The 144179-nt window shown below is 41.8% G+C and overlaps 1 protein-coding gene across 1 annotated transcript; it reads left to right on the forward strand.

Annotated features, from left to right (window-relative positions):
• Positions 1 to 52741: 52741 nt before the first annotated feature.
• LOC140485886 (gastrin-releasing peptide receptor-like) lies at positions 52742 to 109491 on the forward strand. The gene is made up of 3 exons (XM_072584336.1): positions 52742 to 53575; positions 76175 to 76526; positions 108592 to 109491. Exons 1-3 carry the CDS (start codon positions 53178 to 53180, stop codon positions 108988 to 108990), a joined length of 1149 nt encoding a protein of 382 aa, XP_072440437.1. The 5' UTR covers positions 52742 to 53177; the 3' UTR covers positions 108991 to 109491.
• The last annotated feature ends 34688 nt before the right edge of the window (positions 109492 to 144179 follow it).

The following is a 144179-nucleotide window of genomic DNA, read 5'->3' on the forward strand; positions in this document are numbered from 1 at the left end:
AAGGGATCATATAGGTAAAGATTGTCTGAATTAAAGCAAAATGGCAAGGCAATAGTTCAAGCTAGTGATAAAGATAATGATAATCAATGTATTGCAGGAAGGGACAGCAAATGGAAACTTGAGTGTTCCAGCACAATGAATCAGAGCTTAAAGAAAAATCAAAAACTGAAGTGAGGACTCTGTATCTGAATGCCCACAGTATTCCTAACAAAAGATGTATTGTCAGCTCCATAGGAAATTCATGTGTTTGCTTTGATAACCATTATAAAGATATTAATACAAAGAAATCAAAGCTGAGACCTGAATATTCAACAACATGTGACATTCATCAATACAGTAAGCTGAATCAAGTTGGTGGGTTAGCTCTGTTAATTAGAAGGCATCTTCACAGTGGTGAGAGAAACCTTTAGTATTCAGGATGTAGAATTAGTTTGGGTGGTACTAAGAAAGAACAAGAGGCATAACACTTTACTGAGAATTATTTATAGGACAACAAATAATGATAATATAAATCACAAAAATCAGGAAATTATAGGTGGGCGTAACAAGGAAATTACAAAGAGATTTCAATTTACATTTAGACTTATTAAATTTAATTAGGACCAATGTTATGGAAGATGATGCTTGAATTGTATGAGAGACAGTTTCCTAGTACCTGACATTGAGGAACAAACTAAAGAATAGATTATAATTGATCTAATATTGTGCTGTGACAAAGGGCTAATTAATAATCTTGTCATAAAGAAGCCTTTAGGAAATAATGAGGTGAATATGATAGCATTTTTATCTAATTTTGAAAATGATGGGGTTTAGTCGGAAAGCAGGATCGTAATGTCAACAAAATAAACTATAAATCTATGAGGGACAAGTCGGCTATGCGGTTTGGGAAACTAGATTAAATGGCTTAATGCTAGACAGGAAAATGCTGACAGTTAAAGAAGTCATATTAATACGATCACACTATTGAACTATAGGTTCAATGCCAAATTTAAGCACCTAAATATTTGTTATGATCAAGTTGGAGATCGATCTGTTCCCTTTCTTAGTCCTATGTTGACACTGGTCACAGCAAAGCTTAAATTTGAAAAGGGAGTTGATATTGACAATTATACACAATTGGTTTTAACCAGAATCAGTTCCAAGGTAGCCAAATTTATTTAGTAACAAATAAAGAACATGTTTATTGCAAACAAATCTTACCCAAGCCAACAGATAAAGGGATTAACAAAAGATTTAAACTGTGCCACTTCCCTTCTTGGAAAATAACACATAATACACCCACACACCTTCTAAGAAGCTTATTTTCAAAGTGTTTTGGCCAAGTAACAATTAGATTCAGATAATTATTCAGAGATTGTACTAAATGTTGGTGTTGATCAAAGTCACCTTTTACACAAGCTGTTGACACCATGATTTCTTCCTGAATCAGGTATGACTGGCCGGTGAGGGCACAGTGATAGTCGATATTGATACCCCTTTGGGGAGTCTCAGTTTCAATGAACATTTCTCCCTTTATGAATGAATGGTGAGTCCAAATTCCAGTGTTTTCAACTCACCAACTTTGATGAGAGGAGTTTCAGAAAAAGAAAAGAGGAAGAGGGAAAAGCCAGTCAGGATTCTTGCTTTTCCTGAAATCATTAATGCTCTAGATCTTCGTGTGCAGGAGACAATTTCAAAGTTTGCAGATGAAATAAAACTTCAAAAAATTGTAAAATGTGAAAAGGACAGTGCAGAACTCCACAAGGACAGAGACACATGGCTGGAGTGGGTGGGTGGGTTTCAATGCACAAAAGTGTACGATAATGCATTTTTGGAGGAAGAACACTGAAAGTCAATATAAAGAGCAAGGTACTATTCTGAAGGGGTGCAGCAGCAGAGGAACCTTGGTGACTGTGTACATGCGTCATTGAAGATGACAGGAGAGGTGGCGATAGAGTAAGTAACGAATACTAGTGTCATGCTACAGTTGCCTTGGCTCTACTGATTGAGGCATAGTGCATAAGAAGGTAAAGTTAAATAAAACTCGATAGGCAGGCTCAATGGGCAAAGGGCCTCTTGCTGTACCGTTAGATTTGAGTGGTTCTGTTGGAACTAGTGAGTTATGTCTCAAATGATGTTCAGTTGACCTTTCTGTTTGGAAATGTTGTAGACTAAGCCACTTCAGTTGATTACTTTGTTTGCAAATGTAACATTGTGTCCTGCTACACCCAATCTTCGTTGCTTTGCAAATTAAGTCCTTCAAAAAAGCCCAATGTTTGACTAATGGTATTTTAAATTAATATTTCAGAGAATACAGCTTCATGACAATTTATGACACTGTTCTTACTTTCTTTGCAGTAGAGGAGACCACACAACCTAGCAATAGACAGACTCCTAATAGGGAAAGTACAGTGGATGGGACAGACCTCTTAGCAAACCAGATGTGTTTTTACAACACTTGACAGTGATTATGTGGTCACCATTAGGCCAGCTTTTTAAAAAATTAATTCCAGATATCTTTTTAATCCTGTTTATTTTGTTTCTTTTTTCCCCACAAAACTTGCCCTGAAGTAAAACAGTGACTGCTACTGAAGGGAGCCAGGCTTCTGCACAGTTTCTCTGCTCTGCTCCCTCTGAGGTTTGCTACTCTGAGTCAGTTCTGAAGGATTCTTCATTGGAAGATCACTCAAAAAGGATTCAGAGGGAGGTACGTATATTTGTTTGTCTGATCAAGGTCATAATAGGGGGCTGGATTTAACGGGGTTGATGGACTGCTTGGCGCACCCCACACCCTCCCCTGACTGAAATGCTAGTCCATTCCACCCTGCCACATTTTGGGTGGCATTAACAAGACAACAGTTGAAGTTATGCCCCTTAACGCATTGGAAGTCTCTCCCTGCAGAGCTGCTGGTCACCTGCAGTTCTGGCTGCATCAGAATTTGGTTGTGATTGCCATCAGAACTGCAGGCAGTACTGTGAGGAATGCAGCCATGGATTCTTGGAGGAGGTAGGTCAGTAGTGTTGGACAAGGAGGGGCTGGGCACATTTGCAAAGGGGATGAAAGGGCCATAGAGGTGAGTTTCATAATGTTGGAGGGAAAGATGGTAGACAGTGATGCTAAGCTCTGGGATGTTCATAGTGCAACCATTGAAGATAGAAACCCCCGTCCCATTCCTTGCATTCACTTTAAAAACTGGCATTCACTTTTACAAAAGCAAAGTATTACAGATGGTAGAAATATGAAATAAAGACAAGCATTCTGGAGAAACACATCTTGTCTGGCAGCCTCTGTGGACAGAGAAGAAAAGAGTTAACTTTTCGAGTCCGATCTTCAGAATTGTTTACTCCTTCCTGCCTACATCAAGCCTGTTATGATGTGGGTAAGATAACATATAAGTCAATTGACCTGTGGTTATTTGTTTACATACTGCATTGGAGGAGTTTTCTGATTTTGGTGCCAACCCATGGCCCATATTATTGGGGATGAGCTCAAGATTGGTCTGTCTCACCACTGGATTGATGGCCAGCAGTGGTGCATAATGCACCATTTCTGATTCACAGTTCTGGACCTCGTAGACCTCGATTTTTCAACTTTGTGATGTCCCCAGACAACTTCCAGTTAACTTGCACCTGAAGAAACAGCCTGGTTTCTAAGATTTCTTGGCGCAACATTGTGGGACAAAGGGCCTGTTTCTGTGCTGTACAATTCTATGTTCTAGGTCTGATGTCTCACCCAGGAATCCAGTGTTCCAACAACAACACTCCCAACATCTCCCAAATTTTCCCAAAACCTGCAGTACTGTTTTCTTTTTCAACTGGGGACAGTCTCCAAAACACAAACTTAAAAATCATAGTCAATGCAGACAACACTTTGCAGACTATAAATTTCATCATACTTACCAAATGCCCTTACAACTCCATTGAAACGAACCACTCTCCTTTGCAGCCTACTGTTTCAGAGTACGCTTCTAGTATCAGGTGCCAATGTAACTACCTGTGCTCCATAAAACATTAAAACCACCAGCCTAACTTGAAAATGAGTCTTGTTGAACTCACATGAAGTAATTATTGCAACAACAACATGCACAATCACTGGAATGTTGACATTATTTCCATTGTCCAGTTTGGGACATCTCATTTGAATTCTAATCTGTTTCTTCCAACCCAACTGTCTTCTGTTTGAAACCCACTGGGGACTGCATTTAGCTTAACAATAATATCTTTCTTTCTGTATATAGCATCAAGATCTTCCATTGCCTTATAGTCATCTGACATGGAAAAACCACAAGCATTTGAACTTGTTGAGCTAACAGTTTGAAAAAGCTGCTGATTATTCCTGTTGAAGGGCTTTTGCCCGAAACGTCGATTTTACTGCTTCTTGGATGCTGCCTGAACTGCTGTGCTCTTCCAGCACCACTAATCCAGAATCTGGTTTCCAGCATCTCCAGTCATTGTTTTTACCCTGCTGAATAACCTACTTGCATTTTGCTCTGAAAGGCTGAATAATCATAAGTAAGAGATTTGAAAAGCAATGCATTTCATTTAAAACCAACTTCTGTGAACTGCTCATGCAGGAAGTAAACCATCAAAATCCATTGATGGTTTTGTATAAAGTAGAAATAAAATTCATAGATCTATGAAATAGGAAATAATTTGAAATTCAAATCAATAAATATCCTGAACTAAAGATCCATTATGTACAAACTAAAAGGAAAGGGACTGACTCCATTTCTCAGTGACAGAACTTTGGTATATTATACATGCTGGCCTTGAAGAGCTGATGCCAGAAATTAAATAAAGAAGGATTTTCCAAGTTTGCACTTAAGGGCTTCCTTCCTGGACATTCAAAGAGCTAGTGGGATACAGCTAATGGGATGATTGCTGTCTTTGTATCCATTGTGTTCAGCCTAGGGAAGGTCCTAACTCAACTCTCTCATAATTCTTGAGCTACCTACAAGGTAAGAGTAGCCAAAGTAGTTTTTTGCTGCTTTCCTCATGTTTTGTTCTATTTCTTTAAGGAAATTATTCTTCACAGATGGGTTGCAATGAAGGCTAAAGGGCCTACCTTGTTTTTATAATGTTGCAACATCAAATGTGTCATCCTTAGTTAAGCAAGTTCCTGATTCCTGTAGAAGGGCTCATGCCCGAAACGTCGATTCTCCTGCTCCTTGAATGCTGCCTGACCTGCTGCGCTTTTCTAGCAACACATTTTCAGCTTAAGCAAGTTCTACCCATTCAGTATTATTGCAGCTGTGGTTACAATGAGAAAATGTTATGTTTAATTCACATTTTACACATTACGCCTACGCTAGTGGTTCTAAAACAGCACCTGTTCATTTTCAGACTTCAATAATACTGAATATATGTTGCACATTGCAGCACCTTTAAATTTGCCACTGTGACGGGAACAAGTTGAAGGACCTTTAAAAAAACTTGTACGAAATACAGGTCTGACCATTCCACAGATAATATTCAAACCTCCTCAATCATGTACTTCATGCTACTCTTTGAATCTTCAGAGGAACAGTGTGTTAAGTGACTCTTTCATCTCCATCCCAAACAAAGGGGAAAATTGCCGAAGATCTATCTAAGCAATTTCTACATTACTCACTGTTGGCTTGCTGCCTTCTGAGGCTGATTGCTTCCTCCTACAGATTTACAGATCTGTGGAATGGGCTTCAGTCAAAGCAGTTAATGCATAACCGTTGAAAGATCTTGATGATTATCTGGTGACGAATGAGATTAAAAGTTATGAGGATAAATGCAGATACAAATGATTGAACATGTTGTACAATTTAATGCTCCTTAAATTGTGGTGACAATGGAGAATGACTTAGAAATTGTATGACAAAATTGTGCATTTGGCTGAGTCCATCTGTATTGATATTTTTGCTACAGATGAACTAAAATCCTAATTCCATGCCATATTCTCATAGTCCTTTAATCCCAGTCTTCTTTGACCTCCTGCCTAGAATGTTGACATAATTTCTGCTTCAATCACTAACTCTAGCCATGCACTCAACAATCTTCACAATCCTCTTTGTAAATCTCACTTTATTGAATCTCTTACAACTAATTTTATATCTCTCCACCTCATTGGATTAGAGACTGCAATTGCTCCCAAAATCTGTTTTATTCTCCTGCTCAGTTATCATAAAGGAAATGAAAGCAGGCCAAGTGAAAAGGGAAACAGTTCATGAAGAAAATTAACAAAATTTGATGCATGGGTTTTTACTAGATTATTTAAGTTAAAATTTGAATAACATTATAACAGAGTCTGACTTTAGTTTGTCACAAAGTAGATGCTAAGGATAGAACCTTATATGGGCCTGAATGATGGGGCTATGGTGAGAACTGAAAATGTGTTGCTGGAAAAGCGCAGCAGGTCAGGCAGCTTCCAAGGAGCAGGAGAATTGACGTTTCGGGCATGAGCCCTTCTTCAGGCTATGGTGAGAAATATGGCAGAATTGTGCAATGTGTCCAGCAAGGCCTATCCCTGTATTGGGAACAACACACTGCATCTTTTAACAAAGTTCTGGGGGTTGAGGTAAGATGTTTGCTAGGTAGCAGTGGTTGCCTCCTCTTGGGGATTATTGCTTGGTAACAACCTTTTAATTTCAGTTATTACCTTATTAATGTGCAGTTTTCTCTCATACTATCAGATGCTGAGAATCCTTGAATTGGGAGTCATATAAGTACCTTGTGACTTCACCTTGCTGCTCGTTGCAAACAGCTTCCGGGTTGGTCATCACGCAACAACTTTTCTTCGCACAATCATCAAGCACCAGACACATGTACCCCTCACCCACAGACAGTGGCACCGATCATTGCCAAACCTCAAGATCCTCATGGCATCTCTCCAATCCACTTGTAGCAGATTTAGGAAGTACAGATCTGCATTTTAGTTCATGCCAGCAACTAGCATCAGAAAGCTGCTGCAAGACCACTTTGCACACTGGAACCAGCTCACAGGTTAGAACCAGGCTGCATCTCAGTTCTGCTTGCTTGCTCTCTTCGTACTCACTCACTTAGCACCGACTTACATGCTTACAGCATCCATGCCTTGATGTGCTTTCTCATGCCCTGTTAGGCCATTAGACCATAGGATATAGAAGCAGAATTGGGCCATTTAGCCCACCAAGACTGCTCTGCCATTCAATCATGACTGATATGTTTCTCAAACCCATTCTCCAGCCTTCTACCTGTAACCCTTGATCCCCTAACCAATCGAGTACTGACCTATTTCCATCAAATACATCTGTGGACAATGAGGTCCACAGATTCACTACCCTCTGGCTAAAGAAATCCCTCCTCATCTCAGTTCTAAAGTGTCGCCCTTTCACTCTGATGCTGTGCCTTTGGGTCCTAGTCTCTCCTTCTAGTGGAAACATCTTCTCCACATCTTCTCTAACCAGACCCCTCTGTACTCTGTAAACTTCAATCTTATCCCCCTCCTCCTTTTAAACTCCATTGAGTACAGACCCAGAGAGCTCAACTGCTCCTCATGTGACAAGTCCTTCATCCCTGGGATCATTCTTATCAATACCCACACATTCCTCCTTAGATACAGGACCAAATCCTGCTCACAATATTCCAAATGCAGTCTGACCAGAACCTTATATGGCCTCAGTTCTTGTATTCAAACCATTCTGAAATGAATTCTAACATTTCGTTGGCCTTCCTAACTTCTAACTGAATCTGTATGTTAATGTGAGGAGAACCCTTAACTAGGACTTCCATGTGCTTTTTATACTTCAGATTTCCAAAGCCTTTCCCATTCAGAAAATAGTCTACACCTCTATTCTTCCTACCAAAGTGCATATCCATCCACTTTCCCACATTGTATTCCATTTGCCACTTCTTTGCCCACTCTCTTAGGCTGTCCAAGTCTATCTACAGCTTCCCTGCTTCCTCTATACAAGCTGTCCCTGCACGTATCATTTGGTCATCTCCAAACTTAGCAACAATGGCCTCAATTCCTTCTTCCATTTCATTTATGTATAACATCAATATTTGTGCTCCCAACATTGAACTCCACTAGTCACCAACTGCCATGCTGAAAAAGACCCCTTTATTCCTCCTCTCTGCCTTCTATCAGTCAGCCAGTACTCTGTCCATGCCAGTACCTTGCTCTTAATACCTAGAACTCTACTCTTACTTAGCAACTTCCTGTGTGGTACCAAGTCAATGGCCTTCTGGAAATCCAAATAAATTTGGCATGCCTGTTGGGCCATAAAACCATAAGGTTTAGCAGCAGAATTAGGCCATTTAGCCCATCAACTCTGCTCTGCCATTCCACTAGGTAAAAACAATAACTGCAGATGCTGGAAACCAAATACTGGATTAGTGGTGCTGGAAGAGCACAGCAGTTCAGGCAGCATCCAACGAGCAGTGAAATCGATGTTTCGGGCAAAAGCCCTTCATGGCTTTTGCCCGAAACGTCGATTTTGCTGCTCGTTGGATGCTGCCTGAACTGCCGTGCTCTTCCAGCACCACTAATCTAGTATCTGTTATTTCACTGGCTGTCCTTTGTCTAAATTGCTCATTACCTCCTGAAAGCATTTTAATAGGTTTCACAGGCAGGATCTTTCCTTGATGAAGCCGCCCTGACTCAGCCGGATTTTACCAAGTACTTCTCTGCAATGTTCTGGAATCTTATCCTTAATAATGGACTCTAAAATCATACCAATGACAGAGGTCAGGCTAACTGGCCTGTCTTCTGCCTCCCTTGCTTCTTCAACAGGAGAGTTACATCAGTCATTTGCCAGTCCTCTGGTTAAAAACAATGACTGCAAATGCTGGGAACCAGAGTTTAGATTACAGTGGTGCTGGAAAAGCACAGCAGTTCAGGCAGCATCTGAGGAGCAGGAAAATCGACGTTTCGGGCAAAAGCCCTTCATCAGGAATACAGGCAGCGTACATGAAGGGTGGAGAGATAAATGAGAGGAGGGTGGGGGTGGGGAGGAAGTAGCAAAGAGTACAATGGGTGGATGGGGGTGGGGATGAAGCTGATAGGTCAGAGAGGAGGATGGAGTGGATAGGTAGAAAGGAAGATAGGCAGGTAGGACAAGTCATGGGGACAGTGCTAAGCTGGAAGTTTGGAGCTGGGGGTGAGGTGGGGGAAGGGGAAATGAAGAAATTGGTGAAGTCCACATTGATGCCCTGGGGTTGAAGTGTTCCGAGGCGGAAGATGAGGCGTTCTTCCTCCAGGCGTCGGGTGGTGAGGGAGCAGCAGTGAAGGAGGCCCAGGACCTCCATGTCCTCAGCTGAGTGGGAGGGGGTGTTGAAATGTTGGACCACAGGACGGTGTGGTTGATTGGTGCGCGTGTCCCAGAGATGTTCCGTAAAGTGCTCTGTTAGGAGGCGTCCAGTCTCCCCAATGTAGAGGAGACCGCATCGGGAGCAATGGATACAATAAATGACATTGATGTGTGTGCAGGTAAAACTTTGATGGATGTGGAAGGCTCCTTTGGGGCCTTTGGATGGAGGTGAGGGAGGAGGTGTGGGCGCAGGTTTTGCAATTCCTGCGGTGGCAAGGGAAGATGCCAGGACGGGAGGGTAGGTTGTTGAGGGGCGTGGACCTGACCAAGTAAACAACCCACCCTCCCGTTCTGGCACCTTCCCCTGCCACTGCAGGAACTGTAAAACCTGCGCCCACACCTCCTCCCTCACCTCCATCCAAAGGCCCTAAAGGAGCCTTCCACATCCATCAAAGTTTTACTTGCACATCTATCAATGTCATTTATTGTATCCATTGCTCCCGATGTGGTTTCATCTACATTGGGGAGACTGGACGCCTCCTAGCAGAGCGCTTTACGGAACATCTCTGGGACACCCGCACCAATCAACCACACCACCCTGTGGTCCAACATTTCAACTCCCCCTCCCACTCTGCCGAGGACATTGAGGTCCTGGGCCTCCTTCACCGCCACTCCCTCACCACCCAACGCCTGGAGGAAGAACGCCTCATCTTCCGCCTTGGAACACTTCAACCCCAGGGCATCAATGTGGACTTCACCAGTTTCCTCATTTCCCTTTCCCCCGCCTCACCCCAGCTCTAAACTTCCAGCTCAGCACTGTCCCCATGTTGTCTTACCTGCCTATCTTCCTTTCTACCTATCCATTCCACCCTCCTCCCTGCCCTATCACCTTTATCCCCACCCCCATTCACCTATTGTACTCTATGCTACTTTCTCCCCACCCCCACCCTCCTCTCATTTATCTTTCCACCTTTCAGGCACTCTGCCTATAATTCTGATGAAGGGCTTTTGCCCGAAACGTCAATTTTACCAGTCCTTTGGGATTCTCCCTGACTCCAGTGATTCCTAAAAGATCACCAGCAATGCTCCTACAAACGCCCTGGCCTTCAGAACTCTAGGGTATTGTCCATCTGGTCTGGGTGATTTATCCACCTTTAGAACTCTCAGTGTCCCCAGCACAATCCCCTTACTGATGGCCACTGCACTCACCTCTGCCCTCTGACTCTCTTGAAGGTCTGGTCTGTTGTTGGTGTCTTGTGCTGTGGAAACTGATGCAAAGTACCTGGCACTTTGGTGCTTGAGCCAGAACCTAAAGGTTCTTTAGTGTAGACACATTAACAGGCTTCTGGTCACTCTTGTCAGTAGGGATCGGCCTGGGGAGGAGGGAACATCTTGCTTGATGGTACAATGAGAGGTCAATCTTACACTTATAGTGTGTGTCAGTTGCCCACACAGCAAGTGGGATGCATGTTTACTCATCATAATGGCCATGTAGGGAATTGTGTCGGGGCTGTTGCTCAGTCCACTTGGGGGTGGAATGCTGTTGTTGGTCAGGGAGTTGGGGGTGGGGTGGGGTGGGGTGCCTGGTACGTTCACTCATGGCTACATTCTGCAGACAGTTCAGATGTTTCACCACGGTCAATCTCTGCTCGTGCTGGTCACAACCAAGAGATAAAGGGCAAGGAGTGGTCAACAGTCAGTCCCCCATGTTGGGCCAGCACAAAAGAGGTGAATTATGGACAAAAGCCTACTGCTGCATTATCTAACCTGTATGTTTGATGATGGTCTCTATAATGAAAAGAGAAGTTGAACAAATGAAGGAGGTCTGGAGTGGGAAGGATTCAAAGCGCAGTGGGCACCCTCCTTCTGGTGGAACGTACAGCTCCCTCAGCTGGTGCCTCACCTTCCCCAGATTATTGCACACACTGAGGCTGTAGTTGAATGAACAATGAAGACATGTCTCTCATTATCAGGGCACTGTCTGTTTCACTGTGTGGAGGGGTGTGTATAGCTGTCAACTGCAGAGCATGACTGTTCCAGGAGCTTGGACATTTCCAGCAATAGTCCTGAACCCAGCTGTTAGAGGGTATTAGTCACTGTAGCTGCCTTCCTCAGAAGGTGATGCAGGAGGACAAGACTGATGGAAAACCCAGAGGCAGCAGCACATATTCACGGAAGACAAGGAGCACCTAGCTCCAGGTATAACATGGACTGATCACACCACACTGACTCCATCAGAAATAAACTGAGCCACAGCCACTTTTTATCCCAATAGCCTGTTGAGAATATCACATGGATAAGCTCAACATTGGCCACTACCAGGAGCAGAGCTATAGAACATAGAACAATATAACGATACAGCACAGAACAGTCCCTTAAACCCACGATGTTGTGCCGAGGTTTAATCCTAATGCAAAATATAATAACTTAACCTACACACCCCTCAACTCACTGCTCTCCATGTGTATGTCCAGCAGTTGCTTAATTGTCCCCAATGACACTGATTCCATCACCACTGCTGGCAATGCATTCCATACATTCACAACTCTCTGCTTAAAGAACCTACCTCTGACATCCCCTCTATACCTTTCTCCGAATATCTTAAAACTATGACCCCTCATGGCAGTCAATCCTGTCCAGGGGAAAAGTCTCTAGCTATTGACTCTATCTATTCCTCTCATTATCTTGTATACCTCGATCAGGTCTCCTCTCTTTCTCCTTCTCTCCAGAGAAAAGTCCAAGCTAATTCAACCATCCTTCATAAAGCAAGCCCTCCATCCAGGCAGCATCCTGGTAAACCTTCTTTGCACCCTCTCCAAAGCCTCTGTATCTTTCCTATAGTAGGGTGACCAGAACTGGACACGATATTCCAAGTGTGGTCTCACCAGGAACTTGTAGAGCTGTAGCAAAACCTCATGACTCTTAAACTCGATCCCCCTGTTAACGAAAGCCAAAACACCATAGCCTTCTTAAAACCCTATCCACTTGCATGGCAACTTTGATGGATCTATGTACTTGAACACCAAGATCCCTCTGTTCCTCCACACTGCCAAGAATCCTGTCTTTAATCCTATATTCAGCATTCGAGGTCAACCTTCCAAAATGCATCACTTCGCATTTATCCAGGTTGAACTCCATCTACCTTTTCTCAGCCCAGCTCTGCATCCTGCCTATGTTGCGCTGCAGCCTGTAATAGTCCTTGATACTATCCACAGCACCTCCAACCTTTGTGTCATCTGCAAATTTATTAGCCCACCCCTCAGCCTCCTCATCCAAGTCATTTATAAAAACTTCAAAGAGCAGAGGCCCAAGAACAGAGCCCTGTGGGACCCCACTCATCACTGACCTCCAGGCAGAATACTTACCTTTTACAACCACACTTTACCTTCTGTCAGCCAGCCAATTCTGAATCCAGATAGCCAAATCTCCCTGTATCCCATACCTCCTGACTTTATGAATGAGCCTACCATGGGGAACCTTATCAATTGCCTTGCTGAAGTCCACATACACCACATCCACTGCTCGACCTCCTCTTGTCACTTCCTCAAAGAACTCAATAAGATTTGTGAGGCATGACCTGCCCCTCACAAAGTCATGCTGACTGTCTTTAATCACACTAATCTTTGCCAAATAGTCATAAATCCTATCCCACAGAAGTCTTTTCAAAACTTTGCTGACCACAGACTTAAGACTGACTGATCCGTAATTGCCAGGGAATTCCCTATTACCCTTCTTGAAAAGAGGAACAACATTTGCCTCCTTCTAATCCTCCAGTATGACTTCCATGGATAATGCGGAAGCAAAGATCTTCGCCAGCAGCTTAGCAACCTCCTTTCTTGCTTCCTGGAGCAGCCTAGGATAAATCTGGTCTAGCCCTGGGGACTTATCAATCTTAATGTTTTCCAAAATTTCCAGCACATCAACTTCACCAATCTTGATCTGGTCAAGCTTGTATCCCAGCTCCTCAAAGTTTTCATACACAAGAAGGTCCCTTTCCTCAGTGAAAACCAAAGCAAAAAACTCATTTAGGGCTTCCCCTAACTGCTCAGACTCTGCGCACAAGTACCCTACACTATTCCTGATCAGCCCTACCTTCTCCCTGATCATTCTCTTCTTCCTCACGTATGAGTAAAATGCCTTTGGGTGCTCCCTAATCCTTCTTGCCAGGCCTCTTTCATGCCCCCTCCTGGCTCTCCTCAGTCCATTTAGATTAGATTCCCTACAGTGTGGAAACAGGCCCTTTGGCCCAACCAGTCCACACCGACCCTCCGAAGAGTAACCCACCCAAACCCATTTCCCTCTGACTGATGCACCTAGCACTTTAGCATGGCCAATTCACCTGTCCTGTGCATCTTTGGACAGTGGGAGGAAACCAGAGCACCCGGAGGAAACCCACGCAGACACAGGGAGGATGTGAAAGCTCCACAGACAGTCACCCAAGGCTAGAATCGAACCGGAGACCCTGGTGCTATGAGGCGGCAGTGCTAACCATTGAGCCACCGTGCTACCCATGAGCTCCTTTCTAGCAAGCCTGTAATCCTCTAAAGCTGTGCTAAATCCTTGCTTCCTCCGCCTTACGTAAGCTGCCTTCTTCCTTTTGATGAGAAGCTCCTCTGTTCTGGTTATCCAAGGTTCCTTAATCTTAAACCCTTTTTACCTGTCTCAGAGAAACAAATTTGTGCATCACTCGCAACAACTGCTCCTTAAATTGTCTCCACATGTCTGCTGTGCCCTTTCTGTGGAACAATTGCTCCCAGTCTGTACTTCCCAACTCCTGTCTGATAGCGTCATAATTTCCTTTTCCCCAATTAAATACCTTCCCTCGGTAACTGCTCCTTTCACTCTCCAAGGCTATGGTAAATGTGAGGCAGTTGTGATCACTGTCACCAAAGTGTTCTCCCAACGGACGATCTGACACCTGTCCTGGCTCATTGCTGAGCACCAAATCCAAAATGGCCTCTCCCCTCATCTGTTTGTCTACATACTGAGTAAGGAAACCCTCCTGAACACACCTGACAAAAACTGCTTAGCCCAAACCATCTGCATTTAGGAGGTTCCAATCGATATTGGGAAAGTTAAAATCACCCATAACAAATGCTGCATCTGCATTTTTCCAGAGTTCTTCTGAGTTCTTCAATCTCTCTACTGCTATTAGAGAGTCTGTAGAAAACCCCCAAAGTGGTGGCTGTTCCCTTGCTATTCCTAACTTCCACCCATACTGACAAACCATCGTCAGCAATCTTTGTTTCTGTAGCTGTGACTCTCTGGTTAACAATGCTACACCCTTTTTACACTCTTTTTCCACCCTCCCTATTCTTTTTGAACATTCTAAACCCTGGAATATCAAGCAACCATTCCTGCCCCTGTGGAATCCACGTCTCTGTTATGGCCACAACATCATAACCCCAAGTACTGATCCATGCTTTATGTTCACTACTCTTGTTTCTGACACTCCTTGCATTAAAGCAGACACACTTTAACCGATCCCTTTGTTTCATTACTTGAGAAACATTCCCGATAGATTCACTACATACTGTCACTGCCCCATCTGACTGTCCCCCTCTCAGATATGTGGCTATGATTCCCACTCCCCCATGCAAAACTAGCTACGGGGAACTCAGTCATGGTGATGGCATAGGCAGCGGCCAGCACAGGCTCACAGCTGTCAGTGGGTGGGCCCAGCTCTGGCTCATGGTGTTCGGTGAGTGGCCCATTGCAGGCTTATTGTGGTCAGTGAGTGGGCCCAGCACAGGCTCATGGTGGTCAGTGAGTGGGCCCAGAGCAGGCTCATGGCGGTCAGTGAGTGGGCCCAGAGCAGGCTCATGACAGTTGGTGAGATGGCCCAGTGAAAGATCATGGCAGTCAGTGTGTGGGCATAGCACTGTCTCATGGCGGTCAGTGAGTGGTCCCAGCACAGGCACATGGTGGTCAGTGAGTGGGCTCAGCACAGTCTCATGGTGGTCAGTGAGTGGGCCCAGTGAAGGCTCGTGGTGGTTAGTGAGTAGGCCCAGAGCAGGCTCATGGTGGTCAGTGAGTGGGCCCAGAGCAGGCTCATGGCGGTCAGTGAGTGGGCCCAGAGCAGGCTCATGGCGGTCAGTGAGAAGGTCCAGCACAGGCCCATGGTGGTCAGTGAGTGGGCCCAATGCAGGCTCATGGTGGTCAGTGAGTGGTCCCAGTACAGGATCATGGTGGTCAGTGAGTGGGCCCAGCACAGTCTCATGGTGGTCAGTGAGTGGGCCCAGTGAAGGCTCGTGGTGGTTAGTGAGTGGGCACAGTGCAGGCTCATGGTGGTTAGTGAGTGGGCCCAGAGCAGGCTCATGGTGGTCAGTGAGTAGGCCCAGAGCAGGCTCATGGTGGTCAGTGAGTAGGCCCAGAGCAGGCTCATGGTGGTCAGTGAGTAGGCCCAGAGCAGGCTCATGGTGGTCAGTGAGTGGGCCCAGAGCAGGCTCATGGTGGTCAGTGAGTGGGCCCAGAGCAGGCTCATGGCGGTCAGTGAGTGGGCCCAGAGCAGGCTCATGGCGGTCAGTGAGTGGGCCCAGTGCAGGCTCATGGCGGTCAGTGAGAAGGTCCAGCACAGGCCCATGGTGGTCAGTGAGTGGGCCCAATGCAGGCTCATGGTGGTCAGTGAGTGGTCCCAGTACAGGATCATGATGGTCAGTGAGTGGGCCCAGTACAGGATCATGATGGTCAGTGAGTGGGCCCAGCACAGGCACATGGTGGTCAGTGAGTGGGCCCAGCACAGGCTCATGGTGGTCAGTGAGTGGGCCCAGTGCAGGATCATGGTGGTCAGTGAGTGGGCCCAGCACAGGCTCATGGTGGTCAGTGAGTGGGCCCAGCACAGGCTCATGGTGGTCAGTGAGTGGGCCCAGTGCAGGATCATGGTGGTCAGTGAGTGGGCCCAGCACAGGCTCATGGTGGTCAGTGAGTGGGCCCAGTGCAGGCTCATGGTGGTGGCATCAGTAACAGTTTGGATTTCCAGTGACTCCTACATCAACAAAGCAGTCCTAGTGCAGGCTCATGCCTACTGCGACGGAGGTGGGTTTGGGTTCCCGGTGACATCTGCGTCCAACGTAGATAGATGGATGTGGCAGCGGAGGTGAGTTTGGGCTCAGTGCCAGGCACAGCAGCTGCATTAATGTAGGGTGGAGGTGGGGTGGGGGGGCTGTCCTGAAGCGGACTCATGGCAGCAATGAAGCCAAGTCTGAGTTTGTGCTGTACCTGATGGCATCAGTGGTATCTGCATTAGCGAGGTCTGCCAAGGACATATTAGCGTGGCTGTCAGTGGAGGCAAGATGATGCCGAAGAGTGGCAACATTCTTCCGAGCAGGAGTAGCATGGCAAAGAGAACTCATGGCTGACCACCAGGCACATGGCCCATGGCAGACCACTGAACACAAAGGACTGGAAAGTTGAACACTATTTCTTTACCAATTTATGCTTCTGCCTTTATATTCTACAATTTGGTTTGTTTTTCAGTGTTTTAATAAGGCTCTGTAGACTGGTGATACAAAATACACGTGAAAATAAATAAAACAAATCATATCAAACTCATTTGAATCTATTCTAGGATTCTTGCTGTGGCAAAACTTCTGAACTGACCAGCAAAAAGAAAGATATTAAATGTTCCTCCTATCATTCTGTTTCTTTAGCCCCTGCCATTGATCATATGATCTAACCAGTGCTTGTTGCAGCAAAGTAATGAAGATATTATGTGAATTTAATTAAGTCACCAGTGACTGCAAAAACTGGTTTAATCAAACTCAAGTGCAGCTTATTAAAATTAAAATAAACAGGTTCAAGTTTAATATTATAATGCATTCTTCAAGTGCTCAGCCAGTACTAATATAATCCAAGGGTTTATGCCAACACCAAGGTGCAGAAATAGCATGTTGGAGATATACTGCACTTCAACAGAGAAGAGAAACATGCAGGAATCTAAAGAAACATATTTAAAACCAATTAAGCAAACATTTTCACCGAATGTGCAATCAACGTACAAGAGGCAACCTTCTGACCATTGTTTGGAGCAGAATTTGTGGAAGCAGAGAGCTGTTTAGAATAGTTGGGATAAAGCTAAATATATTTGAGGTTAAGAATAGAAAACTCAATCTATTTTAATTAGAAAATATTTGGAATAGAATTAGGAGAGAGAAGCTGGAAGAAGCATGACGCAGAAGAAAATAAATATATAAGATTAAATATCTCTGTGGCTGTAGGTGAGATATTAAGAAACTTAAGTAATATTAAGAAAGGGCCTAATAGTAGTGATTTATTGGGATATTGATGAAGGTGAATGAGTTAATGAGGATGCAAACAGGATACTGCACTTTGTGGGTTAGCTGTGTTGCTAAAGTTTTCTAATAAATAGGCTTGCTTACTATGTGCTGATTTGAAAATGTTTGGAAGAGATTAGGGATTACCAAGAATGCTGAAAAGAGAGGATTTGAGTGTAATGAAAATAAAATTGCCCTGAAAGGACAGGGGAAGTAACCTATTTAAAATGAAATCCTGACATCTCGATAAGAACATGAATATGATGATGGACAACAAAAAAAACACAACTGAAGGGCTCTTCTTTTGGAAGGTAGGGACCAACGCTGCAAAATTGCCTTCCCAGCTTGGTTGACAAGATTTATGATTCAAAAAGGAAGTTATAGATTATCTGCAGTAATCTGAATTAAATATCTGAAAATATTTCTGAGTGGAAACTAAGGGGGAATCAGTAGCATCTCTTCATTTTATTGTTGCTACTTTGATTTCTATGAAAACTGATAAATTGAACTTAATACTGATAGCTGGAGGTGTGACGCAGTAAGTTTCACATGTTGAAACTTTCTAATAACTGGCTTTCCTTCCATTATTGACAACATATGTACCAGCCTGTGCTTTCAAAATTCAGAATGTCATTTCTAATCTTCAATTGATTGCCCAATTTGGCAGGTTTTACTGAATAATCCTAAGTGTGCTGGGGTTTTCACTTATAAGCAGCTGAAGTCAAATCTGATTTACTATTTATAATGAAGAAAGCCTTGTTTATACTATGTGAGAAGTCTTTGGCCTTTATAACATCCCTCTTTGCTCTATAGCATCTTCAGCCTCCTCTCCCAAGCACCCTGACATCCCTCTATAAAATACCTTGTGTCTTTCTTTCCTTCTCTTTTTAATACGCCTCAAGACCTAGCACTTTGGCTAATTTTACTCACCCTTCCTAATAGCTCATTCTTTAGTGAGATGTTACTATTTCTCTCTGATTAAGCTTCTTGTGAACTGTTGTGACATGGTTTTCTACATTAATTTGTGATATTAACGCAAATTGTTTTTTTCTCATTAACATGTATGCCACAATTTTATTTGTTATAACATCTTTCAACACTTCTACTAGTGTTGCTACTTTGTAGGCAAACAATCAGTGTAAAATCATCTGTGTCCTTCCATAAACAAATATATTATGGAGAGAAATGCATATGAGTAATATAGATGGGTCAGTTTTTGTCCAGTGTGTGCAGGAGGGCTTCCTGACACAGTATGTAGACAGGCCTACAAGGGGCGCAGCCTCTTTAGATTTAGTACTGGGTAACGAGCCTGGCCAGGTGTTAGACTTGGAAGTAGGTGAGCACTTTGGAGACAACGACCACAATTCTGTCAGGTTTACTTCAGTGATGGAAAGGGATAGGTGTACTCCACTGAGCAAGAGTTACAGCTGGGGGAAGGGAAATTATGATGCAATTAGGTAAGATGTAGGGAGCGTAGAATGGGGAAGGAAACTGCAGGGGATGAGCACATTAGAAATGTGGAGCTTATTCAAGGAAAAGCTCCTGTGTGTCCTAGATAAGTATGTACCTGTCAGGCAGGGAGGAAGATATAGAATGCGTGAGCCGTGGTTTACTAAGGAAGTGGAATCCCTGGTCAAGAAGAAGAAGAAGGCTTATGTTAGGACAAAATGTGAAAACTCAGTTAGGGTGCTTGAGGGTTACAAGGAAGTCAGGAAAGACCTAAAAAGAGAGCTCAGAAGAGCCAGGAGGAGACATGAGAAGTTGTTGGCGGATAGGATCAGGGTAAACCCTAAGGCTTTTCCATAGGTATGTCAGGAATAAAAGAATGACGAGAGTTAAATTAGGGCCAATCAAGGATAATAGTGGGAAGTTGTGTGTGGAGTCAGATGAGCTAGGGGAAGCACTAAATAAATATTTTTTGACAGTGTTCACTATAGAAAATGAAAATATTGGCGAGGAAGATACAGAGATACTTGCATCTAGACTAGAAGAGATTGAGGTTCACAAGGAAGAGGTATTAGAAATACTGCAGAGTGTGAAAATAGACAAGTCCCCTGGGCCGGATGGGATCTATCCGAGGATCCTCTGGGAAGCAAGGGAAGAGATTGCCAAGCCTTTGGCATTGATCTTCAAATCATCATTGTCTACAGGAATAGTGCCTGAGGACTGTTCAAAAAGGGTAGTAGAGACGACCCTGGTAATTACAGACCAGTGAGTCTCACTTCAGTTGTTGGTAAAGTATTGGAAAAGATTATAAGAGATAGGATTTATAACCATCTAGAAAAAAATAATCTGATCAGGGACAGTCAGCACGGTTTTGTGAAGGGTGGATTGTGCCTAACAAACCTTATTGAGTTTTTTGACAAAGTGACCAAACAGGTAGATGAGAGTAAACAGGTTGATGTAGTATATATGGATTTCAGCAAGGCATTCGATAAGGTTCCCCACAGTAGGCTATTATACAAAATGTGGAGGAATGGGATCGTGGGAGACAAAGCAATTTGGATCAATAATTGGCTTGCTGAAAGAAAACAGAGGGTTGTAGTTGATGGAACATGTTCATCTTGGTGTCCAGTTACTAGCGGCGTATTGCAAGGGTCGGTGTTGGGTCCACTGCTGTTCGTCATTTTTATAAATGACCTGGATGAGGGCTTAGAAGGGTAGGTAAGTAAATTTGCGGACAACACTAAGGTCGGTGGAGTTGTGGATAGTGACAAAGGATGAAGTAGGTTGCAGAGAGACATAGATAGGATGCAGAACTGGACTGAGAGGTGGCAAATGGAGTTTAATGTGAACAAGTGTGAGGTGATACACTTTGGACGGAGTAATCGGAATGCAAAGTACTGGGCTAATGGTAAGATTCTTGGGAGTGCAGATGAGCAGAGAGATCTCAGTGACCATGTACACAGATCCCTGGAAGTTGCCACCCAGATTGACAGGGTTGTTAAGAAGGCATACAGTGTTTAGGCCTTTATTAATAGAGGGATTGAGTTCCGGAACCAGGAGGTTATGCTGCAGCTGTACAAAGCTCTGGTATGGCCACACTTGGAGTATTGTGTACAGTTCTGGTCACCGCATTATAAGAAGGATGTGGAAGCTTTGGAAAGGGTGCAGAGGGGATTTACTCGGATGTTGCCTGGTATGGAAGGAATGTCTTATGAGGAAAGGCTGAGGGCCTTGAGGATGTTCTCGTTAGAGAGAAGAAGGTTGAGAGGTGACTTAATAGAGACATACAAGATAATCAGAGGGTTAGATAGGGTGGACAGGGAGAGCCTTTTTCCAAGTATGGGGACAGCAAACACGAGGGGACACAACTTTAAAGTGAGGGGAGATAGGTATAAGACAGATGTCAGAGGTAGTTACTTTACTCAGAGAGTAGTAAGGGTATGAAATGCTTTGCCTGCAACGGTAGTAGATTCGCCAAGTTTAAGTGCATTTAAGTTGTCATTGGACAGGCATATGGACGTACATGGAATAGTGTAGGTGGAATGGGCTTCAGGTTAGTATGACAGGGTGGCACAACATCGAGGGCCGAAGGGCCTGTACTGCGCTATTATGTTCTATGTTCTATAAAGACCTTTATGAATTTGGCACAGGGAAAACTTATCCTGCCCAATTCGGGTAAGCTCAAGATCTAATCAAAGTTGAGCACTGTGCCTCATTGGAATAATTAAAATAAACTGCTGCAGACCCATGTCACATTTCCAGAGGTAACTTGCCTCATGTTGAAGACCCAGATTTTTAATGGCTCTCAAGTACAGTTTAGTTGAGGATGAATAAAACAAAACAGAACAGAAGGAGATGCTGATGAGCCATGACCAAAGGAACAGAGGAGGACAGAGTTGGATCACTTGAGCCCTGGTGTCTGTTCTGCCAACCTATGGCTGCTCTGTAACTGAACCCATCTGTCGTTGTTCACTTTGAACAGTAAAATCTATTAATGATAGGTTTAAAATTAATATCTGACCTATTGCCAATGTGTGACACCAGTAAGGAGGTAAATTCATTACTGGGAGACTGCTGTTTACATTCTGAAAGGACAATGAGCTCCCTAGAGACAAACTGGAAGATGTGAAATTTCCAATGTTTTGGACTGTAACAACACCATGATGGAACTGATTAGGTTTGGAGCCAGAGATGTCCACACCAGGAGGTAGGACAAAAAATAAAAGGCACTAACTAAAAGGCCATTCTGCAGGATGGACCCAGGAAATAAATCAACTCAACAGTACAAAATGACTGAGGATTTTTAAAAAAAGGCTTACAACCATACATGGCAGGAGAACCCAGAGAGAGGAAGAGGGAGAGATAGAGACAGAGAGAGAGAGATTGAGACCAACACTCCAAAAGATGACCCAAAAGTTGTGATGTTCTAAGGAGTATCTCTGCACCAGCCCTGATCAAACTCATTTGATTTGATTTATTACTGTTACATATGAATGGGTACAGTGAAAAGTTTTGTTTTACATGCAGTACAGGAAGGTCATACCATACAAAGATCATCAGGTGATAGAACACTGGGAGGAACACAAAGTTATGGTGGCAAAAAAGGAGCACAAAAAGTAAGATCAACATGAGAATTGAAATTTGAGAGGTCCATTCAGAAGTCGAATAACAGCGGGGAAGAAGCTGTTCTTGAACCTTTTGTATCTTCTGCCTGACAGAAGAGGTTGGAAGAGATTATAACCAGGGTAGGAGGGGTCTTAGATGATGTTGGCTGTCTTTCTGAAGTAGTGAGAAGCGTAGATGGAATCAATGGAAGAAAGGTTAGCTTGTGCGATGGTCTGAGCTATGTTGACAACTTTCTGTAGTTTCCTACTGAGCAGTTGCCATGCCAAGCCATGATGCATCCAGACAGTATAGTTTCTGTGGTGCATCAATTAAAGCTGGAGAGGATCCTGATGGACATGCCAAATCTCCTCAGTTTTATGAGGAAGAAGAGGCATTGTTGTGCCTTCTTGACCATCGCACCAACATGGGTGTTGAAGGACAGATTGGTGGTTATCGTCATCCGTAGGAACTTGACACTCTTGACCATGTCCACCTCAGCTCCATAGATTGTTGATATGCCCTCCTTCTTGATTCCTGAAGTAGATGATTAGCTGTTTAGTTTTGTTGACATTGAGAGATTGTTATCTTTGCACCACATCACCAAGCACTGTATCTCCTCCCAGTATTCTGGCTTGTCATTGTCTGGTGTGCAGCCTACAATGAACTTGTGGGTGAAGTCTACACACACACACACACACACACACACACACACACACACACACAGACACACACACAGACTAGTTTTTCCAAATCCTGCCAGATATGAAAAATTAGAGACCAGGCTATCAAGGCTAAAAAGACATGCTGGTGACCCAGAAATCTTCAAAAGGAACAAATATTGCTGATGACCGCAAACCCCTAAAACCATACACCGCCTTTCCACACAGATGTTTCACAAATTTGACAAAACAACACAGAAAGTACTTCCGCTTTTGCAGGAGATTTGTATGAACAGGAGAAATCTGCAGCTTCAAGACAAACTGACAGACTGCGCCATGAGACTGTTATCTGTGGAAATGGCCCTGTGTTTGCAATGAACCAATTATCCAACCACACATCAAGGCTTACATGAGTCAAAACCAAAAATCACTAGTACAAAAGAGGAAATAATAACCAGCATGGCAATTCGAGATGAAAGGGCAGAAACCTTTTAAAGCAAAGATTGCGGCTCAGATTAGGTAACACCATCATATTGCAGATACATGAAGCAGAGGAATAAAGCTGCTAGATTTGACAATTTTAAACAAACAAAATACATTCTTACTACGTAAAAGTCAGCAAAGCAAACAATCAACAACATTTATCTTAATACATGCAGAATTTACATCAGGCTAACTGAAATAAACAGGTGAACCAATATCGAATTTCACGTGTCGACAGGATGGTTAAGTAGGCATTGAGCACATTTGCCTTCACTTGGGACCTTGAGTTGGGGCATCATATTGAGTTTGTATAGGACATTGGCAAGGCTTCTTCTGGAGTACTGTGACCAGCTCTGGTTTCCCTGTCACAGGAAGGATATTATTAAACTGGAGAGGGTTCAGAAAAGATTTACAGGATGTTGCCAAGAATGGCGGGTTTGAGATATAACAGTAGACTGGAAAGAATGGGACTTATTTCTCTGCAGCGTAGGAGGTTGAGGTTTACAAAATCATGAGGGGCATGGATAAGGTGATATAAAATGATCTTCTCCCTAGGGTGGGGGAGTTCAAAACAGGGGGGCATATTTTCAAGGTAAGAGGAGGAAGATTTAAAAAGGAAATGAGGGGCAATGATTTTACACAGAGAGTCGTTCGCGTGTGTAATGAACTGCCACAGTGGCAGATGTAGGTACGGTTAGAATGTTTAAAAGCATTTGGGTAAGTGCATGAATAGTTGAGAGTGTGGTGCTGGAAACGAACAGCAGGTCAGGCTGCATTCGAGGAGCAGGAGCAAGGCTTATGCCCAAAATGTCGATTCTCCTCCTCGGATGCTGCCTGACCTGCTGTGCTTTTCCAGCACCACACTCTCCACTCTGATCTCCAGCATCTGCAGTCCTCACTTTCTCCTAAGTGCATGAATAGGAAAGGTTTGGAGGGATATGGGCCAAATGCAGGCAGGTAAGACTAGTTTAGTTTGGGAACATGGTCAGTGTGGACGAGTTGGACTGAAGGTCTGTTTCCATGCTATATAACTCTATGACCTTATCTCATGTGAGCATATGATGCTTACCTGTGCTAACATGTAGTAGGGTAAATAGCTGCCATTATCCCCCATTCTGACTGTGTCTATAGCGATTACCTGGTCTTAGGTGGCAAAGGAGAATCATTAGATAGTCTAATAATAAGAGAATCCCAAGGCTTTTTATACATATACAAAAAACAAGAGGATAGCCAGGGAAAGGGTTGGCCCACTGAAGGACAAATCTATGTATGGAGCCAGAAGAGGTAGGTGAGGTCCTAAACAAACACTTTGTGTCAGTATTCACCAAAGAGGAGGAATTGATGGAGGTTGATCTGAGGGAAGGGAGTGTCAAATTTCTAAGCCAAGTTGCTATTAAAATGGAAGACTTAAATAAACAGGTAAACAGTCTAAAAAAAGTATTAAGGTAGATAAGACATCAAGTCCTGTTGGTATCTATCCCAGAATATTGAGGGAGGCAAGAGAACAGATTGCTGGAGCATTGACAGACATCTTTGTACCCTCAGTAATTGGTCAATAATTGACCAAATATTGAACTTCAGAAGCAATCATCCTAACATCCACAAACGAAGCTGCATTAGAACATTATTTCAATGAGCCAACATACACTGCAACACAGAGGAACTATGCAAAGCAGACGGAAATCACCTACACACTGTATTCAAAAAGAATGGGTACCCAATGAACACAGTCCGCCGATTTCTCAGCAACAAACCCAAACAAGCAGACAAAACATGTCCAGAAACCCTAGCCACTCTCCCTTACATCAAAGACATCTCGGAAATGACTGCCAGACTCCTCAGACCCCTTGGCATCATGGTAGCCCACTAACCCACCAACACACTAAAACAGCAGCTACTGAACTTGAAAGACCCTAAACAGACAACAAGCAAAACTAATGTCATTTGCAAAATACCATGCAAGGAATATAACAAACATTACATTGGACCAACAGGCAGAAAACTAGCCACTAGGATACATGAACACCAACTAGCCACACAACAGCATGACCTTCTCTCACTAGTATCCTTAAATACAGATAAGGAAGGACACCACTTTGACTGGGACAACACATCCATCCTAGGACAAGCCAAACAAAGACACGCATGAAAATTCCAAGAAGCAATATTGCAAGTGTGGCCCAACTTTATCAACAAGCACATTGAAAAAAAGAAAAGGAAGTGACCTCACCACAGGAAATGACATCACTAACCTAAAGAAACCCAAACATACAAATAGAAAGCAGGAATTAAGAGCAGTGCTTCACCTGAGGCCCACTGAAGATGTTGCCTAGTAGGATGACGAAAGGTTTGGAAATGAACCTTCCAGCTCAGCGAGCAAACCTACATTCAGATCTTTGTACCCTCTTTGGTCACAAGTGAGGTCCCAGAGGGCTGGAGAAGAGCCAATGTTGTCCTATTGTTTAAGAAGGGTAGAAGGGATAATCCCAGGAAATTACAGGCCTGTGATCCTCACATCCGTGGTAGGGAAATTATTGGAAAAGATTCTCAGGGACAAGATCTATATGCAGTTAGAAGCAAATTGACTTATTAGCAACAGACAGCATAATTTTGTGCAGGAGAGATCATGCCTCACTAACTTGATTGAGTTTTTTGAGGAAGTAACGAAGATGATTGACGAGGGAAAAGCAGTTGATGTTGTCTACATGGACTTCAGTAAAGCCTTTGACAAGGTCCCTCATGGCAGACTGTATAAAAGGTGAAGTCACATGGTATCTGGGGTGAGCTGGCAAGATGGATATAGAACTGACTTAGTCATAAGAGACAGAGGGTTGCAGTTGAAGGATGCTTTTTGGAATGGAGAGATGTGACTAGTGGTGTTCCACAGGGATCAGTGCTGTGATCTCTGCTGTTTGTGGTGTACATAAATGATTTGGAGTAAAATATGGGTAGTCTAATTAGTAAGCTTGCAGACGATGCAAAGGTTGGTGTTGCACATGGTGAAGAGGACTGCCATAGGATATAGCAGGATATAGATCAGTTGGAGGAATAGGCAGAAAAATGGCAGATGGAAATTAATCTGGACATGTGAGGTGATGCATTTTGGAGCATCAAGTACAGGTGGAAATTATACAGTGAATGGCAGAACTCTTAGGAGAATTGATATGCAGAGGGATCTGGACGTGCAGGTCCACAGATCACTGAAGGTGGAAGCGCAGGTAGATAAAGTAGGAGAAAAGGTTTATGATATGCTTGTTTTCATTGGAAGGGGCATTGAGTATAAGAATAAACATGTTATGCTGCAGCTTTAAAGGACTTTAGTTGGGCCACACTTGCAATATTGCACACTGCTCTGGTCACCACACTTCCAAAAGGATGGGATGCTTTGGAGAGGGTACAGAAAAGGTTTACCAGGATGTTGCCTGGTATGGGGGAACTTAGCTATGATGAAAGGTTGGATAGACTGGGTTTGTTTTCACTGGAACACAGAAGGTTGAGGGGCGGCTTGATAGAAGCCTATAAGATTGTGAATGACATGGATAGAGCAGCAAGCATGAGGCCTTTTCCCAAGGTGGAGGGGGCAATTACTAGAGGAGACAGGTTCAAGGCACAGAGCAGGATGTTTAAAAGAGATGTGCGAGACAACGTTTTCATACAAAGAGTAGTTACTGCCTGGAACGTGCTGCCAGCAGAAGCAGACACATAGCAGTATTCAAGAAGCACCTGGACAAATACCTTAACAGGAAGGGAATAGAGGGATACGAATGATATAAGTGAAGACAGGTTTAATATGGAAGGGCAAAATGTGTCGGCACAGGCTTGGAGGGCCGAAGAGCCTGTTCCTGTACTGTATTGTTCTTTGTTGTCTTATTTTAATTAAGATGTAGTTTATTGCATGGTGGCAAACAAGTACAAGATAGACATTGTTGACTATGAGAAGATCTAAATGGTCAGTATTCCTGGAGACGTAAAGTTGTTCTGCCTTTTCTCACCCATCCTGACGATATCATCAGATTGTGCACAGATTAATATATTTTTCAAAATCAACCCTTTCAGCACCATTAGTTTGAATAACAAAACACACTACAAACTGCACATTTAGTAACAGATGCAGAGATTGATAGATTTCTCGTCATCAGTGGCATAAAAGCTGACAGGGACAGTGGGGATAAAAGACATTGAAGTGTTTGATCAGCTATGATTGTATTAATTGACAAAGTAGGCTCGTCAGGCTGAATAGTCCACTCCGGTTCCTATGTTAATGTACAAACATAACAAATCTCACAAGTGTCTCAGTGATTCACCCAAATGTCAGCGAATACTGAGTCACAGAAATCTTTGAAAGTTTGTGTCAATCAAGAGAAATTTAAGCTCCTTATTTTCAAAGATCTAGCATCTCATTCCCCTCAAAAGCTGCTCCAAAGCCTTTAACAACTGTTCACCTCAAAGATGCTCAGTTTTTCTCCTGAGACTATTGGCCTGGCTTCGAACTCCCAGTGGTTGGGCTCAAGTGCTGCATCCAGTCTTCTTCCTATGCAATCGAGGGGCTTTCTGTACTGTAGGATGAACCATGAACGAATCTCAGCAAAAGAAGGTTTTGTCACAAACTGCCTTATTCCCCACCCAGTGGCTGTGTGATATATGAATGCTGAGCTCCTAGATTAACCCTTTCACATCCATTACCTTGTGCAACAACTGTGCTCCATGTCATTCACAAGGCTTCATTTCAGCATCTAACTATGCAGCAGAATTCCCACTCTCTAGCTATTCTGAGCAATGCCCCAGTCTGCCTGGGGATTCCTTTGTCCCAGCTGCCAACTTCATTAACAGATCATTGCTGCTTACAACTTACTCTTTTCCCAAGTGCCCGTTCCAGTTTGCTTTTAGCTCCACAGAGCTGCAGGACCTTCTCATGTTCCAACTATCAGCAGCATGGAGCCAGTCATCTGGGTCAAGGGTGTCATAGCGACTCTGTGGTTGGCACAGCTGCCTCACAGCACTGAGGATCCTAGTTCGATTCCAGCCTCAGGTGACTGTCTGTATGGAGTTTGCATATTCTCCCTATGTCTGTGTGGGTTTCCTCCCACAATCCAAAGATGTGCGGGTCAGGTGAATTGACCATGCTAAATTGCCCATAGTGCTTAGGTTAGGTGCATTAGTCAAGGATAAATGCAGAGTTGTAGGGGAATGGGTCTGGGTGGGTGACTCTTTGGAGGGTTGATGTGGACCTTTTGGGCTGAAGGGCCTGTTTCCACACTTAAGGGATTCTATGAAAACTCTTCTCTCCCAAAGAGCAAACTTTGGGAGAGAAGACCCAGCTGTACTGAGCTACTAACCAGTTGTCAGGGCATCACTCAGTCCTGGCTCTTCAGAGTGAACAATAGCAATTCAGCTGTATGGACCTACACATTTTTGTTTTACAATGCACCCTACTAACCATCTATTGTATTACGTCTCACAGTCAGTACACCAGTATACTTTTAAGAGGCATGCACATCATCACAATTTTATATTTTTTATTCATTCACAGGGTGAGGGCATCACTAGTTGACCCAATAATTATTGTCCACCCCTCATTGCCCAGAGGCCAGTTAAGAGTCAACCACGTTGCTGTGGGTCTGGAGTCACATGTCGGCCAGACCAAGTAAGGATGGCAGTTTCTTTCCCTAAAAGATATTTGTGAAGCAGGCAGGTTTTTCAGACAATTGATTCATGCTCATCATTAGACTCTCAGTTCCAGACTTACTCTTTATTGAATTCAAAACTCACCATCAGCCGTGGCGGGATTTGAACCTGCATTGCCAGAACATTATCTGGTTCTCTAGATTAACAGCCCAACAATTAGACCACTAAGCCATCACCTCCTCCACAGCATATAGCCCAAGGGTATAAAGGTCTCAGACTCCATCTGACTATGGCCACTTGAAAAATGACATGCTGCAGAAAACAGTTGCTCACTGTATGCAAATAGCTTCATCATTGCTCTGGGCAAAGGTGAGACTGTTGGAACATACAGCAAAAATGGAGTCATAAGATTATCGACACCAAATAAAAAGTCCAATTTTCCATTTCAGGTTCAATGGTTAGATCAGAGTTTTGCTATTAGGTGATGAGAGGTCTATCGGTGTGCATTATCATCTCATTTTATCTAATCTCATCTCATTTATTTGCATATTGCTACATGCCAAGGGACAGTGTCAATTCCTGACCTGTAGGTCTAAACCTGTGCCTGCAACTCACCAGGTATCAATGCTGGCCAGCATTCCTCAACATCTCAGGGCAAATTCCCTAGACAGCGATCGATTGCATCTGACATCCACAAAGCTTGGCATCAGACAAGCACCAGCCTTACCATGTCATCTCAGCACATCTCCAAAGTACTTATAATACAGTTCACCACTTCAATACTGCAGCTTACAGCTCAGTCTGCCTTATATTTGAATGCTGCTGCCAAGCTGGCTTGCTTGTAGGGATAAACATTCACTTTCTGCACTGGATCAGGGTGCATCTCAAGACTCTTAGCTTGTTTTCTTACTGTCATCATACCTACTTAAACGGCTTTGTGGAGACAGAATCCAAGTATGTATTTATTTAGCTTGCCATCACTTTGTTCACATTGCGAACTTTTCATTTTTAGACTGAAATGGGCCTACATTTGTCTTCACTAATCGTTTTTCACATACCTTTGGAAATCAGTCTTTATGCTACCTGCAAGCTTAGTTTCAGACTCCATTCTCCCCCTTTTAATGAATCCCTTTGTTGAAATCTGAAAGCCTCAAAATCCTTAGTTCTTCTGCTTTCTTGCTCAATTTTTATAGCCTTTCCTTGGGTCCAATACTATCCATGATTCCCCTGGTTAGCCATTGTCAGACCAACTTTCCTATTTTATTTCCCATTTTGCTTTTGTGTCAACTCCTGGAAAGAAACACTCAATAAAACTCCCCAAAGCTGACACTTCACCAACTTCTGGGAACATACAGCCTGATGTGCCTATGAATGTGAGGAAGGATATGGCAGGTTACAGCGGGATATAGAGAAGCTGCAGAGCTGGGCAGAAAGGTGGCAAATGGAGTTCAATGTAGCTAAGTGTGAAGTGATTCACTTTGGTAAGAGTAATAAAAAGATGGATTACTGGGCTAATGGTAGACTACTTGGTAGTGTGGAAGAGCAGAGGGATCTTGGTGTCCATGTACACAGATCTCTGAAAGTTGCCACCCAGGTAAATAGTGCAGTGAAGAAGGCATATGGCGTACTGGCTTTTATTGGTAGAGGAATTGAGTTCCGGAGTCCTGAGGTCATGCTGCAGTTGTATAAGACTCTGGTGCGGCCGCTTCTGGAATATTGTGTGCAGTTTTGGTCGCCATACTATAGGAAGGATGTGGAGGCACTGGAACGGGTGCAGAGGAGGTTTACCAGGATGTTGCCTGGTATGGTAGGAAGATCCTATGAGGAAAGGCTGAGGCACTTGGGGTTGTTTTCTTTGGAGAAAAGAAGGTTTAGGGGTGATTTGATAGAGGTGTACAAGATGATTAGGGGGTTAGATAGGGTTGACAGTGAGAACCTTTTTCCACGTATGGAGTCAGCTATTACAAGGGGGCATAGCTTTAAATTAAGGGGGGGTAGATATAGGACTGATGTTAGGGGTAGGTTCTTCACTCAGCGAGTCGTAAGATCATGGAATGCCCTGCCAGTAGCAGTAGTGGACTCTCCCTCTTTATGGGTATTTAAGCGGGCATTGGATAGGTATATGGAGGATAGTGGGTTAGTGTAGGTTAGGTGGGCTTTGATCGGCGCAACATCGAGGGCCGAAGGGCCTGTACTGCGCTGTATTGTTCTATGTTCTATGTTCTATGTTCTATGAATCTAGTGTTTGAATATAACAGTGAACTGGATGACATTGTTTTAGTACCACATTAACCGTAGCGATGCTGCAGCAAATAATAACATTGCAACTAAACACCAGCCCTGGACATCAAAACATTCAAACTACCAATGGGCCGAGGAATAGCGTATCGAGTTTAATTTAGATAACTGTTGCATTTTGGTAAGGAAAATCAGGGCAGGACTTATACGTTTAATGCTAGGGCACTGGGAAGTGTTGCTAAACAAAGAGACCTAGGGGTGTAGGTGCATAGTTCCTTCAAAATGAAGAAGGCATTTGCAATGCTTGCCTTCAGTGGTCAGAACATTGAGTATAGGAGTTGGGATGTCATGTTGCAGCTGCACAGGACATTGGTGAGGCCACTTTTAGAATACTGCCTACAACTGTGGTCAGTCTTCTACAAGAAAGATGTTGTTAAACTTGAAAGCGCAGAAAAGATTTACAAGGATGTTACTGGGACTAGACGGTTTGAGTTATTTGGAGAGGCTGAACAGACTGGGGCTTTTTTCCCTGGACCGTCAGAGCTTATAGAGGTTTATAAAATCAAGAGGGGCATAGGTACAGTAATTAGCCAAGGTCTTTTTCCTAGGATGGGAGAGTCCAAAACTGGAGGGCATAGGTTTAAAGAGGGGATAGATTTAAAAAGGACCTGAGGGATAACTTTTTCATACAACAGGTGATGTGACTATGGAATGAGCTAACAGAGGAAGTTGTACAGGTGAGTATAATTACAATATTTAAAAGGCATCTGGATGGGTATATGAATAGGAACGTATTAGAGGGATACGGGCCAAATGCTGGCAAATGGGACTAGTCAGATTAGGATGTCTGGCCAGTGCAGATGAATTGGACCAAAGGGACTGTTTCCATGCTGTATGACTGTATGATTCTATGATTACCAGCAGAATCAGTTTTTGTGGGTACAGATCTATGCATAAGAATTGACCAACAAGAAAACAGTGTTCTGGGTAAATCACATGTTGCCTTTAATTTGGTTGCTTATTCAGCATTAAAACAACGATTTAAATTTTATTACATGTAGCAACCAAAATAAGATCCCTCAAGTAAGCAAATGAACCATCACAACCCAACTTGGCTGTTACCCGATTAATGGTTGAATCTGGCTAGAACTCTACCAATAGCACCCATTTCTGGAAGTGTCCAGGATATGATCCTTATGCAGTGTTGCCCTTCAAAGTTCTGCTACTGACTTGTTCTGGTGTTGGATTTTAATACAATTTTCTCTTTCAAGTTTGAGATGTGACATTATTGATGACTCAATTGATTAGTCATTTGGAGACCTCATGTCTGTGGCTTGCCTTTTTATCAGAAGAAGCTTCACTGTTTCTTGTTATATTTAGGGTTAGCTGTCTGTTTAAAACACAGCTTTTCCTGCAAGTAACCCCTTTACTTCAGAACATTCCTTCTGTAGGCAGACTTAATTTCCCATTTGTCATGAGGAAGAAACTTATCAAGCAGTGCTATTTCCTTTTTCCCAAGATTGTTTACGTTGCTTTAACTCCTACTTTCCAGAGATCGTTAATTCACATGTTGCTCTTAATTCCTTTGTTGTAGTTTCTTCTTGCCCCTTTTATCTTGAGAAACTGTTTATTCCAGAAAGATTTATTGCTGATTCTTCCCATGAATAATAATTTATCTTTGTAGATTCTTACAATCCACAAAGTTATTAAAGTTGTGAAGTTTATATTATCACAACAGATTTCAGCTTAAAATCTAAGTTCCTTCAAGATAGTAGATCCTCCCTCTTTAAAAAATTGAGTATCCGTAGCACTAGTTTTAAAAATAGTTAGGCAGAAACAATTAAACTGTCTTGAACATAGGTGTAAAGCTCTTCTGAAAGAAAGTTCAGTGCAAAAAAGACTCAAAAATTGTTCTCGCTGATCCTTGAACTGATTTGCATGACCTATGCAAATCTCTTGCCTTTGTTTCCAGGCAGAATTAAATGCCTTGGAATATTAGCTGCTTTGAAAATACAATCCCTCGTTAACTAACTGTCACTCTCCACTGATAGTAATTTACAGACCATGCACTGACAAAAATAATTGATTTCATCGCACAATGTAGAAAGAGAGTGAATTTCATCCCCCAAAAATATTGAACACGAAATATGATGCATCACACAGGGACCCTCACTGGTATTCTCCTTTCCTTAGAGTTGTGTATATAAAAGTAATCACACTAGAAACATAAGGCTACAAAACATCAGCCCCTAGGTTACAATTTCCATCGATTACTAACTTTTGTCCCTGAAGGTTTGTGAGAGTTAGCGATGTCAGGATAAGACATGCCTTTGTAAGACACAATAACAGAGATAAGAAGAGATGAAAGGGAGCTTTTTGAGAAGAGAGATAGAACATTACAACATAATTATTGTACAGAAATAGATCTTTATTGGAAAACAGAGTGAGTGCAGCTCAAATGGATTTCGCATAGAAAAAGGTATTAACATATATTAACAAATAGAATGGCCAATGAAATAGTTGCAGCCTAAGTATTGGTCTTCAGAGTGTGCAATTCAAATTGACTGCAGCTTATGTTCTAATGTATCGACCTTAATAAAAGCCAGTTCAAATAAGGCAGTTACATAATTCATCAATAATTCAATTTATGCTGGAACTAACGACACTTATTCTTACTTATACTGAACAATTATATCAATTTCAAGCAACAGCAACTTGCAGTTATAAAATGTCCTTAACATAATAAAACATTCAGAACCTGTTATAACAGCACAATGAAACAGAGTTTGATGCTGAGCTACAAAAGGAGATGTCAGAACAGATTATCAAAGCATGGCTGGTAAGGTGAAACAGACACAGAGAATGTTGGAGAACCTCAACAGATCTGGCAGCAACTGTGGAGGGAGAAGCAGAATTTGAGCAGGATTAGGCCATTCAGCCCCTCCAGTCTGTTCTATCATTTGACTAGATCATGGATCAGTTGCCCTCAGTGGCTACTTAATTGCCCCTTTTCACCACTTCTAGAGCTCTTTTGAAGTGGGAGAATTTGGTGCACCAGGTCCAGACTGGAATGTGTTATAGTTGGCCTGAGGGTTATCATGTGTCCAGTACCCTTCTGAGGTATTTCTCCTATCTGCTGCATTTTATCTGTCCCCGGACTCTATCAATCCTAGCCATCTGAACCCTTTCACCAGGGTCTACCAGCCTGAACCCTTGACAAAACTGTGAGCCTACCTGAAACTGCAAATTCCCTGGCTTCTATTCATAGTTGATGGTGCTTGGACGAGAGAAATACTATCCCTTTGATTCAGCCAGTCTCTTACCACTATTGTAGGTCTCAGACTGGGTTGGGTCCTTGATTAGATTTGATAGGAACGCTGGATGAGTTAAGCTCTTGAGAAATGTGGCCTTTTATTAAATGTTGTCTGCTAACAATATCCAGATCAATAATTATCATGGTGCTTTGCACAGAACCATCGTTCAGTAGATTCTGTTATCATGTGATCTTGCTGCTGTAGACTGTCTACTTACACATTTGACATTAAGGTTTTAATTATGGCTTGTTAGGAAAGGGGCCAACCAATTGCAGGTTTCTCTCTTCCTTAGAAAGAATATCTACCACCTGAACAAATATGTCAGTGCTTAAAGTTTATTCAGAATAAGAGACAGGAATGGAAGCAGACCGTGGAATGATTGAGTCACAATTAGCTGCTGTAATGGGAACTAATGAATACAAATTGGTGAAGTAGTCTTTTTCACATAACCACACGTTTCTTCTTCATGCACATTACTTGTTAATGTTGTAAATGGTATGTTTTGGCCGTACGATGTGCAGGAGTAGACCATTCAGCCCGTCAAACTTATCCCCCAATTCTGTAAGATCATGGTGACCTGCCTCAGGCTTCAACTCTCTCATGTCAGTTCCTCATAGCCCTCAACTCCTCATTAATAAAATAAGGTTGATTTTTAAAAACATTTTCAGTGATCCTAGTCTCCACTACTTTCTTGGGTAGAGAATCCCAGACATTGACTATCATCTTGGGAGAATATATTCCTTCACATCTCAGTTTTAAAACAATATCGCTTTATTCTGTAACAATGTTCCCATTCAAGATTTGAGGGAGAGGTGTGTAACATTGGAGATAAGACTGGCATTTGAGAGTCAAAGACTGTGAAAAATAGAAACAATAGATCATTGGAGAACAGGACCAGCTCCTGATTGTTTCCTGTGAGCTCTGCCAAAGGTATAATTACTTCTGCTGTAGGAAAACTATTATTCATAAATCCACTCTGAAATTAATTCCTTCTTAATATATTAAAAGCCAAAGTTTAAGCTAGTTAAAGAGCATCATATTAAACAGGATTAATTTCCTCAACATCCATTTATTTCCAGCTACTGTAGGCTCAAATGTATTTGAGTTAGATAAAGGAGTTTGATGAACAGTGTAGATCTGGGCCAAAATATCCAGGTCCAAATTCCACCAGCTCTATAGGTGTGCCATAACATGCCTAAAAATAGTTATAACTATTAAAGTACAACAGTATATTGACAGTGTTCTTGAAAACCTGCCTCTGTTTACCCAGTAGCAACAGTACGTGTTATCTATAAGGTGCACTGTAGATGTTCATCAAGACTCCTTAGACAGCACCTCCTAAACCAAATATCATTACAGCAGAAAATGGAAGGTAGTCAGGAATTAAGGTTGCAATTAAACGAAAATAAAAACCTAATTGTTTAAATATGGATGCCAAAGGTGGATACTGGTTACAAGCAGAAAGCTTTCTAATAAAGTAAGGTGTAGTGGTGAGTCTCTGAGCCTGGAACTGAAGGTCCAGGTTCTGCTCCAGAAGTATGCCATAACAGGTTTAAATAGGTTGAATGGTGTAAATAGGGTGATTGATAATGTATACATATCTGCAAGGCAACTCATAGCCGGGAGGACTGGGAAAAGTTATCAGGTCAAGGACAACTGAGTAAAAAATCCAAATTAACCAGAGGTTCAGGTAAATGTAAGATTACAGGAAATATTGCAAGTTGGAATTATGATCTATTCAAATAGTAGTACAGAGCTTGAGGACTACTGAAAAAAAAAGACAGATTTTGTATAAGCTTTTTTTGTTTTGTTCCAATCAGGACAATTTGCAAGAAATACAAATGCAGAGGGAAAGCAGTCTTTATATTTAATGGTAGGAGAGTACAGTTTAGCTGACAAGTAGATTCTGATTAATGGAGGCAATGTTGCGAGATAACCCAGCGAATTCCAATCACCTATTTTACTGAGTTGGAGTAGGTGCAGTGTGTGTGCATTTTGTCTCAATCGGCAAAGAATAGAATCAACCTCTCTGGTTCAAAATTTAAACAAAGCTTGGCAGTCAATGGTCAATCGTCTAATTGGTGCATTATCTATGTTAATGTTTCTATCAAGCAGCATCACTTGCTAATCAGTCAGCTCTCTTCCCTCATACAGTATCAATGTTAGCATGCCCTGATGATCGGATCATGAAAAGTTTCAACAAAATGAGTTTTTTTTTACAACAATACTCTAGGTTTAGGTGTTATGCAGCAAACAAGAGGTAAAACAATATATTGTCACACTTCAAAAATGGTAAAGTTATGAAGCTGAAATCCAGAAAGCAAAATAACAGTCTTATTGTTTCTCCTGTGTTTTTATCTAGACAGAAGATTGAATGCTGGTGGTATAGTAAAACATCTTTCAATCATTCTAGTTGTGGCAGTTTTCTTACTTTAACTAGAGCTAAAACTCCTGATTCAAGAAACAAGCATTATTAATAAGCAAAGAGAAGGAAACTGAAACTAGTGATATTTATTTAATGTTTGTATGACTCCCCCAAATTTGCAAGAGGATCCTGAGGAGATTGGAGACCTCACTGACAAAGAGAGATGTAGTTGATACGTATTTGCATTTCAGAAAACTTATGATTAATCACAAAGATTAATAGAAACAATTAAAGAATGAAGTACTTTTGTTCATCAGATTATTCACCAGAGTCTCTCTGGTCAGCAGTTGGACATGTTGAGTAAGTTAAATTATTGTCAACTGTTTCTGAATATTGCATGGAACACAGGTTAAGTTCTGACAGTTTTACACTTCAGGACAAGGCTGTAACATGCATTGTTCAGAATGCTTTTGTTGTTGGTGTCTTTGAATGTTGTCATTCAGTAGGTGTGATTTTCTCCTAGGAAACAAAGGACCAGTCTTCCTTTGTGTCAGAAAGTGCTTGCAGTGGAAAACTGAGATTTGTTTCCATTTTCTTAGGGTCAAGTCCTTGATTAATGTGAAGTTGGGTTTCCTCTCCAATTAAATGTAATGGAGGTCCATAATGGCTATAGATTGCAGACACTCAAGATCGCCACTACTGAAGCTATAACAGTCCCGGGGGAAAGACTTTGTGTCAAAACCCAGCACTGCACCACAGTGAGAGAAATGTGAGAGATGGCATGGAGCAAACTGAGGATTGGTCTTCATGACGGTGAAGTGGAGATGGGCAGAGGGAGGCCACCTCATCATTCAGCAAAGGTACCTCACAGCTCAGTGACACCTACTTTTGTTGTCAATTCCACTTCCTCTCTTACTTCCTGCTCCTCCCCTCAAGGTCCAAACCCCTCTCTAGGACCAGGCTCCAGAGAACGATGGTATTGAAGGTTACCATCTGACTGAACCAGATACCAGACACTGAGACCTCTGAGTCCAGTTATGAATCTGAAACGTTGTTCAGCATCAGTAAACTGAGTAAACTGGGTCTGTATCTCACCATTTAGTAAATCATAGAGTCATAGAGGTCTACAGTATGGAAACAGGCCCTTCAGCCCAACTTGCACATGCTGCCCAGTTTTCACAATTTAAACTGTCTCATTTGCCTGCATTTGGTCCATATCCTTTCATAACTATCCCATCCATATACATGTTTAAATGTTTCTTAAATGACAAAATTGCAATTGTGCTGTCACAATCCTCTTTAAGTGAAGCAAGACACAGATCTGCTTAGTAGAGTATGATATAGCAAAACCACTTACTGATCTCACTAGAAGAGGCTCTTGCATTGAACAAGGGGTAGTTTAATTCATGTTAGCAGTTAGATTCAAGTTACAATAATATGAAAGACACTGTTACAAGGTCAATGAGGAAGACCAGAATGTTAGGTACATCTCCTTCATGATCTTGAGCTGTTCTACACCATCCATAAATCAATATTCTGGGTAGCATTTAAATATTTGATCTTGCAAACATTTAAACACACATATTACCTCTACCCCAAATTTTCAATTATTAATATCATAACATGATATTATTAGACCCTACCCTCCACCCAGGTCTCTGACTTCACAAGTTCAGCGTGTCTGGAGGGTTTACTATTTTCTCTGGACACATTCGGTCCAGAAGATTGGTGGGTCTCTTTCTTGAAGACTGTTGGCTTTGATTCTTCCCCACAGGGTGAAAGGTCTGAAGGTCTCTGCAAACTGGAGGACCTACAATCTCTTTGAATTCCTTTGCTGAGCATGGCTACCGTGCTGAAACAGAATGTTGCTTCTTTGCATGAATCTTTGAATATTGGCGTGTCCCTTCTTAATGGAGTGTATGTATCATATCTTCAGTTGATATCTATTCTCCAGCAGCTGATAAATCTGTATTGAAGAACATAAACCTTTTAATTACAGAAATGTGGCTCAGGGAGGGACAGGACTAGCAGCTTAATTTTCCAGGATACAAATGCTACAGCAAGAACAGAAACGGAGGCAAGAGAAGCAGGTAGTGGAGCTTTTGATAAGGGATAGCATTACAGCTCTACTGAGGGAGGATATTCTGGGAAATACATCCATGGAAGCTATTTGGATTGAACTGAGAAATAAGAAAGGGATGATTAACCTCATTGGGATCGTATTATAGACCCCCTAATAGTCAGCGGGAAATTGAAAAACAAATTTGTAAGGAGATCTCAGCTATCTGAAAGGATAATAGGGTGGTTATGGTAGGGGATTTTAACTTCCCAAACATAGGCTGGGACTGCCATAGTGTTAAGGGTTTAGATGGAGAGGAATTTGTTAAGTGTGTACAAGAAAATTTTTTGATTCAATATGTGGATGTACCTACTACAGAAGGTGCAAAATTTGACCTAGTCTAGGGAAATAAGGCAGGGCAGGTGACTGAGGTGTCAGTGAGGGAGCATTTTGGGGCCAGTGACCATGATTCCATTAGTTTTAAAATAGTGATGGAAAAGGATAGACCAGATCTAAAAGTTGAAGTTCTAAATTGGAGAAAGGCTAATTTTGATGGTGTTAGGCAAAAACTTTCGAAAGCTGATTGGAGGCAGATGTTTGCAGGTAAAGGGACAGCTGGAAAATGGGAGGCCTTCAGAAATGAGATAACAAGAATCCAGAGAAAGTATATTCCTGTCATGGTGAAAGGAAAGGCTGGTAGGTATAGGGAATGCTGGATGACTGAAGAAATTGAGGGTTTGGTTAAGAAAAGGAAGGAAGCATATGTCAGGAAGCATATGAATCCTTAGAGGAGTTTAAAGTCTGTAGGAGTACACTTAAGAGGGAAATCAGGAGGGCAAAAAGGGGGCGTGAGATGGCTTTGGCAAATAGAATTAAGGAGAATCCAAAGGGTTTTACAAATACATTAAGGATAAAAGGGTAACTAGAGAGAGAATAGGGCCCCTCAAAGATCAACAAGATGGCCTTTGTGTGGAGCCACAGAAAATGGGGGAGATACTAAATGAGTATTTTGCATCAGTGTTTACTGTAGAAAAGGACATGGAAGATAAAGAATGTTGGGAAATAGATGGTGACACATTGCAAAATGTCCATATTACAGAGAAGGAGGTGCTGAATGTCTTGAAATGCATAAAGGTGGATAAATACCCAGGACCTGATCGGGTGTACCCTAGAACTCTGTGGGAAACTAGGGAAATGATTGCTGGGTCCCTTACTGAGATATTTGTATCATCAATAGTCACAGGTGAAGACTGGAGGTTGGCTAATGTGTGCCACTGTTTAAGAAGGGTGGTAAGGACAAGCTAGGGAACTATAAATAAGTGAGCCTGATGTCAGTGGTGGGCAGGTTGTTGGAGGGAATCCTGAGAGACAGGCTGTACATGTTTTTGGAAAGGCAAGAACTGATTAGGGATAGTCAACATGGCTTTGTGAGTGGGAAATCATGTCTCACAAACTTGATTGAGTTTTTTGAAGAAGTAACAAGGAGGATTGATGAGGGCAGAGCAGTGAATATGATCAATGTGGACTTCCGTAAGGCATTCAACAAGGTTCCCCATGGGAGACTGGTTAGCAAGGTTAGATCTCATGGAATACAGGGAGAACTAGCCATTTTTTTATTACAGAACTAGCTCAAAGGCAGAAGACAATGGGTGGTGATGGAGGATTGTTTTTCAGACTGGAGGCCTATGACCAGTGGAGTGCCACAAGGATCGGTGCTGGATCCTCTACTTTTCATCATTTATATGAATGATTTGGATGTGAGCATAAGTGGTATTGTAAGTAAGTTTGCAGATGACCCCAAAATTGGAGATGTAGTGGACAGCAAAGAAGGTTACCTCAGATACAACAGGATCTTGATCAGATGGGCCAATTGGCTGAGAAGTGGTAGATGGAGTTTAATTTAGATAAATGTGAGATGCTGCATTTTGGGAAAGCAAATCTTAGCAGGACTTATATACTTAATGGTAAGGTCCTAGGGAGTGTTGCTGAACAAAGAGACCTTGAAGTGCAGGTTCATAGCTCCTTGAAAGTGGAGTTGCAGGTAAACAGAATAGTGAAGAATGTGTTTGGTATGCTTTCCTTTATTGGTCAGAGTATTGAGTACAGGAATTGGGAAGTCATCTTGTGGCTGTACAGGGTGTTGGTTAGGCCACTTTTGGAATATTGCATGCAATTCTGGTCTCCTTCCTATTGGAAAGATGTTGTGAAACTTGAAAAGGTTCAGAAAAAATTTACAAGGATGTTGCCAGGGTTGGAAGATTTGAGCTATATGTTTATAAAAGGTTCATAGCAGTTTATAAAATTATGAGGGGCATGGATAAGATAATAGACAAAGTTTGTTCCCTGGGGTCGGGGAAGTCCAGAATTCGAGGGCATAGGTTTAGGGTGAGAGCGGAAAGATATAAAAAGACCTAAGAGGCAACCTTTTCACGCAGAAGGTGGTATGTGTATGAAATGAGCTGTCAGAAGAAGTGGTGGAGGCAAGTACTATTGCAACATTTGAAAGGCATCTGGATGAATATATAAATAGGGAGGGTTTGGAAACGTATGGGCTGGGTGCTGGCAGGGGGATTAGATTGGGTTGGGATATCTGGTCAGCATGGACGAGTTGCACTGAAAGGTCTGTTTCTGTGCTGTACATCTCTATGACTCTATGACACTACTCCAACTTGTTTATTGCCTTGGATGCTCTCATTCACCTTCAACAATTGCATTATTGGCAAAATCAACATGTTCACTTCCTCAGTTCTATGACTTGAAGATTGCTGCTTTCTTTGCTATGATCTCCATCATAGTTAGTAAGGATCCTTCCTGGGAAGATAAGGAAATTAGTTTTTTTGCTTGAACTTGTCTCTTTCTGTTCACCTCTGCATCTAATGGCAGACTTGAATCTGTCATATCTATTTTTTCACGTGTTTCATGCTGAGTTATATAGGCTAAAGATTTGCTGAATAGCTCAAGTGGAATATGTTGTTTATTGGCTATCTGCTTGTCCCTGCTTGTTCACACAAACTTGATCATTCTTGTACTGTGAACTCTCTCATGTTGATAGCAGTGGGAAGCATTTCTGCCAAGCCAGTATAGTCACAGGTTTCCATCTTGCTGACAGTCTCAAACAAATTTCTTGTTGCAACAGAGCTCAATAGTGCTCTCAAAGAAAAACAAGGTGCTGCTGACACAATTTTTAATAAGTCAGTTAAAAGGTTCAGCTCCAAAGTTTCCCTCAAAGACTAAGAATCAGTAAAATAAATTAATCTTTTACATTAAGAAGCCTTACCTGTGGCCTGACCACAGTCTGTTTTGTCATTTTGTTTTTCTCTACAAAATCAGCACAGACATTAAGAAAACGCCCATGTGAAGTCATCATTCTTTTACTTGATGTGAATGACACATAGAGGCAGAGGTCTGCAAATATAAGAACACTGTTCTTAAAGGTGCTGTCAGTGGTTGTGAAGCTGGAAAAGCACAACAGGTCAGACAGTATCAGAGGAGCAAGAAAGTCAACGTTTTATCATCTGCAGTCCTTACTGTCACCAGTGTCTTAAAGAAGCTGCCATTTTAAAGAGAACAAGGCCAGTGGAACTGTCAGAGAAACAAAAATGACAAACAGAAGAGAAAAACAAAAAGGGGGAGAAGCAAAACAATTAGATCCCATGTTCAAGGTAATGTCTCATTTTACTTTGTGCCCCTATCCCTCTCTGGATGCCTGCTGTTACCCAGCACTCTGCACTCTTTAACTCTGCTGGCCTTGAATTCTGAGCTTGCAGGATTTGTTTTATCTGGATACCTTCCCGGTCCCCAGGTGTGGTTGAAACAGCTGTCCCAATTGATTCAACCCTCAGTTCCTTCTGGAACACTGACTCCTCCCTCAGACAAACTTCTGCTACTTAACTTCATGTGGATAAGCCCATTAAACTTGAGAAAACACTTTTGCTTAGCTTTTCAAATTCCTCTCATTTAGCATGGCCACTGCCTCTACGTTGCTGGCCTGATTTAGAAAACTGAAAGTAGGATCGTGTCCCCTCTCGCAAAGTTCAAAAAATGGTGGAACATGCAGTTTTAATGAAACTGAAATGCTGTTACCTAGCCTCTTCAAATGCATTGGTGAGTTCCAAACCCTCTGCTTGGCAAAATCGGCAAGAGCAAAAAGAGAGGTGGCAACTTCCAAACTTCCACCTTCACCAAAAACAACAAATGCTGGAGATGACAGCAGGTCAGAGAGACAGCAAGCTAACATTTAGGCTCTAGCGAATGCTGGATGACTAAAGAAATTGAGGTTAAAAATGTGTTGCTGGAAAAGCGCAGCAGGTCAGGCAGCATCAAAGGAGAAGGAGAATCGATGTTTCGGGCATAAGCCCTTCATCAGGAGTGAGGAGGGTGTGCCAAGCAGGCTAAGATAAAAGATAGGGAGGAGGGACTTAGGGGAGGGGTGTTGGGAATGCGATCGGTGGAAGGAGGTTAAGGTGAGGATGATAGGCTGGAGAGGGGGTGGGGGCGGAGAGATTGGGAAGAAGATTGCAGGTCAAGAAGGTGGTGCTGAGTCTGAGGGTTGGGACTGAGAAAAGGTGGGGGGAGGGGAAATGAGGAAGCTGGAGAAATCTGTATTCATCCCTTGTGGTTGGAGGGTTCCTAGGCAGAAGATGAGTCGCTCTTCATCCAGGCGTCGTGTTGCCATGGTTGGGCGATGGAGGAGGCCAAGGACCTGCATGTCCTTGGTGGAGTGGGAGGGGGAATTAAAGTGTTCAGTCACGGGGCGGTTGGGTATGGGTGTCCCAGACGTGTTCTCTGAAACGTTCCGCAAGTAGGCAGCCTGTCTCCCCAGTGTATAGGAGGCCACAGCGGGTGCAGCAGATGCAGTAAATGATGTGTATGGAGGTGCAGGTGAATTTCTGATGGATATTGAAGGATCCCTTGGGCCCTTGGAGGGAAGTGAGGGGGGAGGTGTGGGCCCATGTTTTGCATTTTTTGCGGTTGCAGAGGAAGGTGCCAGGAGTGGAGGTTGGGTTGGTGGGGGATGTGGATCTGACAAGGGAGTCATGGAGGAAGTGGTCTTTCCAGAACGCTGATAGGGGCGGGGAGGGAAATATATCCTTGGTGGTGGGGTCCGTTTGGAGGTGGTGGAAATGACGAAGGATGATCCGATGTATCTGGAGGTTGGTGGGGTGGTACGTGAGGACTAGTGGGGTTCTGTCCTGGTGGCAATTGGAGGGGTGGGGTTCAAGGGCGGAGGAGCGGGAAGTGGAGGAGATGCGGTGGAGAGCATTGTCAAAAACGTCTGAGGGGAAATTGCGGTCTTTGAAGAAGGAGGCCATCTGGGTTGTTCGGTATTGGAATTGGTCCTCCTGGGAGCAGATGCGGCGAAGGCAAAGGAATTGGGAATATGGGATGGCGTTTTTACAGGGGGCAGGGTGAGTGGAAGTGTTATCTAGGTAGCTGTGGGAGTCAGTCAGTTTATAGTATACGTCTGTGTTTAGTCGGTCGTCTGAGATGGAGGTCTGGGAAGGGGAGGGAGGAGTCTGAGACGGTCCAGGTAAATTTGAGGTCAGGGTGGAAGGTGTTAGTAAAGTGGATGAACTGTTCAATGTCCTCGTGGGAGCACGAGGTAGCACCGATACAATCATCAATGTAGCGGAGGAAAAGGTGGGGGTGGTACCAGTGTAGCTGCGGAAGATGGACTGTTCCACATATTCAACAAAGAGGCAGGCATAGTTAGGGCCCATGCAGGTGCCCATGGCTACTCCTTTGGTTTGGAGGAAGTGGGAGGATTGGAAGGAGAAGTTGTTAAGAGTGAGGACCAGTCAGTCGAAGGAGAGTGTCAGTGGAAGGGTACTGGTTGGTTCGGTGGGAAAGAAAGAAGTGGAGGGCTTTGAGGCCTTCGTGATGGGGGATGGAGGTGTATAGGGACTGGTTGTCCATGGTGAAGATAAATGTTGGGGGACACCTCCTCCTACTGCCCCTTGACCATGACCCCACCTCCCACCACCAAACCATCATCTCCCAGGCCATCCATAACCTTATCACCTCAGGGGATCTCCCATCCACCGCCTCCAACCTCAGAAACACAACCCCATACCACCCGTTTCTACCTCCTGCCCAAAATCCACAAACCTGACTGCCCCGGCCGACCCATTGTCTCAGCCTGCTCCTGCCCCACCGAACTCATCTCTGCATACCTTGACATGGTCCTGTCCCCCTTAGTCCAAGACCTCCCCACCTATGTTTGGGACACCACCCACGCCCTCCACCTCCTCCATGATTTTCGCTTCCCTGGCCCCCAACCAACCAGTAATTCTCTGAATTATTTCTAATGGAGTGCCACAAGGATCGGTCTGTGTCCTCTACTTTTCACCATTTATATAAATGATTTGGATGCGAGCATAAAAGGTACAGTTAGTAGGTTTGCAGATGATACCAAAATTGGAAGTGTAGTGGACAGTGAAGAGGGTTACCTCAGATTACAAGAGGATCTGGACCAGATGGGCCAATGGGCTGAGAAGTGGCAGATGGAGCTTAATTCAGATAAATGCGAGGTGCTGCATTTTGGGAAAGCAAATCTTAGCAGGACTTATATACTTAATGGTAAGGTCCTAAGGAGTGTTGCTGAACAAAGAGACCTTGGAGTGCAGGTTCATATCTCCTTGAAAGTAGAGTCACAGGTAGATAGGATAGTGAAGAAGGCAAAAGAGAAAATGCTGGAAAATCTCAGCAGGTCTGGCAGCATCTGTAAGAAGAGAAAAGAGCTGACGTTTTGAGTCTAACTGACCCTTTGTCAAAGCAGCTTTGACAAAGGGTCAGGTAGACTTGAAACGTCAGCTCTTTTCTCTCCTTACAGATGCTGCCAGACCTGCTGAGATTTTCCAGCACTTTCTCTTTTGGTTTCAGATTTCAGCATCTGCAGTAATTTGCTTTTATATAATGAAGAAGGCATTTGGTATGCTTTCCTTTATAGTTCAGAGTATTGAGTACAGGAGTTGAGAGGTCATGTTGCGGCTGTACAGGACATTGGTTCGGCCACTGTTGGAATATTGCGTGTAATTCTGGTCTCCTTCCTATCGGAAAGATGTTGTGAAACTTGAAAGGATTCAGAAAAGATTTACAAGGATGTTGCCAGGGTTGGAGGATTTGAGCTAAAGGGAGAGGCTGAACAGGCTGGGGCTGTTTTCCCTGGAGCGTCAGAGGCTGAACCTTATAGAGGTTTACAAAATTGTGAGGGACATAGATATGATAAATAGACAAAGTCTTTTCCCTGGGGTGGGGGAGTCCAGAACTAGAGGGCATAGTTTTAGGGTGAGAGGGGAAAGATATAAAAAGAGACCTAAGGGGCAACTTTTTCACACAGAGGATGGTGCGTGTATGGAATGAGCTGCCAGAGGATGTGGTGGAGGTTGGTACAATTACAACATTTAAGAGACATTTGGATGGGTATATGAATAGGAAGGGTTTGGAGGGATATGGGCCGGGTGCTGGCAGGTGGGACTAGATTGGGTTGGGATATCTGGTCGGCATGGACAGGTTGGACCGAAGGGTCTGTTTCCATGCTGTACATCTCTATGACTCTATGATCCTTCACCAGAGCTGAAGTGAAGTATGGAGGGGACAGCATCTCTGCTATAGCTTGGGGGGAGGTGGGAGGGATTACTGGGTGCAGCGTGCAACTTGCTATCAGTTTTTTAAATGATATTAACCCTTTTGAACAGTTGTCTTTGTTATTGGCCCATTTCCATTCAGACCTGAGTGAGATTAGAAAAATTGGCCAATGAAATTGGCAAACAGCAAAGAACCACATCATTCTACTCAATTTAAACACCAGAATCAATTAACAACGTGCACAGTTCATGTAATTAAGACATACCCGACTTTAATAGGACCGTAAGAAATCGGAGGAGGACTAGACCGTTTGGTCCTTTGAGCCTGCTCTGCCATCCTGTAGGATCATGGCTGATCTGACTTTCCTTATGTCCGCTTTCCTGCATTTTCCCCATATGATTCCCCTAATAATCATAATTTATCTATCACAACCTTAAACGTGAACAAGTTCTCACTCCCACAGCTCTCAGTGGCAAGGAATTCCAAAGACTCTGAAAGAAGAAATTCTTCCTCATCTTAGTCTTAAATTGGCACCCCTTTATTCTGAGACTATGCCCTCTGATCCTCGATTTTCTTAAGAGGGGAAATGTTCTCTCAGCATTTATCCTGTCAAACCATACTAATTCTTATAAACTCCAATAAGTTGAGTCCCAATTTCTTTAACTTTTGCTCATAAGACAGTCCTTCCATACCAGGGATCATCTGAGTGAACCTTCCCTGAACTATCTCCAATGAAATGAAGTCTTCCTTAAACGAGGGAACCAAAACTGCTCACATTATGCCAGATGTGGTCTCACCAACACTGGTACAGTTGCAGTAAGACCTCCTTACTCATATACTCCAACTCTTTGAAATAAAGGCCAAAATTCCATTAGCCTTCCTGATTAACTACTGCACCTATGTGCTAGCTTTCTGTAATTCATGCACAAGTACCCCAAAGTCTCTTTGTGTTAAAGTTTTCTGCAGTTTTTCTCCATTTAAATAATACCCCTATTCTTTGTTCTCCCATCCAAAGTGAACAAATTCATCTTTTCCTTCATTGTACTCCATTCACCAACCTTTTGCCTATTTACTTAATCTTTCAATATCTCTCAGTAAACTGTTTGTACCCCTTTGGCAACTTGCCTTTCCACTTACGTTTGTGTCATCTGCAAATTTGGTTGTTATACATTCTCTTCCTTCTTCCAAGTCACGAATATGTGTTGTAAAGAGTTGCAGTTCCAGCACTGATCCCTGTGGAACACCACTGATCACAGATCACCAATCTGAAAAAGAACCTCTTATCCCCACTCACTGTTTCCTGCCCATTATACCACCTCCAATGCCATGACCCTTGGTGATTGATATCTACAAGCGTGGACAATGAGCTTCAACAATATATCCAATTCCACGACCAGTTGCAGAACTATTAGAAAATGCAAGGTAGTCGTTCACTACATGAAATTTGCTTAAATATCAAGGATCAATTATAGGGCATTAGTGTAGAGCAAGTGCTATCTTCAGAAAAGCAAAGTTTGCAATCACTCCAACCTTCAGGCTCTCTGCCTGTATTCCTGATGAAGGGTTTTTGCCCGAAACATCAATTTTACTGGCTCCTTGGATGCTTCCTGAACTGCTGTGCTTTTCCAGCACCACTCTAATCTAGCCCCTTGCAATCACTATTGTCCTGTATGATTTATTTCCCCTAATCCACCTACTTTACAATGTTATTGCACACCCTCACAGCACGTGGGACTTGAACCCAGGATGTCTGCCTCAGACCTAGACATACAACACAGTACCACAAGAGTCCTTTACAACAGGCAGTGTCAAAGGCTAGGACTGAACCCACAAGCTGAAATCAAATCTGCAGAATTACAAACCTAACATTTTCACCCCATGACAACATCAGTGGGGCTCTGATTGTTTTTAAAGATTGGTTTATGAAGTTTTTTTTATTCATTCACATGATGTGAGCATCACTGGCTAGGTCAGCATTTATTGCCATCCCTAATTCCCCAGGGAACAGCTAAGCATCAATCACATTCTTGTGGATTTGGAGTCACATGTAAGCCAGATCAGGATGACATTTTCCTTCCCTAAAGGACATTAGTGAATAAAATGGAATTTCTGACAATTGGAATTAAGAGTCTAATTATATCAGATTTTTATTGAATTTAGTTTCCAACATTTGCCATGGTGAGGTTTGAACCCAGCTCCCTGCAACATTATCTGGGGTCTCTGGATTAACAGTTCAGCAATAATACCACTGGGCCATCACCTCCCCACTGTAGCCCAATGAACGTGTACCCATCTTCTGAAGTTGCAGAGATTGTATTGCTATATCTGATATATTCTAATAGACCAGAGTACAATGGAACGGTTCCCATAGCGACTCCTTGGTCTCATTATGATTCTCTAGATAACAGGATTAATGAAGGTGTATTTTGAGAATGTGAGGTTATTTTTCAGGAGTGGTCTATTAGGCTGAACCTAAGAAAATCTAGTGTAAAAATGTAGCAGTTACCAAGTGGGATGTAAAGAATGGTACTGGTATGTAAATTGGCTTATAAGTGACAAATGCAGGTCAATGGTAACTTGGGACTTTGCAGATGTTTAAAATAGTTCACAAGCAAAGTTTTCTAGAAATAAACACTGGAAATCTTCAGATCTAATATATAATGTTAAAAATCTGGATATGTTTAACAAAATAAAGTCCAGGTACAGATTTTTCAGCCAGGAAAATTATTGAGTAACAGTTTAAAACTTTTGGCTGATAAATTCCAAATACCACCCAGTTTTAAAATGCAAAGTAATTAGTCTGGACATGAGAATAAAAGCATACCTTGAAAAGACAAATTTTTATATCTCACTTAGGCAAGATGTCGAAATTAATTGTAGATAAATCTGTGAAAGCATCAGCATAATGCAAGGAAACAATAATTGATGAGTCAGCTGCCGTAGTACGTCAGTCAAAAAGATTTAGATTGCATTTACATGAAGTTCTGCCTGCAGAACTGTTAACAACTCATTGAAAATGTTAAATGATGCTCAGGAGGCTCCAGGTCCATACTTTAAATAATTCTTCACATTAGTAAACTGTGTTGTCTTGGTATATTATGCAAAAATTAGGTTTAAGTTTGTTAAATAACATAAAACATTGACACGGTCTAATTTAAATCGTTGGATTATAAATGGATTACAATAAAATTAAGTACAATTAAAGCCATAGGTATCGAGAACCAGACATTAAATGCTAGCAAAAGTTATCTGAGAGAAATACTTTCATCCAAAGGGTATCAGCTGTGACAAATAGGTTGGTAGGAAGCCATTCAGGAATATATAAATGGGTTCAAGGAAGAATGAAATGTGTTTCTTGAGCAAGAACACAGGTAAATGAGATTAGACTTTGTTGATAGGTGATGGGCTTGCTGGGTATAATAAGCTTTTTCTGATGCTTACTTCTTATACAAGCATATGACAATATTTATGCCATGCTCTCTAGGATGAATATTACAAAATGAAGAAACATCTAAAGGAATAATGTAATACTTAATATGCATTTGTTTGAGTCCAGCTTTGATTTTAATTTTCAACTTTGTTTGATAAATAATGCTTGGTCACAGATTATGCGAATCTACCATGCTTTTGAAATTTATTTTTAAGTTTACTTACAGAAATGACTGCTACATGGAAAATAAAAGAGGAAATGGACTGAGATTGCGAGGAATATAATTATTAGATCTCAAAGATTGTTGCTAAGTTTTATTTAAGATTTATACTAGGACAACATTCTGCAACCCACTTTAAAAAGCTAAAACATCATATAGCTAGATGATGGTTTCCTACAAATTCATTGTGGGAGCTGAAAATCAATACCTGATGGAAACATATAAGCGTGTGCCAAGCAGTTGACATTATTTGGTGCTTTTTCCAAGGAATTCCACAACATGCATTTGCAGAGTGCACCAAAGCTGCTTAAACAAACTGCAGCCTATCGTGAGAATATGGTCCTTCCTGAGCCTTTGTGGCAGAACTCCAATTCGTCATATTTCTCAGCTCGTGCCTGGCGTCAGGCATAATATCTCTGATTTGAAACCAAATTGCATTGTAATCTACAATAGCTTTTGGACCAACTGCATTGGACAATCAAATAACATGACATTGCAACAAATATTGCTGCCCAGGAATTTGCTCTCATCAGGCATTTGGCCAAGAAGCTGAAATGTCTTGTACAGAATGCAAGGAGCTGGAACATGTAAGAGAAGTATCTCTCATAGTGGCATTGTCTCATGCAAATGACTACAGACTTATCTTTGAATCTAACAAGCCGGGAGCCATTGTAAATGAAGACTGAGCTGTTGGAGGATCACATCATCATATTATTAGGAAGTGAAAGACGCAAATCAAACGATTTCTCTAAGATGTGTTGGGGGGAGAAGGGGTCCAGGAAAAGGCTGATTACATCTACATACGTAACGTAAGGGATAATATCACAAGCTGATGTCCAACATGCAAATAGTGTGGAATGAACTTTGCATTATCAGTCCCATTATTTTGTTCAACTTTGTCTTCTCTTCCTGCAGCGCCACATGCGCGCACTCATAGCACGCATACACGCACATACACATGTGAAGAGGTAGAAAAAAAATAGTATGCGGGTCAATCAAATTCATAGTAGGTGGTAAGTTCATCCCCGATCCACAGTTGTATATACACAGTTGTATATAAGATTTTTTTTCTAACAATGTTGTGTCAGGATCTATCACTGCTTCCTAATAACATGGAGAATTATCAATATTAGAATTACTAATAGAATCAGCCCTTCAGATTCGATATATCAAAGATTGAAAAATTGGAATATGAGTAGAAAATCAAAATCTCAAGAAAAGCCAAGTTATTACCAAAATCATTGCTAAATACCAGTCTTTAACATTACCTTACACAATTATTGAGTCGGATTATATCTTCCAGAGACTCCTGAATTGCATAATGAGGGTTGAATTTAATGCAGCTCATTGCAGCAGAAAGCATGAGAGCCAAGACCACTTCATCCTTGGAGAGGCTCTGCATCAGTGTCCCAGTATTGGCAAAATCTCCCCAAAGTCAAAGAGTGGAAGTGGCCGATGTTGCTGATGTAGCATCCTCAGCCTTCACCAGTCGATGTTAGGCTCCTTAATGAACCAGTGACGTCCCCACCCATTTTCCCCAAGTGTAATCCAACTCAGTAATGGTTCTGAGAATAATCGGAAACCGCACTGATGACCTCTATATCTGATTGAAGGACCAAGTACTGGGAAGGAGCACACCCAGCATGCTGTACCTGACAGTAAACAATCTGAGTGGCATTTACACAGTTCTGCTCCCTCCACTCCCATCTGGCCTATGATACTGAATCCTGGCCTTCCAGCTGTCAACTCCAGCTTCCTAACGCCTCCTGCTGGCGTTCTAAAGCCTGAAAGTGACCTTGAACCCGACCCCCCAACCCAGGTTTCCCGACTCCTGGCTTCATTTACAGCAGCAATAGTGTTTTATTTAGGGGTCCACTATGGAAGATACCTCAAGACTCACAATTCAGACATAGAGAGAAATTCCTACTGCCAACTGCTCATTAGAGGCAAAGCTACAGTTTAGAATTGGCTGCAATGGAACCCTAAAAATCTAAGCCTCCTCTCTCCAAACCAACTTGCCATCACCTCTGATTGGATATGGCACAATAGGTTTGTCGGATAAACGGAAGAGCTTACAGCCTGAGATAATCAAGCTTCTCTCTGAAGCATCTCTACATCCGTCAAAAATAATATCAAATCTAATACACTGACACCTCCCAAGGTAACTCGACAGACTGTTATCAAATAAAGTTTAACATCGTTCCGGTGGACCACAGTTTGGTCAAAGAGGTAAGATTTGAGGATTGTCTTTTTAAAAAGAGAAAACTGAGGAGGTTTATGTTCAGAATTCCGCAGCTGGATCTAGACAGTGGAAGACACGGCTGCTCACACTGGAATGAAGATAAGGGGGTCAAAAAAAATGAGATCACAATCACATTAGCTACGATACCTCAACAGGGTTGTGGGGTTGAAGCAGTTTTTAGAGACTAGGGCGGGCAAAAAGCAGGGAGAGATTTCCCACATTCAAATGAAACATTCAGATACCTGCCCCCTGCCCGAAGACCCTCGCTTCAGTCCACATGTAACAAACAGCGTGGATATACCAGATCAGTAATTCTTCAGAGAAGGGTACAGAAACAGCAGGATTCCCAGCGCAATAACATTAAGCGGGAGATTGCAGGATTGGTGGTGGAGACCAACAATTTGGAATGGGTTTCTTCTTGCTATTGATTGGCGTATTTTGCAAAATAAACTCTTCAATGTCCTGCCTGTGGCAGCCCCGAGAGCCCAGGCTCTGTGTGTGTGTGTGTGTGTGTGAGGCGCCTCCACACAGCGGAGTTTAATTCCTCCAGTAGGTGGCTGTTTGCTCCGTGTACTAGGATGTGTTTTTATTTGGAGCTCTCTCAATGACAACTCCGGGGGAGAGAAGTGACGCCAGTGCGGTAAAGGCTGGCCCGAGAGCTCACACTTTAAATCTTGCCGCGACCAATCTGACAGACACACATCAGAGCAAAACATTTGGAAAAAAGAAACAAGGGAGGAGACCAGGCGAGAGAAAGAAGTGCGGAACTCCCCATGAGGAGCTGCTGAAAGAGGGAAACTCCTCTCACTAAGCAGGTGGGGAGAGACAATAAAAAGCGAAGGAAGGAGCAAACTTCTGTCCGTTCTCCCAACTGTTCGGGCACAATGGCAGCATGACTGAAGACAACTTCCCGCAGTTGGACTGGGAGTTGTTGACTCAGTCCCTCAATGGTAGCAGCCAGGAGGCTGAGCCCGATAGCTCGGGTTTGCCCTTCCTTTATGCCGTGCCCGCCGTCTACGGCCTCCTCATCGTGATCGGGCTGGTCGGCAATGTGACCCTCATCAAGATCTTCTGCACCGTGAAGTCCATGAGGAACGTGCCGAACATCTTCATCACCAGCCTGGCGCTGGGAGACCTGCTACTGCTGCTGACCTGCGCACCCGTCGACGCCAGCAAGTACGTGGCCACTGAGTGGCTATTCGGCCGGGTGGGCTGCAAACTGATCCCCTTCATCCAGCTCACCTCGGTAGGGGTGTCGGTATTCACCCTGACAGCGCTGAGTGCAGACAGGTAGGTGTTTTAGCTGGGAAATTCCCTCCAGTCCCCTTTACCCCCTCCAGCTCCCGGGTCTTTAAAGTGTCATTTGTGTGTGTGTGTGTTTGTGCATGGTCCTACATAATGGGTCGCCCAAACAAAAAAAAAGTTTTATCTGCAAATGTTACTTCCTGCACAGATTAAAACGGAAAGGTTACTCGTCCCCATCAGTAAGTAGCAACTACTGCAGTGTTGAGAGTTCCCAACAGGTGCTGTTTGTTGATACAAAATATTAAGGTGAACGGAGGTCAGAGGAACTCTGAGCCGAGTGCTGGAAAATTTGGAAAGGGGTTGAGATAAGAAGGTATTTTGTACTGAGGAATCTTGTCTGCATTGTGTACTCTGTTTGCCCTTAATGAGCCCAGCCCCGACTGACAGCGAGGTACCCCGGGGGGAGTAATATCAGAAAAATAAATAAATAATAGAAACAAAAGCATCATCCAACTCATCTTCTCACTTTAACCAGGCAACGATGAAGGGCTTTTGCCCATCGATTTTCCTGCTCCTCAGATGCTGCCTGACCTGCTGTGCTTTTCCAGCACCACTCTGGAAACTTTCTTCTCATTTTAACTTCCAACTCTTTCAAGGTGGCTCAGTCCCGGAGAGGACGGAGCTGAAATTTTCTAGATCGAAAACGACGCGGGGAATTTAAGTAAAACGAGCTCAAGTGTCATGATTTGGAGATGCCGGTGTTGGACTGAGATGTTCAAAGTTAAAAATCACACAACACCAGGTTATAGTCCAACAGGTTTAATTGGAAGCACACTAGCTTTCGGAGTGTCGCTCCTTGATCAAACCTGATTTCTAACTTTGAGCTCAAGTATATAATTTCCCGCCCTGTCCTTCAGTCAGTCAGTAGTGAAGCGTCTTCAATGCCCGACCCATTGCTCAACAATCTAAAGCGGTGGGTTTTGTTTTTCACGTTTTCATTTTAAATTGAAGACAGGTTGAGTCCAAGTGCAGTCCACAACATGCACCTTGTGTAGTACACGTGATGCATTTGGGGCAAGTCACCGCTTCTGTTGCATTGAGGGATGAACCAGCATTTCGGGTTCTCGACCCCTTCCTGCCAACCCCCTTTTATAATCAACACTTAACGGGTTTGCGAGATACACCTGTCCCTCCCAAAATCCGTACTCGTGTGGGAACGCTGTTGGTAACAAACAAAAGGGAAATACCCCAATCAGGGGGGTCTGCAGTACACCAGCCCAGTGTACACTGCGTGAGCCTGAACTGGCTCAATCTGAATGTAATGCTGTGGCTGGTGAGGTCCCTGCACACATCTTTATGATAACCCCGTCATCAAATCAAACAGGTCTCTGCGACTCAAGCTTGTCCGTTTACTTATTTTGATGCAATTACTGAACCATGCAGCGTTCGGTCTCTTCGGAAATGACATTCGGCTCAGTATGATCCAGGTGAAGCAAGTGGTTCCTCCAAGGATTTGTGCTGAGGCGATGTCTTACTTACAATATACAGTGTGTGCTGGTGACACGATATTTAGTGGTAGTCTAGGAAAAGCTGTATAAATTTGTATAATATATAAGTTCAGTATTACCACTCGAGATAGTGTTGGCGTAATTTGAACATATGACAATGGAAACAGTGCAGGATGGAGTTATTAAGATCAGGTTGAGCTCCAGATAAAGTTAAAAGTCACACAGCACCAGGTTATAGTCCAACAAGTTCAATTGGAACCACTGGCTTTCGGAGTGCCGCTCCTTTGCCTTTGTCCACCCTAAGCCAACACCGACTCCCCCACATCAGGGCTCCAGATATGTAGTGAGACTTCAGGAGCGAACACTATTTTTCTCATTGTAATTGATAAGGGGAATCGTTTAAGGGTAGTCAATATTATGAATAGCTGGGATAAGATGAATGTGTTTTTTTTCTGAATTACTGAGTAAGAGAGTAAAAAGAGTCACAAATTTCCACACAATCAATAGTTAAAGAAAAGCTGGAAAAAATACTTATGGAGAGAGCATTTTTATGAAGAAGTTTACAGCCTGGTGCTATTATTGATACACAGTCATTTATATGAAAAGGAAAATAAATAGTAGCTTGTAAAATCCCACAAAAGAAGGTTCAAGAAGTGAATATAGAAAGATGGGTTAGAGTTTGTAATCCTGACAATGTAAAAATAACATTAACAGCGTCCCATAAGAACAAGGGCTATGCTGGTTCAAGGAGGAAGACCATCACCAACAACTTCACAAGGCAGCTCATAACGAGTAATAAATGTCGTCTTCTCAACATTGCTCCCAATAAATTTCATAACTAAAGCGTTGATCTTGACTTCATATATAGGTGTGTAAAATGGGTAACATGGAGTGAACTTTTACTTCTATTGAAGGTAATGGAGCACACATAAAACAGGTTATTCATTCCTTATTACCCATTGACACCACTGCACACGTTCAAGATCTACCCATTTGCCTTTATTTTTCCTTTGTAGACAAACCTGCATTGATCATCATAATGATCATGTTTGTTTGTTTTATATGCATTCAATGGCACTAATGTTATTCATGTTCAGTTCCAATAAACAAAGTGTCAAACCAGACATTTTATTATTTTCTCAGGTAGTTGCAATTCAACAAGATGGTCAGATTTTAACAGATTAATTTATGTGGTCTACTCTGAACTTAATATTTGATAAAGATTTGAATGTGAGATGGTACAGAAATATAACTGCGTATTTCAAGCTTCTGGTAAATTCATCTTCTGTCAAAACATGAGTCAACATAACATCAGTATCTATAATGATCAGTAAAGTCCTTTGGCATACAGTATAAAACATGCACTTTCTAATGTCATTTCGCATTAAAATGCTAAAACACAAAGGCACTTTATGTCATGGCTACAAATTCCTTGATTACGCAGTGAATAACAACAGTTATACACCAGTCTGAAAGGATACATCTGTGTCAAACAAGCAGTGCATCTCAAGTTGCTGATCTTATTCCTCAGTGCATTAAATGTAGAGAGTCATGAAATTTTCTTGGCAGAGGGTCCCATCTCAATTTAGTGCACACTAAGAAATTTACTGACATGAAGATGATAAATGTAGCTTTCAACACAGTGTTTGAAAAGGTCATTGCCATCTATGCCATTCAAATATTTGTAATGAAAAGAACACTGCACATGTATCTAAGTTTGCATGCAACAAGCCCCCTGACATTATGTTCACTTTGAGATTCAGTGCACAGCAGACTTCTGACTTTAGTAGCTGAATCTTGCACTGTGCCTGTACTGACAGTTTGAATTATTGGCATAGAAACAGAAAGTGGTGGAAACACTCAGCAATCCAGGCACTGTTCATGGAGACAGAAAATCTGACCTGCTGAGTGTTTCCAGAACTTTTGGTTTTTATTTCAGGTTTGCAGCTTTTACAATACTTTTCATTTTTGCATCTATCTGCATTTACAATTTTACCTCGTAGCTTATGGCAAGCAAACTGCATCAGAAGTGACTTCCTTTTGGCAAAACGCCAGTTGCTTTGAACATATTTATTGATTAAGGATGCAGAATTTATGAAAAATCTCCTGACAGTATTACACACAAGACTGTGTGATTTTGAAGTTAGGAATGTGGCTCAACAGTTAAGTGTATATTAAGCAAAAAATATGAAAGTACCTCTAGTGGCTACTGCTTGGGGTATACGCCTCATTGACTGTAGTTTAACTCCATGGGGCACTTTGCAAGTTAACATTCCAATGTTTTTATCTACACTTTATTGGTATAAGATATATAGACTGGGTAAAGATAGAGTCGCTATTGTTTCAGAGCATAATAGGGCTGTTTATTCATTAGACACAGATGACTGATGGTGAATTTAACCTGAGGGTCACCACACCTCAGATGAGGGGCAAGGCTGTGAAGGTAGTACCTTTGTGGTGACCTAATAGAGCTAAGGTAAGAGAGGGACAAAAGTTCCTACATTATGTTAGGGATCATTTTCCACAGCAATATGTTGTCACTCCAAAACTAAAAAAGACACTGCCAGATCTGATTTTTGGGAATGAATTGAGCCAAGGGGATGAAGTGTCAGTAGGTGAACATTTAGGGGCCAGTGACCATTGTACAATAAGATTCAGGGTGACTATGAACGAAGAACAACCCAGTGTAAAAATGATTAACTGAGGAAAAGCCAAATTCAATTGGGTAAGAATGGATTTGGGTTGATTTGTAAGTCAAGTGATTGGTAGGACAAACAGTAGCTGAGCAATGGATTGGCTGCAAACAAAATGTATTTTAGGCACAATCAATGTAAATTCCCATGGAAGGGAAAAGTCGGACAAACAATACAAGCGGTCTCTGGATGATAAATAAGATAGAAGGTAAGGTAAAGAAGAAAAACTGTAAGTATGACAGCTGTCATGCAGAAAATACAATTGAGGATCAGGAGGACTATAGAAGGTTAAGAAGGAAGTTAAAAAATAAACAAGAGAAACACAGACTGTGTATGACAAGAGACTATCAGCAAATATAAAGAGGAAAAGCAGAGTCTTCTGTAGGCAAATAAATAGTAAAGTTTGTTCCATGTGCAAGTAGGACAAATTGTGAAAATAAAAAGGGACTTACACATGACATGCGAGGGAATGGCTAAAGTGTTAAATGTCTTTCCCCAAGCAGATGCTACCTGGGCCATGGAGGAACAGGAGATAATGTAACCATTGAAAAGATTTAAATTTTGAAGGGAGATGTATTAAATAGGCTGTCTGTACTCTAAGTTGATAATGCACCAGATCACAAGATGAGATGCATCCAAGCATACTGCGGAAAGTGACAGGAAACATTGAAGAGACACTGGTCATCATTTTCCCCACCTCAGACTGAGGGGTGCTGCAAAGGACTGGAGAGTTGCAAACATTACAGCCTTTGTCAAAAAGGCTGTAAAGGCAAGCCTAGCAATTATAAGTCTTGTGGAGTAAGGGGATTTATACCTTTATTCCAAGAATAGCTATCAAGCATGCGTGAAAGGAGCTATGTTGAAGTGGTGCCATGGCACATGGACCTGGAGCCTGGGAATGTCAAGCTCTAGATAAGATAACTTCTCTCATCATCTGTATATAGCTATGTTCACAAAACATATTGCTGCTGCCCCCCAATATATGGACAAGTGTGATTATGAGCTAGTCCATTTACCCTTGCTAGTGGACAAACCTTTGGACATGAAAATTCAGGACAAAATCAATAGTAATTTGCACAAATGTGATTAATTGAGGGAAGCCAGAATGGCATTATTGAGAGGAAATTATACTTAACTTACTTGCTGGAGATTCTCTGAAGATGAGAAAATTAATAAGGACAGTATGGTGTTCATGGACTTGTGGGTAAAGTTATGGCTCACGGAAGAGCAACACGGATAAAGTAATGAAACCAAGAGTCATGGTTAAGTCCAGCTTTTGGGCTGGAGAATGTGTATAACAGACTATTGGGACCTTTGCTTTCCTGATGTATATTAATGACCAAGACCTTGGAGTACAGGATACAGTTTCAAAATTTATGGATTATATTAAACTTTAAAGCATTGTGAACAGTGAGGGGGTTAGTGTAGGACTCAAAGGACATGACAGGTTGGTTGAGTGGATGGATAGGTTGTAAATGACATTCAGTGGGGGAAATGTAAAGTTATCTATTTCAAAAGTGAGGACATGGACAGATAGTATAAAGCATAATTTTAAAGGAATTACAAGTGCACAGGAATCTGGTTGTACATTTGCATGAGTTTTTAAAACAAGTTGACTACTGGTTAACATTGCATGCAGTATTCTAGGCTTTATTAATAGCAGCGCAGAGCACAAGAACAAGGAGATTGTGTTGAATTTGTATAAGACATTGGTGCATCCAGTTTTAGGTGTAACACATTAGGAAAATTGTGAAGGCATTCACATGGATTCACAAGGACAGTTCTAAGGATGAGAAACTTCAGTTATTAAGATAGTTTGGAGATATTTTGAACAATGTTCCTTAGAGAAAACGTGAGGAGGAGATTTGATCATAGAAGCATCGAAGATTGGAGCAGAAGAAGGCCATTTAACCCCTCAAGCCTGCTCAGCCATTCAGTATCATTATGGCTGATCATTGAGCTCAGTATCTTAATTCCACACCCATATTCCTTTTTAACTACAAGGGCTATATTACCTCCTTCTTGAAAACATATAAAGTTCAATCCTCAACCACATTCTGTGAAACTGAAGTCCACAGGCTCACTGTTCTCTGGGTGGAAAAAAAATTATCCCCTTCTCATTCCTAAAAGGTTTACCCCTTATCTCTAAACTAAAACTCCTAGTCCTGGACTCCCCCATCCTGCTAGTGTTGTTAGAATTGTATAGGTTTCTATGAGATCCCCCACCATCCTTGTAAACCCCAGAGAATACAATCCTAACTGACTCAATCCCTTCTCATGCATCAGTCCTACCATCTCAGGAATCAATCTGGTAAACCTTTGCTGCACCCCCTCTAAAGCAGGATAGAGATTTTCTAAATCATGTGGGAGGAGTTCTCACTCATGAAAGAATCAACAAGAAGAGGGCAAAGAATAAAAGCATAAGAGGCTCGCTACCTGAAAAAAAAAGTCATGTAACAGTTAACAGTTGGAATGCACATCCTGAGATAGTGGTAGAGGGAGATTCAATCAAAACATTCTAAAGGAATTAATTAGACTATTATCTGAAAAAAGCAATCTGCAAAACTACACAGGTAAGGAAGGAAAATGACACTTACTCATTCAAAGAGCAGTCCAGTGATGATGGGTGGAATGGCCTCATCCTACATTGTAATAATTCAGTGATTCTGTGATTAAAATATAGTTTCATAGGAAGCTTGATGCAAAGCACTGACATCACATAACCTGAATCTGTTGGTTGAACATCACACTTCACATGTATCAGTTAAGACCAGCATATTCCTCATGGTTTGGATGATTGGGTTTCTTCTCTTATCTGAATCCTGCTGAGATAGATAGATTCCCTACAATGTGGAAACAGGCCCTTTGGCCCAATAAGTCCACACCGACCCTCCGAAGAGTAACCCACCCAGACTCATTTCCCTCTGACTAACGCACCCAACTCTATGGGCAACTTAGCATGGCCAATCTACCCGATCTGCACATCGTTGGGCTGTGGGAGGAAACCAGAGAACTGGGTGGAAACCCACACAGACAGGAGGAGAATGTGCAAACTCCACACAGACAGTCACCTGAGGCTGGAATCGAACCCGGGTCCCTGGCGCTTTGAGGCTGTAGTACTAACCACTGAGCCACCATGCTGCCCTGCTGAAGGGAAGCACAATGGGGGTGTCAGATGATATACATTTTTGAAAACATATGCCCTTTCCTTAAATAACACCTATTTCAAATATATTTAAGTGCATGTGGACTTGCATCGCTCAATTTAAGTTTATTTCTACTTTCAGGCTGTCTTCCATTATTGTCAATCTATTGCTATTATATGTTGATTCAATGTAGGTGGGAGCTTTACAGTTTGCTGTAAACACAAATAAACTGGCTGCCATATTGAAAATCAGCACAGGCAACTCTTGCATAATTTTAAGAGCAAATCAATTCCAGTTGAGGATTCATAAATACATTGAGATCAAGTTAACTCTTACTGTACATCACAAATACATTTCTTAAATTGTGAAATACGTGTAAATTGCATCTCATGTATGAAAGCATCTTTCACTGATATACATATCATTAAATTCCAAAACACATAACATCTTAGGAATTTTTCTTTTGTCTAAATGCTGGAGTATCTCCAGCAGCATTGGAGTTTTATCTACAATAAGGCTGTACTATTCACCCTAGCTGATATTCTGGGTTCTTAGTTGTTTCAATTTGGAAAACACCGAGAGTGCAGGGATAGAGATTGGTTGTAGCTGCTCTTGATGTTGAGTTACAGTATAATGTCTTTTGGATCGGATGTTAGACCCCATCTGCTCTCTCAAGATGGATGCAGAAGGTCAGCCGGCACTATTTCGAAGAAGGACAGGAAATTTTCACATTATGTAAAGCAAGGGACACTGCAGTGGCAAATTATTGCAATGGCACTGGCAGGGGCAACAACTCTCAATATCACCCAGAACAAAACATCCCTCTTGGTTGTATCCTATCCATCAGCTTAAGCAGCCAACTTCAAGGCTTGCTTGGCTGCACTTCCCAGAGCTGTAACATCTAGGAGGATAGGAGCCTCAGGTGCATGAACAACAGCCCATCTATGACACTATTGAAGCAACCCATCATCCCAATTTGGAAATTTATCATTTTTCTTTTTCATTATTTAGTTAAAATCTCACAGTTCCTTCCCTTACGACATTGTCCATATGCCTTCAACAAATGGACTAAATATTTCTGAAAGCCCTGAAAGCAGCAGTTTAAGAAAAGCCAAGGCTAATGGGGGATGAGCAATCAATATTGGCCTTACCAGTGATCTCCACATTTCAAATAAAAGGAGATCGGGATTATCTGACAATTTGCAGCTTGCTGTTAAACTGTTAAAATACATTTCCTGTCAAAGAGAGCTTTTATCTTGCCTTCTCTTTGATCATCGAGTAAGTGACTAATAAATCAGATAAATCCTTCAAATTCTTTCTCAAAATCAGCTGTAACTAATTCAGTCTATATCTGACAGCCTCAGTGTCATAATCTGGTGCAATTTGCCGACCATTTAATTGCAGCAAAACTGAGTACATTACCTAAAAGGGAGGTATGTGTTGCAGGGAGTAATATATTCATTTGTTTCAAATAATCATTGTTTTCATTTTTATTTCATGCTTCTCGGTGGATTGTGAAGCTTTTGACTAAATTTAATGCGTTGCCTCCCTCAAAGTGGTTATTATTTCAAGCAAAGAATGTACGCCTTGTTAACATATGGAATCGCCAATAGATAATTTAAAGAACCAGGATCTAACACTTTGAAGTTTGTACAAAGCTGATTGCAATTTCAGCTGACTGAATTTCTTCAGTACTATGTAAAGCATCCATTTGTTTTCATTGCTGAGTACATACAAATGTTTTCTTCATGCAATTAAATCATTGCACAACATACTATGGTAGGCAAATCTAAATATTTGAATTTAAAGCTATTATATCAAAACAAGCATGGTATGTGGGAGAATTTTTGAATATCATGTTGTCTGATTTGTTTGTGAAAATATTTAGATTGACCATTGTAAATTAATGGTCAAAGCAATTTTATACAAATATATACTAATATTATTAGGGATGTTCCCAAGGCCTACATGTATTCTGATGAGTATAGTCGGGAAGGAATACACCATAAGAGAATGTAGGCAACATCAAACTTTTATCTTCCTTTGTTCTTCAGGAGAATGAACGGTAATTTTATATTATTCCCATGAATTATATTAAACAGAATGTTCTTGGTGAGATGAAATTGGCTGCTGTATTTCCTTATAACAGTGACTGCACATCAAAAGTACATTATTGGCCATAAAGAGTTCTGGAAAGTCCTGAGACAATGTAATGTGTTATATAAATACAAATTCTTTCGTTTACTCTCAAAGTTATTTGATGTTCCAAGGTACGTACAGCTTGGAACATTATGCTTAGCAAACCAGATAAAGCGCATTGAGGAGATTATATCACATCTCAGAAAATCTTTGACAAAGTAACACATTCAACACATTGAAGAAGAAAAGGATAGCAGATTGGATTAGAAATTGCCTGGATATGAAAAAGAAAACAACAAAACAAAATTTCAGGGCTTTTAGAAATATTTAGAAATGAATGATGGTGTCCAGATTGCCTCCGTTCACTGCACTTTTTGTTTAGTCATTCATGGGGTGAGGGCATTGCTGGTTTGCCCAGCATTTATTGCCCATCACAGACAGCAGTTAAGAGTCAACCATATATTGCTATGGGTCTGGAGTCACATGTCATAGAGTCATAGATTCATAGAGATGTACAGCAAGGAAACAGATCCTTTAGTCCAACTCATCTATGCTGACTGGCTATCCTAAATTAATCTCGTCATGTTTGCCAGCATTTGGCCCATATCCCTCTAAACTCTTCCTATTCATATATACATCCACATGTAGGCCAGACCAGGCAAGGATACAGTTACCTTCCCGAAATGACATGAGTGAATCAAATGGGGTTTTCCCCAACAATTTGCAATGGGTTCACAGTCATTGTTCGACATTTAATTGCAGATTTTTATTGAACTCAGATTCCATCATGTGGCAGGATTCAAGCTGAGGTCCCCAGCCCCTTACTCGGGTCTGTGGATTAACAGATCCAGTGATAATGGCACTCTGCCATCACCTCCCCAATGAGCAATGAGAAAGGTTTGGGTAGTAATTTTCCCAATGCCCAGTGTAGCCCAAAAGTCTCTCTATTGTTCAATGTGCAACCATCACATACAGGAAAGTTTTGCAAATGGTTCAAACCATTCACTTTCATTTAGCATGAGCAAAAATAGATTAAAAAGGACAGAATTTGTATTAGCTTCTCAGAACAAAAATGGACTCTTTGCCTTTTGAGCACCAACAAATTTATAGTAATTAGCGATCACAGTTAACATCCATTGGAACTGAGTATCAATGAAATCCTGGATTAGTGGTGCTGGAAGAGCACAGCAGTTCAGGCAGCATCCAACGAGCAGCAAAATCGACGTTTCGGGCAAAAGCCCTTCATCAGGAATAAAGGCAGTGAGCCTGAAGCATGGAGAGATAAACTAGAGGAGGGTGGGGGTGGGGAGAGAGTAGCATAGAGTACAATGGGTGAGTGGGGGAGGAGATGAAGGTGATAGGTCAAGGAGGAGAGGGTGGAGTGGATAGGTGGAAAAGAAGATAGGCAGGTCGGACAAGTCAAGGAGACAGTAACTGAGCTGAAAGTTTGAACAAACCCACCGACTCCCATAGCTACCTGGATTACACCTCTTCCCACCCTATCTCTTGCAAAAATGCCATCCCGTATTCCCAATTTCTCCGCCTCCGCTGTATCTGCTCCCAGGAGGACCAGTTCCACCATAGGACACACCAGATGGCCTCCTTCTTTAGAGACCGCAATTTCCCTTCCCACGTGTTAAAGATGCCCTCCAACGCATCTCGTCCACATCCTGCACCTCCGCCCTCAGACCCCACCCCTCCAACCGTAACAAGGACAGAACGCCCCTGGTGCTCACCTTCCACCCTACAAACCTTCGCATCAACCAAATCATCCACCGACATTTCCGCCACCTCCAAAAAGACCCCACCACCAGGGATATATTTCCCTCCCCACCCCTTTCCGCCTTCCGCAAAGACCGTTCCCTCCGTGACTACCTGATCAGGTCCACACCCCCCTACGACCCACCCTCCCATTCTGGCACTTTCCCCTGCCACCGCAGGAACTGTAAAACCTGTGCCCACACCTCCTCCCTCACCTCTATCCAAGGCCCTAAAGGAACCTTCCACATCCATCAAATTTTCACCTGCACATCCACCAATATCATTTATTGTATCCGTTGCTCCCGATGTGGTCTCCTCTACATTGGGGAGACTGGGCGCCTCCTAGCAGAGCGCTTTAGGGAACATCTCCGAGACACCCGCACCAATCAACCAAACCGCCCCGTGGCCCAACATTTCAACTCCCCCTCCCACTCTGCCGAGGACATGGAGGTCCTGGGCCTCCTTCACCGCCGCTCCCTCACCACCAGACGCCTGGAGGAAGAACGCCTCATCTTCTGCCTCGGAACACTTCAACCCCAGGGCATCAATGTGGACTTCAACAGCTTCCTCATTTCCCCTTCCCCCACCTCATCCTAGTTTCAAACTGCCAGCTCAGTTACTGTCTCCTTGACTTGTCCGACCTGCCTATCTTCTTTTCCACCTATCCACTCCACCCTCTCCTCCTTGACCTATCACCTTCATCTCCTCCCCCACTCACCCATTGTACTCTATGCTACTCTCTCCCCACCCCCACCCTCCTCTAGCTTATCTCTCCACCCTTCAGGCTCACTGCCTTTATTCCTGATGAAGGGCTTTTGCCCAAAACGTCGATTTCGCTGCTCGTTGGATGCTGCCTGAACTGCTGTGCTCTTCCAGCACCACTAATCCAGTATTTGGTTTTCAGCATCTGCAGTCATTGTTTTTACCACATCAATGAAATCCTGTCTGGCTTGTTGCATTCCTTCATGCAGAAGGTGAGTTGCTCCTGCTCAATATCCTCACCTTCCTCCTGGGAAGAGTGCTGCACCTCTCCATTTCAACTCCTCTTTGCCTGCCTCAGTTTTTCAGAGTACAGCATGCAAGGAATATGCGACACACTCCATCCAGAGTGTACATCAGGACTCCTTCAGATTGATCCAAGCATCAGAACCTCATCCTCTACAGGCCCATGGTGAGCAGGCCCATCATTTGCTCAAAGTTGGCCTTGGTCAAAGAATAGGCTGCATTGTATCTACTCCCTGCCTTGGTCATTTTATTTGATTTGTTTTGATTTATTATTGATCTATTATTCTCATTGTAACCTGGTTACGTCCAGTTAAAAGCTTTGTTTTGCACGTAGTACAGGTATGTCATACTCTACAAAGGTCACAGGGTGATTGAATACACAGAGCGAGGAACACACAGTTACAGCTGCAAAGAAGGTGCACAAAAAGCAAGATCAACATTAGATTTGAAATTTGAGAGGTCTGTTCACAGTTTAATAACAGCAGGGAAGAAAGGTGTTCTTGAACCTATTGATCCATGTATTTAAGCTTTTGTATCTTCTGCCTGACAGAAGAGGTTGGATGAGATTATAACCAGGATAGGAGGGGCCTTTGACGATGTTGGCTACCTTCCCGAGGCAGCGAGAAGTGTAAATGGAGTCAATGGATGCAAATGGGATTGTGTAAAGGACTCATCAGCTGTGGTTACAGGCGATAGTTCCTGTTTCCCATCCTTGCAAGGCATCTAGCCCTTGAAATGCAGCAGGAACATGAGAGTTTTTGAGGACATTGGCATCATGGCAGCTTCTAGGTCACATGGCACAGATCTCTAAGATTTAGTGCTGACGATCACAGATAATTTGCACATCGATGGAAATGGATGCCACTTCTGTTGGTATTGTCTACTGCATTATAAGGTGGTACTCTCAAAATGCGATGGGTGTGAAGTCCCTAGTGCTCTGCACCAGGGGAAGCCAGCTGTCTGGGCTATAACACTGACCCCATCACAGGGAGATGAGATGAGATGAGATGGTGTGATCTAATACCAATTGCATTGGTAACAGCCTTGATGCATTTGAGGGACGAGTGATGTGAGATCGCACACAGGTCCCCTGTGGCTTTTTGGGAGCAGCCCGTTGTATAAACGTTTCGCTCAGCAGTTACCTTGACAGCTACCATGATAGGATGGCCAGTCATGCCTTCAGGACACAGCCCTCTGACTAAGCTTACCACATGCTTACAACACACCTACAGGGCTGACTGTGGCCTAGACTGTAGTAATATGCATCCCTTGAGTGTGACCATTACAAATGGCTGACGGATCAAGGCCCTGGACAGATAATCAGGTGCTGCCTTTCATTTACTGTGCCAGTACTCCCTGACAGAAGATGCATTCCTTGGCCTGACTGAGATCTACTCCCCTTAGACTTGGCAGGTGGTAATTTGGTTGATGCACATGCAATGTTTTGCTACCTAAGCTGCTTGATTTGGGTTTGAGCTTCACATAAGACAGCGCTGTACACCAACATGTGGGTCATAATGTAAAAATAAGGGGACATTCATTTAAACAGAGAGACCTTTGTCTCTCAGAGAATTATGCGTCTTTGCAATTCCCCTTCCTCAAAAAGCAGTGGATGCAGAGTCTTTAAATAGCTTCAAGGCAGAAGTAGATAGATTGTTGTATATCAATAGGGGTTGAAAGATTATTGAGGATAGCAGGAATGTAGAGTGGATGTTAAAATCTGATCAGCCATGATCTTATTGAATGGTGGAGCAGGCTCGAAGGCCCAAGTAGCCTACTCTTGTATCTTGTTTGAATGTTTGTAGTATCTCCAGCCCCGTGACCAATAACTGCTGACAACCATTGACAAATTCCTGGCTTTGTGTCTGCCAAGGTCCATAGATCGGTTGAAGAGAAAAGGGAGGTTGGCCGTGCCTGGAGGTGTCGGCAATTGCTGTTCATGGAGTATGTGTTTAGATGTCAGTGGAGGCCCAGAGGAGCAAGCAATGAGCTAATGGCACCAGGTACCCCTGTTCTGATTTTCATGTCTTGAATTGTCGTCAGGAAGTTTCTATCCAGTGGCTGGGAGAATTGGGATCTGCATATAATTGTGGCAAGATTACACAATGGAGATATGCTAATGCATACTAATACTCGTAACTAGGTGTGTTGCTGAGTCTCGCCTTGTCATTCAACACTTGATTGGATAATCAGGCCTTTCAACATTGAGAAGCTCCTCATTGGTCATGTCACACAATTTTCCCAACTTCCTTGCCAATGCCACCATCATTCAATTTCTGGGAAGATTCCACTCAACAGGTTCTTTAAGAACGCAGATCCTGAGAACATGGTGGGTACAGAATCATGGCTGTCTTCAAAAGGGAACTGAATAAATACTTGAATGAAGAAAATTGTGGAACTATAGATAAAGCTTTTGAAAACAGATTAGTTAGATTGTTCTTCAAATGGTCTTCTTTTGTACTAACTATTTATTTATTTTTAGATTAGATTACTTACAGTGTGGAAACAGGCCCTTCGGCCCAACAAGTCCACACCGCCCCGCCGAAGCGGAACCCACCCATACCCCTACATCTACATTTACCCCTTACCTAACACTACGGGCAATTTAGCATGGCCAATTCACCTGGCCTGCACATCTTTGGACTGTGGGAGGAAACCGGAGCACCCGGAGGAAACCCACGCAGACACGGGGAGAACGTGCAAACTCCACACAGTCAGTCGCCTGAGGCGGGAATTGAACCCGGGTCTCAGGCGCTGTGAGGCAGTAGTGCTAACCACTGTGCCACCGTGCCACTGTGCCACAATAAGCAAAATTAGGGTTGTTTCCACTAGAGCAGAGGAAAACATGGTGTATTTTGATAGAGGTGTCCACAATTATGAATGGATGGGACTAGCAGGTAACAGGCAGTCTCTGGTGACTGTGGGGTCTAGATCAAGTGGACAAAGATTGAATTGAAGATAGATTCAGGACAGAGAATGAGAAAAGCATTCTTTTTTTCAGAAATGCTCATGATATCAAGATTATGTCAAATTAAGAATAAGGACATTGATTAGGCCACTTTTGGAATATTGTATGCAATGCTAGTCTCCTTCCTATTGAAAAGATGTTGTGAAACTTGAAAGGGTTCAGAAAAGATTTACAAGGATGTTGCCAGGGTTGGAGGATTTCAGCTATGGGGAGAGACTGAATAGGCTGGGGCTGTTTTCCCAGAGACTGAAGGGTGACCTTATAGAGGTTTATAAAATCATGAAGGGCTTGGGTAGGATAAATAGACAAGACCTTTTCCCTGGGGTAGAAGAGTCCAAAACTAGAGGGCATAGGTTTAGGGTGAGAGGGGAAAAATTCAAAAGGGACCTAAGGGCTAACTTTTTCATGCAGAGGGTGGTGCATGTTTGGAATGAGCTGCCAGAGCAAGTGCTGGAGGCTGGTACAATAACAACATTTTAAAAGGCACCTGGATGAGTATATGAACAGAAAGAGTTTAGAGGGATATTGGCCAAATGCTAGCAAATGGGGCTAGATTAGGTCAAGATATCTGGTCAACATGGACGAGTTGGACTGAAGGGTTTGTTTCCGTGCTGTGCATCTCTATGATTCAATGACTTTAAGTCAAATAAACTGTGATAAGGAAGATGTGTAATGGGATATGGAAACATGGTGGACACATATGGGGAATAAATATCAATATAAACTGGTTGAACCCAATGGGGTATATCAGTGTTGGACTATTTTTGCAATTCTACATAACTTGAAACAATCAACTTCAAGTCACTGTACACCCATCTGATCAATATAGCTTCACAAAATGCTCATACTTAAAGAGAAGGAAGAGTACAATTGTAAAGGTCATTTCTAATTACAGTACTTGTTTCATTTCATTGCTTATTGCGTTCATATTCACTTTCTCAGCTAACAATATGTGATAAGAAGTGATAAATTAATTGTACATCTATTGGATCACAGAGTATCCCACCATCAATGACAAGTTAATGATCATGTCATAATATTTTATGTGAATAAATATTCAATTGAGAGAATGTCACAAGATTTTAAGATTTGTTTTTAAATTTAAATGCACTAGAGAAATAGACAAGCTTGCTCTGTACTGTGCATTTATTCATTAAGATGTGAGATTTAGGTGATGTTCCATTTCAATTCTCTGCTATTTTGTGCTGCTGACTGATCTCGGGCAACAGGCTAAGTATAAAACCCACACTAATCTTTAGATGCAATCATCCGTCATCAGTAACATCCATTTGAACAGATTATGTACATCAACTGAATTAGTTTTTATTGCAGCTTGCCATTTTAAGACAAACCAGTGTGAGCATTTTTCTTGCAAAGTGATGATTAATTGCAGCTTTATTATCAGTTTAGCAAAGATTATCACAACTAATTATTTTTTAAAGGAATTATAGAAGACAAATCAATCCAGTCATTAAATTTATTCCAGGTACAAGATATTCCAGGTACTGTGGAGGAATTTACAAAGTTTTCATTAACCAGTTCCATAGTTCTGCAAAGATTCCTGTTTTGTATATGCTGATGTGGCCATTGGTTGGGGTTCCCAGGATTAACACGAATAGGGCCTTGTATTATTTGACATATATGGAATTATAGAATAGTACATCATATAATATAATTTGTCCTGTCATGCTTAGGCCAGCTCTTTGAAAGTGTTATCTAATACATCTCACTCATTCTTCATAGCCCTTCAATGTTTCCACTTTAAGAATTTTCTAGTTGGCTTTTTGAAAGTTACTATTATATCTGCTTCTCCCATATTTCAGGGCAGTTCATTTCAGATCATTTACACACTGCATAAAAAGATGCAATCACTCCTCTGGTTCTTTTGCCAATTGTCTTAGAAATATCTCCTCTGTTACTGAATTTTCTGCTTATGGAAAGAATTTATTTAATCTCTCAAAATGCTTGAAAATTCTAAATAAGTCTGTTCAATTTTCCCTTAATTCTCTGAGGAACATTGAAAAAGGAGTAGGCCAATCAGCCCATTGACCCTGCTCTGCACTTCAGTTAGATCATCGCTGAGCATCTACCCACTGCGCTACCTCCACATCCCTTGAATTGATTTATTTCCAGAAATCCATTGATTACTGTCTTGATCTTACTGAATGATTGAACTTTCAGACACCTGAATCACCACCTTCTGAGTAAATAAATTCCTCCTCATCTCAGTCTTAAATGTCCTGCCCCTTATCGTGAGATTTTTCACCCTGGTAATAATGTCAACAGCCAGGCAAGACGTCCTGTCTGCATCCTATAATGCTGTGTGAGAATCTTGTAAATTTCCATGAGGTTACCCATCTTTCTTTGAAGCTTGAAGGAATGCAGACACAGCCTCCTAAATCTCCTCATAAAATAATCTCACTGTTCGAGGGATTAATCTGATGAACCTCCATTGCACTCCCTCTATGGCAAGTATTTCCTTCCTTCAATCAGGGGAACAAACTGTAAACAGTACTCCAGGTGAAGTCTCACCACGGCTTCCTACAACTGTAGGCAAGACATCTTTACTCCTATACTCAAATCCTCTTGAAATGAATACCAACATGCCATTTGCCTTCCTAATTGCTCTCTGTACCTTTAATACTACATTTTAGTGACTATTGAACAAGGTCACCAGGGTTTCTTTGGGTACCTGAGCTTCCCCACGTCTCACCATTTAAAAAAATATTTTGTCTTTTAGTGTTTTTGTACCGGTTCATCCACAATTGCTCCTGTTACCTTCTTCAACACCGTGGAATGAAGCTCATTTGGTCTCGGAGATTTAACAACCTTCAGTCCAGTTAACTTTCAAGTACTACTTTGTCACCACATTTCTTTTAGTTCCTCAGTTTCACCGTATTCCTCAGTTGCATCGTATTTCTGGGAGGTAGTCTGTATTTTCTTCTGTGAACTGTTCTCCATCTCCAATTTAAATTGTCCAACATCCACTTGTAATGGGCCCATATTTGTCCTAGGAGAAAAGTGAGGACTGCAGATGCTGGAAGTCAGAGTCGAGAGTATGGTGCTGGAAAAGCACAGCAGGTCAGACAGCATCCGAGGAGAAGGAGAATTGACGTTTTGGGCATAAGCCCTTCATCAGGATGCTGCCTGATCTGCTGTGCTTTTCCAGCACTATATCTTCGACCCCCATATTTGTGCTAACTTTACACATACCTGAAAACATTTTTCCAGTCCTTGTTAGTTTGCATTCAATCTTTATTTTTTCCTTTCCTAACCAATTCTGTTGTCCTCTTTTACTGAGTTTTAACTTGCTCGGAATCCTCAAGTTTTCCAATTTTCTTCTGGCATCTTTATAAACTATTTCCTTTGATTTACTGCAATATTTAGCTTTCTTCATTAACCCCCACTGATTTATGTTTCCCTTTGCGCCTTGGAGGAATTTATATCTATTGTAGACCATGTAGTATTTCTTCAAATACTAATCATTGCCTGTAGACCATCACATTTTTATTGTGTATTTTGCAGCAAACTTGGTTATCATATCCACATAATTTTCTTTCTTCACATTTAAAAGCCTTGTTTCAGAATGAACTATATCATATCCATATTTAATACAAAATCCTCTTTTCTTATTTATTGTCTCTATTTACAAAGGCTTTTTTACAACAATTTTACTAAGCAACCCTTCCACATTACACAGCACTAAGTCCAAAACGCCCTGATCTCTTGTTGGTTTCTGCCTTCACTCATTGGCCCTAGTGCATTGGAAATAAAGTTAAATTTTTCTTGGAATCATCACGCCAGTGACAATTTGATTAAGCATTACCTATTTCCCTCTAACAATCTAATTCAGATGAAAAGAATATACACATCTAGTTTTTCTCATTAACAAGAAGATAACTATTTTTCTAAAACTATCTTCAACCAGTGGCAAAACAAACATGAGTTGCTCATTTATAACTCTATAACTTAACTCCAAAACATTTGCAAATTCCCATTCACACATGCATACAGACATTCAAAGACAACCAAGATGCAAGTGTTATAGGTGGACAAAAGAAAACACCCAGTGAATTACACTGTGAATTACAGTTCAACAGCACCATCTCAAACCAAAGACGTCAATGAGTTGTTTTCTTTTAATTCATTCCAATTCTTTACAGATGACTTGAGATTGACGGTTATGCCAGTTCTCAGTATTTCATTTGCCTTTTCAGTATCTGTGGAAGCAGTTTCCCCTTATTCCTTTTAATAGGGATTGCAGAGAGAATAACTCTCTGAGAGAATAGGTGAGGGAAAGTAACTAGCTATTAGTGGTTTTCTTTTATGTCTCCACACAGAAGAGAGAAAAAGGGAGATCAATGCTTTTTCTTTTGCAAGCTAATTGCTTCTACTGTTTTGTTCAGACACTAAGCTACAGTCCCTTGCACAAGAACCAATCAGGAAGTTATTACTGAATTGGGTCCTCCGATGCTCACAGCAACTGATGCCAATTGAAAAGTCAAACAAAAAACTGTTTCTGAGCAGAATAACTTCTAATACTGATGAGCTGTGCCAATTTATCGGGAATTCTGTCTCTCACTGCTCCTGTAGAGAACATTGAATGCACAATTTCTATTTAAAATTGCAAACATTTTCATACACTGTATCCTTGGTTTAAATCAGTATCTTTTCCCAATTTTTAGTACACATTCCAAAACGAAATGATATTTATACTCGTCAACATGCTGTTTTGGATACAAAGACAAATACTCAGTTCTGATGAAAGGCCATATTAGCCTTGAAACATCAGCACTGTTTCTCTCTTTTCAATTGCTGTCAACCTGCTGAGTTTCTCCAGCATTCTTTGTGTTTCTTCCACAGGTAAATGTTGACTTGGTTAACCCAGTCTGCATGAAAATCAAAATGCCCATTATCACTGTATTACCTACATTACGTTTATCTCTAATTGCTTGATTTACAAAGACCCAATCTCATCCTACTATTTGATATCCATTAGATAATTACTACCAATGTTTACTGTTCTTCTGGTTTCATATCTTTGCGAAACTGATTCTACATTTGGTCCTCCAATCTCAGATCCTCTCCTACTAATGCACTGATCTCATCTCTTATTACCTTATTTCCTTTCCCATTCACCTGTTCCTCCTAAATGTCAATTGTACTTGAATAATGCCTGGTGATGGTCACTCTGATGTCACGTCTTTGTAATAGCAATTAAATAATACCCATTTACAGGAGGTCCCCAATTTATGAATTCCCAACTTACAAATACTCATATTTACAGGGACATAATTTTAAAGATCTGACATATAAATACCTCCTGCATTTATGAATGGCTGCTTTACATTTTTCCAACTTGAGTACAAATTTATTTCTGAACAGACTCAAGAATGGAACCCTTTCACAACCCAGGGACTGCCTGTACCTCAATTTGTGTATCAAAATGGACAGCACAGTGGCTCAGTGGTTGGCACTGCTGCTTCACAGCACTAGGGAACTGGGATCTGTTCCAGCCTCGGGTGTCTGCCTGCATGGAGTTTGCACATTCTCCCCGTGATTGCGTGGGTTTCCTCTGGGTGCGCCATTTTCCTCCCACAGTCCAAAGATGTGCAGGTTATGTAGATTAGCCATGGGAAATGCAGGATCACAGGGTTAGGGTAGTGGGTTGTGTCAGGGTGGAATGCTCTTCAAAGGATCAGTGTGGACTTGATGGGCTGATTGCCTCCCTCCACAACATAGGAATTCCATGAAATCATTAATCTTTTTGTGAGTACTATGTGCATTCAGAGGTTAAAATGCTTCCAATGGGGCAAGACTGATACCTTTGTGAGACATGACCTACTCTGATACTATGCATGCTTTTACTGCTTAAGAATAGTTGGCTTGAAAAGTTTTTGTTATCAATTTTCTTTGTTAAGTTGCAGTGTTAATTTTTAATAGAATTGCATGGATCTTTATTTAATTTTATTGTATTTCCATTAATCTTCATTTCTGACTACTATTGTGTCCATATATGCCTTTCCGATAATTCTGATCAGTGCTTCAAAACATGTCTTCCTTGATGTGAAGGAGTTCTAAATAATGCCAAGTTGCTGTAGTCACTCTGATACCTCCTACACTTCACTGTATACTTCCGCATGTTTCTATGGATCAGACAACTTTGGGGCGCTTACATTAAATGAACAATGCTATTTTGAACATTTTCTGTGCCTCCCAGTGGTACGGACTTGCAGCCTGATGAAGCAAGCAAAGAATTTGCAAGTCCCTTCAGTAAAATAAGGTTTTCTTTGCATTTTATTACTCCCTCCATCACAGCTATACTTATTCAATGTACATGTTAATTCAAGTAAAGTGAATTGATGGATGGACCATGAAAAGTGTGTTTATTGCTGAAGTGTTTTAATAGGTTAATCAGTGATTGAGCAACATTAATCATACAGGGATCAAACTTTTATGTTCTGTGAGTGTGCAATAAAAGCGTACTGTTTTAATATAAATTCCACATACAGGTACTATCCTTCTTTGATATTGGTATTTAACTGATGTTTCAATGGTAATATTAGTGCATCATTTACTTTGTAAAGGACCTTCAATCACAGTGGTTTTAGCAACACATCAATGTCTAAGAACTGCAAAGCCCTTTTACAAGGGCGGCATGGTGGCACTGGTTAGCAGTGGTTAGCACTACTACCTCATAGCACCAGAGACCTGGGCTCAATTCCCGCCTCAGGCAACCGTCTGTGTGGAGTTTGCACATTCTCCCCATGTCTGTGCGAGTTTCCTCCCACAGTCCAAAAAAATGTGCAGGTTAGGTAAATTGGCCCTGCTAAATTACCCGTAATGTTAGGGGAATGGGTCTGGGTGGGTTGCTCTTCGGAGGATTGATGTGGACTTGTCGGGCCGAAGGGCCTTTTCCACATTGTAAGTAATCTAATCTAATCACTTTCTTCAGGATTTATGCAACGTAGATGTTTGATTTGCCTCCCATGTGTATCTCTGAGGCATAAGAGTATAGATTAGAGGTGACAGAATTAGTTTTGAACATTCTGTATATTGAAGGGATGAAGTTTGGGTCAGTGTTTAGGGTGGGAATACAGTTTTCTGCCAATGTGACAATTCCACTTCTGTTGTTGGCTTCAAAATATTTTACTTGCTGCTTGCTTCTCAGTGACAGTTTCTAATGTTTGAATGCCTAGAATTTAAAGTGGACTGATTGACTGTATGATTACAATGATGTTATATATCAGGAAGCACCAAACTGGGAATAATTGTATTGACATGAAGCATAAATGATCACTTTAGATTATCTTAGTTGGACTCCACTGAAAAAAAATATATTGCAAATTATTTCTGTTTAATCATTAGTATCCAAATGCCTCTAATTTTAATATTGATACATACTTTCCATGTATTTTTTGCAGGTATAAAGCTATAGTCAGACCCATGGACATCCAGACCACCAATGCCCTGATGAAAATCTGTGTGAAAGCAGCCCTCATCTGGGTATTTTCCATGCTACTGGCTATTCCTGATGCAGTGTTTTCTGATCTGCATTCCTTTTATGACCCACACATCAATAAAACGTTTAAGGCGTGTGCCCCATACCCACATGGTGATGAGCTGCACCCTAAAATCCACTCCACAGCATCCTTTCTGATTCTTTATGTCATCCCACTCTTCATCATATCTGTGTACTATTTCCATATTGCCAAAAACTTGATCAGAAGTGCTTACAACATTCCAGCAGAGGGCAATCAGCACATTTTGAGACAGGTAAGCTGATAGATTTCAGATTGATGAACCTCAGGGGTGATGGTACTGTATTATCATGTCATGGAGCTCATTCCGAATTGACAATGAGGGCATGGAAAGCTACTTGAAATCTATCATTCCAGGTGGACAAATCAATTTGCATTCTCTGGGTTTTTAAAGTATAATGATCACAGAATGCTTGAATCCTGCTTTATATTTAACATTTTAGATCAGAATTTATCATATGACCTTAAATATCTCATTCTCCTTGTTTCCAGTGTTTTCACATATTCAGTGAGTCCAGTAAAGTTAAATATTGCACAAATAGCTGGCTACTTACTTAAATCACACAATTTGATGCCGGAAAGATGGCATTACTGAAACAGTGGATGGGTGATTAATGTAATTAATGGGTGATTGAAAGTCTTTTAAATCAATTTTACTCCATCCACCCTGGAAAACAAAAACAGTAGCATACACCTCCCACTCTGCAGGCAGCCATCTTATATTGTTTTGCGGGTTAACTTTGGACCCAAGATAGCAATGTTGTGTCCTCGCGACTGACTTGCAGGCTCTGGATTAACATTCAGGATGATCCCTATCCTCTATGTTCCCTTTTGTATCCCTGTCCCTATGTTCCTGAAGACCTTTCAACCCGTCTCTTCTGAGTAGCATTAAGCCCTTTTATAGAATCATTAACTTACCATAAAATCCCACGGATTTGCAAATTTCTATTACCTCATTGGCCAGTTGAGCAGCCTCAACTGACGATGGCCCACCACTCAGACTGATGTCTCCATAGCACCATGGACTAAAGAATGTGTAAATCCGCACTGATTATACTTGACCTGCAGGACTGACAATGGCCCAACCCTCGGACTATCAGGACATGGATCCCCAGCTTCTGGCAGGTCAAAGTACCTGACTGATTGTGGCCAATCCCTGGAATCGGAAGAGGCCCCCGACTGACTGTAGTGTCCCTTCACCCTGAAGTGACTGCTCCCCTCTGACTTCTTGACCAGTTCGTTGAAGCACCATGCAGTGTATTTGCTGTGTAAGCTGCAGGCACCTTCTGTATGTATGACACTGACCCAACATTGTGTCATATAAGGACATATCCAAACCCTTTCAGGAACAGTGCCTTTGGCTTTGCACAAAAAATTGAATGCAAGGCACAGAAGCTGGCAGGTTCCGTGTAAGTGCTAAGTGAGTGAGTGCTGAGAGCCAAAGGAGAGAGTCTGTTTAGATGGATGTGTTTCATTGCAACCTGCAAAAGCATGCAGTTCTGGGCAGGTGTGAGATTTGGCCCAAGACCAGGCACAGTGATGTGGTGAGACTGCTGGTTGGCCCATCCTGAATTGCACAGACAATGGGGTGAGGAGAAAAGTGGCTGTGGAAGACATGGTTAGTTGCTGGGTACAAGCAGTTAGTGAGGCTCCAGGTACCCTCTCAGCCTTGGATAGCAGGAATTTGAGCCATTTAGTTTTCTCATGGAAGGAGAGGGTTCCCCCCCAAAATCAGCCCATTTAGTAATGTCTGGAACAGGTAGGATTTGAACTCAGGCCTCCAGGCTCAGAGGTACAGACACAATCACTACACCACTACAGGCCTCTGGGAAAGGAGAGAATATTGGAATTACAATTGAAAATCAACTGAATTGGGCCACAGTGGAGATGCAAATACATGGAAATTAGATGTTCACCACTAAATAGAGAGACTCTGGAGTCACTCTGTAAAGCTTAAGGAGAAAAACAAAACTTTTTTTTTGACATCAAGGTTCTGATAGTTTCATGATCGCCATATTTTCCGAACTTGTTTGCCATTAGCTACACCACTCCAGGAGAGGGGGGGGGGGGGGGGAACCTACCATTCCTGAAAGCTTACATTTTCAAAATTGTTTGTAGATACATTTCAAATGGATTCTCATTCTGGCGTGCTGTCTTAAAGACTAGTTAACTCGAATTGTCACGGCTCACACAGGAACGAACGTAATCTGGGCTAATAAAACTGTAATTGAAACAAGTGATGCTGATCCACCGGCATAAATCAAAACTTGAAGATGAAAGGGAATAAAACGCACCCTAAAAATTCTTCTCTGGTTCCAGTGTACAAGACAGACACTGTGGATCTCTGAGCTTACGCAATGCAGCAATACCCCTCATTCCTGACGTGCCACGCCATGGTGAATTCTAATGGTTATAACAAATGTCCAAGATTATCAGAGTATAAGAGAAATGCATTCTTTCAGGAATGAGTGACTTGTTCCCTCATAAAATACTTTTAATGAGCATATTTGTACGAGAAAGCCTTGCTGTGGGAGAGGTCACGTGGTTATTGAGCAGCTCTGCAGTAATGCCCAATACAGTATTCAGTGGATGGGAGACCAGTGACTTAGCATCTGGTGATTTCGGCATTTTCTGCAAGAGGCATTTCAAGATTGTAGCGGGGAGTGATTGCTATCTTAGAAATATGCTCGGGGGGTGGGGGTGCTGGAAAAACAGTGACATTCCGTGAACAAATGTTGTGAGTGTTTTGTATGTTAATCAACGTTTATTCAGGTATCCGCCTCAACTGTGAAGAGCCTTTTTTAAAAAAACCCATAAATGTGTGAAATCAATCACCTTTATAGTTTGAAATACGGTGAGTTTTACAATTGCTATCCTTTGTTAAGAATGTGCAGAGTAAACCAAAAAAAAATGTATCGCACCTTCCCTGTCAGATACATTCCAAAGTATGTCATACCCAGTAAAGAAACTGGAATGCAGTGGTATGGTGACAACTAGTATTTCAGAAAACCTTACAACAATGATCCCATAAAAAGAGATAAGATGGCTTAATTGAGGGAATAAATGCATCTGATTTACTGGAAGAATTCCCTGCTCTTCATTGTTCCATCGAGCACCTATTGGTTACTTTAATCATTTAAATCAACAGGGCCATAGATTTAACGTCTCACCTACTTTAAATTTTCCTCTTATTGTTTAGTTCCCCTTTTTTTAAAATATGGTGATCAAGTTACTTGATCCTTTTTTTCTCAGTGCCACTCTTGACTTTTTTTAATTTCAAAAATATACTTTATTCATAAAAATATTTTGATATCTATACAATTGGTGATGCCCTACATTCCATTTCTTTACATACAGAGATCGGAATTAATCATTCGTATGTACAAATCTGTACATTGACTATCCAGATATTCTGCTGAGGCGTCAGTGGAGCCCAATTTCTGAGTGAGCCCCATGTTCAAGATGTGCTGTATAACCTTTGATCACTCTGCAAATTCCGTTCTCATGACACTAATTCTGTCCTGTTCCCTGGCAGCTGTTTGAGGCTGAGGGTGACTATTTACAACTTTGATATCATATTTGAGCCTGCTGCTGAAATTCACCCATACCTTTGCTTCCTTGAATTCTTTCAATTCCAACACACCCCTAGCTTCTATCTTCCATAAGCTCAAATCATATTATAACTCTGTGCCAAATCCCATCATCCATCAGCCTCATTTCATTGGTCTGCAGTGACTCCTGGTTAAGTTTCAATTTTAATATCCTCAACCTAATTTTTAAATAATGCCATATCCTTATCTTCCAATCTTTATATACACTTCCAGCCCTACACTCCACAATACATGTTAGATTAATTCTGGCCTCTTGCGCATCTCCAACTTCGGTAGCCCCACCAATAGACACTGTCATTTTTGAAACTTTAGAACTCTTCCCAGAACATTTCTCACCATCTCCTTTCCCTCTCCTCAGTCATCCTTTAAAACCTAACTCTTTGGCCAAACTTCTGATCGTCTGATCTAATATCTCCTGATGTAGCTTGATGTTTTATTTTGATTGACTAGGCTCCTTCAAAGCACATGGGGCACTTTATCCTGTTAAGTCTCTGTAAAAAATTCAAGCTGTTGTTTGCTCATGTTCAACTGAGTTGGAGTTAATGGGGTTTCATAGTCTCTGACCCTCCAGTTAAAAGTACAGGGTCTCACACCTGCACGCACACACACTATGGGTGCTGGGGAATAAAAATAAGCACTACCGCACTTAGGCGGTAGTGTGGGGGTTAAAACAAAAGAGAAAAAAAAAGAAAAAAAAAATTAAAAGTACAGGGGGGAGCTTGCTCACAAATCCATCAGCAGCCCTATTGGAATTAAACATTTGCATGGCCTTTAATTGAGTTGAGCCAGAACTTCTGCCTCTTAGCCCCAAGAAGTCCTGCCTCAGATATCTGCTAGTCAGTCATAGGATGGCTGCTCTCCAGTGCCAGCAGCTCCACCAAGATAGTGGCCGCTGCTGATACTGCAGCAAGTCTGAAAGGAAGGTGTGCCATGCACAATCCTGACTGGCAGTCTGGGGTCTCACTGCATCTCAGCTGGAGAATATGGGGAGGGAATTAAATTCTTTTTGAGGGATGTGGATTACCCCTTAATGGCTCCAGATAACTGTAAGCCCATTCAGGTCAAGCTGCTGAGGTGCGAGCCTGACCTGGGTCTCTCATGCCCCCAATAAAATCCCAAAAATAACAGGACAAGGCCCTCACTTGGGCAATAATTGCTCACTTAAGGACTTCAGTTCACCTAGAGGTTGGTAGGTCACAAAAACCCGCCCATACCAGTGGTAAAATCGTGAATAGGGCAAGGTAGGATTGGATGCAATAGTGATGACATGGTCCTTGCTGGATTTAATATATTCTCCCTTCAAACCAATCAGCAGGTAGCTCTAACTAAACAATAATTGGTGTCTGATCTTGATTTTAACCCAACTATCCAGTTGAGAATGAGGCAATTTAGTGGTATCACTTGTGAAAATTGACTCACAATACTATTCCTACTGGAAATCTCAGTGGAGTTTTAATTCCAGAAAATGCATTAACTAGCAACACTTCCACCAGAAATGAGCAGTTGCCTGATTAATATATTGAGATGCCACATGCTTTGGACCCCCAAAGCAATTTTAACATGGCGAGTCATTTTAAGGGTGGCATAATGGCTCAGTGGTTAGCATTGCTGCCTGACAGCATTAGGGATCTGGATAGATTCTGGCCTTAGGTGACTCTGTGTGGAATCTGGATGTTCTCCCTTTGTTTTCATGGGTTTCCTGCAGGTGCTCTGGTTTCTTTCCACAGTCCAAAGATGTACAGGTGAGGTAGATTAGCAACAGTAAGTGCAGGGTAAGACGATGGGGTGAGTCTGGGTGGGATGTTCTACAGAGGGCTGGTGCAGACTCGAACCAAATGGCCTCTTTCTGCACTGTAGGGATTCTATGAGTCAGCTAAAAGTCTGGTAGAGTGGCAAATTTACAAAATAAAACCTGCTGGGATTGATTTTCCAAACCAAATATCATGAGAGGAATCTAGTTTTAAATGAATATTAAACTTCTAGTTAGTTGGGATCTTGGGATCAAAAACATATACCAGTTGAGTCATATATTGCTTTTTTATTTCATGGGATGTGAATACTATGGAAAAGAGCAATATTTGCTGCCCTATCCTAATTGCTCTTGAACTGAGTGGCTCTCTCGGCCATTTAGAGAGTCGTTCAGAATCACCCACATTACTGTGGGTCTGGAGTCACGTGCACACCAGACCAGGTAAGGATGGCAGATTTCCTTCCCTAAAGAAATTTAATGAACCAGAGTTTTAACGGAAATTAATAATAGTTCCATAGTCACCATCACTGAGACTAATTTTAGTTTCCAGATTTTATTAGCTGAATTTATGTTAAAATTCAAGTAGGATTTGAACTCAGCACATTAGCCTGGAACTATTGGATTACAAATCCATTTTGTCACCATTCTTCCCTATTTGCTCCTGTGACTCAGTTGGTAGTTCTCCTCCCTCTGTTTCAGAAGGTTAAGAACAGATCTGCAGTATTGAGGTAGTGCTCCATTTTTGCAGGGGGTCATCTTTTACAGAACATGTTAAACTGAAGTCTTCTCCACCTTAAGTTATGGAAGGCATTACATACATGCAGGATTTTCTTATTTTACTGAATGCTTCTCTACTATAAAGCATTCAAATCATTTAGCTGAACTTTAGCCTGGTAAGTTTCTGACAGTGAATGCTAAGATGTTGTAGTTGTACTCAGTACTTTTCTTTAGAGCAAGTTGATAAAACTTGTTGTACCTGCAAGTTGCTCCTGCAGTGGCTTAGGCAAAATGGTCGTAGCCAGTAAACTCTGGAACTGGAGACTCTGAGAAACTGGGTGTAGCATTGATGTATAAGTGATTTCCATTAGTATGGTTGGTATTAGTTGTGGTAGGTCAATCTTTGATTCTCCTATGGTACTGCCAGCACCACAGACCTGGGTCTCAGTGTTTAAACCCATCTATTTGTGGGTAGATGGCATCTGGTAACTGACCTTGTGACAGCAGCAGTCCCTTTAAGGCTGAGGTACACACTTCAAGGTAGATCACATGCCTCACTGAATTTTGGACAGCAGTTACTTCAGCTGCAACTCATATGCTACCTCTTCCAAACTAGTTTGATGTCTTCCATGGGCTGTTTTCAGGAAAGGCAGAAGGGACAGGAGTTAAAATGGGATCAGGAGATGTGGAGTGAGAGGATAGTAGATGACAGGGATCACAATGTAGTGTGATTTTCTCTAGCTGCTTGAAAACACATTTGTCACAAATTTGTGAGGGAATGCATCTAATGGTAAAAGATTATGTTCATTCCAGACTCAAAACCACCAATTTTGACAGGTCTGGACAAGCGCTCTGTTGCATTTTCTGAATAGGTTAATTGCCTTGAATAATGGTAACCCAATCTTAAATATCTTCCCCTTAACCTCCTTTTGCACACTTAGAGGGAGGGCAAGAGTCTGTGAGTGTCTCTGACCAAGGGAAATGCAGATATGTGTGGCCTGTGGGGTTTTTTTTGCAGATGCTCAGGGCAAGAAAAAAAACAAATGGAATCAGGATAGGAAGGTACTGAATGGAAAACAAACACGGAGAATATGAAATGAGGGGAGAGGAAGCTCATTGGTGATCGTGCAAATGCCAGGAAGGAAGAATAGAATGATGTTGGTAGCTGTTGTGAAAAGACCAAATAATTTGTATCTTTGTAATTCGAATGAGATGTTCTATAATGTGTGATCCTGCCAAGCAATAAAGGAAGGATAAGTGTTGAGTGTCAGAGGAAGGAGAGAAAGAACAGTTGCCTTGAATTATAAAGTAAAGTGGAAAGAATGAAGATCTCCTTCCTCTTGCAAGGTTATTGAAATACTTGCTGTACTGTATCAACATCCAATGTGTGAATATTCCAGATATAGATGATTTATTGTACTTACAGACTGCTCTCCTGAAGCTGGGAATTACCCTCCATGTAAGACCATAAGACATAGGAGCAGAAATTAGGCAATTCGGCCTGTTGATTCTGTTCCACCATTCAATCATGGCTGATGAGTTTATCAGCCCCATTCTCCCGCTGTCTCCCTGTAACCCTTGATTCCCTTGATACTCAAGAACCTATCTATCTCAGTCTTAAACATACTCAAGGACCTGGCCTCCACAGCCCTCTGTGGCAATGAATTCCATAGATTCACCACTCTCTGGCTGAAGATGTTTCTCCTTATCTCTATTGTAAAATGTCATCATTTTACTCCAAGGCTGTGCTCTCAGGTCCTAGACTCTCCAAAAATGGAAATATCTTCCCAATGTCCACTCTGTCCAGGTCATTCAGTATTCTGTAAGTTTGAGTTAGATCCCCCTCTAAACTCCCTTGAGTATAGACCCGGAGTCCTCAAACGTTCCTCATAAGTTAAGCTTTTCATTCCCGGGACCATTCTTGTGAATCTCCTCTGAACACGCTCCAGAGCCAGTACATCCTTCCTAAGATATAGGGCCCAAAAATGTGCACAATACTCCAAATGTGGTCTGACCATGTCTGGTGGATTTGATGTTCTGTTGTGGCTGGGAGCCAAGAGAATGTCCCTACCAGCTGGAACCTCAATCTCTGCAAACATGAGCCTACATGAACTTTACTCCAGCACAGATGTGTCAGTGTTTTTTTTATCAGCACACTTGGTATTAGTTGAGATGCTAGTGTGTGGGCAATCTGTGTTGTTCCTGCTGTGGTGAGACCATTCTCACAGACCTGGACTCATCATTTCCATCTACCAATGTGTGGATAGACAGCACCCAGTAACTGTGTTGCTGGAAAAGCGACCTGCTGTGCTTTTCAAGCAACACATTCTCAACTCTGATCTCCAGCATCTGCAGACCTCACTGTCTCCTATCACCCAGTAACTTGTCGGGCGATTGGTGGCGATCTCTTTAAGGCCGAGGATCACACTTCAGGGGGGGTCTGCCTGATGCTGTTTTTCCTTCCTGTGCTCTAAAGAGGTAGCAAGTGAGACCTTCAATTTGATCTCAGCCGGTGGACGTCCCATCCCAAATTTAATGGTGCACCAGCAAAATCTGCCTCTGCAATTATGAAGCCGAGGAGTCAAATACACAGGCTCTGTTTTCTGGGTGGCGAATGGATTTCAAAGCCTCGCGAATCCTCACAAAAATAACGGCGCAAACTTTAAAAGTCGGGCCTTTGAAGAGAGTTTGTGTGTTTGTTTTACATCAGTGAGGTCAAGACAACGGAAGTATTTCAGGCAGGGTCAGTGGGTTTAATAATCCCACGCAGCAGCCTGAGATCATCGCCTTGGTTAGGATTTAACTTCGCGCCTGCTTTCTTCATCAGCTTGGAACGATTTCCGACAGTGCCATTCAACGGATCATTTCACAGCGTCAGAGCACATTCGCTCAACCTGGGAGAAAACTGTCAACATCGGACGAAGTCAATCGCATGGATACGCTTCCTGTTAAGAAATCACAGCTATCGGTAGTCCGAACTCCCAACTCTTCCACCCATGTGGCTGATGGCAGGGTTGAAATAACTAAAGATGGCAATAGGAACATTTTAAGTGAGAACAATATACACAGAAAGTATGAGGTTATTTAGGCTGACACACAGCTGTGAGAAAATTGAACCAGTTTCAATATGGCAGAAATGCCAATTACAATATTTATGGAAGAAAAATCCTAAATTTCACGATTCAGACGATCATTGTGAAACTACAGCAAAACGTTAATTGTCAAAAAGAGATTGGTGACTGTAGCTGAAAATGTGTTGCTGGAAAAGCGCAGCAGGTCAGGCAGCATCCAAGGAGCAGGAGAATCGACGTTTCGGGCATGAGCCTTTTCTTCAGGAATGAGGAAAGTGTGTCCAGCAGGCTAAGATAAAAGGTAGGGAGGAGGGACTTGGGGAAGGGGCATTGGAAATGCGATAGGTGGAAGGAGGTTAAGGTGAGGGTGATGGGTCGGAGTGGAGTGGGGGCGGAGAGGTCAGGAAGAAGATTGCAGGTTAGGAAGGCGGTGCTGAGTTCAAGGGATTCGACTGAGACAAGGTGGGGGGAGGGCCGCAGCTACACTGGCACCACCCCCCACCTTTTCCTCCGCTATGACTATTGGCGCTGCCTCATGCTCCCACGAGGAGGTTGAACAGTTCATCCACTTTACCAACACCTTCCACCCCGACCTCAAATTCACCTGCTCCCTCCCCTTCCTAGACCTTTCCATTTCTATCTCGGGCGACCAAATCAACACGGACATTTACTATAAACTGACAGACTCCCACAGTTACCTAGACTACACCTCCTCCCACCCTGCCCCCTGTAAAAATGCCATCCCATATTCCCAATTCCTTCGTCTCCGCCGCATCTGCTCCCAGGAGGACCAGTTCAAATACTGAACAACCCAGATGGCCTCCTTCTTCAAAGACCGCAATTTCCTCCCAGACGTGATCGACGATGCCCTCCATCGCATCTCCTCCACTTCCCGCTCCTCCGCCCTTGAGCCCCGCCCCTCCAATCGCCACCAGGACAGAACCCCACTGGTCCTCATCTACCACCCCACCAACCTCCATATACATCGTATCATCCGTCGTCATTTCCGCCATCTCCAAACAGACTCCACCACCAGGGATATATTTCCCTCCCCTCCCCTATCAGCGTTCCGAAAAGACCACTCCCTCTGTGACTCCCTCGTCAGGTCCACACCCCTCACCAACCCAACCTCCACTCCCAGCACCTTCCCCTGCAACCGCAAGAAATGCAAAACTTGCGCCCACACCTGCCCCCTTACTTCCCTCCAAGGCCCCAAGGGATCCTTCCATATCCGCCACAAATTCACCTGCACCTCCACACATGTGGCCTCCTCTATATTGGGGAGACAGGCCGCCTACTTGCGGAACATTTCAGAGAACATCTCTGGGACACCCGGACCAACCAACCCAACCACCCCGTGGCTCAACACTTCAACTCCCCCTCCCACTCCACCAAGGACATGCAGGTCCTTGGACTACTCCATCGCCAGACCATAACAACATGACGGTTGGAGGAAGAGCGCCTCATCTTCCGCCTAGGAACCCTCCAACCACAAGGGATGAACTCAGATTTCTCCAGTTTCCTCATTTCCCACCTCCTTCCCCCCACCATGTCTCAGTCAAATCCCTCGAACTCAGCACCGCCTTCCTAACCTGCAATCTTCTTCCTGACCTCTCCATCTCCACCCCCACTCCGGCCTATCACCCTCACCTTGACATCCTTCCACCTATCGCATTTTCCAACACCCCTCCCCCAAGTCCCTCCTCCCTACCTTTTATCTTAGCCTGCTGGACACACTTTCCTCATTCCTGAAGAAGGGCTCATGCCAGAAACGTCGATTCTCCTGCTCCTTGGATGCTGCCTGACCTGCTGCGCTTTTCCAGCAACACATTTTCAGCTCTGATCTCCAGCATCTGCAGTCCTCACTTTCTCCCTGGTGACTGTAGAGTTAAATATAGAGAGATTTAATTGTATGCTTTCTGGTATGCAATTATTTCATGTCAATTAACAAAATCAGCAGGACAGATTCAATATCTGCATATTCCAAATATTAAATTGAAGCTATATAACTATATTATCTGATTCTCAGACCCACTTTCCTGCTCAATGCTGGGAATGTGGGAGTAGACCTTACCCTCAGCACTCCAAACACTGACAATCAAAATGAAATTGCAGAGAACTGAGCATGTCGCTGCATAATAGCCAGTCTAATCCATACCTTCAATGGGAAAAGATACAAAAGTAGCTGCGAATCAGTGCTTTAGTGCCATACCTCCAGGAAAGTTCAAATGATGCTAATCAGCAAATAGAATCAAAATAGCAAACGGATACCAGAGTTTCAAATAGACATGTCCCTCAACATCTTTTTTAAAAAACTATTTCATGGGGTGTGAGCATCACTGCTAGCATGTATTGCCTGGTCCAAATTGCCCTTAAACTGCGTGGACTATCTCAGAATCAATCACATTACTGAGGATCTGCTGTCACATGTAAGTCAGATCAGGTAACAATAGCTCAATTCCAGTCCTAAAGGACGTTTGTGAACCAAATGGTTTTTACAATAATAGTTAGTTGGCTACTTTTACTGAAGCTAGAATTATAGTCTAGATTTTTATGGTTTAGAATTAATTTCACCAATGATCATATTGGAATTTGAACCCATAGCCCCCAGCATCATTAACATGCACCACTGATTTACTAGCCTCACCATGTTACCACTGTACCACTACCACCCTTCTCTGTTGCACTGCTTTCACTAAAATAATATACATACTGCTCCCCAACGTATTACTTTGTCCAATTCCTAGAACTGGTCTCCAATCTGCAATACACGTTTTGTGCCCAGGCAGCATTTGGAAGAGGATCTCAATCTATCTGTAGACTTAGGTACTACTAAGAATTGTAAAATATGGTATAATATATTTATTTGTTTTGTAATTCTATGGTAAAAAGGGCAAAGGAAAGGCAGATGCAGTTTAATGCAGTTAACTGTGAAGTAATGTACTTTGATAGGAACAACAGGGAGTAACAATATACTGTACATCACAGAACAGCAGATTGACTACAGGAGGCCATTTGTCATATCATATCTATAATAGCTCTCTGTGGAACCAATTTTCCTAGTGCCACTGATCTGCCTTCATCTTGTAACCAGCACATCCTTCTTTTGAATAATCTAATTCTCTTTACAATATCTCAATAGACCCTGAGTCCACCATACTTTTTCATCATGCATTCAAAATCCCTGTCACTTGCTATGTGAAAAGGGTTTTCCCCATGTCATCATTGCATCTTTTGCCAAGTATCATAAATCCAACCCTCTGGTTCTTAATCCTTCTATCAATAGGCATTTTTTTTTCTCTACCTCACTCTATCCGGATGCTCCATAATTTTAATACTTATATTAAATTTCCTTCCAACCTTCTCCTTAGGGAAAAAAAATCCCAATTTCTCCAATCTGTCAATGTAACTGAGGCTCCTAATAACTGGGAGCAGTTCTTGTGAATCTTTTCTACACTCTTTCTAATTCCTTCACATCTTCTTGGAAGTGTGGGTCCTACAGCTGTGTGCAAAGCTCGAATTGAGGCTGCACCAGTATTCTGTAGAAATCCACCAAAATACCTTCATTTTTAAGTAGGTTGAAAGACCTGCAAAAGCTAAGGATGCTCAATTTATAAAATAGCAAATCTTTCAAGATGGTGGGCAAGTTTTTACAGCATGTTAAAAATAGAGGTGTTTGGCTATTTAGATAGGACATTGATTGCAAAGCAGGGATGTCATATTAAATCTTTGGTTAAGCTTCAGCTGGACGATTGTAAATGAAAAATGTCAAGATATTGGAAAGAGTACAGAGGAGGAGGTTTGCCAAGTTGCTACTAGGGATGAGACAGTTCAGTTATGAAGAAAGGTTAGAGAAGCTGGGATCATCAAGCTGCTCTTGCACAGCTCTGAGGTGCTGATTCAAATTTGAAAATAACTTCCACCCTAAAGCATGGCTCAGTCATCTGAAAAGCATTAACTGCAATATTAAACTATAAATTGTGAACAACATCATTTTAAAAGTATCAATTTTCTGATCATATTTGTGCACAAATTAACTGCTAAATTTTCTACATTGTAACATTGCATACTTCAAAAAGTACTTCCTTGGCAATAAAGTGCTTTGAGATATCCTGAGGTAATGGAAGGTGCTTTAGAATTACAAGCTCTGTCCTTTCTTTCCTCATAAAGCAATCATAATTGCATATGAGGTGTATTTCTTGATGCTATTGTCTGTTATATACAGTTTTCTGATTTATCTCATAAGGTGACATATTAATGTAAATTTTCTGAACCAGTGTTTCTGGAAGCAAGTTGTGTCTTCAGAAGATTTTTCTGACTGGGACTGTTTAGGTTTGGACACTAGACCAGATGGACTATCAGCTGTAGCTGCAGGGTCCTGCACAGTCCCAGTACTTACATTTATCCAAAAGTTTCAATTTAAGCCAGCACATTGTTGCAGCTAATAATGCCCATCTCTCTGAAGTCTGCAATAAAAAAAATCAAATACTGCACAGAGCTCTTGTCACTGAATGGTGTGCCAAAGTTAATTTCACTTTCTGAATGGAAGAATATTGAAGGGAACTCACATTGCAAGTCAATTCACACACTGTAAGGAACACTAGTTATCTAACTAAAGCAGCAGTGCTGCCCATTGTAAACTGCAGATTTACTGTTGAATGGGTTCATTAGGGATTCATTGTTAAATCCTCTGTAAATTAGTTTGTAACCTAATGGTATGGGAATCTGTTCCAAATAGTGATCATTATTGTGACTGAATTGGGTTCTGTCTGTACCTTACAGACATGACTGCAGCTCTGTAAAATCCTGCAGCTGAATGAGCGATCTCAATGGCAGCCCATAGTAAAAACAAGACCTTACACAGAATGCTTTAAGTTGATGTGTGAACTAAGCCAATTTGAAATTTTTACAGCAGATACTAGCACACTATTCTAGTTAAAAGCATCAAGGATTATACAGCAAGAACAGATAGGTGAAGTTGAACCATAAATCAGCCATGATTGAACTGAATAACAGAACAATCATGAAAGGCTGAGTAACCTCTTTCCTAACTGTTATTCTATCTGCATTCAATGACACTGCAGCCAATATTACTGATAGTTCTTGCAAATTAATTTTGAAAATATCAAAATGCAGTGAATATTGAAAATAGCAGAGGCATAAATTAAGCACAAAATGTCATTGATAAGTGTAAACAATGACCCAAAATCTGAATGCCACTGTATGTGACAAAATAACTATACATAGTTTAAGCATTCCTATAGACTTAATACACTTACAATTCGTGCAAAATGCTGAACACATTAGAAATCCATATTGTTTATAGCTAATCTTTTGAATGGCTAAACCTACTCACAATAGATTCATATTTAAAATAAAACAACATAACATCTGATACAAGCTACTGAAAGGGTTGACACCCTCATTGGTATTCTTGCTGAAGAGCTGTTGCTGTAGGACAGCAAATCACAAACTTCTGAAGGTACAGCTCATGACTGAGTCAATTAAATAAATACCTCCACGATTTCCTGGCCTGAATGCCAATTATCATTGGAAAGACCAGAATAGGGGTTCAGCCCTTTGTAATGATCCCAGCAGATAGTAATACTGGACAAATCTGATTCCAGAGTAGAACCTGTCCTGATAAACCAGAAACTATATTCTTATAATTTGGTTACTATAGTGACCAATCACTGAACATATTCACATGAGGCTGTCGATGTACTTTAACAAACGAACATAAGCTTTTACATAAAAGAAAAATATCAATGTATATATGATAATTTGGAACGATTCATCATAAACAGCAAAAAGAATGATACACCCCTTTTTCTCAGTGATATCCTTTACAGACATCTAACCCCAATGAACCTCTGATCTTCACTTTAAAATTTCTTGCTAAACTGATGAGTTGCAGCATATTCACCAGATGGGATTCTGTCTCTTGCAGTCTCTCCCTGAGACACAAAGGCAGGCTAACCCTTCTCTGACTTTGACTGTTTTGAGGCTGCTAACCAGCCTCAGGCCTCTTTCCACCTCTGGTAGCCTGAAACCTCGCACTGACTAAAAACTGTTGATCTGCTGGAATGGATGTTATCTTCCTGACTCAATCTGCTTATGTGCCAGGTCATTTGTCGTCTTCTGTGGGTCACACAAATTCAAGTTATCAATAAGCACAACTAGCTCCCCAGGTATCTGGCAGAATCATTTAGTTTTAGTTATATGCTTTATTGAAACGGTTGTTTTTATTGTTTCAAATGACCTCCTGCCCTTTTCTTTGAGAAGATCAGAACTTGATACCATTGGAAACCAAAACATCAGTAATTCTAGAATCCATGTTCCCAATAAAAATAACACATTCTAAACTTCCATCACATTCTAGGTATTCATATAATAGCATCACCACTGGCAATTTCTTAAATGTTATACCCTTCAAACTGTATTAAGTAAATTTGCAGGCTTCTTACCGTTTATCACTCATCTATTTTCTGCTTAGTCACTGGACCCTTCTGTCTTGCAACCTCCAGTAACCCCACTGTGTGAACTGCTACATAATAACCTGCAGAGGGAATAACTAGAATTAAAAAATCTGATTTCCAGATGTCGGTTAAGTTCATTAGCTGCAATGATTTGACAGTGAAGTAATGAGAAGAGCTTCAAGTAATCCCAGATCAGATATTACATGGGCTCATTTCAGAGTAAAGCTACTTCTGCTATCACTTAACAACTTACATTGATCTTGACTACAGAACAATCCCATTGCTGACCATGTTACATTCATTTTCCACAGAAGATATTCTGATCTAAAGTGTGACTAAACTAACTTAATGGAAATTGTGACCAGCTTTGTGTTGTGAAGCAATGGCAACTCTTAATTCTGCCCTGACTTTTGTGAACATACTTCATGCAGACCTCATACAGCTAGCAGAAAGAGATTTTCAATCTCTATGGTGCAACTGCATTTCAATTGAGATCTCAGACATGAATGATCTTACTAACCTCCTTACTTTATACCCTATCAATTCTATCTCATTAGTGTTGTTGAGTACAATTCATTTTTCTTTCCGAATGAGATGGAATAACATTTGTGTGTACTGAAGTTACCAGCTTTTCCATTTGAACTGGGGCTCAGGATATGTTTCATCAGAGCTTTTCCTCAGGAGTTTAAATAGGCAAAGTATAATCTAAATGCAGCATGTGTTGTGCACTCTCTGAAAGGGTGTGAATTTGATGGCTTAGCTGTCCCTTGCAGTTCTTGTATTCTTATTATTTTAGGATATATGTTGGCTGTCAATTAGAGGTGAGAAAAAGATTCTACATAGTTGCCTAGAGTTTATCCCTTTATGGCAAAATTGTGCTTTTCTACTTAAAATGACTGATTCCAAAAAATACTGCGGCTATACTAAGTTATCGGTAAATCCTTGGCTCAATTCATATAAATGCTCGGATTTGTTTGTAGATTTAGCATTTCTGACACAGCGGTTTGTATGACAGCAGTCTCTGTTGGGAGTTTGAATGCAGGGATCAGTTAACACAGAACACTACAGCACAGGCAGAGGCCCTTTGCCCAACCAAGACTGTGCTGACACATGATGCCTTTCTAAACTAAAACCGTTTGTCTCTACATGCTCCGTATCCCTCTATTCTCTGCCTATTCATTTAGCTGTCAACATACCTCTTAAACATTGCTATTGCATCCACGTCCAATGCCTCCTCTGGCAGCACGTTCCAGGCATTTATCACCCTCTGCGTAGCAAACCTACCTGTCACACCTCCTTTAACCTTAATGCCTCTTACAATTTTGTAAACATCTATCAGGTTGGCCCTCATCCTTCAAGTGAAAAACAGTTTGTACACTCACATATGATAGCTAATACACGTCAAACCAGGCAACATTCTGGAAACAGCCTAGGTTAGAATGTCTTCAGTGTGGAAGCAGGCCAATCAACCCATCGAGTCTGCACTGACCGTCTGAAGGGTATCTCACCCAGACCCTACCCCTCTAATCACCATGGCAAATTCACCTAACTACGTAGCCCTGGACACAATGGACAATTTTCCACGGCCAGTCCATCTGACCTATACATGTTTGAACTGTGGAGGAAACTAGAGCACCTGGAGGAAACCCACTCTGATACACGGAGAATGTGTAAACTCCAAATGGACAGTCACCCATGGCAGGAATCGAACCTGGGTCCCCAGTGCTGTGAGGCAGCAGTGCTAAGCACTAAGCCTCCATGCCACTTCTGTACCTGCTTCATAGCCTCCACATCCTCTGGGTAGACCAGAATTGTATGCAATATCCCAAATGTGGCTCAGTTCTACATAACTGCAACATGGCATGCCAGCTTTTATACCTTACGCCTTAACCGATACAGGCACACATACCATATGCCTTCTTGGCCACTTTAAGGGAACTTTGGACCAGAACCGCCCCCATCCAAGCCCCAGTATTAAACAAGTCCCAGTCAATATAGGGGAACTTAAAATTACTCACCACAACAATCCTGTTGTTTTTAGATTTTTCTATAATGTCCACATATTTGTTTCTTGTTCCTCTATCACTCATTAGCTGTTGGGAAGCCTATAGTACACCCCATTAAATGTTTGCAAATTTCCTATTCCTTAGCTTTACCATGTGACCTCGCTGCATGATCCCTCCAAATTATCCTCCCTCAGTATAGCTGTTATATTCTTCCTTATCAAAACAGAACTTCCTTATCTCTTTTACCTCCCTCTCTATCTTGCCTGCAACATCTCAGTCCCAGAAAGTGAAGCTGCCAGATTTGTCCCTCTCTCAACCAAGTCTGTGTAATCACTACAACATTGCAGTTGCATGTATTACCCAAGCTCCATGTTCATCTACCTACTTGTCATAGTCCTCACATTAAAACAAATACACTGCAGATTGCTAGTCCAGCTATATTCAGCTACCTCCCCTTGCCTGTTCTTCTTCTTAATCTTACTGGCCCTGGTCTCTAAATTCTTCTTGATCAATTTACTTGCTGACCGATTGCAGTGATTCCTGCCCCCCTAATACACTAGTTTATACCCTCTTGAGTGGCACCAGCAAGCCAGGATATTGGTGCCCATCCAGTTTAGGTGCAACCTGTCCTTCTTATACAGGTCCCACCTGCCCCAGAAGACAAGCCAATGTTGCACATACCTGACACTCTCCCTCCTACACAAACTCTGGGTCTTGAAAGAGCCAAGTTAACACAAAGCTCACAGCTTTTGAGGTGAGAGCCTTATAATTGTCTTTGTTGCTTGTGCCGTGAACTGCTGCCTGATTCCAAACGTGAATGGCCTGGCTGTAATTTAGCATTGCACCTCCTCATTCTTGGTTGATTGACCAGACAAAATGATCCACACATTGAAATAGTCTTAACGTTTTAAATGCCTATACTTAAAGGAGAACAAGTCAAGCACATGTAACCAGCCCTATTGTCATTTTTGAGCTGAATTTGTGCTGAAACCCCTGAGTTACAGTATCCAAGGCTGAATACTACCTGACAAAGCTTTCACACAATTGAAGCATAATGCTGTCTCCTTTGTTTTGCAGCTCACTTGAAATAAAGGTCAACGTTCCAATAGCTTTTTTGATTATGTTTTATGTCTGAACAAGGACCTTTCATGGTTTGCTTACTGGGCCTCACAAAGTTTTGTTGCTTTGTCAACTGTAATCATAAAACGTGCCCCACAAATTACTGAACTGAAGAATTTCATTTATTTTATGTCAGATTTAATATAATCTTGCAATCCTGGATATGGTTTTCTCAAGGGTAACAAGAGTCAAGTTTTCAATTGAAATTCTGCCCCACAGTTCCCCTGTTGGCCCATTGATAAGTGCATGGTGGACAACTGAGACCTGAAAAGTGCTAAGATCAATCCCTGATCTCTGCTGAGTTACACAACTATAGCTACAAGGGCAGTAGAAATTCAATTTTGTCTTTACGCTCCCAGACAAAGGGAATACAATAAATCATGCAAGTTTCTGGACAGGTTTGTCAAAGGCATGCATGGGAGAAAGGCAGGGTGAGACTGTGATTGAGATAGTCCATCATGATTGAAAAGGCTGTCAAAACTCATTGCCTGAAGTTAAAGATGAATAGAGAACTTTCTGGCAAGTGCAATAGGAAAAAGGGAGTACCTATAAAACATAAATGCAAATCTGCTCTTCTTGCTTTGGATTTCTCAAACCTTTATGGCAATTAACTTGTAAGTCAACAAGGGTCTTTCAAATATTCTTAAGCCAGTTGGTCATAGGTGTGCTTAAAGCCTGTTTAGTATTTCCCTTATTATGTGAAGCTCCTTCAACTCTTCATAACTCTTCATCTTGTTCCTGTAATGTTGAGCATTTATGCTTAAACATTTAACATTTCCATAAGACTGCTTAGATAAAAAATAGAATACCTGGCTTTGTTTCTGTCTGACCAAGACATGGCTCAGTAAAGTTAAAACCAAAAGACCATAAGATCTACAAACAGAAGCAGTCCATTCAGCCCATCGAGTCTGCTGTGCCATTCAATGAGATCATGGCTGATCTGATAATCCTCAACTCCACTTTTATAGTGCTTAAATCTAGCCATGACAAAATATTACCAATACTAAAATATAAAATTACTTGTACAACCCAAGTGCAGACACACAGTTGAACTAACCATGCCAAAATACAAGCTACAGAGAAGAGGAGGTAAACTTTGGCCAAGTTACAACTCAATAAAATAGGAAAACTAAGCCTGTGACTATTGAAGGCCCTTTGCTGGCCATTTAGGTTTGTAGCTGATGCGTTGTCCTTCTTCTGGAAATGTTGCTATGACAACTGCAATCTTCCTTTATAGGTTCTCTGGCCCCTTGCAGATATCATGGTACAATCAAATTCAGTGCCGTCTCTAATGTAGCCAGAGAGACCAGCTCTAGCATTTTGCGAGTTCTAACTGAGGCTCTGTCAGTACTTGACTTGTTTATGGCACAACCAAGGCATTCCGCAGAATATTCTTTCAGTCCACCATACTGATTGTTGTGCTCTTACTTGGTGATACCTGGATGACTGTTGTGGAGTCTTTGCAGAATCTCATCTCCCATTGATTTCAAAATCACCAATCTTTTATTGAAGAGTAACAAGTTGTCCACTATTGTTAAGTGTTTGTGCTGCACATAATACTGTCTCAAGACAGAATGTGGTGGTTGTCCCTCAGTCTCTCCAAACTCCCCATTTTTTTCAATCTCCCAATGCTGTGATTTGCAAGCAAACTCCATCCTTATACTGAGTTGCTTGGATTTCAGCTTTTTTTTATGTTGCTGGTTTGATTAAATGTTTGTTATTGAGGGGGAATAGTTAAGTGTTTTGTTATTGAGGGGGAATGGTTAAGTGTTTTTCACTTGGCAACATGGTTAAGTGCTTGTTATTGTAGGGGATGGTTAAGTGTTTGTTATCGTGGGGGATAATTAAGTGTTTGTTATTGTGGGGGAATATACTTCTATTTCAGAAAATGCACTGTAGAAATAGGAGCAAACTATTCAGGCTCTATCATTCTGTTATATCACAGCTAATCATCCACATCAAATCCCCTTTCCTGCACGATCTCTTTATCTCTTGATGACGTTAGTTTCCAGAAATCTATTGACTGCTATCAGGAACCTGCTTAGTGATTAAAATTTTACAGCCGAGAATTCCACAGATTCACTACCCTCTGAGTGAAGAAATTCCTCATCACTTCAGTCTTAAATGGTCTTTCCCTTATTCTAAGATCATGTCTCCTGGTTTTAGTTTCATCCACGAAGGCAAACATCTTATCCCCATCCCAACAGTTTCACCTTGTAAGAATTTCATAAATTTCAATGAGATCACCCCTCATTCTTTGAAACTGAAGGAAGTACACACCGTCTACTCAATCTCACTTCATAAAACAATCCCACAATGCCAGGGATTATCCTAACATATTACCTGTCTTCTGATCGCTCGCTGCGTCCACATGCTAAGTTTCTGTGACTGATGACCAAGGATGCTCAGGTTTGGCCGACACTTACATTTCCCAACTTCATACTGTTTAAGAAATGTTGTCTTTTTGTTTTGTTTTGCAAAGTAAATAATTTCATACTTACTCACATTATATCCAATCTGACATGCTCTAGCCCATTTACTTTGCCTATGTAAGTGCTCTTGAAACTCCTTGCATCCTCCTCTTTGTTTCCACCAAGTTTGGTGTCACCAGTAAATTTGGAAATACCTTAATTGGTCTACACGTTCAAATCTTTTATTTTGATTGTGAACAGTTGTAGAATTGGCACAGATCCTTGTGGTGCCACACGGATAATAGCCTGCTATGATGAGAATGAATTATTTATTCCTAACCTCTGCACTCTGTCTGTTGGCTAAATTTCAATCCACAGTAGTGTACTCCCTCCCCCAACAATTCCATGCAATCAAATTTTATTTGCTAACCTTCTGCCTGGGACCTTATCAAAGTCTTTCTGGAGGTCCAAATAAAACACATCAGCTGGTTCACCTTAATGAATGCTGCAAGTGATATCTTCAATAAACTCCAACAAGATTGTCAAACATGATTTTGCTTTTAGAAATTTTACCACTCTTTTCTAAATGTCTGCTTATCACATACTTTATAATAGATTCTAACATTTTCCCCATTGCTAATGTCAAACTAACAGATTCTCCATTCTCACTCTTCCTCCCTTCTCAATAGTGATGTTATGTTTGCTAGTTTCTTGTCTGAAAAACCAGAAGAAATAGGAACAGAGCTAGGCTATTTGGCCGCTCAACTCTGCTCCGCAATTTGATAGAATTGTGGTTGATCTGACCTTCCTCATGTTCACTTTCCTGGCCTTTCCCCATGACCCTTGATTCCCCTACTGATTAAGAAGCTATCTAAATTAGCCTTAAATATCTGTGAGGAATCTCCTCCCCCACCACAGCTCTCTGTAGCAAAGAGCGCCAGAAACTCTCAACTTTCTCAGAGAAGAAATTCCTCCTCATCTCAGTCTTAAATTGGTTATTCTGAAGTGATGCCCTCTGGCCTTAGACTTTTCCATGATGGGAAATAGCGTTTAACTTGTCAAGCTCTTTAAGAATCCTATACGTTCCAATCAGAGTGCCCTTCATTCCAATCAGAGTGTGAGTAGAGTCCCAACCTACTTAGACTTTGTTCATAATACAGTCCATCCATAATGGGGATCAACCTAGTGAAGTTTCTCTGAACTGCCTCCAATGAAATACTATCTTTTCTTAAATAAGGGGACAAAAACTTCTCCAGATGTAGTCTTACCAGTATCTTGTATAGTTGCGGGAGGATTTCTCTACTCTTATGCTCCAAACCCCTTGAAATAAAAGCCAACATTCCATTTGCCTTCCTTATTACCTGCTGTAGGTGTATGCTAGCTTTCTCTGTTTCATGTACAAATAGCTCCAAGTCCCTTTGCTTTGCAGCTTCCTGCAGTTTTTCTTCATTTATATAATACTGTTCTTTTAATCTCCATTCCACAATGGAAATTTTCAGATTTTCCATTTGCCAACTTTTTGTCTACTTACTGAACCTATCAAAGTCTCTCTGTGAACTGTATGTATCCTTCCCACAACCTGCCTTTCCACCTATTTTTGTGTCGTCTGCAAATTTGGCTTCAGTACATTTGCTTCCTTCCTCTAAGTCATTGATATGTATTGTAAATAATTGGGGTCCCACTCTGACCTCTGTGGAACCCCACTGGTTACAGGGTGTCATCCTGAACAAGAACCCTTTATCCCTACTCGCTGTTTCCTGCTTATGAGCCAATTTTCTTTCCACACCAATAAATCACCCCCAACGCTGTGGACCCTTACAGTATGACTTCACCTTTTGTGAGATACTTTGTCAAATGCCTTCTCGAAGTTCAGTACAACACACCTACTCAGTCCCCTCGATCCATTCTGATTGAGACTTCCTCAAAAAGCTTTAATAAATTCGTCAGGCGCGACTTCGCTTTCATGAAGCAAGACTGACTCTGCTTAATTAGTTTGCGATTGTTCTGCTATGACTTCCTTAATAATAGAATCCAATACTTTTACAACCATGGATATTAGGTTAATCGGCCTACAGTTACCCGCTTTTTGCCTGCCTTCCTTTTTAATTAAGGATGTCAAATTGGCAGTTTTCCATTCCTCTGCTACTTCTCCAGAATGCAAGGATATTTGGAAAATTACAACAAATGCATCCATTATCTGTGTAGCTACCTCTTTTAGGATTATCAGATGTAAACCAGTAGTCTGCAGGAACTTTTCCAGAGTCTACAGAAATTTAGAATCTATGGAATTAAGTTGCTGAGTAACCTCATCAATTTTAATTCTTGACAAGAATATCTGCTATTGGTTGCATCTTAGAAAAAAGAACAAAGAACATTGCAGCACAGGAACAGGTCCTTTGGCCCTCCAAGCCTGCCAATCCAGATCCTCTATGTTAACATGTCGCTTATTTTCGAAGGATCTATATCCCTCTGCTCCAGACACATACAGGTATCTGTCTAGATACATCTTATATGGTGCTATCATGCCTACCTCTACCATCGCTGCTGGATTTCCAGGCACCCACCACCCTCTGTGTAAAGAACTTTCCATGCATACCTCACTTAAACTTTTCCCCTCTCACCTTGAACTCGTGACCCCATTAATTGAGTCCCCTACTCTGGAAAAAAAGCTTCTTGCTATCCACCCTGTCTGTACCTCTCAAAAGTTTGTAGACCTCAGTCAAGTCTCCCCTCAACCTCTGTCTTTCTAATGAAAATAATCTTAATCTACTCAACCTCTCTTCATAGCTAGGGCCCTCCATACCAGGCAACATCCTGGTGAACCTCTTCTGAAGCATCCACATCCTTTTGGGTTCAGGGGTTCGAGGGCGGTGGGGGTCTGGGGTTGGTGGGGAGAGTGGTAACCCTCAAGTACCTTCCCCTGCAACTGGAAAACATACAAAACCTGCCAGTACACCACCCCCCTCACCTCCATCCAGAGCCCCAAACAGTCCTTCTAGGTGAGACAGAGGTTCCCCTGCCTCTCCTCCAATCTAGTTTACTGCATTGGGTGCTCCCATTATGGTCTTCTGTACATCTGAAAGACCAAACATTAACTTATGGAATGGTTCAACAAGAATCTCAGGCCAACCGGACCTCCCAGCCACCACACATTTTAATTCCCCTTCCCACTCTCTCTCCCACATGACCATCCTTGGCCTCCTCCATTGCCACAATAAACCCAACCGCAAATTGGAGGAACAACACCTCACCTTCCGCCTGCCTACAGTCCGGAGTACTCAACGTTGCGTCTCCAATTTCAAATAACCTCCCTTCCCACCCCAGACTTCTCTTTCTTCCACTCCCTGCCACCAACTGGATTCAGACCTCCTATTGACCAACACAGTCGTACCCTGTACCTGCCTTCACCTATTCCCCACCTCACCACCCTGCCTCTGACTCCCCCTTTATCTGCAGCTCCCCCTACACCCACCCCATTCCTGAAAAAGGGTTACACATGAAACATCGACTTCTCTACCTCCTGTTGCTGTCTGGCTTGTTGTGTTCTTCCAGTCTCCTGCCATGTTCAATTAGACATATTAGATCATAGTGTGCTGAAATATCGAAGGGAATATGCATTACTTTAATCTTCTTAAATGTCTTTCACTTGTTCTATTCCCCAATTTCTTCAATAAGTTCTATTGTTCTATTTCCCAATTTATTTCACAGATCTTGTAGTGGCTCATTTATGGTTAGTAAGTTTGATATGAACTTCGACACTTGGTTGACTATATCACATGGACTACAGGGAGAACTAACCATTTGGATACAGGACAGGCTCGATGATAGAAGACAGAGGGTGGTGGTGGAGGGTTGCTTGTCAGACTGGAGGCCTGTGACCAGTGGTGTGCCACAAGGATCGGTGCTGGGTCCATTGCTTTTTGTCATTTATATAAATGATTTGAATGTAAACATAGGAGGTTTGGTTAGTCTGTTTGCAGATGACACCAAAAGTAAAGCTGTAGTATACAGCAAAGGAAGTTATCTCAGAGTACAATGGGATCTTGATCAGATGGCCCAATGACTGAGGAGCGGCAGTTGGAGTTTAATTTGGATAAATATGATGTGCTTCATTTTGGAAAGGCAAAACATACGCTTAATGGTAAGGTCCTGGGGAGTGTTGCCGAACAAAAAGATCTTGCAGGTTCATAGTTCCTTTAAAGAGGAGTCCCAGTTAGATAGGATAGTGAAGAAGGTGTTTGGTATGCTTTCCTTTATTGGTCAGTGCATTGAATATAGGAGTTGGGAGGTCATGTTGCAGCTGTACAGGACATTGGTTAGGCTATGTTTGGAATATTGTGTGCAATTCTGGTCTCCCTGCTATAGGAAGGATGTTGTGAAACTTGAAAGGCTTCAGAAAAGATTTACAAGGATGTTGCCAGGGTTGGAGGATTTGAGCTACAGGGAGAGGTTGAATAGGCTGGGGCTGTTTTCCCTGGAGTGTCGGAGGCTAAGGGATGACCTTATAGAGGTTTATAAAATCATGAGGGACATGGATAGGATAAATAGACAAAGTCTTTTCCCTGGGGTTGGGGAGTCCAGAGCTAGAGAGCATAGGTTTAGGGTGAGAGGAGAAAGATATAAAAGAAACCTAAGGGCAACTTTTTCACTCAGAGGATGGTACATGTATGGAATGAGCTGCCAGAGGAAGTGGTGGAGGCTGGTACAATTACAACATTTAAACGGCATCTGGATGGGTATATGGATAGGAAGGGTTTAGAGGGATATGGACAAAATGCTGGCAAGTGGGACTGGATTACTTTAGAATATCAAGTCGGCATGGACAAGTTGGACCAAAGGGTCAATTTCTGTGTTGCACATCTTTATGACTATGACTGTGTCAAGGAATCTCAGTATGTTGTAATATATCTAGGCTGTGCACACTCCTAAATTAGAATTTGAATTGCTTGGGGGCCACCTTGTTGCTGAATAAGGTACCCCAAGAAATGGTTTAGTGCTCTTGTCAAATTTCCATTTCACATTCACAGTAAGTCCAGCTTTCTGTCTTGCCTTTCTGTTTCATAGACCCATTGCCCACCATGCTCTTCCTTCGTAGCACCACGGATAATCACATCAACCATATGGCAAATTACTTCTCCTCTGTCTTCAAGAATGTTGGATATTGTGAATTGGAAAATATCTGGTGCTGAAGAAGTGTCAAGTGGAAATTGATTTTGAAAAAATCAACCAAAGTGGAGTGCTGAATGTGATCAACAATCTTGATGCTTGATCAAGTAGTGAATATTATAACAAGTCTGAATCCATTTTGTGCACAAGTGTTTTGTTTATGTAATCAGTTACTGTGGTCTGTGCAATCCATACCGCTGCTCATCAGATTGTATGGGCAATTTCTCACTGTATAGTAGATTTTCTACTGCCATCCTCTTTCAGAATAGGATCTACAATAAAACAGAACAGAAGGTGATAGAGAAACTCAACATATCTGGCAGCAACTATGGTGAGAGAACAGAGTTAATATTTCGAGTCTGATATAACTTCTTCAAAACTGAAAGGAGTTGGAACATCATGGTTTTTCATGCTTTTGGCAGAGGGGTAGGAAGTTTGAGTGCAACAGATGGTGAACATGCCCACAGTGAAAGACAATGGGAGTGATAGCAATGCAAAAGAAGAAGTAAGGATAGTGTTATGATCAAAGTGGTGAACAGAGATCATACTTTGAGGTTGGCGAACACAATGTTGAATACCGAAGGCTGTAAAAATACTGAGCAGAACATGAGATCTGTTCCTCCAGCTTTGATTGAGCTTTGTTGAAACCCTGTAGCAGGCCAATGATAGAAATGTTAGCATGGAATTAAGAAGGTTTATTGAAATGGCAAGCAACTCGAAGGCTGGGGTCATTCTTATGGTCAGACCGGACCTGTTTGACAAAGCTGTCTGCATTGGATCTCACCAGTGTAAAGAAACCACATTGTGAGCAGCAAATACATTAGGCTAGATTGAAAGAAGTACAAGGAAAATGCTGCTTCAACTGGAAAATGTGTTTGGGATCGTGGACAGTGAGGAGGGAGGAGATGAAAGGGCAAGTGTTAAGATCTGCTTGGTCTAGTCTGGTGGAGGTAAATGACTTAGTAGTCTCATGAGAAGAGGATATTGTCCTAAAGAAGATGTGCTTTATTGCTTGTTACATTGATGTGACAGATATTGTTACAGAGTGTATGAGAAGGACCCAGATGCTAAATCTTACTCCTTCAAGTTCCAAAGCTAATCTCTCTTCCAATTCCTCAGAGATACCAATCGCTTCTTTTATCCCATGGTGATATATGACTTCATATGCTTTGCTCCCAATTATATACAGAAGTGTATTTACTTGTTCAGCTTCTGGTTTAGCATCTAATTGGAAGCTATTTTGTATCCTAAGAAATGTTTTCTCAAAGATTTGTACAACTTTATGTTATATTCGATCTATTTTTGAATTTAATCTTCCTGGCAATATTATTTCTGATATCATGCCTCCTGATGTGATCATTTATTTTCATAGCTTCAGAGGCTTTTAACTTTGCAGGAATTTTGCAGAATGTCTGTATAACCACCACAATGCTCCTTCACACAGACCCTCATACACACACGCTCTCACTTTCTCATGTACATGTAGTATATGATTATACAGTATTTTTGTGGTCGAAATTAATGATTCCTGGTTTCTGCAAATAAAACCAAGGATTTTTAGCTTTTCCATGGCTTCTCTGGATGAATCTTGACAATCTTGCACTTAATGACTGATACGCTTTTCTTTAAAGCTTCACTTGATGAATCCCGCTTCTTGTGCCTTTAGTAAATTATTTCCAGTAAATGTCTGCTGCTATTTGCAGCTTTATAAGATGAACCCTATTTCTTTAATTGTTTTTCATAGAGAATCCCATTGACAGTGAATTGAATAATGCCTTTACTGCATTTTTATAATGCAGCCTTCACCTCCATAGTTTGCCATCTTACTCCTTTCATTGAACTTTGTCTTCTTCGGCTTCTAAAATGCTCCTTTATCACGTTAGTTCTAGGTCTGTGATCTAGTTTTGAATTGCTTTTTTCACGCTAGATTTCCCTTCTGCAATCGTGGCTTGCCATGCCTCTCATTATGACGGCAATACATGATCTGAACTGAGACCATCTGTCTTTATTTTTTGCTTCTCTGCTTCTCTCCAAAGAAACTGGCAGAACTGCTGAGTTTCTCCTGCATTTGTGTTTTATTTCAGATCTACAGCATCTACTGTATTTTCATTAGTCGGTAGGTGACTAATACTACACCTCCAGGGAATACCAAACACTCCTCCTGCTGCTGCTGCTGCTACTGCTGCTTTTACCACTGATTGTAGATTCTATCTTGTTGAATTTTACCACTAGACTGTGCTCTGTCAGGTTCATGACTGGCCAGCTCTTCCAAATCCTAATTGTCTGCACAATCTGCCTTCTTAAACTTGTGAGTGAAGAAATCTCAAGCCTTCCACTGTTGCCAATGGGAGACACTAAATAATATCCTCCACTTGCCACTAAGTTATAGAAGCAATCTTCTTTGCTGTTCACTGATAGGCTCTCTATGGGGCAGATTTGCTCCCAACATCTGCATCAGAGTAGGAATCTATGAGGGGTGTTCGGTCTACCATGATAAAGGAATATCACTTGGCAATCTAATAAGAGAAGGCTTATGTCTGAAACAATATGTAGTGTATTACACGATAGCAACTATTTATGCTACACTAATGTGATAGACATTGTTATAAGGACTATGAGGAAGATTCAAATGGTGGATCTTAAAGCTCCTTTGAGATTCTACACAGTTCTCCCCCACAAGTCTATACAACATCATTAATAGTGAGGGGTTTCTAAGGCACTTGTCAGCATTAACCTTGTCAGAGCCTTACACCCTAAACAAGAAAAGATTGGTTTATATCAACCTCTTACTGCTTATTAACTGCAAATACTGATAATGGATTAACTACTGTAAAATTATGCTGAAACATCATCCTTTCAGGAACAGTATTTATTTTGGCATCTGATATCTTTCTTCTATGTTCAAAGAAGATTGAAAAAACCTCATAATCCAGACAGAACAAGCTGTACCCTGTGAGGTGATGTACCGGAAAAAAAAACACACTCTCAACTTTTTAAATCTGACTCTTAGTTAATAAATGTCATGAGTGAAACTAAAAGACCAGTTGAAAGGCTGAACAAATCTACAGATATTTTTAAATGGAGCAATAAAGTCATTAACTCATGCATTCAAAATTTAAAGATATTTTATTCATTATTTAATCATGGCCACAGTAAGTTCTGTTTTGAGAGGGAAGACATGAGAATGCAATTATAATGCTCAGGTGGAATGTGGGGATGGGATCTTCCTCTAGATGTCATGGATATACTCAGTACGAATTAAAACTGGTCACTTTGATAATTCATACCGTGACTAATTGAATTTTCAAGTACCATTTGGACCCTTGAATGGATTACTATGGTTTCAACTATGAGCCCTGTTTGAGGCAAATTCCCCTGAGGGAATTCAACCACCTTTAGGTGAAAACAACAGTGTTCTCTTTTCCACGTTTCATTAAATCTTAGAATCAAGAATTGTACTATATAGAAGGACACCAATTAGCCCATTGAATCCATGCCAGCTCTTTAAAATAGCATCTAGTCCTACTTCTCAAATGCTTTCCAGAATCTCTGCAAGTATTTTTCTTTCAGGTTCCCTTTCAAAAGCTACTAATTATCGGTTTCCAGAATAACATTAGGCAGTACAATCCACATCTAAATCCACTCATTGGGTAAAAGCCCTTTTTTTCCCTGTAGCCTCTATTTTTTTTGGCCAAACACTTTATATCCCAGACTTCTGGTTCATCATTTTTAAGCTATAGGCAGCAATTTCTCTTTAGTCAGTCTATTTAAATGCTTCATGATGTTAAGTTCAATCAAATCTCCTCAGCCTTCTCTCTTCAAAGTAGCAGGTTGAGGCTGCTTCCTCAAAGTAGCAGGTAGAGCTGAGGATCAATGGTGTAGGCCTCTTTTCAAGGGACCCGTTGGGTGTCAGTCATGATTGCATAAGCTAAAAAGAGGCGATTATTCATCTAAAGAGGCGATCAAAGCCTGTGTCAGTTAAGAATGGTATTAATGGGAGATCAGCACAGTACAGTGCACTGAAGCTTATTGAGGTTGGTTGGACATTGAGATGTCCCCATTCCCACATGGTCATGCTCTTCAAATTGACTCGGATGCTGCCTGTCCTGCTGTGTTTTTCCAGCACCACATTTTTGAACTCTTCAAATTGAGCACTTTCTCCTCAAAAGGAGTGAGGATCCTTTTGTCCAAATGCAATCACCAACCATCCCCCTCCCCTTACCAGCACAGTCTGGTAGAAGGTCAGTTTTCCTTGAAATCAGACAAAGGAAGGGGTGGAGCATGATGGAAGTAGATGGAAACACAGTTAGTGGTGATACAGGAGGAACAAGAGAGGAGTCGCCAGTGAATAAGCTGGAATCACAAAGGGCGGGAAGAGTTGATAGCTCAAGAAAGAAGATGGGTCAGAGCCATTGAGTAGAAATGATTACATGCAATAGCAGAAGTTGCAGACAATGAGCTTTGGTGAGAGGAGTGTGCAGAGGCAGAGTTAGAGTGAGTGGTTACCCTGTGAGTATCAGGGAGCTGGGAGAAAATGGTGATACCCACCCTTGCAAAACACAGTCGGTGATTGTACATTTTCCTGCATAGCTGTGCATTCTGTTTAAGCTGGGACATAGCACTGATGCAGTCCTCGATCTGGATCCAGCCTGGCTGGGTCTGCTGCTGTGGCCTCCTTTAACAGTCAGCAGGAAAAGGGATAACCCTCCCCTCCAGCTCCTCTGTACATCAGCACATCCAGAATCCCTGTCCATCCTGCTTTTTTGGGCCATCTCCTCAGTGATTATAGGTCAGGCACCAGAGACTGTGAAGGGTGGGGTTGCAGTTCCTGGCTTACAGTCTGAAGTGGTCAGCAGCCAGTCTTTCAATCTGACTGCAACTAGGTGGTGTGAAAGCTAGGAGGGATCAACAGCAATGAGTACCTCCACCTCTCCTGCTGCATGATGCCATGGGGAGGACACCAAAGAGCCTTTTTGTAGTGCGAAGAACAGAAAACTGCTTGATAAAATTGTTCTGAGCCACATTGGACTGGACCCAGTGATGTTCACTTTCACTTTACCTGCGGATGGAAAAACGTCACATCTTGTTTTTGTGTTCCTTCCTCTGCTAAGCTGTGAACTCATTTCTTGCAGGGCTATGTTTTAAAAAGTGATCAGCACAGAATGTCTATTAGGTTTAGAATGTGGGCGGCACGGTGGCACAGTGGTTAGCACTGCTGCCTCACAGCGCCTGAGACCCGGGTTCAATTCCCGCCTCAGGCGACTGACTGTGTGGAGTTTGCACGTTCTCCCCGTGTCTGCGTGGGTTTCCTCCGGGTGCTCCGGTTTCCTCCCACACTCCAAAGATGTGCAGGTCAGGTGAATTGGCCATGCTAAAATTGTCCGTAGTGTGAGGTAAGGGGTAGATGTAGATGTAGATGTAGGGGTATGGGTGGGTTACGCTTCGGCGGGGCGGTGTGGACTTGTTGGGCCGAAGGGCCTGTTTCCACACTGTAAGTAATCTAATCTAATCTAATCTAATGTTGGAACTGGACTTGTAAACACCTAAAGGAACAGGTACGATTATAGAAACTCATGCCAAGTCTCTACAGTCACCTATTGGACAAAAATAGTGGCCGTGTTGCAGAGTAAAATCCAAAGTTGATGGTAGGGCACTAGCAGTCTGCTGCATGCTACACATAAAGAAACAAATAGGCAGTTCACATTCAGTAAATCCACTTCTGCCAGTTTCTCAACAAAGGTCCATTCTCTGAGAGAATCAAGTCTCTCAGGTGACAACGAGGTCTGTTGAAACAATGTGTCTGATGAACTGATTATCATTATTTTCTTCCAGGCACTTTTGTGATTTATTCCAGTCTTTTTATCCAGATTGAATCAATTAGATTCGATCCATTTTGAGTGCTCACTACAAGCTTTAAGCGTTGCTGTTGCTTTCGAAAGTTTCAATCTTCCCGTTTTGTTTCATTGACAGATGGAATCCAGGAAAAGACTTGCAAAGACAGTGCTGGTGTTTGTGGGTTTCTTCGCTGTGAGCTGGCTCCCCAGTCACATCATCTACCTATACCGCTCCTACCATTACAGGCAGGTGGACACCTCCTTGGCGCATTTGATTGGCAGCATCTGTGCCAGGATTCTTGCTTTCAGCAACTCCTGTGTTAACCCCTTCGCCCTCTACCTGCTGAGCAAGACCTTCCGAAAGCAATTCAACAACAACCTGTTCTGCTGCAGGAGCCACCTCCTCATACGCTCGACCAGCATGGGCAGGAGTACCACAGCTTCACGGATGACATCACTCAAAAGCACAAACCACTCCGTGGCAAGCTTCAGCCTCATCAATGGGAAGTACGTTCAGCAGGAAGGTTACGTATAGGGGCGCCGCTTGGCACCAATAGACAATGTACATTCAGCACTTTTTTCAGCAATCACAATCATGCCCAGGGGGTCTTAGTCTCAGAGAAAAGAATGTAAGCGAGAATGACGTGGGTTGGTGAGAGAAATTCAGAGTTCAGGGAGCAAGGGTGTAAGCTGTGATTTTGTTAAGTAAATATGAGGTTCAGATTAAAATGTGTCTTTTAAGATGTTGGAAACAATCTTGACATTCAGCAGGCCCTCTGTATTTAGCAGGGCAGCCATCAGGGATGTTAATGGTGTACCAAAGATATGCCACAAAAAGTTGTGGTTTGTCAGACATGGTCTCAGGGCAGCTTGTGGGAGGCAATAAACAAAAGCAGTGTGATGAGAGGTGTGCTTACAGATGGAGAATTTTGTTTTCTGTCAGTAATAGGTTGTAAGTAATGTGCAAGGTAAAAACAATGACTGCAGATGCTGAAAAGCAAATACTGGATTAGTGGTGCTGGAAGAGCACAGCAGTTCAGGCAGCATCTAACGAGCAGCGAAATCGACGTTTCGGGCAAAAGCCCTTCATCAGGAATAAAGGCAGTGAGCCTGAAGCGTGGAGAGATAAGCTAGAGGAGGGTGGGGGTGGGGAGAGAGTAGCATAGAGTACAATGGGTGAGTGGGGGAGGAGATGAAGGTGATAGGTCAAGGAGGAGAGGGTGGAGTGGATAGGTGGAAAAGAAGATAGGCAGGTCGGACAAGTCAAGGAGACAGTAACTGAGCTGGCAGTTTGAAACTAGGATGAGGTGGGGGAAGGGGAAATGAGGAAGCTGTTGAAGTCCACATTGATGCCCTGGGGTTGAAGTGTTCCGAGGCGGAAGATGAGGCGTTCTTCCTCCAGGTGTCAAACTGCCAGCTCAGTTACTGTCTCCTTGACTTGTCCAACCTGCCTATCTTCTTTTCCACCTATCCACTCCACCCTCTCCTCCTTGACCTATCACCTTCATCTCCTCCCCCACTCACCCATTGTACTCTATGCTACTCTCTCCCCATCCCCACCCTCCTCTAGCTTATCTCTCCATGCTTCAGGCTCACTGCCTTTATTCCTGATGAAGGGCTTTTGCCCGAAACGTCGATTTCGCTGCTCGTTGGATGCTGCCTGAACTGCTGTGCTCTTCCAGCACCACTAATCCTGTAAGTAATGTGCGCTATATCGAAGATCAAAAAATATGTTAGAGAGGTGCGTTATACCTAAGACTGTGGTATATAAGATACCTATAATTAAACTGGAGGATGTGGTAGCACAGTACTCTGTGAGATCACTATCTACTCATATGACCGTGTAGTGGGTTGTAGATTGGCACTTGTAGACCTACACTGAGATTCTGAATCAAATTGAGCAGTGGTCAAATGTTGCCCCAAATGCGAAAGACATTAGTGATCATGATGGACCATGGGTTGATGTTTTCCCAAGACAAAGGGGAAGAAAAGTGAAAATAAATTAAATAGGAGAGAAAATAAAATCAATTTTATTACCCAAGTGGCTGTAATATTTACAGGTCTTGATCTCAATCCAACTACTCCTTGAAAGTGACCTTGCATGGACCCTTAGTAAGGAAAGGATTGGAATGAACTCGTATGGTCACTACAGTCATACAGCTCTCTGAAACTCAGTGTTTAGGTGGAGGTATAAAAATAGCAATTGTTGAGGTAACATCTGGTCATATGATGGTAGCGCAACAAGTCTTTCTGGTTCCAAGGAAGAACACTGGAAGGAAGGTTAAAAAGAAATAAGACTATGGTCTTTTAGAAACATTTTGGTTTTATTTCAAAGTTGCAGTATATCTGAGAGATGCGTTCAAACAGGGGTTGCGAGTTATTAAGCAGTGCCATAATAAGGATTTCCTGGATTTCCAAAAGTGCTATTTTGGTCACAAATACCATTTTTAAGTGAATTAGGTTTCAGCTATGATTTTGCATCCAGTAAAAAACAAAGGTAGGTTATGCTTCCTAATATTAGGATAGGATTCATTGGGATAGGCCTTTCAGAGTAGTGTTGAGTTAGGAAGACTCAGCATCATGAATGGCTCAGAGAGAAGGCTTTTGTATGAAATAGGTCCAGTTGGTGTCATGCTGCAGGTATTTTTCACTTCCAGTGTGAAAACACGTTAGAAAATTTAAATATGCTGCCAATGGCATTGTGCTAACTTTTAATATCTGTTATGAAAATTCTTCCAAACAAGGGTGTAAAACCAGTCTGGTGATTAAATCTTACTTTGTTCAAATAATACCATGGGGTTAGAATTTCAGGCTAGGCATTTTTGGAACTGGGACCTTCAATAAAGTATCTTTGTTTAGCATACAAGTACTGATGTATCCAATATGCCACCCAATGGCTAGTAATTCCAGCACCAGACTAAACCTGACCTGTCTGGTAATTCCAGCATGGTTAGTTGATCTGGATATCAGTGAAAGAATTTTTGATTAGATTAGATTACCTACAGTGTGGAAATAGGCCCTTCAGCCCAACAAGTCCACACTGACCCTCCGAAGAGTAATCCACCCCCCTCTGACAAATGCATCTAAAAACTATGGACAATTTAGCATGGCCAATTCACCTGATGTTCTGATGCAGTGCCGATTAAAACTCATGGAGGTGGAATCTAGAATGTGGTGACATCCTCTCATCCCGGTGGCAAACCCAACAATAGACTTTCACCAAGTTTTGGGACACCCGTTTTGACTAAATGTTGATTTCAATCCTGTCGATACAACATCATAACCCTCCAGTTTCAGCGTAGGATGTAATAGATAAGCTGTCATGTTTGAATCTGGTGATCATCCTCATTCACTTTTGGCAGTTTAGTATCTTCGCAGAAGTTCCAGGAAGAAGAAAAAACAGTATTCATATGCTACTTTCTCACAGCAGTCGTTCAGGGGTTATGAGTGATGCTAGCACATAAAGTGGTATCTGAATAAATAGGCTGCCTGCTCTTTTGCTTTAAAAGTATGGTGTTGTTTCTCAATTATTTTCATTTAAACATGATGGAAATTTTGAATGAAGTAACTTTTGAAATAAAACACAGACTGTCCACAATGGCCCTATACTTGTATTTAATTTGACAACATATTTCCCTTTGATTAGGTGGAACATCAGATTGCACAGAAAAAGATGTTTTGAAATTTAGATGTTTGGTCATTGCATTTCCTGCTACTCAATGCACTTTCATCAATGCTGAACCTTGCTGTACATTTCTCTAAGAGAAGCAGATAAGAAACCACCTACATGTGGGAAACAAAAGCATCTATTAAATACTGATGATATTAAAGAACCGCTTGCCATCCTTGTTGTAAATAACTTTGAGATTAATGAGATAGATTACTTGAAGCAGGTTCAGTATTAGAGAAGACAGTTGTGGGAATCAGCAAAGAACAGTCAGAAACAGTTAAAGGTAGTCAGTGCTAATCGTTTTCCCCACGGGTTTTATAGATGGAAAATTAGGAAGATATCCATTGAACATGTCTTTCACTCCATGGCAACTTTACATCAGCATTGAATGTACACAATAGCACTTTCTCAATATTATACTCTGCGTGTATTTTGATATGTTGGATGTTATAAATATATGATACAAATATGCCATGCTTGAATGATAATTTTACAAACAAACCTATTGTCCACATTCTATCACCGTGAAACTAGCAGTTCCAGGTCTTTTCTGCTATGTTACTGCTCAGTGTTTTAAAGGCCCAGAAATACTTATCATCTATAAAATGCAAAACAAAATTGTTGAAGACTTAATATTTCACTACTTACTTATTTTCAAATCATGGAACTAAATAGCCAAACCGGAGCAGCTGAGCTATGCTTTGAATGAGTGCATGCTTGGGGCTTTTCAGTCATGGAGGTGTGAGGTAGTTCACGTCAAAACAATGAGTATTAAAGTACCCCATAGTGCCCTTTCAAGATGAAAATAAATTCAAAATAGCTTTACTTTGTAACAATTCCCACGTATCACATAGGAAAATGTACAACAGGAAGAATTATAGTGCCTTGTTTAATCCCTTTGTGACGAAGGACTTCATAACTTTCATGCGTGCCTTTGTACTTGGTGAGTTCTGGTGTTTCTCTGTCACTTGGGGAATAAATTGCATATTGTTCCACTGCAGCTTGTGATGCTCTAAAACATTTTGAAAACTTCATACCTGAAAGGAAAAAAAAAAGTCTCTTGATATTCTTCTTCAATGCAAAGAAACAGTTGATTCTACATTTGTAAATTGACATTTTTTTCCTTTAATGAACTTGATACTTTGATGGAATACTATGTGTTAGCAATGGAATACTGTCACTTGTATATTGAATACTGTATGTTGTCAGTTTTTATTTCAGTCTTAAAGTACTATTCTAAATCTGATCATTGTTTACCTTTAATCTCATTAGTACAAATAACAGCATGTTCAGTTGCCAACCATATGTTTTTAAAACATTAATTTGCTAGCCACTAAGTAATGACAATCTATGTGCCTGATGTATATGACTATTGTGATAATCTGTAAATAAGTTGTATATATTTGACTGGAATAAGTTCAGGTGAAGAGGTGTTCCGGCAGATTGTGATAATCAAAATTTGCACTGTTGGTTTTGCTGGACCTAACAATCACTAACAACCAAAACTATAATTCAACATTTTAAATTTCAATTTCTAAAAGTCACAGTTACGTGACATTGTAAAACTAATTATGAATTCTACCATTCATAAGCGTGAAAGTTTCATATATTGAATGTGTTCTAAAAAAGAAAATACAAATCAAGGTTGTAAAAGAAGTTCTTTTCTTTGAGAAGTCGGTTCGGACATTTTGGATAGCACATTAAATTTCACAGTCCTTTCCCTAAATTATTATTTTTTTCCCAGTTCACCTCCAAATCTTCTGCATTTTCCTCACCACCACTTCCCAACTTCATCCACCCAATGACAGCAATGTCTCGAGCTATCTAGACAGTACACTCTAAAATTGTCTTCTTAAACTTTTTCACTGCCTTTGTAAAGTCTTGCTTAAAGTGAACCACTTAGCCAAGCTTTTGGTCATCCTAGCTAATATGTTTCTTTGGACTGGCTTTAAATTTGTTTGGTTATGCTCCTGTAAAGCTTCTTGGAGTATTTTCTTTGGTTAATGGATACTTTCAAATTGTTGTAGTTTTAAAAAAAATGATATTGTTACTATTTAACAATGGCACTAAAATTGTCAATTTCGAAAAGAAATGCATTATAATGCTTAATGCAGGAAGTAAATATGTCCACTGGTACAATAGGGATTGTTGTCCTTACATATGGCTAAGGTAGACTTTTTCAGTGCAATGAGGAAAGCTTTGAAGGCCTAAAGAAGGCTCATTAGACCCAAAATGTTAACTCAGTTTTCACTCCACAACTGCTGCCAGTCCTGCTGAGTTTCTCCAGCAATTTCTGTTTTTGCTTCAGATTTCTAGCATCCACGGTTTTTAGGGTGTTTTGAATGTCTATAGGAGAAAGTGAGGACTGCAGATGCTGGAGATCAGAGTTGAAAAATATGGCACTGGAAAAGCACAGCAGGTCAGGCAGCATCCAAGGAGTAAGAGAATTGATGTTTCGGACATAAGCCCTTTATCAGGGATATCTACACCTCGCTAGCAGTGTATAGAGGAACCTCAATTATCCGAATTTTGGATTATCCAAATAAGAACGCGAGGTCCTGATGCTTGGCTAAACCATATTATCGGGCATTCGATTACCCAAACAAAATACTCCCTGCCCGTGTCGGATAATCAAGGTTACTGTGTATTGGTGCTGATAGGCAGTGTCTAAAGCTGATTAATGGTCCTATTCTTCAGAACTGATCTTTTCTTCCCAATGCAATTAAGTCCATTAGCAGAGAATCCTTTCCCAAATCTGCCTGATAGAATTAAGCTAGTTTACAATAAATTCTATCAAGTCACTTTGAAAATGCTCACATCTTCATCATAAGTGGAACACTTCACAAGCAGTCTTGTTTATGAACAATCTCTTGGAAATATCAGTATTAGACTCTGGGTGTAATTTCAGTCGTACAAGTGATAGTGGCCAGTTTTTCTCTGTGATGAGAAGGAAACCTGCTTGCAGTCTTGTAGAAATGTGTAGCTTTGAAACATTTTCTGAGAATTTGCCACGACAAAGAGCCATTTTTCAATTCCAGCTAGAAATGCCATTCTTCCCTATTTCTATCTGTACAAGAGAGACAGCTTTATAAAATGCATGGGTTTATATCCCAGTTTTGGATTTTGTACTAAGTCGGCCCGCACACTAAAAGGATCTAGGAAAACTTAGCCAATAGTCATGGTCACAGGAAGGTAAAACCTTATTTGTAGGACTTCCAACTGTTTATTCTCATCATTTGTTTCACTGATCTTTTACCAGAAGGCAGCAAATGTGACAAATGAAATGTGATTGTATTCTTTGTGAACAGTTTTATTCTGCAGCAAGCTTTTGATGGGCACAAAGAAAATCCACATTGTTTTAAGAAGTGCAGTAATATTTTATCGCTTTGAAATTCAAAGGATGTCATGTCTGTGTTCAAACACTTACACAAAGACAGGCTTATCAAAGAGGCTGATGCTCTAATGTTATGGGTGACACTGAAATTATTTTAACCAATCTCTTGGTGGCTAAAAGTCTTTTATTTATTTATTCACTCATGGGATGGGACATCACTGGCTGGTCCAGCATTTATTGCCTATCCCTAATTGCCTAGAGGGCAGTTAAGTGTCAACCACATTGCTGTAGGTCTGGAGTCACATGTAGCCAGACCAGGTAAGGATGACAGATTTCCTTCCCTAAAGGACATGAGTAAACCAGATATGTTTTTTCCAACAATCGACAATGACATCAGGATTATCACCATTCCAGACTCTTTAAAGAATTCAGATTTCACAATCTGCCTTGGTGGGATTCGAACCCAGGTCCCCAGAAGATGAGCTGAGTTTCTGGATTAATAGCCCAGCAATGATACCATTGGGTCTCCCCAATGTCTGACAGACATTAACTTCTGAATTCCAGTAATCCTTTTTCATTCTCATCTTCCTGTATTGTGTTCACTGGGACACCCTCCATCAATTCTAGTTCCATTACATAGAGCTCTCCAGTTTGAAAAGGCAAGTTTGTAGTTATTGCCTGAACCCTCAACAAAACTGATCAGCATTTGACCGTAATCAACAAGGTAAAAACAATGACTGCAGATGCTGAAAACCAAATACTGGATTAGTGGTGCTGGAAGAGCACAGCAGTTCAGGCAGCATCCAACGAGCAGCGAAATCGACGTTTCGGGTAAAAGGGCTTTTGCCCAAAACGTCGATTTCGCTGCTCGTTGAATGCTGCCTGAACTGCTGTGCTCTTCCAGCACCACTAATCCAGTATTTGACCGTAATACCAATGTTGAATATTGGACAATGCATGAAGATTTAAAAGATGGCAAAGAACTGGATTGTATTTTATAATAAGGACACCAGAAGTGGTAGACAATCAAAAATATGATGGGATAATAGTAGAATTTGGAAAACAAGCCCATTGTGATGTATTATTTATATGGATGCATGTCACTTAAATGAACCGAGTATCTGCAATTCATAATGTCCTGCGTGTCTGCTCCCCTGTTTGTGGTTTAACACAGAGATCAATGCTTAAGACAGTTGCAGTTATAAAATTTTCATGGTAGCAGAGACCTGATCTTTTGACAGCCATGCATAGGATAGGCGAAGCTACCAATAAAAGTGTCTCTCCCTGTTTGCAATTTTTCCCTTCCCAAAGATCACTAGTTGCTAAAGATATTTTCTTTCACTGTAACCAAGGCTGAAAATATAAGTACCTTTATTGTCAAAAAAACCTACGACAAAATATATTTATTGCTATGAACAGTTGTGTACTTGTCGTAGGCAAAGTGGTTATGGTCATACAATAGTGAATCAGTAGCATTGCATCTGACGTGTGCTTATTATCCTAGAACTGTTTGCACTGAAGTGACACCGAATGTTTGATGCTTTTTTGTTTACATTGTGACTGTGCTTTGTTTTTTTTCCCAATAAAGGAGATAGCATCACGGGAAGTGGTATTCATGTGTGATTTTCTTGTTTCTCTTCATTCTTATTTTTTCCCTCTTCCAGATGACTCAGTATTGCCATCCAGCTTTTCCTGTTATTAAACATGTTTCACTCAGTTCCCTCCAGGGATGCAGTCTCCTCATGTGCATGATATAATTTAGACTAGTTGATGCATTTTCATTCATTCTTTAATGGGACTGCAAAACAGTTTGAACCTGTTAAATCTTAGAGAAATCCATAGAAATAACTGATTCACTAAGCAATGACAGCTTTGTGAGTTAGTACAATTTTTGAGGCTGTACAATTGCAACATTTAAAAGGCATCTGGATGGGTATATGAACAGGAAGGGTTTGGAGGGATAAGGGCCGGGTGCTGTCAAATGGGACTAGATTGGGTTGGGATATTTGGTCGGCATGGACAAGTTGGACGAAAGGGTCTGTTTCCATGCTGTACATTTCCATGACTCTAATAAACTGCAAGAAAAGACAATTTAATAAAATTAAAGAGGAAAGCACTTGCACCTAGAAATTTCTTGTCGCACTATGTGACTGTCTTCAGTGGAAACTTAAAGATGGATTTTGTCATGGAACGGAGATGAGTTTGAAACATGCATTGGGAGACATTTTCATTGTGGTGTTCCAATCTAATGCCATACTAGTTCCAGGGATCTAGTTTCTGGCGGGAGGGGAGGGGAATGTGACCAGTATACAGTTAGGGAATTTTCAATGTCAGTGTACAGCTCTCTTTATGTAGTGTCCAGAATTTTTAGTACACATGGATACCTCCTCACATGCTCCACTCTCTCTCCTGTCCTGACATGGCTGCAGTCTATACGTAGGAATTGGGCTGGAGTAGGCGATTTGACCATCTGAACCTGCTTCGTCATTTAATTACTTTATTACCTATTTCAGCGACATCGTTCCTCACATCCAAGTCAGTGATATAAATTGTAAATAGTTGAGACTTCAGCACTGATCCCTGTGGCAATATATTAGCTGGAGCTTACGGGCCTGAAAAACACTCTCTGCTTACTGTCAGTTAACCATTTCTTTATCCGTGTTAATATGTTATCCCTTTTTGCAATTAGTTCTTATTTTGATGTGGTACTTAACATATAAGACATAGGAGCAGATTTAGGCCATTCAGCCCATCAAGTCAGCTCCACTATTCAATCATGGCAAGTATCTTTCTCAATCCCATTCTCTTGTCTTCTGCCTCTAACCCTTGATCAGCTTACTCATCAAGAAATGTCTTTTGAAATCCAAGATCACCAAGTCCGCAGGTTCCCCATTATCTACCCAGCTTGTTAATTGCTCAAAAGGCTCTAATAAATTGTTTCAAACACAATTTTCCCTTCACAAGCTAATGCTGACTCTGGAAGACTGACAGCCTTGTAGCTGTCAGGCAGTGACCATTGCCATGGAGTCTGACAGAATACTCCCAGCTTGCCAGGATGGATGTACACAAGAAACCCAACACCATCCAGGAAAAGATGGCCCAACTGACTGGCAGCACATTCACAACCATCCACACTCTCCACCAGCAATGCTCGGTAACAGCAGTGTGTACAATTTGCAAGATGAGATGCTGGAATTTGCAACAGACTCCTTAGACAGCAATTTCTAAATCCACAACCACTGCCAACTCGCAGGACAATGGCAGCAGATACATGGGAACGCCTCCCTGCAATAGATGTGAATCTGGAAAAGCACAGCAGGTCAAACGGCCTCCAAGGAGGAGTGTCAATGTTTGGGGGCAAAACCCTTCATCCAAATGTTTGAGCCCGAAACATTGACTTTTATGCCCCTCAGACGCTGTCTGATCTGCTGTGTTTTTCCAGTTTCACATCTATTGTCATTGGCTTCCAGCATCTGTAGTCGTTACTGTCTCCACCACCATCTGCAAGTTCCTCTCCAAGCTAGAAATATATCATTGTTCTTTCACTGGATCCAAAGTCTGGAATTCTCTCCCTAATGACACTGTGGGCTTACTTGTAGCACATAGATTGCAGGGTTTCAAGAAGGCAGCTCACCCCACCTTCTCAAGAGAAACTAGAGATAGGCAATAAATACTGGCTAGTCAGCAACAGCCATATGCTATGAATGAATCAAAAATGTCAAAGCTACATCTTGTGACAGAGCTAAGCGCCAATTTGCTGGGCTGTGAGGGTCACAGCCATGGGCATAGGTCACCTTGTGGAGGTGGCCCCTCCCCCCTCATTGATGGCCTGTCATCCGTGACCATCCTCTATTAAATGAGCAGTTCTACAGATGGCGCCTCCACATTTAGGTGCCCTTTTGATCCCTCTGCTGCCTCAGCAATAAGCACCTCTTCAGGTGACATTGTCAAGAGTACCTGCCTGCTTCATGGGTTAGCAGCATTAAGAATGTGCCTGCCACCCTCACCGGAAGGGCAAGTGTGGTTGTGGCCAGTTGGCAAGATGCCTCTAGATGGTCACTGAACTTGTTCCTACTGCATAAAATTGCAAACTCAGGAACCTAATTTGATTGAGTCATCAGGGTTCCAGGACCTGTGAGAACATCCAGCCCCTTGTTTAAAACAGCTGATGTCAAATCTACATCAGATCTTTCACAATGGGGTTGAAATAACCCTGAACAAAATACCGGCATTTAATTCATCATAGCCTTTTCAGTGTTACATTCTCCATCAGTCATTTTTTTCCTCCCATTGTACTTGCTCATTTTCAAAGAGCTTGATTTTACTCTTACTGCTCAGAGAACTATTCAGCACTGAAGGTGACCATTTGGTCTACCAGGTCGGTGCTGCAAATTGAAAACCTGACTAATTATCCTCACTCCCTGGTCCTTCCACATAACCCTGAAAATCTTGCCTTTTCAAGACTCCACACTGCAAATTATTACAGAATCTGCATTTGATATCCTTTCAAGCAATGTATTTCAGATCATAACAACTTGCTGTATGCGAAAAAACAATTTGCTAATTATTTTAAACTGATTTGAGTAATAATTGTTGTTCTGTCACCCCATGAGTTGGAAAATTGTGTGTTCAAATCCCACTCCTGAAAACTGAGCACCAAAAAACATCACTTGACATGCTAAAGAAGCATTAAGTATACACTGCACTGCTGGAGGTGCCATCTTACAGATAAAATGGCATGTCAAGGTCCTGTCGCACCCTTTTGTGGATGTTCTGAAGAAGAACAAGATGTAATGAGCAAGGTTAGATCTCATGGAATCAAAGAGAATTAGCCATTTGGATACAGAACTAGCTCAAAGGTACAAGGTGATGGAGGGTTGCTTTTCAGACAGGAGGCCTGTGACCAGTGGAGTGCCACAAGGATCAGTGCTGGGTCCACTACCTTTCATTATTCATATAAATGATTTGGATATGAGCATAAGGGGTATAGTTAGTAAGTTTGCTGATGACACCAAAATTGGAGGTGTAGTGGACCGTGAAGGAGGTCACCTTAGATTACAACGGGATCTTGATCAGATGGGCCAATGGACTGAGAAGTGGCAGATGGAGTTTAACCTAGATAAATGTGAGATGCTGCATTTTGGGAAAGTGAATCTTAGCAGGACTTATACATCCAATGATAAGGTCCTAGGGAGTGTTGCTGAACAAAGAGACCTTGGAGTGCAGGTTCATAGCTCCTTGAAAGTGGAGTCGCAGGTAGATAGGATAGTGAAGAAGGCGTTTGGTATGCTTTCCTTTATTGGTCAGAATATTGAGTACAGGAGTTGGGAGGTCATGTTGCGGCTGTACAGGACATTGGTTAGGCCACTGTTGGAATATTGCGTGCAATTCTGGTCTTCTTCCTATCGGAAAGATGTTGTGAAACTTGAAAGGGTTCAGAAAAGATTTACAAGGATGTTGACAGGGTTGGAGGATTTGAGCTTTAGGGAGAGGTTGAATAGGCTGGGGCTGTTTTCCCTGGAGCATCGGAGGCTGAGGGGTGACCTTATAAAGGTTTATAAAATCAGGAGGGCCATGCATAGGATAAATAGACAAAGTCTTTACCATGGGGTGAGAGAGTCCAGAAATAGAGGGCATAGGTTTAGGGTGAGGGGGGAAAGATGTAAAAGAGACCTAAGGGGCAACTTTTTCATTCAGAGGATGGTATGTGTATGGAATGAGCTGCCAGAGGAAGTGGTGGAGGCTGGTAGAATTGCAGCATTTAAGAGGCATTTAGCTGGGTATATGAGTAGGAAGGGTTTGGAGGGATATGGGTCGGGTGCTGGTAGGTGGGACTAGAGTGGGTTGGGATATATGGTCGGCGTGGACGGGTTGGACCGAAAGGTCTGTTTCCATGCTGTACATCTCTATGACTATATGACTCTATGTTATCGCAAGCATTCGAGTCAACATTTGTCTCTTTATTAAACTAACAACAACTAAAATCATTTTCTGAGGATTATCACATTTCTGTTGGTGAAAGTTTGCTGTGGGCCAATTAAATGCTATGCTTCCAACATTATAACACCGTTTTCATGAATACATGTAAAGTGTTTCAGACAATCATAAAAGGTGCAAAGCAAATGTAAGTCATTTGAATTTTTTTTCCATTCTTCTGATTATCTACCATATGAAAACAATTTCTTCCTATCTAATCTAGCAAAATTACCCATGGTGTTAAAACGCTTCTATTAACTTTCTCCTTAACCTCTCTGCTCTATAAAGAGCAACCCCACCTTGAATTCTGATTCCCCTACTGCAGATCATTATGGTTGAAATTCTGTGAGACGTTTTCATCATTACACTTGACAAAGCATGTTAAGCACTAAACACAATGGAGAGTCATCAGAAAATCCAAGCAATCAAACCTAATTGGTCATGTTTGAAAGGTCTTTGCTCTCAGGTGGTTAAAAGACAAGATTTCAAAACTGGATAAGCATTCACATGTCTAAATAGGAAGGCTGATCCAACAACAAATTAACTCATGCTCCTGCCCCACTGAACTCATCTCTACCTACCTCGACACTGTCCTATCCCCCCTAGTCCAGGAACTCCCCACATACGTTCGAGACACCACCCACGCCCTCCACCTCCTCCAAGACTTCCGTTTCCCTGGCCCCCAATGCCTCATCTTCACCATGGATATCCAATCCCTCTACACCTCCATCCGCCATGACCAGGGCCTCCAAGCCCTCCGTTTTTTCCTCTCCAGACGTCCCCAACAGTACCCTTCCATCGACACTCTCATTCGTTTGGCCGAACTGGTCCTCACCCTTAACAATTTCTCCTTTGAATCCTCCCACTTCCTCCAGACCAAAGGGTAGCCATGGGCACACATATGACGACCTAATTGACACTGACATTTTTTACAAACCCACCGACTCCCACAGCTACCTGGATTATACCTCTTCCCACCCTACCTCTTGCAAAAATGTCATCCCGTATTCCGAATTCCTCCGCCTCCGCCGTATCTGCTGCCAGGAGGACCAGTTCCAACACAGAACACACCAGATGGCCTCCTTCTTTAGAGACCGCAATTTCCCTTCCCACGTGGTTAAAGATGCCCTCCAACGCATCTCGTCTACATCCCGCACCTCCGCCCTCAGACCCCACCCCTCCAACCATAACAAGGACAGAACGCCCCTGGTGCTCACCTTCCACCCTACCAACCTTCGCATAAACCAAATCATCCGCCGACATTTCCGCCACCTCCAAACAGACCCCACTACCAGGGATATATTTCCCTCCCCACCCCTTTCCGCCTTCCGCAAAGACCGTTCCCTCCGCGACTACCTGGTCAGGTCCACGCCCCCAAACAACCCACCCTCCAATTCTGGCACTTTCCCCTGCCACCGCAGGAACTGTAAAACCTGTGCCCACACCTCCTCCCTCACCTCTATCCAAGGCCCTAAAGGAGCCTTCCACATCCATCAAAGTTTTACTTGCACATCCACTAATATCATTTACTGTATCCGTTGCTCCCGATGCGGTCTCCTCTACATTGGGAAGACTGGGCGCCTCCAAGCAGAGCGCTTTAGGGAACATCTCTGGGACACCCGCACCAATCAACCACACCGCCCCGTGGCCCAACATTTCAACTCCCCTCCCACTCTGCCGAGGACATGGAGGTCCTGGGCCTCCTTCACCGCCGCTCCCTCACCACCAAACGCCTGGAGGAAGAACGCGTCATCTTCCGCCTCGGAACACTTCAACCCCAGGGCATCAATGTGGACTTCAACAGTTTCCTCATTTCCCCTTCCCCCACCTCACCCTAGTTCTAAACTTCCAGCTCAGTAACTGTCCCCATAACTTGTCCGGACTTGTCCTACCTGCCTATCTTCTTTTCCACCTATCCACTCTATCCTCTCCTCCTTGACATATCACCTTCATCCCCTCCCCACTCACCCATTGTACTCTATGCTACTTTCTCCCCACCCCCACCCTCCTCTAGCTTATCTCTCCACACTTCAGGCTCACTGCCTTTATTCCTGATGAAGGGCTTTTGCCCGAAATGTCGATTTCGAAGCTACTTGGATGCTGCCTGAACTGCTGTGCTCTTCCAGCACCACTAATCCAGAATCTGATTTCCAGCATCTGCTGTCATTGTTTTTACCCAAGTTTTTGTATGAGTTAAATTGTTTCCAGCATTCAAAGGATTAATTCTACCAATGCCAGTGCCAATGAACAGAGACACACCTGTTAACTTCTATCAATACTCAAGTGAAGGAAAAAGAAATTTAATTTTAAAATTAACAAAAAACTCAGACTAATGAATCAAAATACCCTAAAATTTGTTTTGAGGATAAGAACTACATTAATGAATTTCAAATTTAAAGATCTGTTTATTAACATCAAGCTCAGAGACTCATATTATTGAGATTCAGGACTATCAGTGCAGTCAGAGTTCATCACTGTTAATTAATACGCCTCATTTTTTCGTATAGCCACCATGATATCTGTTATGGTTGTGTCCATTAGAACCATCTAATGCAATGGCTTGGATAGAGTTACTGCCACTGATCTTTTGTATTGGTATTATTGTAAATTGCTGATACCCACAAAAATACCCACACAAGATCTTTGGCAGAAGTGAGGCTCAATCTTAACAAACAGAATAGGTTTACTACATTGTACTTAGTAGTTAGTTATGATAAATCTGACTTACACAATATCCCTTTGTGAGAACTCAAGCTATACTTTAATATTAGCTGCATAGACTTAGTACTGAAGACCTTTATTTGCAAAGAGTTAGCTCCTCCTAGGAACAGTTCTTCATCTCCTGAAGAGGAGAGATTTTCTTATGATGTGACTTAAGCTTTCAGGTGCTAACCACCTTGTACAACAATTCCCCTAAGTTTCTATTTTCTGGTTATTAATTCATTTATAAAATTACTTCAATGAGTAAAGTGGGTTTATCAAATGGAGTTGCCAGTACCCCATCTGCTCCCAATTTATAGCTGAAGAAAGGTTACACCTGAAGCAGTTTTTTGTCTCTTTTATAAACGTCCAAGTCATTGTTTGGATTGAAAGTCTGCTGCTTAAGAATATAATTTTTGGGTTCAGTTTGTTAGTATTCAGGAAAATTGGTAGAACTTCTATTTTCTGAATAACCTGTCCAAGGTGTTTCTCACACTGATGTTAATGTTTAAACTTTATCTCCACTGAAGACTCTTTAGTTTCATCAAATCATGTCAGAGAAGACAGCTGAATTTCTGACAGAAGGAATCTTCTCTTTTTAAGATTGTAATGAGATTTGTGAGTCACTCAATCTTGCACATCACCATTTTATCAGGTTGAATCACTAACACTAAAGCTAACTTTTCAGTCATCCAGATGAAGAGTTGAGTAATCCTTAACAAATTACGCTTTATACAAACACAAAACATGGAGTCATTTTGAGTGACCTGATATAAAGACTGCAATCTAGTTGCTAGTGGGTGAGAGTGGCTGGTGTTGCATGGATGAAACCAGAGTGCTAAATAAGTGCCTTGAGATCAGCAATCAACTTGGCCTTCCAGGTTTCACATTTCCAAATTATGCAGTGGGTGTGATACATACACATATGATGTCCTGGCTATGTTTAAAGGAACAGTGGAAATAAGGAAGATTCAATGTTTCAGGAATCCAATAATGGAGATAGAGCAAAAGCATCAGCCAGATGCTATGATATTTTACCCCAACACTAAGGGGAAGATACCCAATGCTATCAACAAGTAAATGTGTTTGCAAGTAGCTGAGAAAATGAGCGACAGCAGTAGCTTTAGACTCAGGTCATGGATACAATGGAGGAAACAGTTTAGTGAAGTATGCAGCTCAGGTATGTTTGTTGTTTCAAGTATATCCTGTGCAGTGAAACGAATACCTGATGCCACTTCAAGCATTGCCACACAGAACCTTTTCTATCCCTAGGGACAAACAATGGGTGTTAGAGAAAGAGTAACACTTCTTCAAGGAGCATAGTAAGCACTAAAGACGGGCCATTTCTATGGCTTCATTCTAATCCTTGTTAAAGTGGCAGTCACTTAGGTCATCAATGATTCAAAATGCCAGTGTACTTACAAATGTAAAATTCTATTTACAATGAAGTGTCACTCCTTCCAACTATGTAGCCTCAGAAGGTTTTCATTATCCTTGCCCTCACATTATAACTAGGCGCCATCCTTGATCCGGAGCTGCAGTAGAGAGAAACCGTCCTGTTGGCCTTGAAGGTTTGGGTGGACAGTCTTGAGAGTATTTGTGGCTGGAGGCCACAGACATCTGGAGAGTGTTCTATCGATGAATACAGCTCACTTTCTTCCGCTTCAACTTCCACAAAGAATCAAAGGCAGGGTAGAATTGGGGGTGGGGGGGGGAAGGGGGCAGTCACCTCTGGAGACTCTTGAGGGGAGAATTCTAGGGAGCCCTGCCCACATTATCACCAGCTGCTCTTGTGCTTGCTTGGACATTTGCACAAAGTTATGACAGGCTGACTCCATGGGAGCTCTCCTACCTAGAGCTGAACAGGTGCCTGGTCTCCAGCAGTCCTCCAAGTGCCAGTGATCTGAGGCCCGCAGATGCTGCGGTGACACCCAGTTTGCTAGAGCTCATTGATGCCTCTGCACTCAGCTGAGAAACAATTATTGTTCTTACAGTGCCCATTTGAAAACCTGTCCCTACTTATCAAATTCTATCCATTAGAGTCTTGTCCATGTTCCCTAAAATTTGCCTTGTGCCATCCACTCTATTTTCTAAGGCCAATAATTTGCCTTAGATGAGTTTGCATGCATTATACACTTTCTCCTGCCTGTCAGGCAACTTTCATTTTGTGCACTTTATTGGTTTCACTTGGATAGTTTACACTTGGTGTTTCAGCTCACAATTTAGCACGAGCAGACATTGGTTCCTCACAACTAACTGTTACCAAACCACTTCTTGATGGTCAGAGTTTCCAACATATTTTCCTCTCAGCATGATTCTAATTAGTGCAGTATTTGTCATTAATGATTGACTGTAGGTGACTTTTTTAAAAAAAATGGATAATCAGTCTGAACCAATGAAATGAAAACAAATATGTGAACTAGAGTGGTTTAATGCTTTATTGGAATGAAATTGGTTTCGGGAGGTCAGCAGAAAAAAAATGTGCTACGAATCAGGAGTTTTTTTTAATCCTCAAGGAATCCTTTTCTGCAGGGACATTTATAAGAAATTAAATTGGACTGAGCAGCAAATGGACTGATTCCCTACAGGCCCTAAGTCTATTTCAGCCCCATTGTTTTCTGAATATGAAAACAAATGTCTGCTGAGTGTTGTTGATCTCCACACAGACACCATAATGATGTTTGTACTGCTCTCTCAACTGAAAAAAAGTTGTCAGCTGACAAATGACACCAGCTACAGGGCAACAGAGAGAGAGAAATAGAAAACCTGAAGCAAAATAAAGATCCTGGAAATGTCAACATTGTTCTCAGATAATTCCCTTGCCACCTGTGAGAGAGAACTTTCTTTACAAATCTGCTATGGATGTACACTTGGGCTTTCAGATGAGAAAGTGTAAATCTCCCCTGAATTCATCAAAGTTCTCCAAGTTCTTCCATCAAATACTTTGATTTCACACTTGTGCCCACTTTCACAATCTGATCTGCGGAAATGTCAACATTCCAACACAACGTGCGACATAGGTTTGACATTTTCACCATTAAGAAATTCTGACAGGAGCCCAGAAGTTGACAGCGCCGCCATTTTCAAATATGTATAATGATAAGAGAAAGGTCCACTGAATGTGCCTCTGATGTGACGGGAAGGCTTGCTGTATTTTGTCTCATTTCTGCATTATCAGTTGCCAGTTCAATCCATCTGAAGCCTTTGAAATTAGCTTCTCTGCTCATTCCCTTTGTAGAAACATGAATGTGTTTTATTGGAACAAGCTGATGATTCCTGTCTACAATAATTGCTCTGCATTTTCCAACTTCGTTTAAGGAATATGCTGTCAAAGCACACAGTCTTCATTCTTCCTGCATTGCAAAGAAATTTGACATTGTTTAAAATGTCTGGCAGAAAACCCAAACCAATAGTTCAGTGTTTCTTACAAAAATGAACCTCTTGTAGCTCATTCCTTGTCAAATCTGCCCTCAGGAAATATCCCCTAAGTCATAGAGTCATACAACACAGAAACAGACCCTTCAGTCCAACTCATCCGTGTCTTTGGCTGCAGTTTGCCCATATGTTTCTACACCTTTCCTATTCATGTCCAAATGTTTTTTAAGTTTTGTCACTAAATCTGCATCTATCATTTTCTCTGGCAGTCCATTCCACCAGTGAAACCGTGTCATTTGAATAGGTTTCGCTTTGCAAAATCCCTGAGCTATAGTAATTTTTTAAAGAAGGGTTGTAGCTCAGGTGGTGGGGGAGCTTGTAGATTTGTTTGCCAGGCTGATGTTTTTCTGCATATGTTTCGTCATCCATCATCCAAGTGCCTCTGGTGAAACGTTGGTGGTCTGTCCCATCTGGTAGTTGTGTCTCTGTTTTCTGGTAATTCCAGATCCATATCTAAATGCTTTGTACATGGGAGAAAGTGAGGACAGCAGATGCTGGAGATCAGACTCGAGAGTGCGGTGTTTGAAAAGCACAGCAGGTCAGGCAGCATTTGAGGAGCAGGTGGATCAACATTTTGGGGTTAAGCCCTTCATCAGGATTTGTATATGGGGTCAATTCAATATGTTTATTGATTTTAGAAGCTTCTCAAGCCTTTTCACAACTTTTGTCACTTTCTTTCCTACTCTCTTTAATCTTGGTCTGCTCAATTAGGTCACTGAGCAGCAAATGTGAAGTCAAAAGCAAGGGCAGTGTTTGATGGAGGCTGGTGGATCTGGCACCTGGCTGCAGAGCTAATGAGAGCCCTGCATCATATAAAAACTAGCAGCAAAAGTCGAACATTCAGCTCCTTAAAACTACTGTGCCATGCAATAGGATTATGGCTGATCCTGCTTGTGTTTTGAATTCCAAATTCTCACCTACCCCTGGTAGCCCAATCACTCCCAGCCTAACCAGAATCTATCCGCTGCTGTTTTACAAATATTCAATTACTTTGCCTACACCATCTTCTGAGGCAGAGTCGCACAGGCCTCAGCAGGAAAAGTATACTTCCTCAACTGTCCTGAAAGGGTGACCAATGCGCAGGAAGATCTGTTACATCATGCACCAATTGGAGATCAGCAGCTCTATTGAACAGTAGCAGCACTGAAGAGAGGGAATTGGTTAGCTCAGTTGGCTCGACAGCTGGTTTACAATGCAGTGGGCTCAATTCCTAAACTGTTGAGGCTACTGTGACAGACTGGCCTTTGCAACTTCTTCCCTCAGCTTGAACCAGCACTAACCATCTCTCTCTGTCCCTCTCTGTGCCTATTGAAGAAGCAGTCTGATAGTCCTCTAGGACTATGACACCCTTAACTTTACCTTATCTTTAACACTGGGGTGACAGTGGCTTCTGTTGGTACGACACTCACTTGAGGCCAAACATCGTCACTAAACTTGGGCCATGGGTCTTAGGTGAGGGGACTGGCAGTGAGGATATGGAGGTGTCTGTCAGTAACTCCTCTGATGGCAATAGAGTAGCAAAGCCGGAGCTCCTCTGCTTTGCCAATTCCTTGTCCTTTCTTATTTCTTCTCTTTTCTGCAGTTTTTCTCCCACCCCTGCCAACTCCACAACTTTTAACTTTTTAACTTCTTAAGCTTACACAAACGGAATGGAGGGGAGGAGTCCGAGTCCAGGCCTGGGGACGAGTCCCGGGAGTGAATTGCAGGCTGGAGCCCAGTGCGGGAGGTGAGTCTGGGTCCAGGCCGGCTTGGGAGATGGGTCCTGGGGCACCTCCCACAGGTGGGTCCTGGGCTGCAGGCCAGTATGAGGAGGTAGCGAGACCTCGAAGCCTGAAGCAAGCTGTCGTGGTGCTGGCACAGACTTAGTGAAAAGGAGAGAAATTTGAGTACTTTTTAAAAGATACTTTTTATTCTTATACTGGACTTTGACTAACTCGAGTACCTTTTAAAAACTTTGTATTCCTATACCAGACTTCTTTTTTACTCTTTCAATTCTATAACGAACACTTACATATCTGCACCTAGGTATCCTAAAATGGTGACATTACCAACTATTACTGCACTTTTTTGAGTGCACATGACAATAAACTCTATTCCATTCCAGCTGCCTGCTTCCTTGATCAGGTGCTGAATCCCTTTGAATTACAAACTTCCTTGGGATCCTGCAAGCAGCGAAGGTTTTTTTGTTGTGGTCCCCATGAGGTGACCGTACAGGCTCAGTGAGTTAACAGTAGTAACAGGAGGTGTCATAGATACACATTAAGGTTATCAATTGTTGGTAGTGCATGAAAGACATCAACATACATACCTTAATTGGAGTGGATAAGGAAAGATCATGGCATCACCACTGCCATTCACCACCCCCAACCCCACGGTTATAGAGTCATAGAAATGTACAGCACAGAAGCAGATCCTTCAGTCCAACCTGTCCATGTTGACCAGATGTCCTAAAATAATCTAGTCCCGTTTGCCAGCATTTGGCCCATATCCCGCTAAGCCCTTCATGTTTGTGTACCCATCCCGATGCTTTTTAAATGCTGTAATTGTGTCAGCCTCCACCACCTCCCCTGGCAGCTAATGCCATACACGCACCATCCTCTGTGTGAAAAAGTTACCCTTTACCTGTCTCACCTTAAACCTATGCCCTGTAGTTTTGGACTTCCCTACCCTGAGGAAAATACCTTGACTATTCACCCTATCCATGCCCCTCAGGAGTTTATAAACTTCTAAGGTCACCCCTCAGACTCCAACACTCCTGAGAAAATAGCCCCAACCTATTCAGCCACTCCTCCGGAGCTCAAACCTTTCAAACCTTTCAAACTTGGCAACATCCTTGTAAATCTTTTCTGCACCCTTTCAACTTCCACAACAAGTTTAAATGGTCCCTTTCAACTCACAATGGGAAAAGCATTACGGTTTTTTACAAAAACCATTGAATTATTACTAGGATCTCTTCAGGTGCAAGATGGTTTTCTTTTTGTTTGTGTTGAAAAATTGTTGTAGGAATAAATGGGAAATTAATTGTCACTTACCGTATGAGTTGTACTTGATTAAATGTTAAATTAAACTAAAACATTTAAAGGCAATTGTTGCAAGCTTCTGCCAGAAACAGGAACAATAAAGAAAAATTTGTAGATTTTTTGCGATGTCTGAGGAATCTCTGTTGTTTTAAAAAGTTTGAAAAGAACTTTCAAAAGTTGGTATCATTTGCAATGTTTTCAATTTGAATTTCTGGACAAATACGACAGGTTTGTTCACCAGTGAGCCTTGTAGTAGTACCACCAGGAATGAAATTAAACTGCAATTGAAGTGTGGTTGACAGACTTGAAGAGAGGTTCAAGTCAAAAGAGAGCTGTAGACTAAAGACAATAATCATGTAGGGTTTCCTCCAGGTCCTCAGGTTTCAATAGACAATAGACAATGTAGATGCAGAAGCAAAGAGAAAGTAAACAACAGACAGAAATAAGAGGAACACAGTATTTGTATGAGGACATGGCAACAAAACTCTCAATGAAAATGTTGATCCTCAGCTTAGTAGTAAGAGGAAAACAGAATTCCAAATGCTTCTGATCAAGTGATCTATCGGTGAACTAAAAGCGTCTGAATGCAAAATAGTGTTGCAAATAGATTAGGCATATGAAAAAACAGTTTGTTGCAGAGAACTAGGCCATGAACCAAGTGTTGATCAGTTGTGATATATGGAGTGTGATTTATACAAATTTAAAATCATATATTACTTTAGAAATTGAATATATTAAATTAGTTGTATGTGGTTTGGTCTCTGCATCTATGAACAGGTTTAATGACTTACTCATAAGTAAGTGATACATGACGCTTGATTTCTTTCAAGCACAGCATTAGAAGTCCTTGAGAAAAATGGAGCTTTGTTTACCTTTGAAGAATTTACAAGTAAACAAGGCAAATAGTAATCACATTAGGTGTCAAGTAGAAAATGCTGGAATTGTTCTCTTTTGGATTTAGGGAAAATATGAACAACTTTGGAAGAAATACCTTTTTTTAGTTTAAGTTTGGGCATTTGCAGAAGACAAAGCTGAAGGTAGATATGTAAAATTGATGCACCTGAGAAGTTGCAGTAGACTGCTAAAAGGTTTAGTTTCAAAGTTCCAGACCAGAAGTGTTTGGTTAAAACCCTGAAGGTGTTACATAAAATCCTGAAGGGGTTATGTGAAACTGAGAAAGTATAAGCTCAGAAAAATGACAAATCAAGGATGAGGCTTTCAGATTCTCATGACCAGGAACTGAAGTCATAGTCCAATAGGGGATTTTGGAGGGAATTCTTTCTTTTGAGTACTATAATGGGCTGCTGTTGAGATTAATTGGCTTGTGTTTTTATCATGTATTTCAAAATCATTAAGCATGTATTATCTGTGAATAGTTTGGCTAATGCTATTTATCCTCACTTTTTTGAATAACAATCTTCTGCAGCATTACATGCTTGTGTTTTAGTGAAAGATGACATTGTTAAAATCAAAATAAACAACAATATATAATTTAACAAACCAGACTTCACTCTGGCAACTGACTATTCCAGCAATAGCATCAACTTAGATCGTAACACAGTCAATTGAAAAGGAACTCTGGAAAGCCATACGATCAAAAACATGAGAAAGTGAGGACTGCAGATGCTGGAGTACCAGAGTTGAAAAATGTGGTGCTGGAAAAACACAGCAGGCCAGGCAGCATCAGACGAGCAGGAGAATCGATGCTTCGGGCATAAACCCCCTGAAGAAGGGCTTATGCCCGAAACATCGATTTTCCTGCTCCTCGGATGCTGCCTGGCCTGCTGTGTTTTTCCAGAACCACATTTTTCAACTCTATCAAAAACATGATATGAGTGAGAGGTGTGCACAATGTCAATACGGTGCACATTAGGAGAACTCAGGTAGGATACACTTACCAATGAATGCAACTGAAGGGCCAAACAACTGAGTTGGAAAGTCTGAGATTTCACATGATGCTACATTAGTACAGGAAGCAGTATAGGTCCTTGTCATAGCATAACACATACCTTTGTTATCTTGACTATTTAAAGTGATTTTTCTGTTTGAACCATCATATTCCTGCTAATTCACGTTGGTTTGTACTGGTTCTAATTTGTATTAAAGGAAAAGTCACAAGGATAATCTTTGGTGATCTCTTTATTTGGTATTTCTTTGGTAAATTTGGTCATTTTGCTTCACGTATCTCCCATGAAATTTACATTTGAAGTGTGGTTACTTCTCTAACATGGGGACATTCATCAGCTAATTTGCACTCAGCAAGATCCAACAGTCCTCAATGTGATAAATAACCAGAAAATCTATCAAGTGTCAATATGGTTCATGAATAACTTGTGACTAGCTCATCTGGGAGAATGGCTCTGGATTTCTTCAAATAGTCCCTTGAGGCATTTTCATGTTTCATGTATACGCCAATGGATGTGGAAAATTAATAAACTAAATCATACCTTTGTACCAGTTAAGCCACATAATGCTGATCACTATCTTTACTTGAAGTAAGTAGAGTTTGCCCTGAAAGCAGTAACCTAGTGATTGTTACATGGAAAATCTGCAGTCATGGGTAATAATGTTATTGTAGGTAGTTTTCTTATTGACTGATAGGAAGACCAGCTTTATATGAATCGCAACACAATAAGCATGAAGAACTAGTCAGCTGGGGGATATAATCCAAGACGTATTTCCATGTGCATAGAGCTGGAAAGATTTCTCATGGTGCTGTATTAGTATGGGGAATGTTACAGCTTCTTGTCATAGAATAACACATACTTTTGTTATCCTCCAAATACTCTGAATAATAGCCGGACAATTGAACTAAGGCTCTAGCTTCCTTTTCAGGTCAATGTAAAATATCCTGTGGCATTAAACAGTGCAGGGAAGTGCTGTCCAATGTTTACTGATCAACCAACATGACTAAAGAAACATTATTTTATCATTATTTCATGCTGTCTTTGCCAACTTGCTACCTGCAGATTGGCTACCGCAATTCTTATCACAATATTGGTTTCACAATTTAAAAATACTTCATTAGTTGTAAGAAGATTTGCTGTGCCCTGCAAGTGTAGAAGGTGCTATGTAAATGCGAGTTCTTTACTTCTTTTATTTTAGCTGAATTCAAGCGTTCCATCAATTCCCAGAACTAAGGGCTTCAAGTACATATACTTTAGTTGTGCAATGGCAACAGAATTTAAATTGCTGAATAAACTGATGCATCAGCACATTTAAGCCGACTGGATCACATTTATGGTAAGTGCCACTTAAGTCGAGTTATGCCCACCTTTGTTAAGTTTGTCCTCAATACAGTGATAGAAAAAAAGCAAGATTCTGATTATCTATATACAGCCACACTGACACATAGCAGAACACATTTAAAGTGGTCAACTACCTTTGATACAGTAAGTTAACATTAAAAATGTGTCAACTTTTGAATGATTTGCAATGCAATAAACGTCCTTATTTGTCACAGGCATGTCCTTGAGTCCTATTTATCATGATTCATTCTGAATCATTTGTGCAATTTTATCATATTCAAATATTTTATCTGACACCGGGTTAAAATCCAACAGGTTTATTTGAAACTGCAAGCTTTTGGAGACCCTCTGCTTCCTAAGGTAGCCTGAGGAAGGAGCGGGGGCTCTGAAACCTTGCGATTTCAAATAAACCTGTTGGATTGTAACCTGGTGTCGAGTGATTTTTGACTTTTGCCCACTCCAGTTCAACACTGGTACCTCCACTTCACAAATATTTTATGATTTTGAAAACTTCAATTCTCTTGTCTCTCTTTCTCTTTTCTCTAAAATGGAGCAGTACAGTGGCTCAGTGGTTAGCACTGCTGCCTCACAGCACCAGGGACCCGAGTTTGATTCTGGCCACAGGCAACTGTCAGCATGGAGTTTGCACATTTTCCCCAGGTCTGTGTGAGTTTCCCACTGTCCAGAGATATACAGGGTTAGCCATGGTAAATGTGGGTTTATGAGGATAGGGTGGTGGTGCTGGGTCTGGGTGGAATGCTCTTTGGAGGGTTTGTGTGGAGGGGCCAAATGGCTTGCTTTCACACTGTACACACCCCTTTCTGCACTGTGGGGGTTCTGTGAATAGTTCTTCAATTCCAACATCATAACCAAGTGACCTAAGTCTAAATATTTTCCATGTTATCATCTTCTGTACTCAAAATTTAGCACCATATGTAGGAGCAAAATTACATATGCAGACATACCAACACCAAACGCTGTAATAAAATGTGTGTTTTAAGTTCCTTAAATTCTCCAACACATTCCAGTCCAGTTAACTACTTAAAACAGAGATGAGAGTACAGGAAATGGACTGTCAAGGAAACTATTGGAGGGTAATTGGAAGGAGTTGATGAAATAACTGGAGATTAAGAAATTTGGGTAGGGGGCCCTCTTGTGGTGCAATGGTAGTCTCCCTGCCCCAATCTCAACTGCTGCAGAATGTACATCATAATAGAACATAGAACATAGAAGAATACAGCGCAGTACAGGCCCTTCAGCCCTCGATGTTGCGCCGATCAAAGCCCACCTAACCTAAACTAACCCACTATCCTCCATATACCTATCCAATGCCCGCTTAAATACCCATAAAGAGGGAGAGTCCACTACTGCTACTGGCAGGGCATTCCATGAACTTACGACTCGCTGAGTGAAGAACCTACCCCTAACATCAGTCCTATATCTACCCCCCCTTAATTTAAAGCTATGCCCCCTTGTAATAGCTGACTCCATACGTGGAAAAAGGTTCTCACTGTCAACCCTATCTAACCCCCTAATCATCTTGTACACCTCTATCAAATCACCCCTAAACCTTCTTTTCTCCAATGAAAACAACCCCAAGTGCCTCAGCCTTTCCTCATAGGATTTTCCTACCATACCAGGCAACATCCTGGTAAACTTCCTCTGCACCCGTTCCAGTGCCTCCACATCCTTCCTATAGTATGGCGACCAAAACTGCACACAATATTCCAGATGTGGCCGCACCAGAGTCTTATACAACTGCAGCATGACCTCAGGACTCCGGAACTCAATTCCTCTACCAATAAAAGCCAGTACGCCATATGCCTTCGTCACTGCACTACTTACCTGGGTGGCAACTTTCAGAGATCTGTGTACATGGACACCAAGATCCCTCTGCTCTTCCACACTACCAAGTAGTCTACCATTAGCCCAGTAATCCATCTTTTTATTACTCTTACCAAAGTGAATCACTTCACACTTAGCTACATTGAACTCCATTTGCCACCTTTCTGCCCAGCTCTGCAGCTTCTCTATATCCCGCTGTAACCTGCCATATCCTTCCTCACTGTCTACAACTCCTCCGACTTTCGTATCATCCGCAAACTTGCTCACCCAACCTTCTAACCCTTCCTCCAGGTCATTTATAAAAATGACAAACAGCGATGGTCCCAAAACAGATCCTTGCGGAACACCGCTAGTGACGGCACTCCAAGATGAATCTTTGCCATCAACTACTACCCTCTGTCTTCTTCCAGAGAGCCAATTCCTAATCCAAACCTCCAACTCACCCTCTATGCCATATCTCTGTATTTTCTGCAGTAGCCTACCATGGGGGACCTTATCAAACGCCTTACTAAAATCCATATATACCACATCTACCGCTTTCCCCTCATCTACCTCCTTAGTCACCTTCTCAAAGAATTCAATAAGGTTTGTGAGGCACGACCTGCCCTTCACAAAACCATGCTGACTATCCTTGATCACATCATTCTTATCCAGATGTGCATAAATCCTATCCCTTACAATTCTCTCTAAGACTTTGCCCACAACAGAAGTGAGACTCACTGGCCTATAATGTCTCTCTGAACAGGTTGGTTTGAAAATATTTAAGAAACTTGGTGCCATGTGATAGTTGTCAGAAACTGAACCTACCCTAACATTTCACAATGTTCTTTCCAGTCCAATAGTTTTAATGATGTTTCAATTCCTGACAAGAGATGCTTTTATTCTGCCCATTCTGAAAGTTGCAGCATGGGTTCAGGATCATTACGTTTTGTCAAACTCAAAAAGATATGGAGCAGGATAGTACTAAGACAGAGTGTTAGATCATAGCGTGTGGTCTTTTGTTTATTCAGCAGGGAATGCAAAACTTAACAAAGTAAAACTTCCATATTAACCCAAGATGCAAGCAGAAGTGGTGGACCTTTAATAAAAAAAGACTTTCAAGAAATAATGTTTTATTGCAATTATACTCAAAATTAAGTGGGATTATAGGCATGAGTTCAGAACATCTTGGTGGAGAGCATATCACCTAAGCAAGACTGTGCCCTCTCCCCCCACATTCCAGCTACTACCTGTTTATTCAGCGCCCACTGAATTGCTGTAATGATGTAAGATACATCAATTCCTGGTTAACAATCCTGCCTGCTTGCATTTGCATCTACATGACTAACACTCCCAATCCAAATGGTCTTCGAGAATTAACATTGAAGACCTTAATCTCAACTGACACCTTCAGAGGTTTTGTTCCAACGTTCAGGCTTGTGATCCCTTGTTGCATTTAATATGCAACCACAGTTTTCTGAGGTGTTCTTGCTCTATACTGATATGCTCCATCTCAAAGTGGGGCTCTCCTAACAGCTCACAGTACAAGCCTAATGACCAGTAATACAGGGACAGGGTCCTGGTTGCATTTGAAAGCACAGCTGAAAATGTCACAGCTGAAACTGCCTTGAGGAAGATGATTCAGGATCTTATGCGTACATTAGGAATTTCTAAGGGGATTCATTCAGAATCTATACTGTTTCATTAAATTTTAAACGAGTAGGAAGAAACCAATTAAATCCAAATGTTGAAAATCTGAAACAAAGCCAGATGGTCTTGATGTTACGATATTTTCCCAGATGACCATTCCTGGTCTATAGTCTAGTCTTGGCCCCCTCTAATTTAGTTATCAGGCATCAATCTGTCTTTAACTTTGCTTTGTTTTGAGCATACCTAGTGGCGGGGGAGGGGGGGGGGGGTACACCACCATAGTGTATTTAAAATGATGCACTGTTCTTAGAATACAAGAATGTTTATTGCAAGATAGCAATAAATATAACTACATTTGGTCAAACATAATTACTAGGACCTTAGGGAGCTGGTACAGGCATATCTGTTCTCTTTGAGAGCTAGAGTAAGAACTCCTTGTCTTCAGCCATCGCCTGTGTTTGACAGCATCAGAATGAATGGCTCCAATGTATACGATCATGAACCCCTCAGAAACGTTGCCTTATATAACAGCTTGTGCTTCAGTCAACCCTAAGGATACTGATCTGCAGCATGATGGATGTGTCAGACATCAGGGAAGAGACCCCTACAGTTCTTCTGGCTCTATTAAAGCATCGCTGATTGGCACGATCAATAAAAGCTGTGTTCTGTATATTTTTTGGTTGTCTTCTGTTTCACAGCCAACTTATTTCATCAGCTTCCAGCACTCTCTGCTGACCCTTCAGGGGCAATAACCAGGCTTCTTGCAAAAGCCGCTTCCACAGCATTAAGATATTTCACTGCCGGTAATTATTTATCAGAATCAAACACAACAAAAGACCCTGCAGAAATACAATTGTCACAGTCACCCGAGGAGAAATAGTGGGGTCAACTGTTAAGAGATGGACTTTACTCAATTGTAAAAAGTTCATTTTAAAAGGCAAGTCATTAAAAACAATGTGATCCTCATAAAGATAAAGGTAACTAATAATGTTCTTTGTGAACATATCTTTCAGCTATGCCTGAGTACACAGGAAAATACATTAGAATATGCAATAGGATCATGTAGCTTTCAGGTACTTATTTCCGTAGCTAAGTAAACAGTATTAAAATCCTTTTTGGTATAGTTTTGGCCATTTTCTTAAATAATGTTTCAAATACTTTGCTCTTTGCACCATTATCCTTACATCATCAAAATAATGAGGAAAGTTGTAGCATGCTGATTTTTTTTTACAATTGAAGAAGGAGACTGCTTGCTAGAAACCTCAAAGAAACTGATACTGAATTAGGGGCAGGGCTCACTAAAATTAATACAAGCAAAATAACAACAGTAATGAAGAAAATAATAGCACCAAAGAGTGTTGTCATAGTGCAGTTCAATGCAAAATAGCTGTTCAATTTATCTACCATGTCTTTATTTACCATTTAAGTTCTCCAGACTCATTTCTTTCATTTTGCTAACTCTTTCCTTATTTAATTAACTAACAAAACTGATTCTTTTTTGTTTTTATTTTCAGAAGTAGCTTTCCCTCATACTCTAATTTTCCTTCCTTATTAATCTTTTAATCACTTTAAATTTTTTAAGATATACAGTCTATCTAATCTTCTTACCTACCCACCAATATTTGCATAATTATCTGTTTTCTTTTAAGACTGACATTATCTTTAATCTTTTTGGTTAATCACAGATACTGGGTTGTTCCCTTAGATTTTTTATTTTCTTTTCACAATGTATTGATTCTATATATTCCAAAATAGTGTTTAAAAATCTGTCACTGTATATCTATTGATCTACCCTTACCCTTGTTTGCCAATTAATGTTAGCTAATTCTGCTTTCATGGCCTCATCATCACCTGTATTTAAGTATAAAATACTTGTCTTGGACCCATTGTTCTGTTGCTCAAATTAAATGCAAAATTCAGTCATATCATGATAATTTGCCCTTGGGTTGTCTTTATTATGAGTTTATTCATTAATCCCATTTTGTTGCACAATGTCAGATCTCATATAACTTGCTGGTTGCCTCCAGAATATACTGTCCTAAAAACCCAAAAATATTCTATGAAGTCCTCATCTTTCTGCCTTTGCCCACCTGATTATTGCAGTCTACATATTGATCACAATCTCCCATGATTATCTCCATATCTTTCTGACAAGCTCTCATTATGTCTTCCTTTATGCTCTGTCCTTCTATATTACTGAGGGCATGTACACCATTCTCAGAAGAGACGGCTTGCTCTTATCGTTTCTCATCTTCAACCAGACCACTTCTGCATCCTGGTTTCTTATATTGATGTCATCTCTCCCTACTGGGCTAATACAATCTTTAATTAAGAATAAATGTCGTAAACCCTTCAATATTCAGGACCCACCCTATTCATTTGCACTCGTCTCTCTGTACTGACTATATTTGTTTATTTCTATTTGTGTTATAAGTTCTTCTGTTTTGTTTCAAAAGCTATATGCATTCAGATACAGAACTATTAATGTTTCTTTTGCTAGTAATTTTGTAACCTCGAGCTTCATCTAATTATGTACTCTTAGATTTGTCCTGTCCAGATTATGAATGGAGTATAAACATCAGAAAGACAAAGCAAGACAGTTAGAAGGAATTAGTTAGAAGAAAGGAAAGATTAATGTAGATCGTGTCACACTGGAACAGCTTGGTTTATTTCAGGTAAATAATAGCATAGATAACAAATGTAATGCAAAAGTTAGAAGAGGGATGGAGATAGCCAGAAGTGCTTTTGTGTGGATGAAGAATGTGTTAATAACAAGAAGACTCAAGCTAGTAACAAGGACAACAACTCAGAAGATGTTACATTCTACCCACTCACTGCCTCAGAAACCTGGATAATAATTAAAGATCAACAGAAGAAAATAGAAGCTTTTGAAATTAGAATACCAAGATGTATATTAACATTTCCATTTATTACCCATAAGGCAAATTACCAGCAACAAGTGACATCCCAAAAGAAAATGTCATTATTTCAGCCACTTGATAAGATTTGAAAAACTACAGAGATGTCTTCTAGAGGGCAAAGTACCATGACAGTATACCTCTTCAGAGAAGAAACTACAAGCAGCAGTGGCACTGTTGTCATGGCCAGAGCTCTCTTCAAAGGGCCAGACTCTGATCATCCCTTTGCTTTGATACTAACACATGTGAGTTAGTTTAAAAGCTGTTTAATGTTTTTCATTGACAATAATATCAATGTTTAGAATTGCTTTTACGACTGAGATTTTCCAGTCTGAAGTTAAAGAATGATGTCAGCATATTGAGGGTCATCACTTCCATCATTACCCGGGATGAGTTATCTCATGTATTGACATGCTTGTCACCTCGGGATCCTGTTGAACCCCATGTCACTGTCTTCAGCTGCAACTGATATGCTCAAACTGCAAAGACATGTAGACAGTGTCAGACATGTAGGCTGGAGTGAAAGATGGAGGGGTCTATCCATGTTCACACCACTGTGGTGGCTCCAGTGTGCCAGCAATGGCCATTGCTGTGGAAAGGGAGGCTGCTGCTGCTTTGGAGACACTGGCCAGCAGAATGCCCAGTGGCTGCTGGATATATGCAAGATTGCCTCATTATCAGGGAGACATACATCACTTAGTTGGGGAGTTGAGCCAAGATGGCCTAGATTGCTCCTGGGAACACCAATGTTAATAATAAGCTCTCGGGGAGGATTCCAGGCCTTGGATATCCAGTTGGTGGTTCCCTCAAATGCACCTTATGGGAGCAATGGCAGAATCTGTTATGTACTTGCAGAGTCCAGAATGTAGGGCAACTTGATAGTATTCAGCAGGGAGTTGACTTTCTAACATGACTCATACATTTGTGATGCACAGAACATTTTAGCTATCAAAGTCTGGAGTTCTCAAAGCCCCATTCGAAAATCTAAGAGTGTGAAGTTCTAGTAGTCACATCACATCTCAATCACTTCTATTTGTGGAACTGTATGGAGGGAACAGCTCAAAATGTGTTGTGTAAGTGCTATCAGTGAACATGCTCAAGCATCGAAAGGGTACAACAAAGTCTCATTGTATGCTGTAGCACTACAGGCATAGCGAGGGAAAAAAGCTCATCAGAATGTAGCCAACTTGATAGTGTTCAGCAGAGAGCTGACTTTCCAACAAAGCTCACACATCTGTGATGCACAGAACATTTTAGCTTGTAGCCTTGGAAGTGCTCAATGCATCAGATATCCTGTGGTGTTTGCATTGGTCCAGGCCAAGGTTTACTGACACAGATTTTTCGGGGATGGTGAGAACTGAACCAGAGTTAAGGTAATAAAAGTTATTGGCTAGACAAAGCAAATTAAAATTCATCTCAACGAGAAACGCTGAAAACCACAAACCAAGGTATGACAGTCAACTCTGTACATGAAAGATAGAAAATTTCTCTGGGCAGCTCAAGTCATCCAAGATGTGGGTGTGCATAATGTTACCTCTACCTCCCTGTCTCAACAAGACATCATCCTGACTTCTTTGTCTCTTTGAAAGTTATCCTGGCCTATTTCAGGATCGTCACCATTATCTTACTCCTCATAGATTTCTCCATGTTCCTGCATTTCCTCCTCTCACTTTGGTGACTGAGGAGATGTGGTGGGTACAGCACATCATAGTGATGTGACATATTGTATGGGGCATACCACACAGCACTATCTGACCGTTTCAGGCAATGGAAGCTCATTTTGTGTTCCACAATCATTCTGCTTGAAGTGTTGCCAGTGCTGTAACTCTGCTCAACCTTAGGAGTTCCTAGAGGGTGTCACCTGCCAGGCTTGGAGGGGGTGTCCTTGCTGCCAGCAACTATTCATGAATATGCGGCAATGAACTTAGAAAGGTGCTCGCACCTGTGGGTGGTCATGGCAGCTGTTTTGATATTGGGCACAAGCCTGCAATATCTGGCTGCTGTGATCACAAACGGCAGTACATTGAGGAGTGGAACGCCGTTCTGTTTACCAACATGGTTGGTTAATGACAATGCTTTCACATTGCTCTGAGAGTGCAATCAATTGCATCCTAAATCTGCATGAAGCCACTGCCGGCTGGAAATCCTAAAATCCTAGCATCTGACCACCCACCTCCACCCCATAAAGGGAGGGGAAGAGATGAGTTGATAGCTATTGTGAAGAGGGCATCAGTGATATCTATGTGTTGAGGAGCAAGGTTAGAAGACCCCCAGCAGCTCTCTGAAATGATCCACTAGCAAGCAACTAAGGGCAGTTATTACCTTTTGGTGCCACTAGGATGGGACTGGCACCCAGTCCTTGTGATCGCAGCTTCTTGCTCAGCTATAGGTGTGACCCAACTGTTTATGACATCCTGAAATGTCCTCTGCACTGTCTGACATTTATGCAGAGATGTTGCATCAGAAGTGGGTAGGTCCTGTTTCACACAAGAGCTGCCCTTTGACAGAATAGTTCTTCAAAGCTCCTTCTTGCGGGCTGATGTTGCTGCTCTCATAGCAGTCATCAATAACAGTTTGTTCAGAGCTGGAGGATCTAAAGAACAATGTCAGGGTTGATTGATGAGAACTGCAAGGTACTACTGGCATCCTTCCACATGAAGCTCCAAGTTACACCCTCCCAGAGCTTAGTCTTGCACATGGCCAAGTCTTGCACCAGCGTGCATTTCATGTGATTCTGCAATAGTGTGTGACTTGAGAGGACAGCTCCTTAACATAAATATTCCTGGAGTTTGGAGGCACCTATTACAGCTGGAATGCTTCCAAGCCTGATTATATCCCAAACACCATGCAAAATAGTCAGCCTGACTTCCCGTAAGGTTGAAGAAACAGTGACAACATGTCTTGGCTTAAAGGATCTGCCATCTCCTCCTCTCCCCCAGACCCTGACGCCATCCTCTCTTCTCAAAGACCTGGCACCATCCCATCCTCTCACTCAGCCCCTGGCACCATCCCCTCTTCTCCCCCAGACCCTGGCACCATCCCATCCTCACACTCAGCCCCTGGCACCATCCCCTCCTCTCCCCCAGACCCTGGCACCATCCCCACCTCTCCCCCAGACCCTGGAACCATCCCCTCCTCTCCCCCAGACTCTGGAACCATCCCCTCCTCTCCCCCAGACTCTGGAACCATCCCCTCCTCTCCCCCAGACTCTGGGACCATCCCCTCCTCTCCCCCAGACTCTGGGACCATCCCCTCCTCTCCTCCAGACCCTGGCACCATCCCCTCCTCTCCTCCAGACCCTGGCACCATCCCCTCTTCTCCCCCAGACCCTGGCACCATCCCCTCCTCACACTCAGACCCTGGCACCATCCCCTCCTCACACTCAGACCCTGGCACCTACCCCATGACTCAAACAGAATTGAAAATTACGGAAGCAGCAATTCTGGAAAATTCTATGCTGCTGTGATAATAACAGCGTGCTGATATTTTTACAAAGGCTTCACCAAAATTCAATGATGCAAGTTAGTTGTGTCTTTGATTTCACAGCCTGAAATCCATCAATTTTACTTAATACATCTACTGGCAGCATGGTATCTGTATTGGACATTATTGAAAACCTCATTCCCTTCATCATGTAATGATAAAACCATGTAACATTCATTTAAAAAATCCATATTAATATTTTCAGATCGTGAGTGCTTTGATCAACTGACGCAGGTTGTTTGATTTTTGAATCTTTCAGAAAGAATGTCTGCCCCAGAGTTTACATTGTCAAAATAAAACTGCTAGAAATTATTTAATGCAAACATTAATATTATCACACTGATGCACTCATTTGCCTGTGTCCAATGCCTATGTGTGGCATTGTTAATCAAGGACAGTATTACGGTAGCAGAAAGGACTTTTGAGGACTCGCCCACAGAGGTAGTAGGAAACAGGAAAGGAGAGG

This window comes from Chiloscyllium punctatum, chromosome 15 (genome assembly GCF_047496795.1).
Source record: "Chiloscyllium punctatum isolate Juve2018m chromosome 15, sChiPun1.3, whole genome shotgun sequence".
Classification (NCBI taxonomy): domain Eukaryota; kingdom Metazoa; phylum Chordata; class Chondrichthyes; order Orectolobiformes; family Hemiscylliidae; genus Chiloscyllium; species Chiloscyllium punctatum.

Bases quoted from the DNA above. Each gene is read 5' to 3' on its own strand.
- LOC140485886 (XM_072584336.1), top strand. From the start codon at position 53,178: ATGACTGAAGACAACTTCCCGCAGTTGGACTGGGAGTTGTTGACTCAG. The intron at 53,576-76,174 runs GTAGGTGTTTTA...TATTTTTTGCAG, and splicing joins ACAGCGCTGAGTGCAGACAG to GTATAAAGCTATAGTCAGAC. The intron at 76,527-108,591 runs GTAAGCTGATAG...TTTCATTGACAG, and splicing joins ATCAGCACATTTTGAGACAG to ATGGAATCCAGGAAAAGACT.